The 144,179-nt window shown below is 38.4% G+C and overlaps 1 protein-coding gene across 1 annotated transcript; it reads left to right on the forward strand.

Annotated features, from left to right (window-relative positions):
- The first annotated feature begins 10,442 nt into the window (after positions 1 to 10,442).
- LOC131077327 (bifunctional nitrilase/nitrile hydratase NIT4A) lies at positions 10,443 to 94,751 on the forward strand. Its single transcript, XM_058014805.2, has 5 exons — positions 10,443 to 10,911; positions 24,594 to 24,773; positions 57,332 to 57,625; positions 93,743 to 94,024; positions 94,214 to 94,751. The coding sequence occupies exons 1-5, from the start codon at positions 10,803 to 10,805 to the stop codon at positions 94,378 to 94,380; spliced, it is 1,032 nt and encodes a 343-aa protein (XP_057870788.1). The 5' UTR covers positions 10,443 to 10,802; the 3' UTR covers positions 94,381 to 94,751.
- Positions 94,752 to 144,179: the final 49,428 nt, after the last annotated feature.

The raw sequence follows: 144,179 nt of genomic DNA on the forward strand, positions 1-144,179 counted from the left end.
ATATGTTGCGTGTTTGCAAGTGTATTGGGATGCGAGGGGATGATTTTCCTTCACTCAATCCGATGAGACAAGGAACGTCATGATTCTCTTTCATCGGTGTGTGTGTCGTGTCTGTATATATATATATATATATATATATATATATATATTATGGTCTATATGCACATGTGGTTCTTTGGTGCAAGACATTGCAGGTACTAGTACTGGGTATTGACTCCACTTGGTTTCACAGGTCTAAGCATGCCTTATATATCAAATGGGAGTGGAGGAGATAGTTGTTGTACCGCAGTTACACTCATGTGAGTGTTGTCAGTCAGTTGTGTTTCCCTGTCTGGCTGTTATGCGTGTCACGGTGCCTTGGTTTGGTCATTTGAGAGTCATCATTTGATCATTCTTGGTTTTGCATGTTTCTGTTTATTTAAATGGTTATTTAATTTAAATGGATGATGCTATCTTATGTTGGCGTAATTATTTAATTATTATGCTCTGTGATTATTGATTTATTTAAATTAATGATTGCTAGATTAAATGGTAAATGGCTTAATTTATTGTGCTATGTTGCATGATGTGTTTTGTGGGACGAAATAAATAATTGCCTAGCCATTTAAATGAAAAATGCTTATGTTGGAAGAAAGTATTTTTGGATATAGAAATTTATAAAAGCTTTCCTTTTTGCTTTTGCAATGGAATTTTGCTTTTTCATTTTAATTGTTGGAAAAGAATTATTTTTGAAAGAGGAGTAAATCTGATTGTTTTTTTTGCTTTTTAAATATTTAAATCTGATTGGTTGGAATAAAATTTTCACCTAGAAAGTTTAGGTTAAAAGGGAATTTTCATGCTATTCCTAAAATTCACGGGAGGAAGGAAGAAGGGAATTTTGGAGAGAAATTCTGGAAAACTTCCTGGAGGAACTGGAAATTCGACCTGGTTTGCAAGACTGGAAATTCTTCATCTCTTGCTTGTTGTTGCTTCAAGGTTGGAGGTTCTCTTCTTGATTTGAATTTGTTATTTGAAATTTTCACTTTGTTTTATGTGTGTGGAAATTTATGCAATCTTCCTGTAGATGTTTGTGGAATGATTTGAACTGAAGAAATAGTGTTTATTATTGTTGGTTTTGCGAAATCTATATCACATGTTTGCTTTTAGGAAGGAAATGGTTCATTTCTCTTTCTGCTATGCGTTTGATCTTGAAAATCAATTTCTTGTTTACCTCTTCTATTTGGAAAGAATGAACTAGATTTAGCTTGTTGTGTGATTTCTAGTTTCATGTTGCATAGATTTGGGGTTCTTGTGGGACTAAATTTCATCTTTTACCTTGCTGGTAAATATCCATTTAAGAAAATTGGATTTGGCATTTTGTATGTGTGTGTCATGAAGTGTTCCGAAAAAGAATCGTTTTCATGCTTAAAAGATTGGGTGTATGGGTTTTAATGCCTTGTGAGGCATGTATTTTATTGTTTTATTTCCTTACCCTTCCCTACCATGTGGCGGGATAGTCCCACCATGCAGGACGGTAGTCTCTGCTGCTCGCACGGTAGCAGTACTACCGGTTGGCAATACTGCTATGTGGTAGGTAGCAGCGCTACCGGTTGGTAGCAGTGCTACCGGTCGGCAACAACGCTACCAGTCGATAGTGCCTGCTACCGGTCTGTAGTGCCTGCTACCGGTCTGTAGTGCCTGCTACCGGTTGGTAGCAGTAATACCGATAGGTAGTACCTGCGGCCCTCGACAGTGGCACTGTTGCGGGTTGGTTTAACCCCCGCGTTACCAGGTACTTTATCGGTTCAAACTGGTCAATGCTTTAAGTTAATTTTTAATAAATGAAATATATATTTTTTAGAATGGATTTTATGTTGAATAAAATAAAGGTGATTTTCATGTAATATTTATTATGTGGTAGTAAATTTATCAATGAGAATCAAGGCATAAATTGAGAATTCAAATTGTTTAATTTGGTTATATTCTAGAAATGAATTAAAATGCCTATTTGGAATTCATGTTTTTATTCGGTTGAATGTTTAATGTGGATTTCATTCCTGATGGAATATTGATTTAGAAATTTAATAATTTGACTGCTAGAAAGAGTGTTTAATTTAATTTGTCAATCAATGATGTTGCAAGTGTATATGTGTTATTTTGGTCTGTGGTTCAGTCATCCTGTGGTGGCATATTTGGTACCTTTGACCAAGAGATATATGTTGGCTTCGTTGTCTTAACCATGTAGTGTCTTTGCCTTATGGTTAGCCAAGAGTTAGTATGTCCTTGTTTGACCACGTGTTTCTGATAGTGGTGTTATGGCTATCTACTTTGCCACAGGGTCCTCGGGGAGTGACCATGTATGTTTAGTGTCCTTTGAGAGAGTGGCTTTCGCTTGGGGGTTGCACCCACAGTGGTAGGCATTACGACCCAGTGAAATTCAAATAATAACTAGTAATCTAATGAATTGATTAGGTAGGTAGTATCATAACATTAATAAAGATAATTGTACCTTGTGCATAGGTGAGTGCTTGTACAAGGCTCATAATGTTGCGAGAAGGCCTGGAATGGCAAATCGACCACCTTGTCTTCATGAAAGGCTAGTAGGGTTCGCATGAGACTTAGTTGGAACTGGAGGTTCGAGAGAGGTTACCAGGACAGTGAGCCAAGACCTATGGAGGCTATACCATGGTATCCATCTTAAGTTATGCGATGACACTCTCTCATTTGGTTCACTTGTGTGTTTGTGATGTTGAGTCACCTAGATTTTGTGGAGTCATTTTGTACTATCATGGAGTCATTTTATTTTGGTCGATCATGTTATGCTTATGCTTGTTTGAGGGTCCTCAGCCATCTCCTAGCATGGTGGGGTGATTCCATTTTAGGAATTATATGGTCGGGTGGTAGTGCCACTTCCCATCGGATGTTCAGATTTGTACCTTCATGCGAGGATTGGCTTCACAGGTGTTCCTGTGGTTCATGGCTCATGCTTCATCTCATGATTGGAGATTATTGTTATTTGGAGACCTATGTGGTCATTGTAATATTGATCCTATGTAACCTTGTATTTGGTTGAGATGTATCTTTATATGTATATTGAGAAACTATGTTTTGGAAGAGCCATGTAACCCTATGTTCGGATGTTTTTATCAGTTTCCTTTATGAAGTTTGCTCATGCTTGAAGTGAAATTATATTGTATCCTTTCAATCTTTGAATGATGAATCTTTATGTACTTAAGGCTACTTGTGATCATTGAGTTAATGATGCATATGTGGAATTATGGTTTTGTGGAATTTATTTTGGGAAGATTAATTCTTCATCGGTAACCCTTAAGGAATTCTGGTGTAAGTCTTCCGCTTGTGTTATTATGCATGTTGTGTAAATGCACTTATGATGTTTATACTTTTAAAAAAAAATTGTTTCACCCTTGTTGTGGGTTTTTCCTTCGGGGTTCCTTTAGGGGCATTACACCATTTCCTTTTGAGGAGACCAAATCTATGTCCAATGCTAAAGGAAAATAGGTAAAAAATGAACTAGTCACAAAAGCCCTAAAGGTGGGTCTTCTAGAAACTACTCTGGATAAAAGAAAAATTTCTACCCCCAAGAATAGCCCTATAAAAGTAAGGAAAATCAGAAAAGAAACCCAAAGAAAATAAATTACAATTGATTTGGATGAGCAAGGGTCTAGAGATGAGGATGAAGTGAAGCAGGATTATGAGAAATAGGAAGGAATCTCAAGAGAGCAATACTCTGCTCACCTCATTGTGAAAGATAAAAAAGATAAAGTGGAAGTCAAGGAGGCACCCTGATAGGGAGACAAATGGACCAAACTCAAACTTAACAATACAAGACCCTTTGAGACTTTACAAACTGCCTCAATGTATTGACAAAGAAAAATCATTGCAAAACTACCACCTTGCTGCCATATTGATAGACCCTTACACAGTCACTCATAACTTTTGCAAATGAACTAATTTATTCGATCGCACTGGTGAAATTCTTTGTAACTTGGTTATACAAAACATATCCAAAAATTAGAAAAATCCAATGGTGGAAATGTGAGATATGGCTCCCGTATTAGGACTGTATTTTCTGCAATAGTCTGCCCCTAAAATTTCAGACCTTTACTCCCACAATGCACATGCCATCTTGTGCATGGCCTCCTGAAACCAAATATTATAAAAATATACAATATAATACACCATCATACCCATTTTGGGGGTTAGATCAATCTGGAAATAAAATATACAACATTTTCATGCTCACTATTAACCCTATGGCAGGGATATGACTGTTTTCACAAGAAATTAGACATCTTCACCCAAACAAAACCAAATCACTTCAAACCAAAGCCAAAATAAACTTAGTTAATTATAGAAACATCTCCAACCATGAAGGAATGAAAACTAATTCATAAAAGCACTCAAAACAATGGAAAATCAGACTGTTCTATGTGGAAACCTGGAAAATACACATGAAAATCATATTTTTATTGCTTCAAAACTCCAAACCCGATCAAAAAACCTTTACCAACCACCACAAATGATTCAATTTCATCCATTTATAACCCTCAAGGCCTTCTAGGTCGAAATCCAACCTAAAACCAACTTATAACTAACTTATGACAACTTTTTTTGCATTCTTGACAACTTTTTGACAACAAAAAGTTACTCCAAAGTTGTCAAGTTTGACAACTATGTATGTCAACTTGCCAAAACTATATATAAAACTTCTAAAACATTAAAATGGTCATTAGATGACCTTATAAACATATTTTATCCATCTAAACACACTTCTATCCCAAAAACCCAATTTTAGCCTTTTCTAGGCCTAATTGCTCAAAATGGCAATTTTACACTTTTTGACCATTACATTGCATTTCACTACATTTTATGGCTCACATGACCATGTTACATCATTTAAAAACCTTATAGGTCTTGTTTGTCTTCATTTTTCATCAAATCCTCCATAGGGCCTATCAGTGACCCTGCTCCACCTTGTCTTCCTGGGTGCTCCTGCACCATACTCCCGGGGATAAAAAGAATGCAAGGTCCCCTTGCATGGCTGCCTCCTCTTCCTGGTTTTCCAATTCATTGGAGCTTTCATTGTATTCCCTGCAAAAAATTGTACATGCTTTGGCAACTCATGGCACCTCCTCTCAAAAAAATGGTACTCAAGGTAAGCACCTTCAACATGATCATCCTTGTAAACACTCAACAAACCTACATACAAAACATTAGGATAAACAAAAACATAATTTTCATTGATTACAATATCATCTTGCTCCAACAAACCCATTGAAATCTCTTCATATTTAAAATGCCATTCTCCTTGGTATGTCACCATAACCTCACCCATCATCAAGGATTCATCATGAGCCTTCTTCTTTGTTGCAACTAGCCTCTTCACAGGCCAAACTACCTTCTTGTGCACCCTCAAGTGCCAACTCTTTGCTGTACCCTCTAGGTTTTCCAATTTCAACTTCATTTGTGCTTCCCTAAGTTCATCTTCCTTTCTCTTTTTCTCTAGTTCCTCTTTAAGCTCCCTCAATCTTGCTTCATTTGCTTCTAAAGCCCTTCTTAAACTTCTCAACTCATCTCGTTTCTTTTCTTCTTCTTCTCTCTTCATTATTTCTACTTCTTGTTTCCTCAACTCTTCTTTCTCTCTTTTCTTCTTTCCACCAAACATTAGTTCTTTCCACTTCTTGTAAGCACCTACTATCTCTTTCTCAGATTTTGTTAACTCCATCTTCACCCCTATATCCCAGACCTTTCGCTAGCTCTGATACCACTATGATAGGGAGACAAATGGACCAAACTCAAACTTAACAATACAAGACCCTTTGAGACTTTACAAACTGCCTCAATGTATTGACAAAGAAAAATCATTGCAAAACTACCACCTTGCTGCCATATTGATAGACCCTTACACAGTCACTCATAGATTTTGCAAATGAACTAATTTATTCGATCGCTCCAGTGAAAGTCTTCGTAACTTGGTTATACAAAACATATCCAAAAATTAGAAAAATCCAATGGTGGAAATGTGAGATATGGCTCCCGTATTAGGACTGTATTTTCTGCAACAGTCTGCCCCTAAAATTTCAGACCTTTACTCCCACAATGCACATGCCATCTTGTGCATGGCCTCCTGAAACCAAATATTATGAAAATATACAATATAATACACCATCATACCCATTTTTGGGGTTCGATCAATCTGGAAATAAAATATACAACATTTTCATGCTCACTATTAACCCTATGGCAGGGATATGACTGTTTTCACAAGAAATTAGACATCTTCACCCAAACAAAACCAAATCACTTCAAACCAAAGCCAAAATAAACTTAGTTAATTATAGAAACATCTCCAACCATGAAGGAATGAAAACTAATTCATAAAAGTACTCAAAACAATGGAAAATCAGACTGTTCTATGTGGAAACCTGGAAAATACACATGAAAATCATATTTTTATTGCTTCAAAACTCCAAACCCGATCAAAAAACCTTTACCAACCACCAAAAATGATTAAATTTCATCCATTTATAACCCTCAAGGCCTTATAGGTCGAAATCCAACCTAAAACCAACTTATAACTAACTTATGACAACTTTTTTGGCATTCTTGACAACTTTTTGACAACAAAAAGTTGCTCCAAAGTTGTCAAGTTTGACAACTATGTATGCCAACTTGCCAAAACTATATATAAAACTTCTAAAACATTAAAATGGTCATTAGATGACCTTATAAACATATTTTATCCATCTAAACACACTTCTATCCCAAAAACCCAATTTTAGCCTTTTCTAGGCCTAATTGCTCAAAATGGCAATTTTACACTTTTTGATCATTACATTGCATTTCACTACATTTTATGGCTCACATGACCATGTTACATCATTTAAAGACCTTATAGGTCTTGTTTTTCTTCATTTTCATCAAATCCTCCATAGGGCCTATCAGTGACCCTGCTCCACCTTGTCTTCCTGGGTGCTCCTGCACCACACCCCTTAGCCAACCAAAGTTTTCACACCCGAAGATGATTTGGAATCCTCTGCAAATGACTCAAAGGATGAGGAATTTCATGAGATTAAAGTGGAACAAAAGGCATACAATGACAATAACTCAGAGGATACCAATGAGCTTCAGGAGGAAAGTGAAAAGTTAGATCAAAGATATCCATCCCTTATAGATTATGAAGATGATGAGGTGGATCCTTGTTTGCAGGATTCTCCCATGGAGAAGAAAGATGACAACACATCCAAATTAAGGGGCCAAATTGTTGACCTTTAGGTTAGGGTAATGAATGTCAAAACCCAAGTGGAGGATTACAGAAAAAATAAAAGAAAGATGATCAAGGATTTGAATACTATTTGTGTTATTATTGTTGGCGTAATGCACAAGGCAACAATTGGGTTTGTCTCTGGTTAGAGGAAACTTAAGAAGATGGCCAAGAAACAATTGGAAAAGGTTAATTCGTAGGAGATGGAGTAGAACGAGGAAGAGTCATGTCAAGAGGCCTAGTAGGAACATATGAGGACTCGCTAGGAATTGGGACATCCTCAACAACAAATAAGGCTGTTGTTCGTGATGGTGTGCTGGTTTCAATGCCTTTTTGCTGCTCTTTAATGATTATGGTTATTGATAGTTTTATCAGTGATAGGAGCTTGTTAGAGGTGTGGTTAGTTAGTTATAGTATGTCTTTGCTTATTTCCTTTAACAATATGATTTATGAGGCTTGTGTGCCCCCTCATTATTAGTGATAGGAGCTTGTTAAAGGCGTGGTTAGCTAGTTATACTATCTCGTTTCTTATTTCCTATAACAATATGATTTATGAGGCTTGCGTGCCCCCTCAAACTAATCTTAATTATGAAATGATGACTGGTGATAGTTCTTATAATTACTCTTATTAGTTTGGTAGTATGTTTGGTTATGTTATTTTTAATTTTATCTAGTCAAATAGCCCTGGTGGCATGGTGTGGTTAGGGACTCTATTTTTTGTTACTGGTGAGTTAGGTTCATGAGTTTTGTCTTGGCTCCTAGCTGTGTGATGCCATTGGTTGTTTTGTTTCTACTCAACTTTATCATTTTAAGTCTATTTTTGTGAGGGTTCAAGGCCCTTTCTTTGCTTAAGTATTAAAAAACATACTTATAATTTTTATGGCAATTATATTGGAAAAGTTAAAAAAAGTAGAGGCATTCAACATAAGTAAAGTCCCAATATGATATCATCTAGAAACCACCAAATTTCCTTTCAACAACCCTATAATAAACTTATAAAATGACACATTTCTTCTTGAACAATTCAACTTGGAAATATGAATCAAATTTATAGCAAGTCTAAGAAATCTAAAATGCTAGTAAGGATTTTCACCCTCTCATCCTTGAAACATAATTGTACCTTCCCATAGACAATAATTTAATGTGAATTATAGCCACCCTAATATACTTCTTTTTTTATCATATATATGGTAGGAAGAATAACCACTCCTTGTGAGGATCCATATGATATGTTCATAAATTTAGTCAATCAACTATGCTTTTTTTAGTAATAGCATTAGTGCAGATATGAACCATACATTATCACCTTCATTTAAGGACAAGTTTGTATAGATTCATAGGTATTCTTCTTATTTTTGAACTCCTTAACATGCCCCAATTTACCATATTTCCAAAACTTCACTTTACTCTTTCCTAGGGTCTTATAATGGCAATAAGACTTAGACCTCTTTATAGAATTTTTTTAATCCCCTTTTGACCCTCCTTTATCTTTGAGCCTTCCTTAGTCATGTAATGGATCATTTAGTCTTTCTTCCATGAATTTTCTCCTTATTTCCTCTACAAGTAGCAACAAGGGAATCTAACTTTAAATCTAACATCTAACCACTCAAAAGAAAGGATTGTGTTTTCTTATGGTTTATGCAAAGATAAAAGGAATATTATACACTTATCCCCCACATCTATATTGATAGATCAATGGATCTTAATTACCTCAAAATAAAACAATAAATTTAGATGTTCTATAATAGAGTACCCATCCTTCATTTCCAAAAAATATAATTTCTTCTTTAAATAAAGTTTATTCACCCAACTCTTAGTTTGGTAGATCTCATCGAGCATCTTTCATAGGATATGGAGTTACCTCCTCACAAGCATTCAACATGATAGAATCTACAAAACACAATCAAGTGGTTCCTCATGTCCTTTTATCCAACTTTTTTCAATCATATCTAGATATAACACCTAGTTTAATTTCCCTTGTCATAACTTTCTATTGATCTCTCTCTTCAAGTAGATCTTCCACTTTAGCTTCCACAACTAATAACTAGTTCCATTGAATTTCTTAATCTTCGAGAGAGAAGTAGAGGCCACGATTTCCAATTACAAACCAAAAAAAACAAATAACTCCCATTGCAACTGAAAAACCCCATGTCGTACAAGCCCTACAACACATTGATATAAAAAATCCACACAAAAGATCAACTATTAATCATTGCTTTAAACCACATACACAAAAAAGAATATCATAGCATTATATGTGGGATATTAAATCCATGTCATGTCAAATGAATGGGATATGGGAGATGATATTCAAGAATGGTAATCAAGCAATGTTATTAACAGTATGCAAGCGGAGTCAAATATTTTGTTAGTAATTATGAAAGGTTGGGATGATAGGTGAGTTTGTAGGCTCATAGTTTATGGAGGTTATAGTGAAACTAAAGTAGGTAAGCCAAATTATGAGTTTGTTGAGGCACTATATTTTTTTAGCTAAGCGTCATGAACAATATCATGATTGGCCAAGATGTTAGCTATTGAATTGGCAATCTCCAAAATATCGAGAGATAATAATCTCCCAAAAGTCAAGTGTTGCACTTCAATACTTCCTCCAAAAGACTTTTCAATTTCTTATTTGCACAATGTCTATTTTTGGAGTTCATTTATCATCACAAGGGAGTCACCTTCTACCACAAATTTTTTCATTCCCAATGTTTTAATGACAACTTAACCTTGAATTAATTCTTCTTATTTCACCATGTTATTGGTGCCAAGAAATTTAGAACCCTTTCATAGAAAAGATCCATGATCATCTTTAATGATGAAACCCACTCAACACATCCAAAATCGCTTCTTAATGCACCATAAAAATGAAAGTTAAACAAATTCATATGAATTGATGTTGATACCACATTGCTTCTAATATTATAGTTATCTATTTACCTATTAACAAAAAAACACTATATTTATACAAATAAAAAATATATAACACGATAAAGGCTACAAGTGAATCATTACATATGAATATTAGAAATCATTGAATTATTATAATATTAATAATATTAATTAAATTTTTCTTTAAAATTATATTAAAACTACAAATTAATAAAAAAATTAGAATATCCATTCAATTAAACTACTTCATCCATTAAAATATTAGATTTGATCCTTGATTCTCTTTATGGACCATCAACTCCACGAGCAATCGAAGACCACTCAGAGAAGAACAGCTTAAATAAATTAAAAAAAAAAAAACTAGCGATTGGTTAGAAGGATGGAGAAATGGAAATCGACTTCTGGCTGAGGAATCCCAAGAGAATTGCACTGGCGGCTTTTCTGTTGTGTACAGGAATTGGCTGTACAACAGTGGGCATTCATCTGTCGTATAAACACATCGCCCCTCAGCAGGAGCGTATTAAGAAGCGCAGCGACTTCGTCAGGGAGCGCCTCAGAGCACGCCGCTCTGGCTACTAAGAAGTTCACCCCTCTTTCAATTCTTCCATATCATTTGTTATCTGGAAAAACGTCCATCATACAAGCCATGTCTGAGAACGAAATAGAAATGGCGTCAGAGTCTCCTACACCCAGGACCATCAGAGCCACTGTCGTTCAAGCTTCAACTATTTTCTACGACACGCCTGCCACTCTTGGTATGTTATATTGTTTGCTTTGCCCCTCAATTTGTTTTTTCCCCTAAATAAGGTGGTGGCCTGTTTCACAGCCTACACAAAGAGAAGGGGAATGCTATACATTTCCTTACATGGAATATTCAAATTTGTACCTCTTTGGGTTTAATCCTTTCAGACAGCTTGTGTTATCAAGCTTTCGTGATTTCCTCCAAGCCCGTTGTATTTAGCTTATTTTCGTTGACCTAATGGTAAAGGCTTTTGTACTTCAAAATGGAAGTATCAGGTTCGAATCTGGATAGGGTAAATGAAAAACAATCTTGTTGAGGGCAGGTTTGAACATTTCACTAAAAGGTAAGCTAATGAATGAATTAATGATTTTTATGAGACCCAATGGTCTATGGGTTTTAAGTTATCTTCAAACTCTTTTTGATGTTGGATTTTCTACTATGAACTTTGACTAGGAAGTTAGCATTGTGGTTAATCCCAGCTTCATTGAATAAATGGTAAATGTTGTCAACCTTCAAGCTGTTTTTATATATGAGTATAGATATCCTCATAAACTGTGTATTCCATCATAAAGTGTCATTCCATATCCACTAGTCCCTGATTACAGAATATGCAAGTTCTCTCTTCCCAGACTTCCTTGAGAATCTTCTACTTATAGTTCTTACATCTAAGATGATTTGATCCAGGTTTTAATTGTACAATCAACACCTTTGCCTTTTCTTTAATAACTGTCCTTAAATATATTTTTTCACCATGGTTTCCGTTGGGTTGAACTCTTTGATGTAGTATGCTTTTTTGCACCCAATCTATTTTGTCCACATGGCAGTCCCGCTACATTTTTTTTTACTCTTTCATTGGTTTTAGGACATTAATGCAAATTGATGTCCCACTTGCTCATCCAATTTTTGTTCTATTCATCCAAGTTTTCTTCCTATGATCTAGAATCTCCTTCACAGCTATTTTGGACCAACAATAGTTATGCCAACCGAATTATTGCTGATGCCTCCAATGGAAAAGTTCTTGCTGCAACAAAAGTGGATAAACAATCCTTTTGTAGAATGTTTGCACAATAGAGTCCCATATATTAAATTGGTTTCTTGTTTGATCTTAACACAAGAGACTGCCTTTATCTTTTTATTTTTTATTTAAGTAACATTGCAATCACCTTGGTTTAATAAATAAAGATTTATTCATACAGACCACTGTAAGACACGTTTTTTTTTAATTTAAAATTTTATAGGTTTCCCTTGAAAATGCACTCGAAAACGACTTGATAGGTTGGGTTGAATTTTCTGGAGGTTCTAGGTTCGAACTAAGTCTTTATTTTTGAAATGTTTAGGAACATTTATTTGAGTTGGTGCTAGATGTTGCAACGTTTTCACACATCGCCCCATTGCAAATGGGGACCCCCACTTTTTGCTTGGTAGTGTTGTTGTCTTAGCTTAGTTGTCTAGCTTGGCAATAATTTTGGTGTTATAAACTTTTGCTTGTGAGAAGATGAAGTGCTTTGATTGTTAGGATGTGATTAAGACAACATCTTGTACTAAGATGAGCAAACAACCTTGAGCTCCTTTTTGTTAGAGTGCTTAAGTGTTGGATAGGGGTGAAGAGCTTCATTGAAAGATGATTCATAGTGCAACCCATAGGCTGAGTAATGAGATAGTTTTTGTAAATGATAAACAACTTTGAAAGCACGTGAAAGTGCTTCAAGGGATGAAGTTGAGGGAAATACAAAAGAGTACAAGTTAGTTTTCCTTGGATTTTTGAGAGGAAATTCAAGGATGAAACCTTGACAATGATAGAGTCAACCTCAAGAAAGGATGAAGTCCAAATGTTTTAGTGATTCCATGAGTGCCCAAAATCCACGACTGGAGAAAATCCACGACTATGAAGTGAGGCAGTGACTTTTATCCTTAACATGCTAGAATGACTTGGATGTTCACTGGGTCAATAAGTGAAGGTGGCGAAATGCAGTGTTGCCCTCCAAATCCACATTCGAGAGGTGATGATTGATCAACTGAGATTGACTGCTCAATGAAGGTGATTCGAGGTCTAAGTAATGAAATGAAGAAGGAATAACAAACTCATTCAATCCTTGACTCGAAGAATGAAGATCAACATGGTCAAGGAAACTAATTGAACAAGTATTGGAGTTTGCAAGTTTGAATAATGATGAACCATCCATGGACTCAAGGAATCTATGCTTCACCAAAATTGTCCATGAGTGGAGAAAATCCATGACCAGCTAAAATCCACAACTTTAGAGGTTTGATTGAGGCACATATTTGGAAGATGATGAGCTATGACAAGTTGGCCCCTTTAAAGACAAAACGTTCCAAATTCAAATTCAAAATACACATTGAAAGGTCGGACTCTTTAGAATATGAAGGGTTGTGACTCATGATGCAGCGCCTATATAAGATAGGGTGAGCATTTCATTTGCTCATCAATCCAATTTGATTCAATCAGTTCTAACAAAATCAGATCAATAGGAGGCAGATATGAGTTTGATCATCAACAAAAAGTGAATTGCAAACAACATCAAAGGCAAACTCCAAATAAAACAAGCGAATTTTATCAAGCAGTAAGGCAACATAGATCAGGTTGCCATTGAAAGCAACTTCTTCAGCAGTGAGGGTGGCGGATTTCCATCAGCAAAGAATCATCTTCATCACACCTGAAAGTGCAGATCAGACCCAAAACCATGCGTTTCCAGATCTGAAAAAAAAAAATTCCGAGTTTGAAATATCATTTCCAGACCTGTATCAACTTTTCCATATTTAAAATATGCATTTCTAGATTGGGGAAGGTTTTAAAAAAGAAAAGCATGATTCTTGTGGAATATTGTTCATTTCTGGTGTCTTGATTCAAAATTTTGTTCTTTTTCAGGTTAGAGTCCAACAATGAGGAACGTGGAGCATGAAGGTGAAGGATCAAACATTTGCAAGGAGAAGATCAACACATTCAAGTAAAGGATGGATTCACACGTATTAAAGAGGCATCACTTCAAGGATTCAACCACTACATGGGGATAGCGCTACAAACAACATGGAGGAGTTCAAGTCAAAGACAAGTAAGGTAGGATGCAAGGGGTTGATATCACAACATGAAAGAGGACTTCATCACATGAGAGAAGATCAAGGAACGCTTCAGCAAGGTAAAGAAGAGATCACACTCACGCACACAAGGAAGAGGTGACGTTGCTCTACACCCTACAAACATCAAGATATTAAAGGAAATTTATGCAAATATCTTTCGAAAAGGCTAAGTAATGTTGAATATCAAGAGATATTGCTCAATCACACCACCTTGTGATGAGTTACAAGGAGCAAGCTGAGGTGGTGTCTAGTCATCTTCAACCCAATCACATCATTCCAAGTCAAAGCGTCCAGAGTCAATGTACTTGACTCATCCAACGAGGAGGATAACTACCCTATGTGGAGGCACAAAGTTCAATGTACTTGACCTCATCATTCATTGGTGCAAATTTAATATTGGACATGTGCCCCAAAATGTAATCAAATCATTGGTCAAGTATCAAATGTAACTCAATGTTAGTTGTAACTAACCCTAACTTGGGTTTTATCTTGTAATCTTGGCCATTGATTTGGATTTAATATTGGCCGTTCATTTGTAAAGGGTGTGAGATTTTGCCAAGATCAAGAGGCAATGGAAAGCACAAATAAGAGAGACAAAATATATGATAGAAATAAACTGTATTCTATCAAGATGAAAATACTGATCAACTGGATCATCAATCGTTCAATTACATACAATGAATATGAGCCTGCTTATATAGGCAAGACTATATGGATATGTGAGCACACAAACATGACATGTGGCTCAATAAGAAACAAGGGTAGGTAGGAAATAGGTGTGGGTAGGTAGGATAAACAATATAATATTCCACATGAGGTGGATCACCCACTAAATGTGGAGTGTAACAACAAGATCACACCATAAAAGGTGGAAATTCTCCTACACACACTATCCCAATGTGGCACAAACACCCAAGTGTCTCATACCCAAACTACTATGAAATGCATTTTCTAAGTAAACTTAAGTAAGGTGTAATAATATCCATGATGAATAATTATTTACACCAACACCCCCCCTTAAGTGCAACTTAGGGGAATGCACTTAAGTCTACAATGCAACTAAGCAATGCAAGATGGGTCCCGGCTGCCATGTTAGGTACCCATGTACAAATGCAAATGCATGAAAACCAATGCAAGGAAATATCTCACAAAGCGGGGAAAGAGAGAAAAACCCAATGGGAAAAAACCCTCCCCCAAAAGAGAGATGAAAACTAGATACAAAGAATTCTCATAGAAGTATGTGAAGAAAAAAACCCCATGTGAGGAAAAAGTCCCCCCCATATGAGAGAAGAAGAAGAGAGACTAGGAAGCCCCCCCTCAATGTGGAATCTGCACCAATGATAGAAGCTCGAAGATGAATGAAGAAACTGCTCCATGAACGTCGAACCACATTCCTCCCCTTAGGAAGAAACAAAACCAAAGGTGGATCCAAAAAGTCCCCCCAACCATGAAGGGAAGATGAAGCAAAAATATTTATGATGAAAGGAATCTCTGAAAACTGCTCAAGTGTCCCCATGTCGATGCTGAAAGGTACCCCCTCCAAAGGTGGTAAACTGTGCCACACTGCTGAAAAAGGCACTCCAAGATCTAGTGGAGATGAATGTAGAACAATATCCAAAGACTCATATGTCTCCTCAAAAGATAAAGAGACCTCCTCCAAGTGTTGTACAAAAGTATCCACAATCATGTCAACCTCTAAAGATTGATCATGTAGAGAATGCACAAGAGGGTCAGAGTGATCCCTCGCAACAATCAAAGAAGGATCATCTTCATCAAAGAGAAGATGAATGTCATCAATGGTGTCTCCCAAATCTGCAATGTAGGAGTCCACAAACAAATCTGCAATGTCTATCAAGTAGGCATCCCAATCAACTTAAGCTAGAAGACATGAAATATCCTGCTGCACTGAATCATAAGAAGGCAAAACTGTTTCACTAGATGCATCATCAGGTGCAATAGGTGGTGTGATATCAATAGAAGGAGATGAAATGCAAGGCTCAAGAACGGGGTCACATGTGAGAATCCCCAAGTTCAAATGCCCAAAGTTCTCCTCAAAATCTGAATCATCAACATAGGAAGAATCAATCTTATCAATAGGACCAAAATCTGAAAAAGAGTACAACCGAGATGCATGATCAACCATCCCAGTCGCAATGATAGCTCCACTCTCCAAGTCTCTAATGATAATTGAATCAGGTGTGAATTCCATAGTTTTCCTAGTTGCCCCATGTGTGATTTGATAGATGGAAAGAAGATTATTTGTCAAGTGGGGTACACACAACACATCATTGAAGGAGTTATCCCCAATGGCAATAGATCCTTTCCCAATCACATCCATGTATGTATGATTCCCATTAAAATCTGTGGCATGTGGCAAGGCTCAAATGTAGAAAACATAGACTGCGAAGATGCCATATGATGAGAAACCCCTGAATCTAGAAGCCATCTCCCTGAATCATGACTTGTAGTAGCACAAAGAGCTTGTCCCTTTCCTTTATCTGCCCCAAAAGAGTGATCCTTTCCTTTATCCTTGGAAGAAGAAGTCGATGTAGACATTCTAGAAGGTAGGTTGATTCTATTCTTCTCAAGAAGATTCTTCAACTCATCAATATCCTTCTTATAACAATGATGTTCATCATGTCCTGACTTCTTGCAATATCCACAAAAAAGATTGTCCTTATAAGATTTCCTCTTAGGTGAGAATGGTGAATCACCTTGTTGTGGAGAGAAAGATTGTGCTCCATCTTGTTGTGGTTTTGACTTAAGTTGCTTTTGATTCTTGCATTTTCCTTGATTGCTTTGATTCCCTTTATTAGCCACCAAAGCTTGTGACTTTGTAGATTTGAGAATCCCCATTGTGGTCAACTTATATTGCTCAAGTATCAACATCTCCGTGAATGAATCAAATGAGGGAGAAGTGTATGAGGAACCTTGAGCTAACCTATGGGTGTGAAAGCTAGATACAAAGGCTGCATACTCTGAAGGAAGCTTGTCCAACAAGTTATAAACCAATTGAGCATCCTTTTTGTCAATTCCACAATCCTTTAGCTTTGCTCTTAGCTCAGTTGCTTTTGTGATATAATCTTGGATTGTATCAAAATCCTTGGGATCCAAAGTTGTGAGTTCACTATCAAGCTTGTAGCCCTTAATCTCATCAACTTGACCATACAATTTCTTAAAAATATCCCAAGCCTCTTTAATTGTAGTACACTTATCAATGTGAAAAATGAGGTCATCTGATACATACTTTCTAAGAGTTCCAAGTGCCATAGCATTCTTAGTAAGCCATTCAATTTGAGTATTAGGATCAGCCTTAGGATCAGGTGGTGCTGTAATAGTTTCATTTACATAATGAATGTGTCCTTTTTCCATTAGTTTACTCCATGCCTTAATTTTCCATGATGCATAATTATGAGGAGTTAAAAGTGGAAATTTAGGAGAACCCATAGCACCAAAATGAAAAAACACAAGATAGAGAGAGGCACAATCACACAAGACACCCCCCCAAAATACTCAATCAAGAAATCCCCCCAAAATGGTGATTTTGGCACTTTATACTTAGTGCGTATACAATGGGCCACTTGCAAAACAAGGCAAAGTGGATTTCTGATTTCAATTTACAACTTCTCAAAATGAGATCTAAGAGACTTCAACAAATACTGCTAGTGATCTAAACTGAGATCCAAGCAAAATACAAGTACCAAATATGCCAAAAATAGCCAAATACTGAAAGTACAATTTTTACATAAAATCACTGCAAACAGATGGCAGATTATGAAAGTAGATGAAAAAATATGCACTTTCAAAAAAAATGGCACCTGAAAAGGAGTCCATATGAGCCCAAACTAAGCCTCCAAAGTTGTAAAAGTCGGGATTTCGCGATTTTTGAAAAACCTATATCCGAAAATCAAAAAAATTCTGCACCACTGTATAGATCACTAAATTCTATCCCAAAACAAAAAAATTTGCTCGAAAAAACGAGTCCAGATGAGTGAGATATCGCTATTTGAAAATTGCCTGCAAAATTATAATTTTTGGAAAATTTCTGCCGCAGCGTCAAACTTCAAATGCCTCTAGATTTGGCCTCCGAAGTCCGATTTTGATGAAACAAAAGGCAAAAATGACTTTCTTGGACCTCCTAAATCCAATGGTAACCTCATATTTGACCCATCAAGCTTCAATAATAACCTGCAATAGAAATCTCCAAAATACACAACCCCAAATAGCATCAAATTTCTCTCAATTAGCAAACCAATGACACTCTAATGGCTCTGATACCATGTGAGATTTTGCCAAGATCAAAAGGCAATGGAAAGCACAAATAAGAGAGACAAAATATATGATAGAAATAAACTGTATTCTATCAAGATGAAAATACTGATCAACTGGATCATCAATCGTTCAATTACATACAATGAATATGAGCCTGCTTATATAGGCAAGACTATATGGATATGTGAGCACACAAACATGACATGTGACTCAATAAGAAACAAGGGTAGGTAGGAAATAGGTGTGGGTAGGTAGGATAAACAATATAATATTCCACATGAGGTGGATCACCCACTGAATGTGGAGTGTAACAACAAGATCACACCATAAAAGGTGGAAATTCTCCTACACACACTATCCCAATGTGGCACAAACACCCAAGTGTGTCATACCCAAACTACTATGAAATGCATTTCCTAAGTAAACTTAAGTAAGGTGTAATAATATCCATGATGAATAATTATTTACACCAACAAAGGGAAGTCTATAAAAGGCTTGCTCTCCTTAGTTGTAAAGGTTAATAGACATTAGAAGGTAGTTAGAAGTAGCGAGAGAGTAGGAGGAAAAGGCAGAAATTGTTGCCAAGGCATGTAAATAAATACTTGTTCATTGAATTTATGGTGAATAGTGGTATTTCATCTACATATTGCATGGTTTCTTGTTATATCCTCGAATTTAGTTAAAGTTCATTGATTATGATGGAGAAGTGTAATGATTTTTGATGAATCCTTCTGTTCATACGATTTACACCTTGTTGATTACAAGTTGTAGTGCATGGTTAGTATGAACCTAATCATTATGATGGCTAAGTTAGATTGTGAGTACTTCATTTGGATTGCGCCAGTATTGGGTGTTTGAATGGATTGTTTACAATATGAAGATCTTTCACTACATTAAGATATTGCACTCTTTCTATGGCGTTGCAAACTATCTCTGGTTAAGTAGAAAGTAAAATTATGGAGGATTTGTCTATCAAAGCATCAATCATTATTGTCATTGATCTTAGTAGTGTAGTCTTTCTAAACCCTTATCCTTTTTTCTTTCAAGTCAATTAGATCTCAATTTCCAATAGAGTTCAAGTATAAACATAAGCCCCCTTGTGATTCCAGCAAAATCATATCAATTTGACTGAGTCTATCCACAATATAAAGTCAAGACTTGACTATCGGAACCTTGGAGTCGTCTTGTTTGATCACATAGTTTAGCATCTGAGAGGTCTTTGTTCAAGAGAGGATAGAATACAATATTTTATTCTGTGTTGCATGGTGTCATAAAAATATATCAATAGAATTGGTGCTAAGAGGAGGGCACAAACGTGAATAGATGAACTCTAGATCCTATTAATTTATATTTGTGGGAGTAATCTCAATCTTTTTTTACCCTCCATGCTCAATAGAATTGGTGCTAGAAGGAGGGCCTAACAATGAATGAGCACTTGAATGAATACATGAATAGTTGATGCCGGAGCTTATCAAGTCATATTTTGAAGCAATCGCCAACACAATTTGCACAAGAAAGGAAGGTGATCGTTGGACTATCAATTGGATTTGCAAAGGAAGGAAGACATTTGATGTTCAAATCTTTCATGGGTGGAACCAGTACGAGCTTTCAAGTTACATTCTAAAATTGCTAGATCTCTCTTATTTCAAAAATCCAAAAAAGTAGAAAAGTTGAAAAAAAAAGTGAAAATTAAAAAATCCAAATAAAAAAAATCAGAAAATTCAAAAGGAAAGATTTCTCAATGGAGAGGCAACAACATCACCAAGATGATCAACAAGTTGATATCTTTCAACTTTGGTGGACTTTGAATGCGCAACTTCGTCCATGCAGTACCAGGGAATTGTAGAATCCATGAGACAACCCAACATGATGAATTGCATTGTTTAACTTTTTTGTCAAGAGTGGAGCTAGCACTACAAGGAAAGATCTTCCTTTAGGAAATTCCAAAACCGGAAGAAGCTAATAATTTCAGTGTTCTAGAAAGTAATGACACATTCACAAGGTTCAGGGGGATAACTGAAAATCAATTATGTCTTGATGATGACTATGTTTAGAAAACATATTGCTACCTTTGTGGTGTAGGATTCACAACAAGCTTCATTTGGAATTCACTTGCTCATTGCGACAAGAGGCAATCAGTCAAGTCAAATGTCATTATGGAATACCTGAGTCATCACAGACAAAATTTGGACAACCTATCTTGGAGCTGATGAATATAAGTGAACAAAAGAAGAGTACAATGCAACATCATTGGGCAATGAAGGTAGTACAATTGAGCTTGACAATCAATCTGCTATTATGGAGAACAAATTTGCACACCTTGTGCCCAAGGAAGGATGTAGTGAGGTAGAGAATGTTCAAACAAAAGAAGTAGTGACAAGTGATGATCAAGGTGTTAATTCGGCAATCAAGGAAGAAAGTGATTCACATCCATTGCAAGAAGAGGAGTTCCTTGATGAATTTTCATTCATGCTACAAAAGGAGATTCTTGAGAATGAATTGCAAGAAATTTCAATTGTCCTTGGAGAGGAAGATAAACAAATTGACATGCTGAATGAAGAACTACAAATTATTACAAGTGAGCCCAAGTATGAAGAACAATTTGAGAGGGTGCTGAAAGACATTAACACCACAATGCTATTTGAAGAGGCATTGAAAGATCTCATGGAGGAAGTACAAGAGGAGTCATTTCCAAAATTGTTTCAAGACAAGCAAGTTGCTGCGAGAGGCATGATTCATTATCAACTTAGACCTCTCGATGCATTACTAGATGAATTGCAAGCTGATAGCACGATTCAACTTGATGATCAATGTGTTGCGGTGAGTGATAGCTTCGCATACCTTGCACCTAAGTAAGAAGGCAGTTAGAAGTAGTGGTAGAGTAGGAGAAGGCAACAATAGTTGCCAAGGCATGTAAATAAACATACTTTTTCATTGAATTTATGGTGAATAGTGGTGTTTCTTCTACATATTGCATAGTTTCTTGTTGTATCCTCAAATTTAGTTAAAGTTCATTGATTAGATGGAGAAGTGTAATAATATTTGATTAATCCTTCGGTTCATACCATTTACACCTTGTTGATTGCAAGTTGTAGTGCATGGTTAGTCTGAACTTAATCATTATTGTGGCTAAGTTTGATTGTGAATACTTCATTTGGATTGCACTAGCATTGGGTGTTTGAATGGATTGTTTACAATATGAAGATCTTTCACTACCTTAGGAGAATGCACTCTTTCTATACCATTGTGAGCTATCTCTAGTTAAGTAGAAAGTAGTATCATGAAGGATTTGTCTATCAAAGCATCATTCATTATTGTTGTTGTCCTAAAAAGTTAGGAGTTAGCGTAGATTTTCTAAACCCTTCCTCTTTTTATCCTTTTTTTCAAATCAAGTCAATTTAGGAGAAAGCATCACAAGATTGCAATATCGTATGATCAAGTTCCAATCACATTGAAGACATTCTAATTGGAGTTTAAGTATAAACGTAAGTCCCCTTGTGATTCCAGCAAAATCACATCAACACATTGAGTCTATCCATGTATAAAGTCAAGACCTAACTATCGGAACCTTGGAGTCATCTCGTTTGATCAAACAATGAAGCATCCAAGAGGTCTTTGTTCAAGGGAGGATAGAATACTTAGTATTTTATTTTGTGTTGCATAATGTCATAAAAAACACATCAATAGGTTGAATATCTTCTAAGAAGCATTTATGTGCCAAATATTCTCTAGAATTCTCTGCTGTTGTATATACTCTTGAAGAGCATTGACTCTAGGCATTGTATCGTAATTGTTGGTGCTGCTGATAATACAACCGAGTCTGGCTTTTGGAGTGTGGGTTTTTTCTCAAAACTGTTTTCCCATGTATATTTGGTGTTGTGGTTTTATTTGTTAAATCTGATTTTATATGTGTTTATCTAATCTGCAATAGGTTAAAGTTTGTAAGAATTTTCCTGCATCATCTCTCTTGTTAGATTTAGCATTTGGAAGTGTTATTCCGCACTTTGGCTTCCTTTCACATTTCCCCCAAGTCCCCAAGTCTCAAAAATGTCCATTTCCTAAAAACATGGGTTTTTTTTTTGTTATGCCTCCGCCATTATCATAAATACCCCTAATAAGACATCATTATGCTTTTATCCTTAATTAAGGAATACAATAAAAGAAGGTAATGAATAAAATAAAGTTTATATTCAAAGATCTCCCCCATCCCCTAATCAGCAATTTATTTAAGCATAATGATATTTATCTTTAACAAGTCCTAAGCAGAATCGGTTCCAAGAAGAGTCACGTTTAGATGAAGGGGCAGTGATGAATTAAGAAGAGACACATCATTTCTAAAGGATGGCACACTTGGTAAAAGAGGTGATTCTCCATCCTTTCTTGAGGATTATATAAGGCAGACCAACGATTGAAGAAGAAGCATCAAATAAGATAATTCTTGACCTTAATAAAGGCTTTCGTTCTTTTAACTTTTCAACCATTTTCTTGTAGGTACCAACTATTAAGCTCACATGCTCAACATAAATCATAAATTAGTAAACTAACACAACATTATTATGTAACTAACTAACACTTTGGATCATAAACTTAAAAAATACCCTTAATCTAAAGGCTCCCAAAAAATGATCTGGAGCATCCATCAATCTACTTCATCTTGCCACTTTGTAAACTCGATCCCCTATCTCCTAATACTAATCAATCAGTGTTGACCCTTGTATGTATCCTCTTGATGCCTGACCCCTTGCATCACATTACTCAGTGAGCATCACCTTCCATTTCTATACATCCATTTCCTTTCACTGCCTCTTGAGTAAATGCCTTCTAGAAGGAAAATTTCAATGAGCTATGCCACCTTCCTTTACAGTCCCCAAGTCGTTGGGAATTGTCATAAGGGGGAGGATGGTGATTAAATGCCTTCTACCATGGAAATCTCAATGAGATTTACCACCTTCCTCTAGAGCCTCCAAGTAGTGTTATAAGGGGATGTTAGAGTTATACCACCTCCCTTTAAAGCCCATTGCATTTCCTATAATTTTGAAGTACAAAAAAATTAGCCTAAATTCAACATAAATTACTATAAGTCAGCATAAATTTAGTCTAAATTTTATGTAATTCAACATAAATTACTATAAGTCAGTTTAAATTGAATATAACCTAATAATCTTATTCCCAAAAATAGGTCAAAAACAGAAAAACAATGTGTATAAAAAAACAGTGAATTCCTAAAAAAATAAGCATAAATGAACAAAAATTGGTGATGAATCCAATTTTTTGGAAGTAAATTTCAAAATATTACCAAGTTTTAGAAAATTATGAATTGTTTTTAAGTTTTAACCTACTTGCTAGATTTTAGCAGCTAAAACGAATTTAAATGCTTTAAAAAAATATTGTATATTTACTAATCCACCATTGAAATTCTTCAAATTTACCCTTCAAATTTGCCTACAAATCCCTCCAATTAGCTCCAAAGGATGCAAGAGTTCTGTGTACGAAGTGTGAGGAGTGTGGCTAGATTGATAAAGGAAAAAAATGTGTTTTTTGAGTGTTTTCACCGAGTTTTTGGCAAGTACTCACCAAAAAACCATGAGTACTCATCAGAAACTCAACGAGTCAACACACAAGTTTTATGGTGAGTAACTTGCCAGTACTTTCTGAGTTTGCCAATTGTGCTTATAATAACATATGGTGAGTTTTCTTTCTATGTTGGACTGATTTTTTATTTATCAATGGTGAAAGTAAAAATCTTATATTTTCTATGGCTTCCTTCCTCTTTTCCATCTTCCTCCTCTTTGAAGCCTTCCTTGAGGTTTTCCAGAAATCTGTTGGCCAGGTCCCCATGTTCTGGAAACCGCATATTGATTAGTTGCTTTGGTGTGCTGTAGTCCTCTGCGCAATTCCATAAGAAAGTTTTCATTTCATTTTCATTTTTCTCATCATCTCTAAAACAATATCCTTATGGCATCATGATATAAATTGAATAGTTTATTTGATTATGTGCTTTTAGATCTGACTATTGGTAGGTAGGAATGTGGTTGGATGGTTGCAGTGGTGTTTTTAATTGCTTCAAGTGGCATTGCTCTTTTACAAAGTGAACAGAATAATTTCAATATTTGGCAACTACAGTTTAGTTTCTTGATTTTTTATCAGATAAAATCAAAGAACTAAACAGTAAACATTTATTTTGTTTTGAGAGTTGTGTATATATTATAACGTTTGTCTGCGAATATGGAACTTGAAATTCTCAATGTTCCATATATTTTCTCAAAACTGTTCCCTACATTTGGTTTATATTTACTGGCTTTTAATTATTGTTAATCTTGAGGGCAGATAAAGCAGAAAGATTGATAGCAGAAGGGGCTGCTTATGGGTCTCAATTGCTTGTGTTTCCTGAAGCATTTATTGGAGGCTATCCTAGAGGATCAAATTTTGGAGTTATAATTGGTAATCGCTCTCTGAAAGGACGGGAGGAGTTCCGGAAATATCATGCTTCTGCTATTGATGTACCAGGTACATTTTTCTGTATCCTTTTTTTTAACTTAATGAGGAAATATTTTGGCTAATGCATACATTACCTGTGTGTGAAAGTGTACCATAAGTTGTGGAAAGTGAACTTCCAATTGTGTAAATAGTTTTTTACAATATATGTATTTCGTATCAACTTTTTGAAAAGTAGATGTTATGAATCTGGGGAAAGTTGTGGACAACCTGTGATCAATTTGAGGAGAGATACTATTCAACTGCTGTTTGTCCACCTACTTGAATCTGTAACTGAGTGCAAAACTTGTGATTTCCTGCTTGATAGTCAGGACTCGGGTATGAATCATCAAAATAATTCTTCTTCTTACATTGCCTTACCAAGACTATGACAAACTGTTCTCAGCAGTATCTCTTAATCAAATTAATGGTTTTGCAGATTCACATGTTAACGTTTCTCTTCCGAAACTAGTTATATTCAGTTTAAAAATATGAATTTTGTTGACTTAATTGCTATACAGGTGTTTGTGTCATACCCCCGTCTGAAACCCTAGAAGCAGCAATCAACAAACCAATCGCAACATGGTTAAATACCTCAACCTGGATGATGCATGGAATGGTAAAGGGCCAACTAGGGCAGAAATAAGTTAAGGCCGACCTATATTAATGACAGCAAATCTCTAATAAAAAATATATAATAAAATAAATTGCTCGTGACTATAAAAAGGGCTGATTGAGTTTCTGTGTTCTGCTAGGGCCGACCCTCATTATGGAGCGCCCAGCTTTGGGCAAGGGTTTTTAATTAATAAAAATATATATATATCTTCAAGCTGGCCAACCTGTTTCAAAAGGTCACGACTTTTGGTATGTATGGGGTATAAAAGGAAGGACCTTGGAGGTCATTTATCATAGATTTTCAATGGCACATCTCTCCATTTAGAGCAGACTAGAAGCAGGAAGAAGAGCAGATAAAGAAGCTCTTAAGGAATATCTTTCCATTCATTAGCAGACTTATAAGCAGATCATAAGAAGATATATGAGCAGATCTTGAGAAGGTTTATGAGCAGATCCTAAGAAGATATACAAGCAGTTCTAGAAGATGATTTATAGCAGATCTATATGCTGAACAAGGACAGATCTGATATAAGTGAAATTGTATTCAGTCCTACAACCATTGTGTACTACACCAATGATTTTATATATATATCGGCCAGATGTAAAGTTGGAGGAAATAAGATAGGGAGATGCGGTTCACTGGCTCCCCCAAACTAAGTAGATCACCCCAAGGGATGGAATTGGCCATAGTTGGATGTTTTTGCCGCTTGTGGACCCAGAGGCTAATAGATTACCCCAAGGGATGAAGCTGACCATAGTCGGACCGTACTGCCACATGTGGGCCAAAAGGCAAATAGATTTCCCAAAGGGATGGAACTGGTCATAGTTGGACGTTCCTGCCGCTTGTGGGATACGAGGCGAGTTGCCATGATTGTATGTTGCGTGCTCTCGGGCTTTGTTGGGCTGGGCAGTCTACTGGCGCTCTTTTGAGTTTTTCCTACCTAACCAAACTATGATTGGTTATAGGATAGTTGTCTATGTTGGAATTGTTAGTTTTTGGCACAAACAGGTTAATCTCAACTCGGGGACATTGCAAGTGGTATCAGAGCATTGATCCTACCAGCCTGCAGGGTAAAAATAAATCAATGGATGCATTCTAGTCATGAGAAGGAATCTAACAATACTTGTATTTGTGTATGCTTCATGTTTGGTTCATACCTGATGTGTTTTCAGCATGACTACTCCATGTGGGTCTATGATCACACTATGCTTAACAGTTACGAAAATGCTCAATATAAGTGTAATGTCCCCTTCACAATTTGCCCTAAATCGCAATTGTAACAATTTTGGGTTAGGGTTATGTCTTACCAAATAAATATCTTTTTAATGATGCAATCTTGGATTTGAATCCCGCAATCACAACATGAACAACATATGCAAATATGCACAATATATGTTTAATCATTAGGATTAAGCAATTACATCATATTCATAGATTATCAATAATGCAAACATATTAGGGTTTGGGAGAAGGGACATGATGGGTCTGCCCGAAGCCATTTCTACACCAAGCCCAAGAACAGATGTCTACCATAGCCCTCTTGTTTGGCGGCTTGTATCTGCTTTTCCCATCAATGTCTCATCTCCCTAGAGACACTTGCCATCTTGTGGAATTTGAGCGGGGGTGTCATATCCGCACCATGACACCTATACCTGTGCCATATTTAATAAGAGAAGATTGTTTTGGAACAAGACTTCACAATCTTCTGAAGACCAACTCGACCCCCTTTGCAAGATAATTAATGAATCTATTAATCTTGATACAAGTACATATTAATTGCCGATTATAATGGTGTGCAAGTCCAACGAATACACAATAATTATGATGATTGATGAAGGTAACAAACACATTTAAAAGAGACAGTGGTAGAGATCATTATAAGGCAGCGACTGTAATACATCATTTGACATCATTAGAAAGAGTGCTATGCAAGGAGTATAATGCAGTGTTGCACTATTAACAAGAAGTGTGATCTTACTGGGAGCGATTTTATTATAATCACCAAATGATGCGATTTTAGTGTATTTATCAATAGCTGCGATTTAATTATAATTAGTAATGCTTTTTATAAGGTGTGGTTTAAGGTAAGGAAAGGGATGCAATGAGAAGACACATCTCATCAATGCTCAAAGGGTACGACTCTTTGATAAGTACATATATAAATTACAATGGGAGGAATATATTAGAAAATCATCAACCAAGAGAACAGTTGCCGATATAAGGGATCAGACTTTTAGATATACAATCATTACACATTTTACCAATAATTTGGTATGAAGACTAAATGTCTATGGCATTGAAGGAGAAAGGAAGAAAAGACGTGGAGTCTATATAAAAGAGGAAATCTGAATTAAATATTATCAGTATCAGAAGAGCAGAATGGTATGCTGTATCGTACTCGTGATCATATGCTGGATTCTTTTATGTTATGTCTGCATTCTATCAAGAATAACGAGTATATATATAAGTATAATATAAGTTGTTATAGATTCTGGTTTGAATATATATAAAAAAGTATTGTCAATAAGATTTGCATTTGTTAATAATAATAGATCAGATTTATACTTAGTTTCATTTATGTACATATACATTCATAATACATGAAAGACTATTATAGTAATGGCCTAGTCTTTAATCATTCGCTATTGCCTTTGAGAGGATAGATTGCTGTGTGTACAGAGAGGCATAGTAAATCCTCACAAGATAGGTAAGCCCAAGATGGGGTATGGACAAAGTCCTGAAACCTTGAGGGAGCCTACTTGTAGACTGTTTTCCAAGCGCCCTATGACAGTAAATCCCCATCCTTCATTAGGGTTTGGAAAGAAGGATGGGGCCTAAATATAATAATTATTGATTGTATTATGAATAATTAATCGTTATCTAGTTTTAATAATCTGATTGAAGGCATGGTAAGTGTGGTGATACATGGTTTAATTAAGATTGATTGGCTTATTCCTAGTAGGGGGCATTAGAGGGGGTCGTAAGTGGGTTACTTGGCTCTCTACGTAAGTGCCCTCTGATCCTAGGAGCCATTATGGTCCACTCTAGAACGTTCTACTTAGCCTTGTATACCCCTCTTGCTTACACCGCAGGCCCTTCCTATAGGATGGGTTTCAGGAAATCAAGCATATCTTGTATTCTATTATATAATCATACTCTTAAGCATTGTCTAATATGCATAAGCAACAAGTATGTATATACCACCAGCGGTTGTGAGAACATAGAGTGCTGAGAAGGGCAGATCTGAAAATAATATCAAACTGTTGTTTTAAGCCTGATCCAAAGATTAATTCCTTTGATGTATTTGCTGTTGGATGACTAGAGCTTTGATCTGAAATTTCTTTATTTTCTTATTATTTCTTCTTCGATCTATTGAATATCTTCTTTGGTGTGATTCTGCTTGAGTGTTTTCTTCCTGCCTTCATTCCATATCCTTTTATGCTATCATATTAGACACATCTCCTGGAAAAGAGACATCCATTTAAAGGGTTATGCCTCCTCATTGTTGTCTTATCAGATTTGCACTTCTTATTTAATTCAGATCTGCACTTCTGATTCCCTTTCATATTCCCCCCTCAAATGAGGTTCTCTTCTCACTTTTATATCTCATGTTTGAGGGAGCCAACTTTTCATTTCATGTCTTTTGACCATTCATTAACTTCATTAAATTTTAATTATATTTAATTATATTCTTTTGTATTTTAATTTAATTTTAATTTATTATTATTATAATTATTATTTTTTATTAAATTCTATTTCAAAGTGGGGACATTATAGTTCGCCCCACCCAACATTGTTTGTCCTCAAGCAATGATCACGGTGTGTTTAAAACGACTTCCTATATGAAATGGCTTTGGAAACACGTGGAATAAACATGCTGGAAACACATCAGGTACGAACCAAATGCGGAGCATACACATAAAAACATGAAGCATACACATGGATATATGCAAACACAGAGCATACATGCGAATACACGTATTGTTAGTTTCCTTCTCATTGACTAGAATGATTCATTGATTCATCTTTACCTTGCAGGATGACATGATCATGCTTTGATACCCTTTATAATGTCCCCTTCCCAATTTGCTCTAGAATTTGCCCTAAAATCACAATTGTAACAATTTTGGGTTAGGGTTACATCTTACCAAATAAATATCTCTTTAATGATGCAATCCTGGATTTGAATCCTACAATCACAACATGAACATATGCAAATATACACATATATATGTTTAATCATTAGGATTAGGCAATTACATCATATTCATAGATTATCAATAATGCAAGCATATTAGGGTTTGGGAGAAGGGACATGATGGGTCCGCTCAAAGCCATTTCTACACCAAGCCCAAGAATGGATGTCTACCACAACCCTCTTGCTTGGCGACTTGTATTTGCTTTCCTCATCAATGTTTCATCTCCCTAAAGACAGTTGCCATCTTGTGGAATTTGGGTGGGGGTTGTAAGTGGGTTACTTTTCTCTCTACATAAGTGTCCTTTGGTCGTAGGACCCATTACGTCAACTCTAGAATGGCCTACTTACTTAGCCTTGTATACCCCTTTTGCTTACACCCCAGGCCCTTCCTACAGGATGGGTTTCAGACAATCAAGCATATCCTGTATTATATCATATATTCATACACTTAAGCATTATCAATTATGCACAAGCAACATGTACATATATACCACTAGTGGTTGTGATGGCATAGAGTGCTGAGTAGGGCATATCTGAAAATAATATCAAACTGCTGGTTTAAGCCTGATCCAAAGATTAATTCCTTTGATGTATTTGCTGTTGTATGACCAGAGGTTTGATCTGAAATTCCTTTGTTCCTTTATCAGAATTATTTCTTCTTCGATCTGTTGAATGTCTTCTTTGGTGTGATTTTGCATGTGTGTTTCCTTCCCCCCTTCATTCCATATCCTTTTATGCTATCCTATTTTATTGAGACACATCTCTTGGAAAAGAGACATCCATTTAAAGGGTCATGCCTCCTCATTGTTGTCTTATCAGACTTGCACTTCTTATTTAAATCAGATCTGCACATTTGATTCCCTTCCGTATTCACCCCTCAAATGAGATTCTCTTCTCACTTTAATATCTCCTGTTCGAGGGAGTCACAACTTTTCATTTCATGCCTTTTGACCATTCAGTAACTTAATTAAATTTTAATTATATTTAATTATATTCTTTTATATTTTAATTTATATTTTATTTATTATTATTATTATTAAATTCTATTTCAAAGTGGGGACATTACGATGAGATCTCTATTTGTATTACCATTTCACCCTAGATAGCTATTCTACGTATGGTCTATCATCAATCAAGAGAGACTCCTTGACTGGGCTAGAATCTAAGAATAATGAAATTGGACCAAAAAGACATAAATTCACTTTAGAAAAGCACATTGCTTTTAAGGTCATAGATGTGTGTTATGCTACTAATCCTCATCTAAAGACTCACCCTTGCTTTGACTCACAAAGATATCCAAGGAGCAAACATATGAGTTATGACCAACCTAATCATTTTTTTTTGCAAGTACGAGCCGGCCTTAATCCTTCTCTCTGGAAGATGAGAGAAAACTTGTCTTAAAAATTTACAAACATTACAAATTCAAAACACCTTGGTTAAGATATTCAAATTAACAACTTATGATAATCAGAGTAGCGCAGCAGACATGATTTATGTGATTAATTTTCATTGAAGGGAAGTTGCAAAGGTCAAGCCACCTTCCTATTAAGAAATCAACTAAATCATCTCAATTTAAATATTGCTCGAGGACCGGCAATTTTGGGAAGGGTGGACTGTCATGCCCCCGTCTGAAATCTTAGACGTAGCAATCAACAAGCCAATCGCAACATGATTAAATACCTAGACCTGGGCAATGCATGGCATGGTAAAGGGCTGACTAGGGCAGAAATAAGTTAAGGCCAATCTATATTGATGACAATGAATTGCTAATAAAAAATATATAATAAAATAAATTGCTTGACTATAAAAAGGGCCGACTAAGTTTATGTGTTTTGGTAGTGCCGACCCCCATTATGGAGCGCCAAGCTTTGGGCAAAGGTTTTTAATTAATAATATATATATATCTTCAAGCTGGCCGACCTGTTTGACCTGTTTCAAAAGGTCACAACTTTTGGCATGTATGAGGTATAAAAGGAAGGACTTTGGAGGTCATTTATCATAGATTTTCAATGGCACATCTCTCCATTTAGAGCAGACTAAATGCAGGAAGAAGAGCAGATAAAGAAGCTCTTAGAGAATATCTTTCCATTCATTAGCAGACTTATAAGCAGATCAGAAATTATTGAAATCAGTTTTTATGAGCAGATTTTAAGGAAGTGTAGAAGTAGATCTTAAGAAGATATATGAGCAGATCTTGAGAAGGTTTATGAGTAGATCTCGAGAAGATATGCAAACAGTTCTAGAAGATGATTTATAGCAGACCTATATGCTGAACAAGGACAGATCTGATATAAGTGAAATCAGATTCAGGCATACAACCATTGTGTATTACATCATACATGACACCAATGATTTGATCATATATATATATATATATTTATATATAATCAGCCAGATATTACATCATACATGACACCAATGATTTGATCATATATATATATATAATCAGCCAGATGTAAAGTTGGAGGGAGGAAATAAAAGATAGGGAGATGCTGTTCACTGGCTCCCCCGAACTAAGTAGACCACCCCAAGGGATGGAACTGGCCATAGTTAGATGTTCTTGCTGCTTGTGGGCCAAAAGGTGAATAGATTTCCCCGAGGGATGGAACTTGTCATAGCTGGACATTCTTGCCGCTTGTGGGATAAGAGGTGAGTTGCCATGATTGGATGTTGCGCGATCTCGGGTTTAGGTGGGTTGGGCAGTTTATTGGCACCCTTTCGAGTTTTTCCTACTGAACCAAACTATGATTGGTTATGTGGATAGTCGGCTATGTTGGAATTGTTAGTTTTTGGCACAAACAGGTTAATCTCAATTTGGGGACATTACAGTTTGATAAAATTTGAGGGAGCCTGATGGTGAAGATGTTCTCCGTACTGGAGGTCACATGTTCAAGTATGAGGCGGGTAGGGCTGTATGTTAATGAACAGTATATATGGTAAACAGAAAAAACAATCTCCTCGTGGAATGGTGGCATAAGGGGGTCTCATACACCAATTTGGTGTCTCACTTGGTAGTGACCTAACAAAGTTCCTTTACGTTTACCTCTTACAATTTCTCTTGCATCGTCCCTATTGTAATTTGTCTACCTTACTCAAGACTGCTCGACCATTCATTTGTAAAAAGTCTTTGCCATCTAGGAGCTCTTTGTCACAGAATACACTATTTGTAGTCTTCCCATTAAAAGAATAAACTTTGGGTAATTCATGTTTACTTCAGATGAACTAATTTATGGTTCAAAATATTAAAATTTTTTCCAATCAACTTCGGTGATTTAAGGTTCAAGTTGTAATAAGCAGCTTCATTTTGCCTTTTTTTAAAATTGTTTTACAATGCATTTGAGTTGCCAAATAAAGTACAGATAATAAAGTACTTTTTAATATGTAATATCCCCATTTTAGCTAGTTAACGGATGAGGTGTCGTTAGCCCATTTTGCTTGGATCTCGAGGGCTAACCACGATTTTGCAAGGACTGGTGAGGGATTTGGCCTAGGCAATTCCAATTTCAGGCCAATCGGAGGTGTTTTGTTTTGGCAGAGTTTCCAGATACTTACTATTTATAGTAAGTCAGCTGTGGCTTAGTGGCTAGAAATATTTGAAGCATTTTTGGATGTCAGTATTTCGGTGCATTTAATTCTTCATCGGGTTTGCCAATTTAATGAGCCATAAATTAATTCAGCAATTAAATTAAAGTTTCTAAAGTTAAATTTAAATATTAAACTTTATTGATTAATAAATGCTGGGACTAATGTTTAAAGGGAAAAAATTAAAAGTTCCCTCTCAATTAGGAGACATAAGGGGATATTATTATTTTATCATAACATTCTTTTATCCCACATTTATAGTGTATTGGTAAATGTGCCCAAATGAAGATATAAATAAGAGCTTTAAATGCTGATGGAGTTATCTTGGGAAAAGTGTTTATTGGGAATGGTATTTCTGGAATAGTTCTGGAAATTTCTTGGCTCTTGAGGACAAAATCCCTCTTGGGTAACGTTTCCTACACCTGAATAAGTTCAGGCCTGGGAAATCTAAAAACAAATTCGCAGAGATTGAATATTGGAAGTTGATAACTGCTCAAGCTCGTTCGGAAGGGTAAAATCAACTACCATCCTCTTGGATGTGGCAACAGCAAGGGATTAGCAGCTGAAGTGTGAATGCAGAGGTTCAAGATTATAGACTGGCCGTGGAAGCTCAGTGTGGCCGCCACCCTCCATGTGTGCTGTAGATCATTAGTGGCTAGGAAAGACTTGTTTTGGCTGCCGTAGTGGAAGACAGTATCGACCAGCAATTTTAAGTGTGGAGTACTGTCACTGAGTTGGACGTGAGGATCAGGTTGCCATGGCTGATTATATGGTGTGTATGCTGGGTAGTGCTGGGCATGTAATGTGTGCCTTGGCGCTAAAGACTGTATCTAGAAGACTAGCTGAGTAGGGTGATCAGCTCATCCTGGAATGGTATGAATAGTAAGATAGTTTCTATTGTTTCATGTTCGAATTACCTTGTATTTGGAGTATTAGATGGACAGTAAATTTATTATTCACTGCTGTAGATGTCTTATAATAATCTATATCAGCATGTATAAACAGTGATTCTGTGTTCTGTAAAAACGGCATGTTTTGCAATGTTTACAAATTGTGGTCTTTCTTGAAATATATTAAATATATATAATGTCAACAACTGGACGTACATCAACTGTTTGACAAAAATGTCATGTCCTCTCCTTGATCGTTATATATATATCCTAAATGAAGCAATTATTATTATTGATTAATATAATAATTACCAACGAATGATTATTTGAAATTTATTTATTTATTAAATATTATTTTTTAATTAATATTAATTACTAATAATATTCTTGAAATATTTAAATAAAAATAAATTAATATTATATTATAAACATAATTTATATATTATAAACATAATTTATATATTATAAATTTTAAACATAATTTACATATTCTTAATTATAAACACAATTTATATATTTAAAATAATAAATATATAATTTATATTTAATATTGCTAACTGAAGTTATAACATAGATCTATAGATCTAGCATGATCATAGCCATAATGACACTAGGCAAGGAGAGCAATCACTATATTCAACAGTATTATATCGACCATTTACAAAGGCAATTCAACATCGATATCATCATCTGCAAAATGCAGAAGTAACATCGTCTTTACAGCAATCCATAAAGTCTGAAGTACCTTGAAAAAGACTGAGTTCCATGATGAACTTTGATATGAGCAGCAAACTTTATATGAACGACTTTACCCATATAAAGTTACTCAGAAGATGGTAATCCGTTATTCAGCCGTTCCTCAAATTAACATAACAAAGACATAATTAATATACAAGCAAATATGCATAAGTCCGATTCATTATATGAGTCAATTTGCTTAAGATTAATTGCCATTAAAATAACAATTGTCAAAGACCGATTATCCAAAGGAACAATTTGTTATAAGTAGACGTGGATTTGTTTAACATCTATTTTCAAAGGAACGATTTGTTATAAGAAGACCTGGATTAGTCAACGCCACGACTCATGAACAGATTACATCAATGATTGCTAATAAAAAAATACAAATATTAGTTATGCCTCTTAATGGCCACGGTTGATAAAGGATGCGTCTCTTCGATGATCAAAAGGTATGTCTCTTAATGTAAAAGCATATATATGCAGATTGAAAGTGCAGATTGGAGGGTGTGTGGTAAGAGGTTGAAAGTATAGTGCATACACCAATGGAAAAGAACAGATTACTGAGAAGGAGATATCATCTACAGCTATTGAATGGATTGGATCAGATCAGAACTGTTATTAGGTTACAGGCAGTAACATCCTTGTTCTAGATGGTATGCATGAAGATGGCTTAATACGTATGCTTATTATATGGAGACTGATAATGTTTTTATGAAGATTTTAATACTTATATTAATATAGACTGCAATACTTATGACTGTCATTCTTAATTTCATATGCAGTGGCAGACCAGATCTGACACATGTCAGATCTGTCTGCTCTCACAGCCACTAAAAATAATTAATGCTTTTAGACAATAGGGTATTAATAATTTATATAATAGAACTGAATATGATATAAGAAGAGAATTATATGAAAACAGTTCAATAAATAAGATAATATATATAAAATCTATACACCAGACTGAAGACTAGTCTACAAGGAAATCATATGTAGCAACAATTTATAACATTGAGGCATATATGTCAAGTATACAAATCAGAGGAAGCTATCAAGATAGGGTTTATCTTCCAAACTAGTCTTAGAATCTTAAGTTAAATATTATAATGGATGGTATTCAGTTTTGATAAAATTATATTTATTAATATATTACAACTCTCACTTTAAGTTAGAATTGTTATATCAAAGCTAAATTAGGCAAATCCCAAAAGGGGACATTACAAAAATTCCTTGAGAGCTTGGGAACCAATTAAGTAACAGCAGGCAGCCATTACAAATTCAGAAAAAACAGACTTGAAAGGTTGTTTGCTAAGTGTTTGACAAAATGACAACTCATTCAGATTAGTATTAAAAGGAGGAAGACAGGGGACCCTTACATAATAAATGAACAACTCAAAAAATTAAATAAAGTCAGAAATACAAGTAGCTGAAAATTCTAGAATCAATTTTTGATCTGATTTTACAAAAGTTATCAAATGTAAGCAACTCATATCATAAAATGACAACATATCTAAATCCCACATACCCACAAAATGCAGCCAAGAAATAATTGGAGCTGATCACAAAATATGTATTCGTGATGTGCCAAAATGCTCCCAAATTAGATGGCTAGGTCTGGAAATGTCAAGCAGCGGCCAAGAACTCCAATAAATAGCAATTCCAGCTCTTACAAATACAAACCTCACATGTCCCTTCAAGAAGTGGTACAGCTGGCTGGGAATGGTGCAACCAACTAGGGAGAAGATATAACCAACAAATAGAAATAAACCCTCATCAATTGTAATGTCCCCTTTTTAAAATGACCTATGCCCTAGATTATAATTCTTTGCTGTTAAAGATAGGTTAGAAAGGGAGTACCTTTTATCTCTTTAATAGGGAAACCTGCTACACAAGTTAGAGAATAATCTACCCATTATAACATATAGAAATAGAATATAACCAACAAATAGAAATCTTCTCCAAATCTGCTCTCTTCAAATCGGATAGACAATAAGTTCTGAAAGTTTGATATATAATCTACAATATGCCCAAATGTGACCTCTGAACGAAATCATTGAGTATTCTCCAAATTGTATCTCTCAACAACATAGAGATCGCTGCCTGCAAGGGTTTTTGTCCTCACAAACCAAAGATGAAGAAGCAATCTTCTCCAAGCAAAAGTATATCAAAAATCAAACTCAACTGAGAGCCCCAATCCTTGTGACTATCTCCATTACTCAATGCTCGTGGGTAGTCCATGGAGTTTAATCACATCCTTGAAGAACAAATCAAACACTTATGAAACTTTGAAATTTGTAGAGATGACAAAACTTTGTTAGTCTGTCCACAACAACATATATAGTCCTTACCTTGGACTTTTTGAAGTCCCATGATTAAATCCATCAAGACACTTGCCTGTTTTTGCTCTGGGATGGGCAAGAGCTGCAAAAGACCTAATGGAAATACTTAATTTTTATTTTGGTCTTCTAACAAAGGATGCATTCTTTGATGTGGGTGAGGATATCATCCTTGAGTCCCTTCCATGTGAACCTTTCTTTGATCTATTTGTAGGTCTTGAAATACCAGGGTGGCTTGCTAAGGGAGTGTCATGAATTGCCCACAAAAAAATTCCCTTCATCCTTGATTTTGGCACCAAGTAGACTCTTCCTTTGTAGAGAATGAGTTCATTGTAGATGATGTATCTGTCACCTGATAGTTTTCCTTCCAATACATTGATTGCAAATGTATTCTTGGCATGCTTTGCTATGATTTCATTCTTCCAATCCTTAGAGATCTGAGACATGGAACATAGATTCAACCTCTTGAATAGAGCATCGATAACAACATTCTTCCCTTTGACATACTCAATATCAAAGTCACACTCTTGGGATTTGCTCACCCACTTTTGTTCTTGCATATTTTGATCCTTCTGGTGCAAAATTATCTCAAATTATTGTGGTTAGTTTTGACCATAAATCGCCACCCACCATGTATTGCTTGAATATGATCAATGCATGATTGATGGAGAACCATCTTTCCACCTTTGTGAGTTTCTAATTCACAAAAGCAATTTGGGTGTTTGTTCTACATGAGCATGACCTTGATTCCTTCTCTTAATCATTCCAATTTGACAAAAGAGTGAAATCTAGAATTGCTAACAAAAGACACAAGCTCATTATCCCTTTTAGTCTTCCAATGCTTGTTGTGCATCTTCAATGCACATGAAAGCTCCCTCTTTGATGGGTAGATAAGGGTGTGGCTAGTTGGGAGAATTCCTTAACAAATTGCTTGTAGTAGATGCCAAGGCCAAAGAATCCACGTAGTTGATCCAAGGTCCTTGGGGGAGTCCAGTCTCAAATTGCTTTAATCTTCTCCATGTTCACTTGCACTCCCTTTGCAGTGATGATGTGACATAGATACAAGATCATTGTTATAGTGAATTGACACTTTGACTCCTTGGCAAAATACGATTGTGCTTCCAAAATTCACAACACTTCATCAATGTGTTGTAGGTGCTCCTCTCACACTTTATTAGAGACCAAAATGTCATCAATGAAGATGATGACTAGCTTTCTCAATTGCTTTTAGAAAAGTTGATTCATGCATGATTGCAAAGTTGTCAGAGCATTTTTCAAACCAAACGGCATGACTAAAAACTCATAGTGCTTGTAGCAACATCAAAAGATTGTCTTGTGAATATCCTCCTCTTGTACCCATGTTAAGATCTATTTTTGAGAAATGGATTGCTCTGCGAAGCTCATTTATCAATTCATCTATCCTAGGAATGGGGTATTGGGTCTTGACAGTTTTCTTGCTCATTGCAATTGATGCTCATCTACATTGTGTCATCCTTTTTCACCAAAATCTTAATGTCTTTTTTTGTTTCCTCATATTGCCTAAGGTGGCAGTAGGGAGAAGTGAAAAGGAGCTGAGGCCTTTCAGCTCAATGACGTGTTGAAAGCCTTTGTTTGGTGGTCTCCTTGGAGGAATGTTGTTGAATACTTTACCATGCTAGCTTAAGATGCTCTATACATCCACATGATATGGCTTCTTTCCTTCAACAAATTTTGTTACAATCACCAAACATTGAGTTGCCCATGTGACTTGCCCATGACAGAAAATCCTCTCCATTCTCGTAGTCAATAAATTCTTGTCACTTTATTTGTCATTCCTCGTAATACTACTTTTCCCTCCAACTAAACATTAGTTCCATGGTTTGGAAGTTTTGTGTGATCTCTCCTAATGAGTGCAACCACCAAACATTTAGGACACTATCTCTCTCTCCCATGCTAACAACATAGAAGTCTCCCTTCATATTGTGTCCTCCCAAATTATGATTCAATTGGGAGATCTACCTATTGCATTAAATGGTGAAATCGTTAGCCATCATAACATTGAATCCTTCAACTTCCTCCATCATGAGGCCTTGTTAGGCTACCAATCCCTCATCAATGAAATTATGAGTGGCACTAATGTCAATGAGTATATTCACCCTTTGACTTCACAGGCCCCACGGATGCAAAAGGGATTGTATTTCAAAATGTAATATCCCTTGCTGAAATCTTATGTAAAACCCTGATTTTTTGCCTTAGACAATTTGACAAACACTTTGCTTGCAACTTGTATGCTTGCTGGTTCGGTGTTACAGTTTTATTGTTTTGTTTTGATTGGTACCAAATATGTTTTGGATGCTTGTAAATGATCACTAAGATGTCTAGTCAAAGCTAAGATGCAAATGCAAATCCTCTTTTGTATTTTCAGATGCATATATATGACCTACTCATGAGAAAAGTGCACCTACAGAAAATAGACATTAATACAAACAGTTGGCATGCAAACTCAACTACAATCCTCTTATTCAATGCTGTTATAAATGGACTAATTACAAAACTCTGATTATTATGCTCTACAAGCAAATTACAATGACTGATTTTCCCAGGACAAATCCCTAACATAACAAGATTATGCCATGTCTAATGGCTGTGATTTGCTACAGTTTGATTACAAGCAAATAACATGAGAATTCAATGTAAAGAACTTGTCACAAGTTGTTGGAATGATCTGCGGATGATGACACGAACCCTGAAAATTATAGCAGCAATAAACCCCTTGATTATCTTTCACAAATCTGCTCAAACACTGTAGCGTTTACTATTCACATGTTACTGTAGCAGCAATTAAAAGCTTGCAATCTGCTCTTTAATGGCTGCCAATGGTGAATACCTGGGTCTGCTGTAGATAAACCAAAGTTTAAAAACTCGGACTCGCCACGAACTTTGCAAACCAAAAATTTGGACTCAGACTCGGACTCGTGAAAGACTTGTGAAAGACTCGGCAAGGACTCGGCAAAAAAAAAAAACCGTAGTTTTACAAAAAAACATAAAGAAATTAATGCATTTAGAGAACATAAGAGCCATAATTGAAACATTACACATGTCACATACTCATAGTTTCAAACTTTCAACTCTAAAATGTATAATACCAATATTTCTTCAATGCTAATTATGCTGTTATATGGAGCCTAATCAGACTCGGAGGTTAAATTTTCCCTACTTCCATCGGCGCAGTTTCCCCCTATATTTTTCGACGGGGGTTTGGGGGCAGCACCCTCAAGTTGGGGTCAAGGGGCAGCGCCCCTTGTGAAAATACTTTTATTATTTTACTGAGTTACCGGGTTCTCCTCTGGACCCCCTTGATTCGGGTTCAGGTTCGAACTGGTTCGTGGTTTTGGGCCTGGTTCAATTGGGTTCGACCAGGGTTCTTAAAACCCAGAGGTGGTTCGTCTTGGGTCGAACCCGGGCGTCTAGGCTGCCCAAAAAGTGATTTCTTATGCCAAATTTATTTATTTTTTCAATTCTGCCTAGGTGGTTCGTCCTCTTTTTGCTGTTTGTACAAAAAATTTCATCAGTTATGTGTATCTACGCATGGCACACATGTGATAATTCCTCAACTTTCACCAATGGCAGCACCTATTCCAAAAACTTAAACCTCGTCGGGAGAGGGACGGGAGAGTACCACCATCTACCCTCCTTCCTCTATTTTTTTTAACCCTTTAGAATAGTAGGGCAAGTGGTTCCCCTACGGGCGCCACCCCCCACCCCCTGTCATTATAGAGTAGGCGAACTCTAGTGCCCTCCCCCCGCCCCCCCCCCCTCTAAATAGTATATGAACGATTTGTATCTTAATGCACCTAAAAATTCAGGGTTTAACACTTCTTCCCATGGCCAATCTCCTAGTAAAGTCTATGGTCTGCTCCAGTGCACTAGAACTATATCAGCAGATAGATGCTCAAAATGTGCAGTGGAAGCAAATAAAACCCTTCATGACCTTTGCTCCAACGACATAGGTGGGAAAATATGGTTGGATGACTGTTTCATGCACTATCACAATTCTAATTTCATTTCAAGAGTAGATACTAAAAGAATTCTCTTGGTGAACACGATGGATATTACTAAAAGTAGAGATGCTTTCGAGAACACAACCAGCGGCCTTCTGTCAACTCAATACAGACAGAAGATTGGGTCCCTGATGTATCTGGTAAATACAAGACCAGATATCTGTTATGCAGTCAATGCTCTAAGTTAGTTTATGTGTGAACCAAAGGATATACACCTGGTTGCAGTGAAGCACATTATGAGGTACCTACAAGGTACTCTAAACCTTGGTCTCAAATACAAGAAGGTTGAGATAGACTTACATGGATTTACAGATTCAAATTGGGCTGGAAGTGTAACAGACAAGAAATGCATTTCAGGGTGTCGCTTCAGTCTAGGTTCAGCTATGATATCTTGGATCAGCAGGAAGCAGTCTTCTGTAGCTCAAAGTTCCACCGAGGCAGAATACATTGCAGCTTCTATGGCTGCCCGAGAGGCAGTATGGCTCAGGAAGTTGCTTGTAGGATTGTTTGGAGAACCTATGAAACCTACTGTTATACACTGTGACAATCAGAGTTGCATAAAACTTTCAGTAAACCCAATGTTTCATGACAGATCCAAACATATTGAGATTCCATACCACTATGTGCGAGATATGGTAGATAGGAATGCAATCCAACTGGAATATGTTTGTACAGGAGATCAAACTGCAGACATTCTGACCAAACCCCTTTTCAGAGTGAAGGTTGATCACTTCAAAAAAGGTTTAGGTATGACAGAAAGGTAAATTGCTTTGTAATCTATATTTGAATACCCATAAGATGTTTAATGTGTAAACCTCTTTGTCATGTTAGGACAAATTTTTGGATTCTATCCCCTGGGTTCACATCTAAGAGGTGACGATCTCTCAAGATAGTGAACGCTTGTATGGGGACATTATAAGGTGACGATCTTATAGTGTCCAAACCAGTTATCATGTTGGATCTTTGGTATGTCATGGATGTGCCATGATTGTGTTGTGATAAAACATTTGTATAAAAGTGTTAGTGCACTTATCACAACTAGGATAAGGTGAGAAATTAATCTTTCTCATATGATTATCCTTAAGTATTGCGTGTAGGCAATACTGATATCACATGCTTAGGTGATATCCTGTCAATTGCAAGATTGATATAATGAACTCCAGTATCACGTGTTTAGGTGATACTTCATACCAAATGATTAGGTGGTATGATTCCCATGGATGACTAAAATGATCACTATCAATTAAATTATGATGCTTGAATATATTGTCTACATTCATCTTACCTAGCTAAGAGGGAGTGTTAATGCATAATAGCTTCGGTAAGATAAATGATTGAATGAGAGATAAATGAAGTCTCTCATTCAATCATTTATCATATCGATAACTATGATAAAACCATCAAGCGATTAATTCATCCTTGATAGCCATTCTATATTTGCACATGGACAAACTATTGATTAATCATACTATGTATCTTCCTCATGTTCATCTATCTAATGAATCTTGTATTTAGATGAATATCGATTAAACATAAATAATGATGACACCGATTAATATATTATCGGATTGCATATTATATTAGATCGGGTTGCATATTATATTGGGGTGCATGTAATATATATCGGAATGCATATCGAGTGGTATTATGTTAGTCACCGATAGTTATCGGTTATCAAGGCTAACACACTGATAACTATCGGCTATTAGCATTGACAGTCACCGATATACTATGGGGTGTTAGCGCTTGGTAAACACCGAAAATCTTCGGTCATACCCCACACCGATTGGCATTTACGTAACATGCTGTTTGTTAGTATAAACAAAAAGGCACAATCAAGTAATGTCTTGATCGGTCATGACCGATCAAGGCATTGCTTGACCGTGCCTCATTTGTCATATACTTATAGTAAGTGGCATTCTTGAGATAGGATATAGAAAATATTAAATGTTCCTCTCATCTGCCACAAGAAAGAAGATAGTTAGATATATACAATAAGAAAGTAATAATACCAAAATTAGATAATAGAATATAACTTGCATATTGAATGTAAATTGAACATCATTTAACACAAATAAGCGTTTCGCTGCTGGAACAGCCAAATATAATGTTAGTGGAACATTATATGGTTTAGTTTAGTGTTGAAGAGATATATTAGTACAAGATTGCAGAACATGTTTGGCTAGAGCAAGAGCAAATCTGAGCAATTGTTGTTCTAAAAAACAAGGAGCCCAGTTTCTGAGCACGAGCTGCAGGGCAAGATATGAGATATACCCAATTGAAACCTACTATTGAGATAGGGATACTTGAATATTTTGTCACTTTGATATTAAACTTGATGTATATGATGCTATTATGGTATGATTATGATGCTATGATTACAAGTTTATGTTTGTTTTGTTGTTTATATGATGCTATGTGACATGCCAATCTTAATTCATGCTTATAGGCTACACAAATATTAAAATATATATATATATATATATATATATAAATTACATGTTTTTGTACTAATGAACCCAAACCCCTTTTCAAAATTTTGCCATATCGGCGTACCGATTCTTCGAACCCGGACCAGTGCTCGAACCCGAACCGGCAAGCTAGTTATTTTATAAAGGCGTCGGGTGTTATTTTTCTTTTCTTTTTCACTCCCTCAGTTATGCCAAATGAAGGCAAAAAAATTAAAAAAAAACTCAATTTTAAAGCTTGCATGACTTTTTTTCTGGGTCGCGCGAGTCCATCTAAAAGACTCACGAGTCCGAGTCCTTGGTGAGTCGACTTGTGGCTCCCTGTTGATGTGTTTTTCATGCACATGCGAACACAAAATAAAATACCTAAAGGTACCTTATCCTCTCTTGAATAAAGTTTCCCGACTGCTGAAGATCTCGCCGAAGGATCAGTCGAAGCAACTCCAAGGTTCTTGTATGTAGGTTCTCTACTCGTGGATAAGCTCTTTGTAGTATGATGTGATTTTGCTGGAATCACAAGGGGACTTACACTTGATGACTAAACGCTTGATTTGCTTTGAATATTGCTGGAACACAGGATTTCACTAGTCTAGATCTTGAAAAAAAAAGGAAAAGGATGAGGGCGAGGAAAGGATCTAATTCTGACACTAAGAATGTAAGAGCAATGAATGACCTTTGATGAAATTCTAACTAAGTCTTGTTTTGACATCCCAGGACCATCTCCACAAGGTTAGTGTGATCTTCGGAGGAAAGCTTTATGATGTTCAAATCATCACTACAGGCATAGACACCATCGGGCTGATGCATGTCAATGAAGAAGCGACAATTGAAGTTAAGCTTAAGCTGAATGATTCCAATTGACTACACAAGGCAAGTCTGCAATCAACAAACTGCTAGTAGTATGGATATACAAATGTCACCATCAATCAAACACATTTCTTCCACTCATCTAATAACATGAAATCAAAACTGAGAAGTATAAAGACCATGGAAATTGTTGAATCGCCCATAGATTTCACCATTTCTTCAATGAAGTTTTACAAGCCTTCTACAACAACATCTTGGCAACAATCTTTGCCTTCTCTTTCTATTCTACTCTAATTGCTATACTATTAACTGACTTATTCACTATTTCTAACTATTCACCTTCTAACTCCTGACTAACTATCATTAGCCTTTACAAAATGAGAAGCCAGGGCTTATATAGCGCCCTTAATACAATTCGATGGCTCAGATCAACTTGAGATCAATGGTCGAGATTTTACAATGAAAACCCTAATTAGGGTTTGTTACAACAAACTCAATTTTGGCCAATGAAATAATTGCATTATTTGGACACGTCTTCTTTGGAATATTCGACCAATGGATAGCCGGGGTAGGTACATCGAAGTTAGTGCCATCTTTGATGAGTCAGCTACATTGAATCTGGACATGCTGAAGTGGACCAACCCGACTGGAGGAGTGATGACTGGGATGCCACCTTGTCTTTCCTTCAAATGTTGGATTGGAAGAGGTCGTCCTTGATGAGGCTGGGCTGGAGAAGGTCATCCTTGTTGATGCTGGGCTGGAGAAGGTCGTCCTTGTTGATGCTGCGTTGGAGAAGGTCGTCCTTGTCTTGGCCTGGTCTTCTTTCATCTGCCAAAACAAACCAAAAGATGATTAAGAACACATGATAAATTCATTTCAACATAGCATTTTCAACTTAAATCATCAACAAAAAGATATTAACATGAAACTTGCCCAAGATTTTCTCCAGGAACAGACCCTATAAGAATTTCGCCTTGGACCCTTTGAAAGGGTCAGGAGCGAATTTCCTCTTCTGGCCTAAAATCATCATTTTTGGAGACAACCATCAACTCGAGGGCAATTTCAAGGGCATCTTTTACCTTGGTCTAGGTATAGCTTAGCATAAATTTGAAAGGAATAGGTAGATTTTGGGATTTTCGCTCTAGACCCTTTGGAAGGGTCAGGAGCGAAAATCTTGTTTTAGGGCTATTTTGCCATCCTTTCAACTTCAAATCACCTCCAAGACTTAGAACACCTTGCCTCACTCCTCTCCAGGGTATAAAAACCAAAAACTTGACTTGATTTGTAAGGAAAAAAGGGTGATTCTAGGAATTTCGCTCTGGACCCTTTGGAAGGGTCAGGAGCGAAATTCTCATTTGGCTTCAAAATTTGGATTCTTGGCGACCAAAATCCACTCTAAGGCAATCCAAATGACTTCTTGCACCCTTGTCCAAGTTTAACTTTGCTCAAATTTTGGAAGAAAAGATGGTTTTTAGGATTTTCGCTCTGGACCCTTTGGAAGGGTCAGGAGCGAAAATCACTTTTAGGCTCAATTCCTTCATCTTTCATGGTTTCTAGCAACTTAAAATCACTCTCAGGGGCAACTTCTCCTTGATTTTACCTTATCCCACACTTGATCTAGCAAAAAATTGATAGCAAAGAGAGGTTTTGAGAAAATTCGCTCTAGACCCTTTGGAAGGGTCAGGAGCGAAATTCTCATTCTTGACCAACAATCATCATTTTTTCAACTTGAAACCTCTTTGCAAGGTAGAATCTCATCCTTCATTGCCCTAGGAACAAGGTTTCATGTCCAAGAAAGGTTAAAAAGTAGGCTTATAAGGAATTTTGCTCTGGACCCTTTGGAAGGGTCAGGAGCGAAATTTCCTTTCCTGGCTAAAATCCTTCATTTTCACAACTTCCAAACACTCTCAAAGGCAAGATCATGTCCATTTCCCCTTTCAACATGCTTTGGACATCACAATTTGGTCAAATAGGGAAGGAAATGAGGTCTAGGAGGATTTTCGCTTTGGACCCTTTGGAAGGGTCAGGGGCGAAAATCATGATTTGGGCTTGATTCTTCCTTTTTCCAACTCAAAATCACCTCAAGAGGTAACTAAACATCATCCTTCACCCAAGGGATAAGGTCTTAAGCCAAAACAAGGTCAAAAGAATAGGCTTGCAAGGAATTTCGCTCTGGACCCTTTGGAAGGGTCAAGAGCGAAATTCACCTTCTTGGCTAGAATCCTTCATTTTTTCAAAGCTTCCAAACATTTCCAACGTCCAAACATGTCTACTCTTCCCTTCAAAATGCCTTGCAAATCAATATTTGGTCAAATAAGGCCAGAAATGAGTCTTAGGTTGATTTTCGCTCTGGACCCTTTGGAAGGGTCAGGAGCGAAAATCTTGATTTAGGCTTTAATTGCTCATTTTTCAAACTTCAATCTTCTCCTGGAGGCAAATATAGATTGCTTTCCACTTGAGGAACTAGGTTTTAAGCCCATTCAAGGTAGCAAATGAGGATTATAGTGAATTTCGCTCTGGACCCTTTGGGAGGGTCAGGAGCGAAATTCCTAATCTTGGCCAAAATCCTTCACATTTCTACGTTCCATCACCTCAATAGGCAGAGACATGTTATTTCCTTCCCAAATTCGCCCATGGAACAAGGTTGGTATCCAAAACAAGGGAGCAAATGAGGCTTATGAAGAATTTCGCTCTGGACCCTTTGGAAGGGTCAGGAGCAAAATTCCTCTCCCAGGCTAGAATCCATCATCCCAAGGTCTAAAATCTCTTCTCCAAGGCAAAGTTGCATCAAACCTTCTCAATTATGCCTCAAAAGTCTACAAACTTGGTCAAGCTAAGGAGAAAAATAGAGGAAATATGAATTTTGCTCTGGACCCTTTGGAAGGGTCAAGAGCGAAATTCACCTTAGGCCATGATCCTGACTTCATTTTTTCGCATTTCTTCATTCAAACAAGTGCTTTTGCCTTCATTGAAGCCTAGGAATGTGTTAGTTCTAGGTTTTGGTCAAAGTAGAATGTCTTATGGAGAATTTCGCTCTGGACCCTTTGGAAGGGTCAGGAGCGAAATTCGCTTTGGACCCTTTGGAAGGGTTAGGAGCGAAATTTGACATTTTGGACTCTCCGTCAGGATCATTTTATGGAATATAACATTTAAGTATAAGAAAGTCTTATACTTTAAGTTATATTCCATATATACTTTCAGGATGTTTGAGAGTGGTTTCGGACCTCCAGGAGTTATATTGCAAAATCTAGTTTTTGGAGGATTCTTCAGTTTTCCAGACTAGGATCAGGACATTCTAGATAGCCAAATTTCAGGATCAGGACATTCCAGACTTAGCCAAATTTCAGGGCATTTGAAGATCAGGATGACATTTCAGACTTCATCACTCACCAACTCGACCTAGCTCGGATCTTCAAGAATGATACCCACTCACAAAGCAAGACACAATTAGCAACAAGAGCAAAACCAGGCCCTAAGGAAGACTCTCAAAGAAACCCTAATTCTGGGGCCCCTGTTGACTCTCCTGGCTCAAGCAAAGCCTACCATCCTATTGATCCCCTGGTGACACTCCAAAATGCAAAGGTTAACAGACAAACCCTAATCACCAAGAAAGCAAACCCCAGAAAGCAAAAAAAGTAGGGGTCCCCATTTGCAATGGGGTGATGTGTGAATATGTCACAACACTCCCATGGACTCGCAAGTCCGTGGCGAGTCCATGAGTTTTAAAACTATGAGAGAAACCTCCAAATACTTAAAACCCTAGATGAAATTCTTCACTTTTAAGCACAAATAGAACTCCTAGATGAAGCCCTCTCAAGCAATAATATCAGCTGGTATCTCACAGCCTCAAAATTGCACAAACATTGAAGAGTTTTCGTTCTCCAATGCTGGAAATGACTGAAACCCTTGTATATTTCTACACTCAGCTCTCATATCAAAAAGCATAAGTCCAATAACATCAAGAATGAAAAGCATTTGCCTTTTGAAACTCCTTTATATCCTCTCAACTCTTAAATGCCTTTAATTCCCTTTTGAAATCGGCTTTTAGGGTTTTAATAAAACTTTATAATAACTTTTCAAACTTGGGCGCTCATACTCATAAATAATAAATACACTTTAATATCATTTTAATGATATATTATGTTCTCCCCTTGACTTTATAAATTACTTTAATATTTGGCCCCATAAATCATAATCACTTAATTCACTTTTAAATCGTTTAAGTTGAGGGTCATGGCACCATTGTGTATAAAGTGACTTTATAACTTTATAATCGCACCTAGTAAATAATTATTAATAAAGTAATATAATTAATATAACATATCTCCACAAATAATCATTATTTCTCCATTCCTTCTGAACCTGGGAGTTAACCATTATGTCCACTACGCATCCAATTGTCTTACTAAAAATAGTAAGGGTCCCTCTCTATCAACCATTGATTTATTGATTTACTATAAATCCCTCATTATCTGATCAAACTAGTTGTGCAAGGGATTGACACTGCAATCATAGCCCGTTTAGGTGCCTTGCTATAAATAGAAACCATGACTTTCCAGAAATGATGACTTACTATAAATAGTAAGTGTACCAAATTGAGTCCAACGAAGGACAAACCTGTACCCATACTGAGCTCTGAGAGAAATAACACACTAATCTCTGCCAATTGGGACCCTCTAACCATCTGAGCTAGTCTACGAGGGCCAATGATAGGCTAACCAATCATAAAACGAGAGCGGCTAAAAAGGGGACATTACATGGAATACCAAAGAATGTGGCAAGAGTGCCTCCTAAGATGATCTTATGCTCTTTTATTTGTCTTATTCTCCTATCACCTGTTTGGGTTCTTCTTAAATCTGTGATTCAGGGTCCTCAAATCCTAATATATCACCAGAGATTACCTCAATGTAGCACACTTGTCCTTTCACAAGACATCTATGTCTAGATGATCATGGCTCCTTACAGCTGAAACACAACTTCTTCCTTCTCGATTCATTTTTTGCCTCAATGTTTGTCTTGATGGAAAAATCTTGGTCTGTTGTACTTTTTTTTGAAAGGACTTCTTTGAAACAAAGGTTTTGGTTTGAAACTTGTTCTTTGGCATGGAATTCTTTAGTGCCAAAGCCCTCTTGATGGCCTCTTTTAGGGTAGACGGTTCAAAAGCCTTGACCAGCCCCTCTTGAGATTTAGATTCAATCTTCTCTTTGTGATGTCTGACAACATCATTGACATCTTTTGAAACTTTGTTACATAATTCTACACTAAACCACACAATTGGAGTTGAGTCAAATCTTTGAAATAAACATCAAGATCCTTTCGATCAAACCTTTGAATCAAAAGTTTCTAGAATTCATCATAAGAGGTTTGAAACAAATGACCTTGAGTGACCAAATTATGGTACCACAACTTATGTGTAATACCCTCCAAATGCAAGGTGGCAAACATGATTGCTTCTTTTTTGATCATTGGTCCAAGGGACAGGTATTTGTCTAGCTTTTGTACCCACGCACGAGCTCAAAATTTGTTAGATCCATCATAAGGATAGTGTGTCGACGTCCCCAAATCTTTTTGCACATCTCTCTGAAAGATTTGCGGCCTAGGCTTAGGTCTGTACCCATTTCAGGACTTTTTCATGGTCATATAATTGGTGAGTGACATTTTACTTTGGATCTCCTTATGAAGAGCTTTGTATTTTGCATGACATTTCCTAATATCATCGAACAATGAGTTTTGGGCTTTAGGTTTTGGAGCCTCTACTTGCTTATTTAGAAAGGTAGGTTCGGTTGGTCTTGTAGCTGAAACAAGAATAGTCTTTTGTGTGTAGCTCTGAGTGGCATCCAGATTATTATCCTAGAAGCACTTGCTTCGGCCATTGGTTGTCTAAGCACATTCATATTACTATCTGTCTTGTGAAGCAATTGTACCATTATATCAATCATCAGATCGAACTTCCTTTTGGCCTGATTGTCTGGGTGGTTGTTTGTGCTTGTTCTCTCTCTTTTTGTCATATTGCTATGCTCTGCAATGGGTTTTGTGGAGACGAGTCTTTGCACTCTACAAATTTGTCTTTTTTCCTAATCACCTTCAAATGATATCTGGTTGCTCTATAGCTATACTGCATAAAATTAAAATGTGTGAAGTTGAATTTTGAACACAGGCTGGCAAAATCACTAGTTTTGATACCATAGTAATATCCCTGCCCAAAACAATAATGCAAATCTGATTCTTAACTTTCCACATGCACTTATTATTTGATTGACAACACTATTGGCCGTAGCATTCAATCAGATCTTAGATAACTCAGATTTCAAACTACTGTTTATGCATCAGCAATATCATTACATTTTGAACAGCAAATGATGAAAATGACTCCTGATTCTTCTTATTATGATGAACAACAAATAACAGATGAAATTTCGATCTCTGTCTTATTCATTGAATGGCCTTCTACCTTCAAATATTTCTGCAATATCAGTAACTACAGCAAATACCAACAACAATGGTAAATCTGATCAATACAATGAGTTTGGTGTTTGTGTCCAATGAAGCTCAAATACGACCCCTATAAGAGATCATCCTTTGAAATCACTAGGATTCCCATGCTTGAACATAAGTGCTCAAAATGGATTTTGAAAGGAATTGATTAAGTTTAAATGATGATTGTGGAAGAGAAATATTGCTTTTATATATCTTCCACATATAGACAAGTTGGCCGCCATGCACACCTACAACTTCAAATTTGAACAATGATCATGGGCGGGAAAGATTCCACAAATGATGTCACCAAAAACAAACTATTGGAAACAATATGACACAAGTTGGGAAGTTTAGGAAGGAAACAAAAACATAGGCAGGAATATTAGGATCAAAGGTTGGCCATAACACAAGACTTAACTAAAGGATGAGGCGTTGGGGGTCGAGCAATGGGCATGACAGGATGGAGATGTCCAATAAATACAACAATAGGTGGGTGATAGGTGAAAGGCATGACAATATGGAGAAGTCTGAAATTCCAACACGAAGAAGCGAAGAGCAGCGTTGGAAGAAAAAACATACTAAAGAAGGGAAAACACACAACAGATCGAAATAGGGAAGACATAGGGATAGACCTAACAAGTACAAAGTTAGATTAGCTAGAAAACGGAATATGACAATTGGGGTAAAAAAAGGTGTCCTCTCATTTAGACTCTCTTTAGCATCTACATTGATGAGTTGTAGTTTCTTTGGTAACATGCTCCTAGGATGATAATTGCATTTTACTTGAGGTGGATATTGCTTTACTATTTTTTGCTAATGAGGTGGTTATTGCCTTTACTTGCTTTTGTGAATTTCGCTAGCTTCTGGTCAACCTTAGTAAAACTAAGGTCATGATTTTCAACGTCCCCAAACTTCTTCTTTTCATTTTCCAATTATTTCTGCAAGAGATATGTCTCTCTCTCTCTCTCTCTCTCTCTCTCTCTCTCTATCTTGGAATGCCAATGTTTCTAGATCCACTTCCAAGATATCCATTCAAATATACACCTTTTTGATACCATCATCAAGCCTATACTTTTGTATGGCTTGGAGGTTTGGGGGCCTAGCTTGGGATCTATTGATTAGGCCCATATTGAGTGGGTCCAAACTCTCATTCTGTAACACATTATTAGGTGCAAGTGAACTGTTCCTCAGAGTATTGCCTAGGCTGATTTTGCTACCTAGGGATTGCATCTCGAGGCTATCTTCTAGCTTACTTTTTACGTACACAAACTTAGATCTATGGGAGATTTCGCTTTTGGTTGTGATAGATATCCATACATAGCTCTTTGCACTTTTGAGAGGATTGTTTCATTTGGTCCAATTTGGGATTGTCATTATTGGTACTTCGAGACCAGCTCGCTCCATTCTACTGGCATCTCTATTGATAGAATACATCCTTTCATGTATTCCTTGGATACTCATCCTCAACTCCTTCAAAAGACACCATCACTAGAGTTGCTAGACAAGACATCTACAAATAGTACAAACAAGTCACTTGGACCTACCCCCCTTTGCCACTCAGCCCAAAGCTTGCTTTTTATGTTGAGCATTTCTTGCAAGTGGAAGATGGTATATTAGATCATCCTCACTATCCATAATGTCATTAGTCACATGGCTTGAGGTTTCCCCTTGGTCAAATGAGGGTGTGCTCCCACCAACTCTAGGTCGGACAAACCATCATATTCTTTGCCCTAACTGAATTGTCTTCTTTGCTTCCGTTAAGAGGTGGAGACCAAGGAGTATTTTATCTTCAAATGCCCCATTTACTATTAAATTCAAGGGAGATATTACTACCTCTATAGGGACTCAAGCAACATTTTCTCTACTTTTTTTTTATATGTGGATCATCAGTGTTTGGCTCTTTATCTTCGGCAGGTCATCACCCTCCTTTGCAGATTTTTACATGAGGTCTCTCAAGATTCTAGTGCCCCTAGTTTGATCACCTTCTTTTGACACATTTTGGAGCCCAACAACTCTAAACAACCTTTAGAGATCACTACTTATCTTATAGACATAGGTAGACCTATGAGAAAACATCTCTTACAACTTCTACCTCAACTTGTTCCCCCTTAGCATCCTGGCCCTCTTTTTCTCTTTGATGTAGATCTACTCCTCTTTGGCCACCCATCGACCACAAGGGCAGATGCATAAGGTTGGATTTTTCACTAATACAAGGGTTACTTTCCTCTTGTATGTTAGATGTGATCCTAAGAGAGTATCCTGCTTAATCCTTGGTACTTCCTGATGAGAATTTTCAGATCTTGTATTGGTCCCTTCACAAGGATAAATGATGACATGAGTGATTTCATCATTTCAAGTCCAGACAGTGATACTTGGTGATCTTTAGTTTTGCATAATTTTGCTCTTTGGGGTTCTTCCCCCTTCTTGGCTTTATCTACTAGTTTCTTGATCACTTGTGTTGGCGGTCCCTTATTGTTTTGTATTTCTTTGCTTTTGTTCTTCCTCTTTGTGGAGCCTTTGTAGGTTTCTCTTCCTAGAACTTTTTATTGCAAACTATTGTACTCTTGAGTCGCATTGACCTACTTTTGGTCATACATGGACATTGATATAATTTCTTTCTTTCTTTCTAATCTGGGAATCAGATCAGTCAAGAAAAAAATAGACATTAGTTACTCATATGTTTTAGGAACCAAAGATTGGGGTACACATGGGAATTGAGGATGCCATTCTTTATGAAGCCATTCATGTGAATGGTGAAAGAGGCTTTATAAACTAAGCTTAATTTGCACCTATTATGGCTTTGGAGATTGTTTGTAGAAAACTTCAAGTTCAATTTTTCTTTTAACTACTGTACATTTTGAGAATGGAATGTTTTATTGTTTTTCTCTTAGTTGAACTATTCAGCAAAACCAAAAACTCGCCAAGGCCCGAAAATAAACTTGGCAAAAATCTTGGGAACTTAAAAAATTGCTTAAATTTAATTAGAAATGCATTCTTTTTGCAAAATTCAATGAGAAGATGCATCCAATGAGTCAATAAATGAGAACACAAAAGAAACAAGTTGAGTCTAGATACATTTATTGGTTTAAATGCAAAGTGAGTACAAAATCGCATCCTCATGAGGAATGCTGATGGTTGGAAGCAAAATAGTAAATAGTTTTTGTAAAACTAAAAGTAAATACATCAATACAATTACATCTTCCTCTTCACATCTCTAGTAAAAACTAGGGGAGAGGTAGAACTAGAGGGTCTAGTCCTAGAAGTCTGCTGTGGAGGTGACTGTGCCTCCTCACTTGGTATGACTGTCTCAGGCCGTGGCTCGTCCTCCATCCATCCTGGATGTAGCTCTACCTCTAGCTACTCTTGGTACTGGCAATGACTCATCCTCCTCAATGTCATCCAGTGTGAAACATAAGATTCCGAGGGCAATTTTTTTGAGATTTGGGGTATTTCCACCCCAACTTTGCCACCAAGCATCTGCAAAATAAAATATCGAAAAGTTAGAAAGCAAAGTGAAAAGTGAAAACATATTTTATCAATTTATCAGTTACTTTAGACCCCAAAATCCAAATGGCAAATATTATACCTAGGGTTTGAGTGGTTCTTCCTCTCCTGGCTAGCTTTGAAGAGAATAGCTTACCCCTTGCTTCCTCATAATTTTGGAGCTCGGACACAACGAGGTCTCTCACCTCAACCCCAAGTATCATCCTCTGAATCTATGTAGTGAGGCCCTGCATGACCTCTCCATTAGGATTTGAGTAAGAATCCTCGAACTTAAAACGAGGATTGAGGTAGTACCTTGCTGCATGAATGGGTTGGCGGAGGTGATTGTTCCACCTGTTATCAATAATTTCTCAATGGGATCAAATTTGAGTCTATCCCCCTTGTAGTAATTTTTGATAGACTCCTTGGCCCTATCCATGGCCTCATAAACATACCCCATTGGGGTTTGATCCCCATCTACCAAGTGGAGAACTCTAACCAAGAGCTCTGACACCTACAATTGAAAAATACAAATTACAAAAAGATTAATTATTGAAGTTACAAAATCATAATGAGAGACTTGAATCAAGAATAATTAAAATTTTAAATATTCAAGTTTTGAAGTTACCTTCACAATTTTTGCAGCGCTTTGTGCAAATAGGTTGTCGAAGACTATGCATGTAACAACCTCTCCTTCAGGCTTCTTTGAATAAGGTGAGTCTAGCCATGCTTGACTCACAAACATTTGTTTCAAAGAAGTCAATGCACCAAGAATGCTTTGCAACATCAAGAAAATCGTTGCAAACCTTGTGACACTTGCTCTTACCAAATCTCTCCCTTGGGTGTACTCTCTCATCAAGTGAGGAACCCAAGGGTGATTGTAAATATAGTTTGTGATCCTCCTTGCATTGTTCACAACTGGAGTTACCCAATCAAGTTTTCCTATGTCCTCCAAAAGAAGGTCAAGGACATGTGCTACATACACAAGGTGTCCAAAAAAGACTGGGGTGCCTCTCTTGGAGGATTTTACTTGTTGCCACATATGCTGCTGCATTATCCATGATTATTTACACCACATTCTCAACTTCCACCTCCATGACAATTTGCTCCAACATTTTTCACCTTGTTGGAGGCATCCACCGATTTCAAAAACACCACATTGTTTTTGCAAGCAACCAAAAAATTAATTATCGTGTGGTTTTCGCCATCTGTCCACCCATTGGAAAGCATAGTGCAACCATATTTTCTCCATTATTTTCTTTGGTCCTCCACCACTTCTTTTGCCCTATCAATTGCATTTGTGAGCAACCTACAAGAACAAAGTGAAATTAGGTCTTAGTACACAATTTTGATTTAATAAACAAGAAAAACATTTATAAATGAAATCAAGTGGACAATTACTAACCTCTCACCCAAGTCCCTGTGACAAGGGGCCTTGTATCCTTTTTCTGAAATTGTCAATGCAGTAACCAAATTAAGCCAATAAGGATTGCCTGCCACATTGAATGGGATGTTGTTGAAGTACCAAAAATTGGCACATGCGATGTTTGTTTTCTCATGCACATCCCTATTCCATCCAGTTGCCTCTAATGATGGTTGTGCTCCAAGTGTGTTCATGGGCACAAAATAATTACCTATAGACTATGTCACTGATGGTGATGCAGCAGGTGCTCTACTAGAAGAAGCAGAAGTGGTGGCCGAGGTGGTACTGAGTTTGCAGATATGTGGGCTATAACGAGAGCCCACTATGCCTTGAAGTGCTTCTTCTTCTTCAAGGTCAATTGAAGCACCTTGAGATTCAGCTATGGTTGCTCTCATGGCTAGATTTGCCCTCTCCCTTTGCAACTTTTTCTCTTCCCCAGCTGCAAGTATGGCATTAATGTCTCTTTTTATTTCTTTTGTGGCCCTAGGACATTCCCTAGCATCATTCTTCTTGATGCTTGCAAGGTGGTATTTGAGGCAGTTTATGCTTCCATGAAATATTTTTTCACATTTATTGCATATCACTGACCTAGGTTCCGGTCCTTCATAGGCATACCTCCAAGCCCTGTCTCTAGCACCTTTAGGATGGGTGTTTGCATATCCAGATGGGCATGGTTCTAGTGGCCAGTTAGACCCTGAAGCTGAAGCTGAACCACCTATATTTGTCTTTATAAATTAATGGTTAACTGTAAACCTACACATACAAAGTGAAAAGACAAAGTTAATATTTTAGTTAAAAAATTTAGCAAACTATCTAAATTAGTTTAAATAATTTTAGACATCATTGAAAGTTAAAAAAATAAAAAAACTATTAGGGTTTGAAGTTTTTTGAAAAACTAGAGATTTTTCAAAAAATAGTGAAAAAATCAACAAAAATTGTCAAAAATCCTGTTAAATCTTTTTCCAATGACTCTAAATCATTTTCGACTACTTAGGAATGATTTTTTATTCATCTAGATGCAACAAAAAATAAATAAAATTTAAAAAAAAATCAGAAAACCTACCTGGGAATTTGATTTTGCTCCAAAAACCACCTCAAATCCTCTTTAAATCCGCTTAGAATTGGCAAGAATCAATGGAAATCATTTTCCAAATGTTTGGGAGGGCGTTTTTCCCTTTACTAGCAAAATACAAACACAAAATGATCAAATGGGCTTTTTTTTTACGTTTTCTGCTTATGTCCCTGGGCGGCCGAGTTTTAAACACGGATTTGCCATTTTTGGAAAAAACTTGGTCGGTCAAACTGGTGAGTCAATGGCGTAAAAACTCGCCCGCCAAAAATTCTTGTGAGCTTTTTGCAACTCGCCGAGTTTTCGGCAAGTAGTGCATCTATGGTTTTTCTTGTTGAACTATTATTGTCAGTTTTTTTGTTCTAGATAACTTCTTTGAAATTGATATTGAAAACAACATTTTAGAAGGGTAATTCAATTCTGATGTTTTTTCCCTGAACTAATAAATTTTTGATACACAGGTCCTGAGGTGGAGAGGATAGCAGCTGCAGCCGGGAAGTATAAAGTTCATGTAGTAATGGGTGTGATTGAGCGAGCAGGTTTCACTCTCTATTGCACAGTTCTTTTCTTTGATTCTCAAGGACAATTCCTAGGGAAGCACCGCAAACTAATGCCAACAGCTTTGGAGCGTGTTATCTGGGGATTTGGTGATGGATCTACCTTACCTGTATATGATACAACGATAGGGCGTATGGGTGCAGTTATATGCTGGGAAAACCGAATGCCTCTTTTGAGAACTGCCATGTATGCCAAGGGTAAAAAATTATCTTTGTTTCTTGCAATTCTGAATGTTAATGTAATTTATATGGTTTTCATGAGTTTTGAGTTTCAGTTTGAATTGTGAAAATCTGAATTGAAAAATTAGAACTCTGTAATATAAGAGAAAAGCATTCGTGATAATTTCAGATTATGATTCTGTTACTCAAGGGAATCAAATCAAAAATTTCAATCTAGCTAGAAGTTCAATTCACAAATAATAAATGTTATATATAGCTTTGCACTGCTAAACAAAATTTCAAGATTTCGCTTCTATTGATTCTTGTAACTATGGTAGACAGCCAATGGTCTTTTTCCTAAATCTACTGTACAGTAAAAATTATATGACATCTACATATTTATTCCATTGAATATAGCTGAGAAATTTAAAAGCTATCAAGTCTGTATACCATTGCCGTTCCCCATGGACTATCCTGCAAGAAGTAAGCTTACCATCATATGATTTGTTTTAACTTTTTAATGATTCTATAATTGATCACATCGATGGTACATGTATCAAGGTGAAAGAATTTTTCTTTGTTCCATGAGAACAAGGCCCCTGCTATTTTGGGGATGTGGTGATGGGGCCTTAGTGTTTCCTACAGCATTCCCCCTGTTTGTTTTTCTTGTCTTATCCAATATGTTTCAACCCCTCATGTAACCATGCCATGGATGTGTCATTTTTTTCCAAATTTCAGGGACATCATGGCAGCTGTACAAAAGCAGAAATGTTCACCTTTTGTGACTTTGACTTTTCAGATCCACAGCAACCCTTGTTTTTCCTTAAGTTATTTTCCAGTAGCAAGAGTTGATATCACAATTTGACATCCGACTTCACATAAAAATATTGTTCTATGAATTTGGTGCTGCACATAGTATCATTACACTCGAAAAAACTTGAGATTCACCTTGAGTAATCATGACCCACTGCATTTGTTGTGCCCAAAATTGGAGAAAAGACAAATTTGACATTTTTTCTACAGGTGTAAGATACCTGATTATGTTTAATAATTTTTCTGTTCTCAGGAATTCAGAATCTAATGATAATTCACTGCAAACATGTGTAACAGTGAGCAACACTTTAAACAAATCTGACAAATGTAAATAATTACAGTATTTTGGGTACAAAGATTTAACTCAATCTGACCTAGATGATTGGCCAACTCAGTTTAGAATTCAGAAAAATAACATTATGATTGTACAATGCACCTGGAAGAGAACAGTTAGCAGTCTGCCTTGGGTCTCCTCATACACATCAAATCTGGACTGTGTTTCCTTTATGTGAATGATGGGCTAGGTCCTCAATTTGAGATGCACTTTAACAGAACAGTATGCCCTTTCCTGCCTAGATGGTAGGGTTTGCGCTCACTTAAGTTGTCTAATGTTAAAATATGTAAGTGACAGCTTAGTGAAATAATTGTTTAAAAAGATGATAAAGTAAGCTTCAAAAGTGCATGCCTAGGAAAAAGTGGGCCTTTGCATGATAAAATATTATAATCTTTCTAAAAGGTCATTTCGGTGAATATTGGAATTATTATTTCAAAATTATGAAAATTTCCCTCCAAAAAGCTATATAAGGAGGATGTGAGCTCATTTGACTTGTGAATGTTATTTTGTTATGCTGCTGGAGAGAACCTGAGTTCTTCCAAAGCTTCTTGAGGAGGAAAACCCTCTCGGAGTCTCTGGTTGCAGGGACGAAACCCCCCTAGCTAGTTAATCTGGTTTCATACAGAGATCACCATTTTGCTACAGATTGGAGCTTCAGTTTTGGTTACAGTAATTGATCTTTTTTATATTTTTTGAAGTTGCAGATTTCAAAGTTATTTGTAAATTTTTTGTTGAAGATTTTTCTGTGAAAAGAGGGTGTTTGAAGTAGTGTTGTTACTGGGCTGTACCACCTCTTGGTACAAACCATACCATTCTAGTTGGCCACCTTTTGGCATATAACTTTCTGAGTTTGTTTTCTCCTTAATACTGATTGGAATTGCCTTTCTTCGAATTTGCAAGGCATCGATATTGAGGGGAGTTGTTGCCAAATAAACAAGCTGTACTTTTTTACTAACTGGGCCATAGCATCATCAGGAGGGTGTTGGAAGTATCTACTGAAGCACCTAGTTTTTGGGCCACTTTTCTCTTTGAATGTGGTTACCTTGATTATGTTAGGAGTTCTATGCCTTATTGTGGTGAATAAATGATCATATTTTGAGATTTTGCAAATCTCATCCTGGCTACTACCTGTTGTGACGTTTTCACACATAACCCCATTGCAAATGGGGACCTGTTGATGTGTATTTTGTACATGACCAAACACAGAATAAAATACCTAAAGGTACCTTATCCTCTCTTGAATAAAGCTCCTGAATGTTGAAGATATCGCAGAAGGATCAATCGGAGAAGCTTCAAGGTTCCTGTTATGTAGGATCTATACTCATGGATAAGCTCTTTGTGATATGATGTGATTTTGATGGAATCACAAGGGGACTTACACTCGATGACCTGAATGTCTGATTTGCTAGAATCACAAGATTTCACTGGCCTAGATTTTGAAAAAAAAGAAAAAAGACGAGGGCGAGGAAAGGATCTAATTCTGACACTAAGAATGTAGGAGCAATGAATAACCTTTGGTGAAATTCTAACTAAGTCTTGTTTTGACATCCCAGGACCATCTCCACAAGGTTAGTGTGATCTTCGGAGGAAAGCTTTATGATGTTCAGATCATCGCTATAAGCATAGACACCATCAGGTTGATGCATATCAGTGAAGAAGCGACAATTGAAATTAAGCTTAAGCTGAATGATTCCAGTTGACTACACAAGGCAAGTTTGCAATCAACAAACTGCTAGTAGTATGGATATACAAATTTCACCATCAATCAAACACATTTCTTCCACTCATCTAATAACATGAAATCAAATCTGAGAAGTATAAAGACCATGCAAATTGTTGAATTGACCCATAGATTTCACCATTTCTTCAATGAACTTTTACAAGTCTTTTACAACATCTTGGCAACAATCTTTGCCTTCTCTTGCTATTCTACTCTAATTGCTATTCTATCAACTGACTATTCACTATTAGCTAATTATTCACCTACTATCAACTATTGACTAACTATTCTCTATTAGCTAACCATTGACTAACTATTAACCTTTACAAATGAGGAGCCAGGGCTTATATAGTGCCTTAAATACAATTCGATGGCTCAGTTCAACTTGAGATCAATGGCCGAGATTTTACAATGAAAACCCTAATTAGGGTTTGTTACAACAAACTCAATTCTGGCCAATGAAATAATTGCATTATTTGGACACATGTCTTCTCTGGAATATTCGACCAATGGATAGCTGGGGTAGGTACATCGAAGTTAGTGCCATCTTTTGATGAGTCCGGTACATTGAATCTGGATACGTTGAGGTGGACAAATCTGACTGGAGGAGTGATGACTGGGATGCCACCTTGTTTGACACTTGCAACTTGGTAGATATTCAATTTGATGATGCTGGGAAGCTAACTTTAGTTAACTCTTTCGAAACTGTCGGCTTCTCCAACGGACCCTTGCTCTGACCTCCTTTGTCTTTGATGTGCAGGATGGATGGTGTACCTTTCCTTGGAATGCTGGACTGGAAGATGTCGTCCTTGTTGATGCTGGACTGGAGAAGGTCGTCCTTGTTGATGCTGGACTGGAGAAGGTCGTCCTTGTTGATGCTAGACTGGAGGAGGTTGTCCTTGCCCTGGCCTGGTCTTCTTTCATCTGCAAGACAAACCAAAAGATGATTAAGGACACATAATAAATTTATTTCAACATAGCATTTTCTACCTTAAATCGTCAACAAGAAGATATCAAAATGAAGTTTGCTTAAAATTCTTTCCAAGGACAGGCTCCATAAGAATTTCGCCCTGGACCCTTTGGAAGGGTTAGGAGCCGAATTCCAACTTTAGCTCAAAAATCACATTTTTGAAGGTCAAACATCTTTCCAAGGTATTCCAAATAGTTTTTCTCACTCTAGTCCAGGCCTGACTTAGCACAAAATTCGAAGAAAAGGATGGTTTTAGTGTTTTTCGCTCTGGACCCTTTGGAAGGGTCAAGAGCGAATTTCTTGTTTGTAGCTCATTTTTTCATCATTTCAACTTCAATCCACCTCACAAGGCAAGGAAACACTTTTCTTCTCTCATCCAACCCAAGTTTATCTTGATTTTGCAAGGCAAAATAGGTGATTGAAGGATTTTCGCCCTGGACCCTTTGGAAGGGTCAGGAGCGAATTTCCTCCTCTGGCCTAAAATCATCACTTCTGGAGACAACCATCAACTCAAGGGCAATCACAAGGGCATCTTTTACCTTGGTCTAGGCTTGGCTTGGCACAAATTTTGGAGAAAATGATGGGTTTTAGGATTTTCGCTCTGGACCCTCTGGAAGGGTTAGGAGTGAAATTCTCATTTTGGCTCAATTCCTTCAAACTAGATAATTATTGACCATTCAAGGACATGCCTAAGGACTTCTCTAATCATGATCCAAACTAGATTTGCCATGAAACTAAGGGAAAAGATAGGTTTTACACAATTTCGCCCTGCACCCTTTGGAAGGGTCAGGAGCGATTTTCCTTTTCTAGCCCAAAATCATCATTTTTTCAATCCCAATCTTCTTTGCAAGGTGAAATTTCATCTCTTTTCGCCTTAGGAACACAGTTTTAAGCTCAAGCAAGGTTAAAAATATATGCTTGTAAGGAATTTCGCTCTGGACCCTTTGGAAGGGTCAGGAGCGAAATTTCCTTCCTTGGCCAAAACACTCATTCCTTAACTGCTTCAAACGTCCTTAAGGGTTTCAATATGCCTATTCTCTCTTTCAACATGCCTTGGACATCAAAACTTGGCCAAATAAGGAAAGAAATGAGGTCTAGGAGGATTTTCGCTTTGGACCCTGTGAAAATCTCATTCTTGACTTGATCCTTCATCTTTTCAACTCCAATCTTCTTTGGAAGGTAACAAAACATCATTCTTCACCCAGGAGACAAGGTTTGTGGTCTAAGCAAGGTCAAAAAAATAGGCTTGCAAGGAATTTCGCTCTAGACCCTTTGGAAGGGTCAGGAGCGAAATTCACCTTCTTGGCTAGAATCCTTCATTTTTTCAAAGCTTTCAAACATTTCCAACGTCCAAACATGTCTACTCTTCCCTTCAAAATGCCTTGCAAATCAAAATTTGGTCAAATAAGGCAAGAAATGAGTCTTAGGTTGATTTTCGCTCTGGACCCTTTGGAAGGGTCAGGAGCGAAAATCTTGATTTAGGCTTTAATTGCTCATTTTTCAAACTTCAATCTTCTCCTGGAGGCAAATATAGATTGTTTTCCACTTGAGGAACCATGTTTTAAGCCCATTCAAGGTAGCAAATGAGGATTATAGTGAATTTCACTCTGGACCCTTTGGAAGGGTCAGGAGCGAAATTCCTATTCTTGGCTAAAATCTTCATCTCATCCACCTTTACTCACCTCCTAAGGTCAGAACATGTCAAAAATCCCCCAAACATGCCTAAGGAACTATGAAATTGGTCTTGACAAGTGATAAATTGAGGTGCATAAGGATTTTCGCTCTGGACCCTTTGGAAGGGTCAGGAGCGAAATTCCTAATCTTGGCCAAAATCCTTCACATTTCTATGTTCCATCGCCTCAAAAGGCAAAGACATGTTATTTCCTTCCCAAATTCGCCCATGGAACAAGGTTGGTATCCAAAACAAGGGAGCAAATAAGGTTTATGAAGAATTTCGCTCTGGACCCTTTGGAAGGGTCAGGAGCGAAATTCCTATTTTTGGACAAGATCCTCACTTTTCAAAACACTTCTCAAGGCAAGAACACATCAAGACTCACACACAATGCCTAATAAACCAACGCCCATCCAAAACAAGGAAGGAAAATGAGGGTTATAAGGATTTTCGCTTTGGACCCTTTGGAAGGGTCAGGAGCGAAATTCCTCTCCCAGGCTAGAATCCATCATCCCAAGGTCTAAAATCTCTTCTCCAAGGCAAAGTTGCATCAAACCTTCTCAATTATGCCTCAAAAGTCTACAAACTTGGTCAAGCTAAGGAGAAAAATAGAGGAAATATGAATTTCGCTCTAGACCCTTTGGAAGGGTCAGGAGCGAAATTCACCTTAGGCCATGATCCTGACTTCATTTTTTCGCATTTCTTCATTCAAACACGTGCTTTTGCCTTCATTTAAGCCTAGGAATGCGTTAGTTCTAGGTTTTGGTCAAAGTAGAATGTCTTATGGAGAATTTCGCTCTGGACCCTTTGGAAGGGTCATGAGCGAAATTTGACATTTTGGACTCTCCGTCAGGATCATTTTATGGAATATAACATTTAAGTATAAGAGACTTATACTTTAAGTTATATTCCATATATACTTCCAGGATGTTTGAGAGTGGTTTCGGACCTCCAGGAGTTATATTGCAAAATCTAGTTTTTGGAGGATTCTTCAGTTTTCCAGACTTAGTCAAATTTCAGGATCGGGACATTCCAGACTTAGCCAAATTTCAGGATCAGGGCATTCCAGACTTAGCCAAATTTCAGGGCATTTGAAGATCAGGATGACATTCCAGACTTCATCACTCACCAACTTGACCTAGCTCAGACCTTCAAGAATGATACCCACTCACAAAGCAAGACACAATTAGCAACAAGAGCAAAACCAGGTTCTAAGGAAGACTCTCAAAGAAACCCTAACCTGGAGCACCTGCTGACTCCCCTGGCTCAAGCAAAGCCTACCATCCTATTGATCCCCTAGCGACACTCAAAATGCAAAGGCTAACAGACAAACCCTAAACACCTAGAAAGCAAACCCCAGAAAGCAAAAAATGTAGGGGTCCCCATTTGCAATGGGGCGATGTGTGAATACGTCACAACAGGACCCCCTTCTTTTTAGGCCCTCCCGGTTTTTGGCTTGCGGTTTTTGTGGTCTTTTCGCAGCAGTCTCGTCAGTCTCTTCGCTTTGCAGGTGTTCAAGGATCATATTGGTCAAGTCTGGCTTTCGTTTGAGCAAATTCAGCTAAGTCTGGGACTCGTTTTGTGAATTTTAGGGTTTTTTGCCTTCTGTCCTAAATTTTAGGGGTTTTTGTTAGGGTTTCGAGAAAGCTGAACATACAATTGGAATCAAGACCCTTCAAGGAACCTCCCAGTAAAATTTGAGCCAAAATGGAGCAACTTTCTATTTTTAGAAAGTTCCTATTTTTTAGGGATTTTACTAAGTCTCGGATTGGTCTAATTTTGCCAAAAATTAAACTTACTATTTTTAGTAAGTTCTATTTTTAGTAAGTGCTTTTCTGACCTATTTTGCCCAAACCTTGACATTTTGAAACACTTACTATTTGGGAAAATCTATTTTTGGCAGGATCTTCACAGGGAAACACTGAAAGCTGAATATCTTCGAAGACGCTGAAGACTGAACGTTCTTGAAGACCATTTCTAAATCCGGAAAAGTCAGAAGGCAAACAAGTTGGATCAAAAATGGTTAAGTTTGGAACTTCTATTCCAGAAGAGGAAAGCATGCAAAATCATCCAAGTCCAGAAATTCACATCAATCCACCAATGTCATCCTGATCCGAAAATGGCCTGAAATTTGACTAAGTCTGGAAATTTGGAAGATCTTCCAAAATCCAGAATTTGCATTATGATTCCTATGGACCTGAAACCACTCTCAAACATCTTGATAATATATATGAAATATAACTTAAAGTATAAGCCACTTATACTTAAATGTTATATTTCATATATATATATCCTGACGAAGAGCCTGAAATGATGGAAAAATCCATGAGTCCATGGACAGGGCCAAAATGCGCCCAAGTCAGGGCTGGGGCGCTAAAACCAAGAAGTCATTCACAAGTGCAAAAATCCACCTCTCCATGGACATGGCCAAAATGCACCCAAGTTAGGGCTAGGGTGCTGAATTGAGAAATGCATTCACAAGTGCAAAAATCCACCTCTCCATGGACATGGCCAAAATGCGCCCAAGTCAGGGCATGGGCACTAAAACCAAGAATGAATTCACAAGTGGAAAATTCCACCTCTCCATGGACATGTTGAAAATGCACCTAGGTCTGGGATGGGGCGCTGAATTGAGTAAGCCATTCACAGAAGGAAAATTCATGAATCCTTGGCGTGGTAAAAAATTTCACTCAAGCAAAAAATTTGAAATTTTGCCTAAGGCATGGAATCCAAGGAGTCAAGGAGGAATAAAAAGCAGAATTCCCCTCGAGCGAATTTTCGATTATCCTATTTTTAGACACCAAATCCCGACCAAATGTGGAAAATTTTATAAATTTAGAATCGGGGTGAAATTCTTCATCCAATGAACCTGACTCCTAAATTTTAGGAGGATCCCTAAAAAATAGGGATGTTAAAAAAGAGACATGGACAATTCACAAAGTAATGGAAATTCCTTCCTTCAGGACATAATTTCAAGAAAGGTGAAAAATTGACTAAGTGTTGGAAGTTCCTTCCTTCATGACAGAGTTCCTGAAAAACGTGAAAATTTGGCTTAGTGTTGGAAATTCCTTCCTTCACGACGAAATTCTTGGAAATGTGAAAATTTGGTTAAGTGTTGGAAATTTCTTCCTTCAGGACAGAATTCCAGGAAAGATGAAAATTTGGCTAAGTATTGGAAATTCCTTCCTTCGGGACAAAATTCCAAGCAAGGAAGAAATACACCCAAGGATGAACTGTACATAAAATTTCTAAGGCAAGGAAGGAATCAGGGATGAATTGAACAAGAAATTTCCCCTCCAGGAAAAAATTTGAAAAAATCCATTCTCAGGCATCAAATCACATCCAAATTTCAAAAGTTCTATAGATTTGGATTCGTAGGAGAATTTTCTCTCTCTTGGACTGCGGATCCCTAATTTGGAAATTTTCCTAAAAAATAGGAAATTTGCAGAATTGATGAAAAACCTTCTCTGAGCAAGGAAAGTTGAAGAGACTTCAAGAAAATTCTTCCTGAATCGAATTTTCCCTCTCCAACAATTCCAGATGTGCCGGAGTGGATATACAACAGTGGGGTCCACTTGCATGGCAAGGATCTATTGAACACATGGCAGTAGAGTGGCGCATTCATTGCCAGAATATTTGACCAAATGGCGACCTGGTCATTGCATGTTGAATTTATGGCAGATTCCTTTTGCATGCAACCGCCGCATGTGGAAATGATGGATCATTTATGACATAATGGGGTGATTTTTGCATGGGTGAATATTCAACGTGTGTTGGGCGAATTTGAAGGAGGTGGTGCATTTAATGCGCAATGGATGCTATTTTGGGTACTTTTGAATTAATTGTATATGGGCATGATGGGTTATTAATTGGAGATTCCCACCTTGTTGCATCATGTGTGGAGAATCTTTTGGGCAAACCCTAATTAGGGTTTTGCATGTAATCATGGCTTGAGGCCTATATAAGGGGATGACCCCCTCATTTGTAAAGGAAGGAGGGAGCTTTGTATGAAATTGTTGCGATAAGTTTTTGAGAAAATAATAGTGAAACATTGTTCTCTAATGGTGTCCACTTCAATTATTTTTTTAAAGCTTGCATGGTTTCACCTTCCTCGCTTAGAGTAGAAGTAGTATAATGCTTTGATTTCAATGGAAAATGTAATGGTGTTTCCCTAGTTCATACTTTTTGCATCTTGCTGATTGTAAGTTGCAGTGTAAAGTTAGTCTGAGCCCCCTAAATTCGTGCTAACTTCGATTGTAGATAGTCATTTGGATTGCGCCGTTTTGGGTATTCAAATGTACTTTCTCAATTTGAAAATCCTCTAGCATCCCCAGAAGATTGCACCGGTTCTTGCGGAGTTGTAGTTGATCTTGGCGAAGCAGAGCTTGGTTTATTTGAAATTTGCCCACCAGAGCACTATTCATTGTTATCACTGCCCTTAGGAGTAGATTTAGATCCTTCTTAACCCTTTCCCTTTTCTTTCAATTCATTTTAGTCCGTTCGAAGTAGAAGTATCACAGATTTGCCATATCTGATGATGGAGTTCCAGCCACAACAAAGAAGTGAAAGAATGATGCAAATGTAAGGCCCCTTGGATTACCAGCAAACACATCAGCCGACTGAGTCACATCCACGCATTGAAGGAACCTTGGAGTCGATTGTTTGAACTTCTTGCAATCTTAGCATGCAATCGCACTTTGATCAAGAGAGAGTGAAGTGACCGTTAGGCAACTTTATTTTGTGTTTGACGTAGTCATAAAAAACACGTCAACACTACCTAAGAAGTAGAGCAATATAACCATAACAATAACTTTGTAAGATATAAAAATAAAACAGTTAATCTAAAAAGATTAATGCTACCTTTTTAATCTAGCTAAAGGTTTAAGTGCTCTTCTAAATGCTATGGTTATGCTATTCAACATTAACCATTTAATATAAATATAAGAATCTATAATGCAATATCTATCTCCTTATCCATCCCTCTTTGATAGAAATTGTATTCACTTGAACAATGCATTCAGGTTAACATTTCATATATTAAGCACATACGCTAATTAAGAATATTAAGACTGAGAGTTTTTGTATGACTAGCTTTTCATTAATTGAGGTTTTAAGTCTATCTCAAATGTGATTGACAAACGATTACCTTTCACTACCAAGCAATTGAAATAAATATCACGTATTTCACTAAAAATGTACTACTTGAAGATTTACTAATGTAAATATTGAAAATAATATTTCATTTGCATTATGATGATTGTTTGCCCTCTCGGGTGAATAGCTTAAAGCATAAAGCACATAATGCAGAGTGATAACGCCATAGATATTAGACAAGTATATGAGATATTATTCCCTTCATAATTCGTGTGTTGCAAGTTACATTCTGAAGTATATAAAGATACCGAGGGGGTGCGAGTGCCAACCGTCGCACCGCAACTACCACCCCTCGGCTGCTAACTAACAAACCCGATTACAACTTAATTAACTAGTCGTATTCCCGTATACAATAATGCGGCTAACATCATCCCCCCCAAAAGAAAAGTCGTCTCCAGGCGACTTACAACAAAAATGGAGATCATGCAACCTAGACTATATACATATCAGAAAAACTAGGGAGGGGGCTGAGGAAGCGTCTCTGAGACAGAAGGTTGAGATGCCGGTGTCTGGGCCGCCAAGTGGGCGCGGAGCTCTGCCACCAATACTTTCTCCAAAGTTGTCTTCACCATGTGTGCGGCTTCCAGCAACTCCTCTTTTGTATCTGCTGCCTCTGTCGCGCAGACCAACCGAGTCTGCAACAGACTCCTCTCGGTACTGATGGCATCCAACTCCTGTTGCACGTGGCTCCTCACACTCTGCTCAACTGCCAAACAAGTCTCTACCTCGGCCTTCTCTGCCCGGGTCTTAGTCGTCTCTGAGCGGGCTACCTGTTGTGACGTTTTCACACATCGCCCCATTGCAAATGGGGACCCCTGCTTTTTGCTTTCTAGGGTTTGTTTTTTAGTTTTTTTTAGGGTTTTGTCAGTTAGCCTTTGCATTTTGAGTGTCGCCCAGGGGATCACCTAGATAGCAAGTCTGGCTTGAGTGATGTCCTGATCCTGAAATTTTGGCTAAGTCTGAAAGTCCTGATCCTGAAAATTGGCTAAGTCTAGAAAGTCCTGATCCTGAAATTTGACTAAGTCTGGAAACTGAAAAACCTCCAAAAACTAGATTTTGCAATATAGCTCTTGGAGGTCTAAAACCACTCTCAAACATCCTGAAAGTATATATGGAATATAACTTAAAGTATAAGTGACATTCTCACTTATACTTAAATGTTATATTCCATAAAAATTATCCTGATAAAGAGTTCAAAAAGTCAAATTTCGCTCCTGTCCTTCACTGAGGATCCAGAGCGAATTTCGCTCCTGTCCCTCTCCAAGGGTCCAAGGCAAAGCGCTCCTGTCCCTCACCAAGGGACCAAGGCGAAAAGGCTTATTGGAGTCATTCCTGACCTTTTTTGGTCAAGTTGAGACATCAAAGGCATGGTGGAGGACGAAATGAACGTGATAGAGCATCCAGACTTGATTGAAAACAATGAAATGATGAAGTTTTTGCCTAGGAGGTCAAAGGCGCTCCTGTCCCTCACTGAAGGACCAGAGCGATTTTCTTTATATGCACAATTTTAGACCTTTTTTGGACATTAACTCTTATTCATAGCGTGAAGTAAGATGAAATCTTCCCTAGCAAAGGAATTTCGAGATGAAAAGTGAGACAATTTGGCTTAGAAGGCAAAAAGTGCTCCTGTCCCTCACTGAAGGACCAGAGCTTGAATTTCAAATTTGCACTATTTTTGCAAGATCAAGACAATTTTATGATTTGAAGAGGTCAAGGGAAGCATGTTTTGTCCATTGAATATAATTTAAGTGGTCTACAAATGAGTAAATCAACCCAAATGACAAAAAGTGCTCCGGTCCCTCACTGAAGGACCATGGCGTTTTTTCAAGTTTTTCCTCTTTGTTTGATATTTTATGGCAAAACTTGACTTGGATGGGAAGGACGAATGATGTTTTATGCCTTAGATGCGATTGAAGGTTTAAAAGACAAGGAAATATACCATGAAGACAAAAGGCGCTCCTGTCCCTCACTGAAGGACCAGGGCGATTTTTATAAAATCAACAATTTCCCTCCGAGATTATGCTAAGGCAAGGTTGTGCGAGATGGGAAGGATCTTCTAAAACATGGTGAACAAAGATTTGACTTCAAAATTTGAGAATCCTAGCCTAAAAATGAAAAAGTGCTCCTGTCCTTCACTGGAGGACCAGGGTGAAAATCTTGGGAGAGCTTATTTTGCCTTGCAGTAACAAGTTAAGCATGCATGGAACAAGTGAAAGAGATCATTGCTTACTCCACAACGAGAATTGACAAATGAAAGATGAAGGATTGAAGACCAAAATTGCAAAAGTGCTCCTGTCCCTCACTACGTCCCTTCTAAAGATCAAGTGAATTAAACTCAAGACTCCAATCAAAAATGCCATTTTAAAATGCCTAGATGAAGTTTTGAACGTGAAAATGAGGAATGCAAGGCCTAGATTGAGAAAAGTGCTCCTGTCCCTCTCCAAGGGACCAGAGCGAAGTCATTGGCATTCATTATTTTTTGCCATATCCCAACGTTGATATCCTCTAAATCGCATGAAATGCCAAAATTGCCAACTTCGAAATATTTGAAAAAATTAATTAAATTGGCATTTAATAAAGGCGCATGGCATTTAATAAATTAATTTTGAGCCTCAAAAAATCGAATTTTTATTATAAAGGCATTTAAAATTAATTTTTATTAAATTAAAATTGAAAATGGAGCGCTTGAGGTATTATTTTCATCTATTTTATCAAGTCGGCCTTCTTCTTGGTGGTTTTATTATTTCACCTTTTATTTGCTAGGTCGGCCTCATGGGTAAGTGGAAGGTGAGCGCTCTATATATTGGAGGTGTTTTTTTTCACAATTCAAATCATTCAATCATCCTTTCAAATGCGAATTTGGAGAGCAAAAAGAAGGTGCGAAATCTAGCTGGAGTGGAGTGAATTTCTACTAAGTATGGAGACTAAGGAGGGTGAAATTCATATTGAAGGCTAGTGGAAGGTGAAATTCTATTGAAGGCCAAAGGAGGCGTACTTCATCCAAGGGATGGCTATAAATCTTGCCCAACAAAATCCGGTCTTCTTCCTTCATTTTTCAAGGTTTTGTACTTAAATACTCAAGGGAAGGTATGAAGAATTACTTTTTTGAAGTTCTTATTCAAGACTTATTGTGATCCCATTGCAATTTTGTAAAATCTAAGTCTTGAAAATCCAGTTTCCATTCATGATTAATTTGAAAATGTATAGTTCTTGATTTATCATGACTTTTTTCAAATTAATATCTTAAGTTTTACCTTTGAAAGGTCTTAAATTTCATGCTTTGAGGTTTGATGCTCAAAAGACTAACTTTAATATTTTGTGTAGGCATCAAATGGAGATCCCGGAGTTGGAAAATCAAGCCAGATCAAGGACGGTCTCCTCCAAGGACGATCAAGCAAGGACAAGGGCGACCTCCTCCAGTCTAGCATCGACAAGGACGACCTTCTTCGATCCAGCATCATCAAGATAAGGGCGACCTCTTCTAGTCCAGTATTCCAAGGCGAGGTACATCATCATCCTGCACATCAGAGACAAAGAAGTCAGAGCAAGGGGTTCGTTGAAGAAGCAGATAGTTCCAGAAGAATTAATTAAGGCTAACTTCTCAACGTTACCAAATTGAATATCTACCAAGATACAAGTGTCAGACGAGGTGGCATCCTAGTCATCACTTCTCCAGTCAGTGTGGTCCACCTCAGCGTGTCCAGATTCAATGTACCTAACTTATGGAAGGTGGCACAAACTCCGATGTACCTACCTCAGCTATTCATTGGTGGAATTTTCCAGAGAGGACATGTGTCCAAGCAATACAATTATTTCATTGGTCGAGCATTAAATGTTATGTAATGGTTGTAACAAACCCTAATTAGGGTTTTCATTATTGAATCTTGGCCATTGATCTTAGCCATCAAATTGTATTGAGGGCACTATATAAGCCCTGACATTTCATTTGTAAAGGCATTAGATAGAAAGCAGTTAGAAAGGAGTTAGTGAATAGAGAGTAGTTAGAAGGTGATTAGCTAGTTGATAGAATAGCAATTAGAGTAGAATAGGAGGACAAGGCAAGAAATTGTTGCCATTGATTGTAAACAAACTCCATTTTCATTGAAGTAATGGTGAAGTGTGTCGTTTCTTGCAATATGCATGGTTTCTTGTTGAACCTTCAATCCTAGATGGTAGATGATTAGATGAATGGAAGAAATGTGCTTGATTGATGGTGGAATTCGTATATCCATACTACTAGCGGTTTGTTGATTACAGACTTGCCTTGTGTAGTCAACTGGAATCATTCAGCTTAAGCTTAACTTCAATTGTCGCTTCTTCATTGATATGCATCAACCTGATGGTGTCTATGCCTGCAGTGATGATTTGAACATCATAAAGCTTTCCTTCGAAGATCGCACTAACCTTGTGGAGATGGTCCTAAGATGTCAAAACAAGACTTAGTTAGAATTTCATCAAAGATCATTCATTGCTCCTACATTCTTAGTATTAGAATTAGATCCTTTCCTCACCCTCATCTTTTTTCCTTTTTTTCAAGTCAAAGCTAGTAAGATCCTGTGTTCCAGCAATATTCAAAGCAGATCAGACGTTCAATCATCAAATGTAAGTCCCCTTGTGATTCCAGCAAAATCACATCGTACCACAGAGAGCTTATCCACACGTAGAGATCCTACATACAAGAACCTTGAAGTCATCCCAATTGATCCTTTTCGCGATATCTTCAGCATATGGAGACTTTACTCAAGAGAGGATATGGTACCCTTGGGTATTTTATTTTGTGTTTGATAGTGTACAAAATACACGTCAACACTACCTCAAGCTGTGCCAACAACTGCGCCCTCTCGGCTGCCCATGAGGCCTGCTGACTGGCCACCTCCTTCTCCAACGCTACTCGTGCAGCCTCCCTGACTGCAGACTCTTGCTGTGTACACCTCAATGTATAATAGGCATCCCGGTAGACCTGCTCGATCTCGCGGACAACTGCCGTCACCCGACTCTCCACAACGGGCTGACGCATCCTCCAAGCCTGAAGCATCTCCTCTGTCTCCGTAGTCGGCCACCCCTGAGACTCAAAGCAAGTAGCAAAGGCTGCCAGGCAGCCCACCCGCATAAACTGTAAGACCTGCTCTAGCTCCACCACCACCTGCTGCAATGCTTGCGTCTGGGCAGCGGCCACCACCCGCCTACCCCTCGTCACCATAGCAGCCATGTCAGCTAGATAGGTCTCAATATCCTCCCCCGTCTGTGCCGAAGGCTGTGAAGTCTCTGGTGGAACGAACATAACGACATCCTGTTGTGAAGGTACCTCCTCTGCCACCGAAGGTGTACCATCTCCCAGCGCCTGCCCAGCAGAGGCGACCTCCCCTGCCTCGTTCCCAACTGAGAGTCCATGTGCCTCTCCTGATGAGTCATCCAAGTCTGCTACCTTTGCTCTAGTCTCTCGACACGGTGAGAATACAACAGCGCCCTCTGGTTGTGCCAGTGTCATCTGAAACCGCTGTGTGAGCCAGCTCTGCATAGCCATGAGGTCGACACGCATCTCTACAACCGGGGGATGGTTCGCTGTCGTCGGCTCCTCCAACAAGGAAGCAGAAACAGTCACCACTGCGTCACTACCCACGATGTCCAACCGCACCTGAGGCTCAGTATCCACCACCTCCATCAGCCCCTGCTCCTTAGCGACCACTACCTGATGCGGTGACTCCTCCGTCCCTGACTCTGCCATGTCCTCCGTAAGTGCCACCGTGGTTGGGCCCGGTGATGCTCCCTGGTGCTCGTGCTGGAGGGGACCAAGTGCAACAAGCGTACGGCTCTGCCTGAAGGCCGGAATACAGGGCCCGCCCACTCCAGATGATGGCACAGGCGTGCCCATTGGTAGCAGGGGTGGGGCAAATAGGACTCGTACCGGCTACTATCGTCCTCCTCATCTTTCGCTTCTGAATCCTCCGTACTATTGGAATCACTCCCGCTGTCAGGCTCCCCTGAGGTTGAGGCCGTATCTACCGCCCGTTTCCGCTTCGCGGAAGAGTGCCCAATATCCAAGTGCCTCCAATACATTATTGGAGGCTCACCTGCTGCCAACTGTCCCTGTGGTCGTACCTCCAACTCTTCCTCGGGCACTGCTTCCCGCGTGGCCTCCAGGAACAAGCCTATAGCGTAGTGAGGCATATAGAATGTGCGATGTTGCAGCGTCAAAAACTCATACATGCGCTCTGCGAGTAATGCGGCCCAATCATACACGATGCCATTCATCAACCTGTTCATCAGCATAATCTGAGGGAGGGCGATGTCCGACGCCCTACCCGACCCTGTCAATCTGCTCTTGATGACATCCATAATGCATCTCCAGTGGCCCTCCACAACAAAAGTCTTATGGATTCCTCGACCCTTCGTGGCACTAGCCACGCTGTCCAACTCTGCTGTTGTCAAGTTCCTGGAGATTAATTTAATCCACCGCTCCTCTTCCCGCTTCATCTTTTTAGCCTTCAGTTCTATTTTCTTGCCTTGTCTGCCTGGAATGCCAAAGACCCTCGTGAAGTCCCTTGCTTTGAAAGATAAGGTAACATCCCTCCCGAGGTATTCGAAAGTGCTAGTGCATGTGTGCCTGTCGAAGGTGTCTACCATGAACCGTAGGGCACCCTCATACTCGCGGATAGGAAACACGGGCATCCGAATAGCCCACTCCACTTCCGCCTTTCGGAGGTTTCGCTTCACCAAATCATCGTCGGGAGTGTCCTGCCACCATTTCCGACATTCCGACCCATTCAAGCCTTCAAAGGTGATGTTCTGGGGCGTCAATGTGTTTTTCGCACTTATGGTAGCCCGTGGTGCCTTTTGTTTTTGCTTTTGTCGGGCGCTGGCATTCATGGTGCCGCCTGCAACAGGTACTCTTGACACTAAAACCCTGATATTGCTATCCCTATGGCTGCTACTGGAGGAAACGTGCAGCTGTTTTTTCCAACTTCTTTTCCCTGTTGAATCCATTAATCTCTGTATAATTGATTTTTCGTTAAAATCGTACGGTCTTAGGCATCTTCGTAACAACCTTTTTCTTGTGTGGCTGCGTGGTCTACCTGTGGTGGTCCTTTTTCCTTTGCATGGCTGTGTGGTTTACTTCTGGCGTGGGTTGCGTGGGATTGTGCGGGGCTGTGTGGCGTCTTTCTTTTTGTGGCTGTTGCGCGGTGCTGTGCGGGCGTGTGGCGCTGTGCGGGCATGTGGCACTGCGTTTTTTATTTTATGCTTGTTGGCGGGGGTTTTATGCTGGGTGTGCGGTGTGTGGGTGACCATTGCTAGTGGCCCCATTGCACGGTGGTTCCACCATCGGTGGTCCCACCATACGGTGGACCCACTTTTTTTTTTAAAAAAAAAAAAATTCCTGTACGGTACGGTTGTCGTATGGACCGTACCCTTTTATTTTTATTTTTACTTTTTTTATCTTATAATAGACTGACAAACATCCAGACTAGAGGGGCCAAGTTCCCTCCGTTCGTGATAAATCTTTAATTTCGATCCATTGACGGCGTCTAGCACCTCCTTCCCGTCCAGCGTCCACAACTTAATCGCCTCGTTGGTATTGACCTCGCGTACCCTGAAGGGCCCTAGCCATCGCACTTTGAATTTCCCAGGTTTGATTTCGTTCTTCCCGTTGAATTTCAACACTAGCTGTCCGGGAGTAAACTTCATTCGCTGAAGGTGCTTGTTGTGCCACACCTTTCGTCTTTGCTGGGCTGTCTCTGTGGCCCATTGTGCCAGCATTCTCTTTTCGTCCAACTTACTTGAGGCATACAGTCTCTCCCTCAGGCTCTCCATATCCCTGAGTCTGTTCTCTACTGCAATGCGAAGGCTTGGCACCATGAATTCTGCTGGCACCACCGCCTCCTGCCCGTACATGAGTTGGAACTGAGTCTGACCCGTGGCCACTTTGTAAGTCGTTCTGTAGGCCCATAGTACAGAGGGTAACCTCTCTTCCCAATCTTCCTTTTCTACCCCACAGGACTTGTGAATTACCGATACCAATATTTTGTTTGTGGCCTCCGCCTGGCCATTGGCACGTGGGTAGTACGGGCTCGATAATGAGTGAAAAATCTTGAACTCTGATGTCAACAACTGTATGACATGGTTCACGAAGTGGCCCCCCCGGTCACTGGTCAATTGAATAGGTATACCATATCGTGTAATGATTTGTTCGTAAATAAATTTGGTTGTGCTTACTGCCAAATTATCCGGGAGAGCCCTTGCCTCCACCCACTTGGTCAAGTATTCTGTCGCAACTACAATGTACCGGCATCGTCGTGTGCGGCTGGCTTTAAGAGGACCCACAAAGTCGAGTCCCCATCGTTCAAAGAGTTCCTGTGCGTGCGACGGGTTGAGGGGCATGAAGTCCCGCTTTAGAGGTTTGCCCGCCCATTGGCAAGTGTCGCACCCCACGACCCACTCCCTGGCGTCATGATGTACCGTTGGCCACCACAGTCCTGCGAGAAGCACCTTGCGGGCTGTAGTGTCTGGGCCCATATGTCCACCTGCGGGTCCTTCATGGGCCTCCCTTAATACGCTCGAGTCTTCTTCCTCCATGACACAATGTCTTAATACCTGGTCCGGCCCCATTTTGTAGAGTAACCCGTTGATGAGCGAAAAAGTCCTGCTCCTTAATACGAGCTTTCTCTGTTCCCCTAGAGGCATACCCTCCGAAAATTGGGACGTCGATAGGTACTCTCCAATCTTCCTATACCACGAAGGGAGTACAGCTATTTGGAACAAGTGTGCATATGGAAAATCATCATTTACTCCCTCTAGAGGTTCCCCCGACTTAATCCGGGACAGCTGGTCGGCTATGACATGGCTTCGCCCTGGTCTTACCACAATTAAAAATGTGAACGCCTGTAGTAGCAATAGCCAACGGCTTATCCTCCCCTGGATAATAGGCTTGTTTACCAAGTACATGAGTGCCTGGTGGTCTACGTAAAATGTGAATGGTGTGGCTAGGAGGTAATGATGGAATTTCTGTATGGCATAGACCATACCAAGGGCTTCACGTTCTATGGTACTGTAGTTCTTTTCCGCCTTCGAGAGCAACCTGCTGGCAAAGTAAACGGGGTGGTCCAACCCGTGTCCTCCTACTTGGGCTAATGTAGCCCTGATGGCATAGTTTGAGGCATCTACGTGAACGTGGAATTCCTTATCCCAATTCGGGTATGCCAGTATGGGTGCTCCCATCAACCTTGTCTTCAGCTCTTCAAAGGCCTTGCTCTGTGGCTCTGCCCACATGTATGGTTCCCCTTTCCATGTCAACTTATCCAATGGGTGGGACACCTTAGCGAAGTTCTTGATGAACCTCTTATAGTACCCCACATGACCAAGGAAGGACTTTATCCCCGTGATGTCCGTAGGAGGTTCCATTTCTACTATTACCCGAATCTTGTCCGGGTTCGTTTTCAATCCTTCTTTACACATAATGTGTCCCAACAATCTTCCCTATGGTACCATGAATCTACATTTCTTCGGGTTGAGGGCCAACCGTGCCCTCCGACATCTCTCTAGGCACTCCTCGAGAGTTTTTAAGTGGGTGTCATGTCCGCTATAAATAGACCAATCATCCAGGAAGGCTTTGAAGTTCCCCACCGACATCTTGTCGAAGATGTGCAAGATGATGCGCTGAAAGGTGGCAGGTGCATTGCATAGACTGAAGGGCATTCGGTTGTATGCGTACACACCGTCCTCCACCATGAAGGTTGTTTTCAACTTATCTTCCTCTGCAATGGATATCTGGTTGTACCCAGAGAACCCATCCATGAAGGAATAGATTTCATGTCCAACTACTTCCTCCAAGATGCTGTCGGTGAAGGGTATGGGAAACGGGTCTTTAATAGTGACAGTGTTCAGGCACCGGAAGTCTACACAGATCCGGATCTGATTGGCCTCTTTCTTGAGGGAAATCACAATGGGAGACACCCATTCGCTTGTCTGCACTTTGAAGATTATGCCCGCTTCCAACATCCGCTTAATTTCATTGTTCACCCGTGCAGCATAATTTTTGTTCATTCAGTAAGGCCGCTTCCTCATCGGCTGGGCTCCCGATACCAATGTTATTCGGTGTACACATAACTCTGGGGGCACGCCCTTCAAGTCCTTGTATGTCCATGCAAAGACATCCTTGTATTCAAGGAAAATTTTGAAGGCTGCGGCCTTCACCACTGGATTCCAGTCATCTCCAACAAGGATGATCTTGGGGTCACTCGTCTCCCCGAGATTTGTTTCCTTTAAATTGGCTTCCTGATATTTAATGGGCTCCCCCTTCGGGAATTGGTGTGTCGGCGTCTCATTCATTGATGCCTCCCCTTCCTTGTACTCGCCATATTCTGGGGGAAATATATCTAGTTCTTCTTCGATGCTCAATACGTTGCACGAGGGTGTAAATAGTTCATAATCTCCCATTTGCCAATGGAAGAGGCCATTCAAAGAGTCCCCGTCGTCCCCTGAGCATGCCTCCAGTTCTAACACCCCTTCGTCACTAGGCTCCATGCGGCGTCCATCTCCACCCTCCGCTAATTGGTCTCCCTCAGATTCCGAGTCGGAGGAGGCTAACTCCTCACTCACCATCTACATACGGAGATCGATCACGTACTTCCTCCCGACTTTTTCCAAAGAAAGGGTATTCCGCTTCCAGTTATGGTTCGCTTTTGCTGCAATGAGCCACCCACGCCCGAGAATGGCGTCATATCCTTTCTGCTTCAGGGGGATTACTACAAAATCCAGCACGAATGGCTGCGTGCCAACCATTACCTACTAGCCCATGAGGGTACCAAGGGGTTTAATCCCGTGTTGGTCTGCCCCTAGTAGGTTGAACGTAGGGGGCCACAACGTTGGCTTTCCCAATTTTTTCCATGTCGCTTCTGGGAGCACATTTACTCCTGACCCTCCGTCCACAATAGTGTCTGTCAAGGTAGTCCCCAGTATACCCATTTCTACCACCGCCGGGTGGCGTCCGCTATTGACTACCAACAACATGGGGTCGACCGTGGGGCTCACGACCTCCCTAAACACAGGGTCAATTGTGGGGCTCACGACCTCCCTCGTTTTTACTTGTGGGGGTACAGAGTTTAAGATAGCCATTTTTAGCTGCGGCATGGTCTCCAGGAGGTCTTGAATCCTCACGGGTACCTCTACCTACAATATTTGCCGTAAGATTTCCTCTTCTCCCCTCGTCCGTGGTGGACTTGTTGTCTGGTGGCTATTCTGTCCTTGTGCGGCCATTTCCTTTGTGATTTCGTCTCTGGCCTCTCGCAGTCTCTCGGTCTCCGTGTGGGGATTTGGGTAGGCAATCTTTTTAGCCTGCGCCCTTGTGATTGCCAACACTTCTGCCTTCGTGGGTTCTATGTTTAGAAGGTTTACACCAGGCTTCGGGCAATTTGTGTCCTCATGGTCGCCTGGCCCGCACCATCGACAGAGGTGCTGAGGGTTGGCTTCCTTCGTGCAATCGCGGGCGAAGTGTCCCCACTGATTGCAGGCCCTACACTGAATCATTGGCCGGCCCTTGGCGTCATACTGGATCCGGTTTCTGTTATTGTTATTGTTATTGTTATTATTTCTTCCGCCGCCACGTCTATTATCCCGGTATCCTCCAAATGATGTCGTTGTGTTAGTTTGTTGGCCCGTACCCGCTGGTGCGAATGTTGTGGCCTGCTCCGTGAACAGCACCTGGTTCATTTGCGTGCTTCGGGTTTTCATGTTGTATGGGCACTCCTTGGTGGATTGTCCCATCACTTGGCAAATCTCGCAGAATGCCTTATTCGGGCAAGTACCCTTTGTGTGCCCCTCCTCTTTGCACTCAGTCCACCATATGTCGCCTTCGGTCCGACTAGTGCTTCTCATTGTTTTGAATTCCCTTCTCATTCGCTCCATGTCTTTCTGGAGCGCTTGCACCCGTTTGGCAGCCTCACTGTCGCTGCTACTTTCTTGTGACTAGTCATCCTCCTCGGACGAGCTATCCTTCTTCTTCTTTTTCTTCGATGTCTTGGTCTCGCTCTCGAGATCCATCGCTCCACGAACCATCGCTTTTTCAACCCATCTGTTGGTTGACTCTCCATTTTTCCCAGTAGTTCCTTCAGCCGTCGACTATAAACTCGCACTGTCTCATTCTTATTCTGCTTCGTTCCATAGATCTCGACGACTATTTCGTTGTCATCTCTCAGGAGACGGAACTCTATCCCAAACTCCTTCAGGTCGGGCCATGTGCCGACTTTAGCTTTGTCCATATCTGAGTACCAGTCTATGGCCACTCCCCTTAAGGTTGCTGGGAATTGTGTTACCCATTCATCTTGATCGGTAACACCCTTTGCTGACCATATGGTTTCGCACGTTCGACAATGGTGAACGAGATCCTCCTTCTCGTCGCCATTGAACTTCGGTAGTTTCTGTTTACCTGCCATTGATGGGGGTCGTCTCCCCTGCGGTGGCTGTTGCTGTGTCTGAGCCCCTGCGCCGCTTCCTCCAGCGCCCGTGGTTTGACCTACGTGGGTGACTGGTGGTACCGTGTTCTGCCTGCCGTGCGTCGCACCTACAACCATACGGTTGCCCTCCCCTTTGCTCTCACCCGCGCCCACTCCTAGTCCCCATTGGTGATCTTCATTTCGTGGTGTAAGGGATAAGTTTCTAAACTAATCCCGAGTCTCCTCGACTAGATTTCGCCGTAACCTTGTTTCTTCCAGAAACTCTTCATGGCTTCGCATCCTACGATGCTCTGGCGACGCGTAGAAATTTCCGTCGGCTTTTGCACCCTCCGTGACACCTCCTTGGTTCCCCTCGGGCCACCCTTTGGCAGGTCGTCATTCGGCAAGTTGCCTCAGCCTCCGTCTACGTTCTACTTGCTGTTCCAGAATCAAGGCCCTCTGAGCGGCCTCCCACTCGTCCGTTTCTGCTTTTTTATTTCTATCTTTATTCAATAGGTTGGGCATTAATTGTCGCACATTTCCATAACTCACAATACATAAATCAAAACACGTCTTTATTAATTCATTTCCTCCAATACAACGTGTGTCAATGACACTTTTATTTGAATATAAAAAGTTCAAGGTTCAATTCCCTCCTGGCCTGGCGCCATCTCGTTCCGTTTCCCGTCGGCTGTTCTCTTCGTAGCGTTGCAGGATTTGTTGTCGTCGCTCTTCCTGGGCAATCTCCTCCAAGCGGGCCTGTTGTGCCAGCGATGCTTGTGCAAGCAACTGGGGGAGGTGGTTCATCAACCGGTTTACTGCCGGGCTAACCTCTAGCGCTATCCACACAACATTGGTGGAATTTCCGCCTCCGCCGCCTCTCGTCGAACGTAGGTGTGGATGGCTACTTGGAGCAGAATTGAAAATTCTCTCGTTGTCGTGTCTTCTCCTGTGTAAAGTTTTGTTCGTGCGTCATCGGCCTCTAGGTTTATTTCACCAACAGGTAGGCCCATCGTGTCCGTGCGCCATCCGTGTCTTCCGTTCCCGAGTACGTCTAGGCAACGATGCCAAATGTTTGCCCTCTCGGGTGAATAACTTAAAGCATAAAGCACATAATGCAGAGTGATAACGCCATAGATATTAGACAAGTATATGAGATATTATTCCCTTCATAATTCGTGTGTTGCAAGTTACATTCTGAAGTATATAAAGATACTGAGGGGGTGCGAGTGCCAACCGTCGCACCGCAACTACCACCCCTCGGCTGCCAACTAACAAACCCGATTACAACTTAATTAACTAGTCGTATTCCCGTATACAATAATGTGGCTAACAATGATTCTATTCAGTAATCACTATACTACTCCCATCTTTCATAAAATGATAATACGAGCTATTAGTGGTATATATATAGATCATTTAATGGGTATATGTCTATGTATGTCAACTCTTACTTGGAATATTTCTAACGCAGTGCATTGCATGTGACTAAAGTATGTTAAATTTAAGATGTTGAGATCAAAGGGCTGATAAAAGAGAAAACATGGAATAGCATAAAGGGGCATCATAAAGAAACAAAACAATAAGGAGGACTTGAAAATCAAAAACAACGTCTAGAGACAAACAGCACAAAGAATAGGATCAGATCTGTCTTGTATCTGTCTTGTATTCGCCTAAACCTAATATTCCAAAGAAGTATTAAGATAAAAGCGCAAAGGTTAGAGGAATTTTGCTAGATGTTGTAGTTACGATGGCCCGTTGATGTGTTTTTTATGCACAATCAAACACGGAATAAAATACCAAGGTATCTTATCCTCTCTTGAACAAAGTCTCTCAAATGCTATGCTTTACAATCAAATGAGACAACTCCAAGGATACGAAATGTCAGGCCTTGACGTGTAGATAAGCTCAATGGTTGATGTGATAACGCTGGAATCACAAGGGGACTTACGTTGTACATGATTGCTCGAATACTTGGATGTTGCTGGAAGTGAGATTAACTCATCTAACAAAGAAAGATCAAAAGGAAAGGATTTAGAGAGTCTAATTTAATCCTAGGAATGTAGGATGTAGTGGATGACTTGGTGAGACTCTACTAGGCTTTGCTTTGACATCATTGAACAACTCCACAAAGCTAGTGTAATCTTCTAAGGTAAATGTATGATGTTCAAATTATTACCATCAACATCAATACCATCAAGGCAATGCATACCAATGGACAAGCAATAATTGAAGTTAAGTTCACATAAAATTCCAGTTGACCATGCAAGGCGAATTTACAATCAGCAAGAAGCTAGTGGTATGGACTAAACGAATTTCACCATGAATCATCCACAAGATCTTTCATTCAGTCAACCAATATTAAAGCAAATGAGAATTGGAAACCATGCAACTTGTTAAAACAACACATTTCACCATATCTTCAATGAAAAGAGCATATTTATTTACGAGTCTTAGCAACAATTTCTTCTTCTCCTACTCCAACTTCTAATTCCTAATTGCCTAAGCAACTATTCTTCTACTCCTCTACTGCTAACTATTCTTCTATAAACCTTTACAAATTAGAGCACTGAGCTATCAATGAATGACTTAGATAAATTCACAATCAATTGCCAAGATTGAAATATAGAAACCTTAATTAGAATTTGTTATAACCACCATTACATTGACCAATGAGAGATGAGGGTAAGTAAAATAAAATTTGATGTAGTGCCACGTGTCACTTATTCTCTCCTTGAATGAATATTGACTTGGTACCCTTTGATTGAATGAATGGTGACTGGAATACCACCTTAGCTTGCATTGTAGATTTGATTAACTTATCCTTGAACATTCCTCATGATGCTTGGAATTCCTTGTGATATTTTGCATTTCATCCTTAAAACATTCTTTGACTTTGAGATTCCTTGATGCAGTTCCTTATTCATAATGTGAAATCCCCTGTGCTCATGTCTTGAACTCACCCTCCTTCATTTTCTCACCATTAATGTGAAGTCCTCTTCATGTTTGATCTAGTCCACATCTTTGCTTGTGGAAATCCTTGTCTTGAAATCCTCTTCCAATCCTTGAAATGTTGGTCTTCCCATCCGCATTTGTTGCCTTGAAGTGTTGAGCCCTTTGTATTTTTGCAAGTTGCATCCTCTTTCACCTCAAGCCTTGATCATCGTGCTTTCCTTGTAGCAAACTTGTAGAACAAACAAACATTGAATTAAACACCCATGTGATAAACTTTATTTCAACCTTGGTGGGAAATCCATCCTCATCCATTCCTTCACTTGGTGGAAATTTGATGCCTATCTAGACAACATTGTTATTGATCTTCATTTGAATTGATTCGTCCCTTCCTTTGTAATTCCGCCCTCAAGTGGAAATCCGACCCTCATCAGGTTTCATTGTCTTTGAAATTTTGTTTGATTTGATCACCATTTGATGGAGTGGAAATTCGAACCCCATCAGGACACTTCAATGTTCCTCACTTTGTCACAAAAAATCTTTCAGAATCAATTAAGGTCCTGATTTCAAATAGTTTTCATACCTGTAAGCTCGTGAAAAACAAAAATTCAACATTAGGTAACACAAATTCTGGAAAATACAAGAGTTTTGATCAAAATCTGGAAAATTTGTCCTCAAAAATCCTGATTTTCAGATTTAGGATAAGTCTGATTGCAATAAATAAGTCTGAAGACACCCTTGTAAACTCAGAAAATGGCATGTTTGATGCAATCTCATGTCTGATTACTGAGTATAAAGTCTGAGGATACCCCTGAAACGGTTGATTTTGGTGCTGGAAAGTTGGCTTAGATTTGATTTTCTGAGTACCAAGTCTGAAGACACCCTGGTATGCTCAGAAAATGACTGATTTGAAGCTCAAAAAAGTATACCCAGGTCTGAACACGCTAGAAAATGGTGTATTAAATTTTGATTTTCTGATATTGAAGTCTGAATACACCCCGAAAATGGATGATCTTGTCTGCCCCAACACGTTTTAGGTCTGAATTCTAAGTTTGGAGGTCTGAAAACACTCGGAAAATGACAAATCTTAGATATCAAAGTTATAACGAAGTCTGGTTTTCTGAGGACAAAGTTTGAATATGCCCTCCAGATGTCTGAAAATGCCTTCTAAAAGTCTGAAAATACTTAGAAAATGATTGATATTAATGGTTGGAAGTGGTCACATCCATGCCATACTCTTGCACTTAAGTTGTTTCACCCCTCCAATCTCAGAAATGGCCATGCCTGGGCAATAACAAGTGGCTGAGAATGTTGCATTAGTCTGAAAATGATGCTTCAGACCTGCACCAGCAATGGTGTCCACACAAAACACCCTCAAATTCTTCAAAAATAGTGTCTAGACAAAATCGCCCTTCTCTAAGGATGGCTGGAAATGAAGTATAAGTCTAAAAATGTGATGTTCCAGCAATGACCAGCAATGGCGCCCAATAATGGTGTTCAAACTCTCTAACAATAGCACCCTTCAAATACTTAGACAAAATTGCAATGATTCCCAATAGTGGCACCAAACATGGAGTTCCTCCAAATCGCCAAAAACTGTGGCTCAATCAGCCACACAAAATCGGTGTGACTCCTCTCCAATGGTAGCGCAAGCATGATTGGGCAAAATCGCCCTCTTTAATCTGCAACTCTCCTTCAACAATGGTGTCAAATTGACACTAAAGAAAAAATCGCCCAGCTGGAATCTTCAGTCTGCCTCCAATCACAAGTCTGCCTCCAATCACACTTCAAACTGTCACATCAGCACACTTATAATATTATTTTAATGCTGGTTGAGCATACTTATTCATGTTTTTGCCTTGATAGTTCACCACACAAGCAATGTGGGACAAAAACTTGCCTTAATAACAGCCTGGGAAAAATTGATTTGCTTTGGGATAATTCATTTTATCATTAAATGCTTGTTGTTGGGTATTAAATAATTTGTAACAAGGCAAAAACAATTAAATTTGGGCACACTTGGCATTAAATCCTTTTCACTTGCATTAAATTTGAGTCAGTTGGGGAAAATCGATCCATATTGGGATAAAAATTTGCATTAAATCTCATCATAACTCATCAGATGAGGCCCTTGGGGAAAAACATGGCTCATCTGGACAATTAAAATTCATTCATTTGTTCATCTTGTCCATACATTTTCCCTTTGGGGGAAAACGACCTCTATCAGAACACACAAAATTCATTAAAACTTTTCCAATCCTCCCAAGGGAAAAACAAACTTCATTAGGACAAAGAATTTTGCCCTCACTTAACTTCGTCACACTTCATTTTTCATCCTTGGGGAAATACGCACCTCATTGGGACAAATTCCAACACTTAGTCAAATTTTTTGCCCTCCAGTGGAAAAACGTGGTCCATCAAGATAAAAGTCAAAACACTTAGGGAAAAACGCCCTCCATTGGGACAAAGCCCAGAAACTCAAGGGGAAAAACATCTCCCATCGGGACAAAGTCCTTTATGCCTTAAAAACTCAGTGAAAAAACATCCTCCATCGGGACAACTCATATTTAGGCCTTAATTCCATGGGAAAAAGACATTTTCCATGGGGACAATGATGATTTTCGCACTAAAAATGCCCCCACTTTTCAAATTTTATCGTTCTGCATCAAGACTAGGACTATTTCAACTAGGGGAAAATGAGGGTCCATCGGGACAATGTGCAAATCTGACCTAATTCACCTTTTAGGAGTGGACAAACGGCTCCTATAGGGACTTTTAGCACCTGCGCACAAAATTCACACCAAATTGCTGTTGAAGTTTTTTTTGGTCATTGATGTCAAAGATTTAAGTTAAAGTTTTTGTTAAGCTGCTTGAGGTGCCTGTTTATGTGTCAGCTTTAGTATGATGTTTGCTTACTTGTCAACAATCAGCAGCTGAGTTAGAATCTATGCCACATCACCATCTGACGGTTCAAATTTGCTTGCCAGCGATTATTTAAAAAAAAAAAAGAATCGTGTTATTTAAATCGTGCTATTTAATTCCTTTTTAACAACATGAATTTATGGAGTATGATTGAGTGTTTCAAATTTCGTGGGTTATTAATCTTGTAGAGGTGGTGCTTCCGACACGATGAGTGGTAGATGTTACGGCTTCAGCTGTGTGCGTTTTTTTTTAAAACCAGAGTTGGTTGTGATATTTCTTTTCAACAGGGCTTGCCTTAATATGATATAAGATGCATCTATTTTCGGGTGTGTTTGCCGAACATATCACAGATGTCTGTTGACATATTATGCATAGTCATGGTCAAGTGCTGAGTCTGCGCAAGAGTTATGCTTAGTGGAATTTATTTCGGGAGTGGCAAGTGCGTTACATTTCTTCAGCTGCAACTTTCTTTTTGAAAGATTTAATGATGCGTTTTTGTGTGTCAAAAGATGTGGGGAGTATGTACGTCTTGGACATGCTGCACTATGTAATGAATTGCATGAGAATACGAAAAAGACTGCTCCTTCAAATTTGCTATGCTGCGCAGTGAATTGTATGAAAACATTTTATTAAAAGCCATTTTTCTCTGTCAGATAATTTATGAGGGGCGTTTCATCTTTTTGGTGGGGACAGGGAATGAATAAGAACAATGACTGAGAGTGTGGATATATAAAAAAAAAAACTGCGAACTTGATGGATTTTTTGTGGTGAAAGTCGTATTACTTGGGAAAATACAAAAAAGTTTTTTTTTGCTTATATACTTGCGGGACAATCTGAAGTAAGTGTGGTGTTAATTTCAATCAAGTGTGCTGGGTTAAAAAGTGGAGTGTAAGTCAGAATCTGTAAACAGATGTTTCTGATTCGTGTGCTGAATATGTTGCCTTGGATACGTGCTTTAGAAATATAGCTGCGTACAGGCTGGCTGAAGAAGAGTCATGTGGGTGTGGGTGTTACCATCATTTTTATTTGATCTTTATTGTATTGTATTGAGCTATCATTGATACGGTTATTTCAGGTGCATGATTGAAAAGAAAGAGAGAGATGAACTAAGCGAGTAATTTGTTTTAAGGATTAGGGAAAGATTCGTAGTGCTTGCTGGGCTGTGATGAACTTGAAAGTATTGCTGAGTGTAAAAACTTCTGTATCACAGTAACAAGTTTGTTTCTCAGGTGTCTTGATTCTATACAGCATTCTGGAGAAGTTCTGAAAGTTCTGATTTGTGTAAGCCTGAGTTCACATCTTGTGACTTGAAGGGAGTAGGTGCTCTCTTTTGTTTGGAGGTTCGAGTCTCTACTGGTCTCAGTTGGTGCTAAGTGGAGAGTTGTTGCTCTCTTTGTTTTAGTTGTGTAATCTGGGTTGGTTCCCATATGATGTTAATGGAAGTTTTTTGATACCTTGGTTTTTTACCCGAAAGGGTTTTTCCACGAGAGAAATCTTTTGTTCTTGTGTTATTAATCTTTTATGAATCTTTTGGTGTTTTGTTGAAAATTTGAGTAAAATTTTTGAAACACTGATTCACCCCCCCACTCCCCCCCCCCCTCTCGGTATTTCCTGAGTGTCTCTCAATTGCAACATTTTTAACATCTTCGCGAACATTTCAAGGCAAAATTGAAACTCAACACTTGTCAAGAATAAATCAAAATTCTTAGGCAACCTGACACTTACGACCATTTTAACAATTTTAACATCCTTTCAACATTTTGACATGACACTTTCTCATAAGCAAGGGCAAACACTAGGGAATTATTGCTAAACCAAGGGAACTAGGCAAAACATCTACCCTAAAAGGCGAAAAAGTGGGGGTCCCTATTTGCAATGGGGCGATGTGTGAAAACTTCACAACACGGCCTTGCTAGACATGTATGCAGAATGTAAACAAAGCACTTGAATTATTTGACAGAAAGCCTCAAAGAAGTGTGTTCTTGGACCACAATGATAGCAGGATACACACAAAACGGATTTGGTGAAAACGCTTAGAAACTTTTGTTGATTTTAAGTAATCAGATTAGCAATGTAGAATGAAAATCAGAATGCTAAGTAAATTATGCACATAACACACATGTACCCTGGGAAAACCTCCCTCTTGGAGGAAAAACCCAGCAACCAAATTATCTAGATTAGGCTATAATTTAACAGAGTTTACAATGAGCTTCACATAAAGCTGTCAGTAAATATGCATAGAACCCTAGGGCAGATAGCAACTATGAACTTATCTGCAATACAACTGTTGCTGTGTCAAGGAGGAAGGCAGATTGAGACTGCTGTCTACAAGGTTGATCTGCTGACCCTTAGATGATGTTCGCTGCCTTCTACAGATCAGTTCGCAGACCTGCAAGAGAGTTCGCTGTGTCTTGACAAGGTTGCTGCCCTCTAAATGCAGTTCGCTAACCTCTGATTATACTTCGCTGATCACCAAAGTAGTTCGTTCATAGGATAGGTTTGCTGAGTGATGATGTGATAATGAATGAATTATTTCATCTTGAAGTGCACATAAATATACCTTTCTCACAAGGTCAGCTTGTAGTAAATATATAATTTATTAATTACCTTTTCCCTTAACACGTTTCAGTTTAAGTGAGAGGCATATTATGAGGTGTGAGATATAGGGTCAGCCCTATAGGAGAGTGGCGTGTGAGAAGGGCCCAGCCCTAAAGGCTACACGTTACCCTTTCAAGGTAAAAGGGCCCAGCCCTTAAGGGTGGATTCCAATGTTGCTTTGGGCAATTGGAATCTACTCCTTACCTTAATTGAGACTAACAAATTCAACTTTAATTTCCTACCTAGTTATGAAAACCAACAACTTTCATGCAAATGAATTTATTACTCCTACATTCTCTATATATAAGTCATGCATTCATTACATGGACATATAATTTATAAACAATGCATATGAATAATGGACATATTTTGTCATGAACTTATGCATTCGAAATAGAGAGTCATAGGTCAAGACAAGGATATGGTTCCAGATACCCAACTCATGAATGTAGATGTAGAGTCATATATGCAATCTTGTGCCTATGATTTGCTAAAAAGACAAAATATGAAAGGTTGGGTTAATGCCTCAGTGAGATGACAGCCTAGGGGAAAGGCAATTTGCATGGTAAGGTATAGTTTGTCTCATATTCTTAAGAGAAGAGGTTAGAGGAAGGTATGGTTTGCAAATCTCACCAGAATACAAAAGGCTCGGCTTAGTAACATATGTCATCCTTTGCACATGATGGTTATAAATACCAAATAAAAACTATAGGTTGTTTACAAATGTAGGCCAAAATGACACTATGACATTAAGAACATGCGATACTTTGATGTACGAAAAAGGTAAAAGATTCTTGGTAGATTAAAGTAAAAATTATGCAGTAGAGAGAAAACTGCTAGGAAAGCGGTCAATCTGATTGCACATAAATGGGAACTGGATTTGATAAAAAGCTTTAAGAAATATCCAAGCTAACACAATCCATCCAATGAATTCATAATAACCCTTCCTACTTAAGGATTAGATATTATGGCAAGCAACATACCTCATGGTTCTCATGCAATCACTGCGCTAGAGAACAACTCTTTGCTTCTTTGTTGTGCTGCCTGCACTTTCCTCTTTGTTGAACAAGTTCCTCACATACGACGTCCCTGGCCTCTATCTTGCAATGCATTTCTCACGGCCTTCACCATGTTGAGATACTTCAATATGTCCATCCCATGCATTCTCCTTTTCTTTTGTGTCCCATAAGAAGCCACTATAAGGTATATTTATGGCGCCCCAAAAAGACCTAAGACCATGAGCTGATTTAATATTCATGGAAATTGCTCAACTCAGGTTTCAAGTGATAGTTGCAAATGCATGCCCATTAAACATGCAAATTAAGAGTTCCCATTTTTCTTTTATTGTTTTCCTCCTACATTTTCTCTTCTACCATCACCTATATTTAGCCTTTCATTAAAATGACATGATTACAAAATTGCATGCACAGAATATTAATCAAAGACTTAAAGCTTATGATGTCCTATCAACATGCATGATAAGACGGTTATCTAAATTAAGGAAATTATGAAACATCTTTTTTTTATTTTTTATTTTTTTAATTTAATAATTGTATTTAAAATAAGGATAAAATAATTGGGTTATGGCATTTAGGCTTTCTGTACGGGTACCTGTCATACCTGCAATAAGAATGCCTTGTTCAGACTTGTGTGTGGGTGAGTTAATCATCTGTCTGATATCTCTTTCATTTTACAATCTTATGGTGTGTTTAGAGTGACATTGGGTGTGAAGTAGAATCCCAGCTTTGGTGTGTGTTATGCCGCTCTCTAGTACTTCCAGAATTATATCAGCATGTATGCCAGTCTGATTTTTTCATCAGAACAGCAGAAAACATGCATTATCAGACCTGCATCAGCATTTTTCATCATTCACATAAGGTTGGGTTGATGGGTTCATAATATTTGCCATTATATGAGAATGTTACAGCAGTTGTTTTTATACCAGCACTTTATATCAGTAGCTAATCCTCTTATTTTAGTGTTTACGATGAATATGAATGAACTTTGTTATGCTTCAGATGGTCATATCATTGAAAGCTATTATTTCTATACATTTAAATTTTTATATAATAAACACTGGATGATAGTACTGCCAGTAGATTTAAACTTTGTTATTGCCAATGTACTTACCCCACTGAATAAGTGGTTATTTTAATATTTTGTAATAAGCTTTCCCACTGAATAAATGGAAGTGCACTTGTAACTCCCACTGAATAAGTGGATGTTTATTTCTTTCAGTATTGCATATGCACTCCATTGAATAAGTGGTATTGGCTGGCTTGCCACCTAGTGCTTTACTTTCAGCTTCTGCAATTTAATTTTATATGAAGAACCTTTCACTGTATGCTCTCACTTTGCCCATCTTGTGAACTAGGTGATGAGAAAGTGGAATGGATATTGCATGGTAATCTCACTTTCAGTTGGTGTAATATAAAATAATTATAATTTAGGGTGTTTATCACACTATATTTTTTTTTTAAAAACCCTATTAGGTGAAAGTAAAATAGATTTAAAAAAAAATTTAAGTCCTATTCAGTTTTTCATGATTTATAACATCTGCCTTTTACACACTATATTTCACGTGAAATACCAAAATCAGTTTTTTTTGTTTTTTATTTTCCATTTTCACAATTAATACGCTTGTTTTCAAAACAATTTGGTAAGTTTTTCCCTTTTTAAACCTGTGTAATTGAATTATATTTATACTTTTATGATTGTATGTCAATGCCATGTAAATAAAATGCTACTATGGTACTTCTGGTTTTTTGGTCCTTCGTTTTTGGAAGAACCCTTGCATCGAGTATAAAAAAGCACAGACAACAGAATGCAAGTACATATATAAATATTTTCTTTGACACAAAAAACCAACTAATTCATAAATACAAATTCCTTGGCAATGAGTTTTACCTGTTGTGTGGGATAAAATAAATCACTTGCATCTCCATCATTGCTTTCTTGAGATCTTGAATGACTGACAGCAAGGATGTATTTACGCCTTTGGAAGTTGTCCAAGATATTGGTCTTCGATCATTTTTATCTGGAGTTATGTACATGCAATTGCACCAAAATGAAAGTTTCTTTGATTATTTTCATGTTATGAAAATGAAAAGCTGTAAAATTTCTATTGCATTTCAATTTTAATGTATATATTTGATTTGCTGACCTGTGCACTGTTACCCAGGTGTCCTCCAAAATCTGGAAAATTGTGGCCATATTGGAACCTCCTCTTCTAGGAAGCGGGAAAGACATAGGAAATTTTCATAGTTTGTCAATAATATTTATGCAAATAGATAGATGCAGGACTCTAGGAGCATCAATAAGAAGCCACTGGCAAAATTTCATCTAAAGAAGACAAGTTCTATTCACTTGGTAGATACTTGTGAGTGAACATAGCTGCAAAACAAATCTTTTTATTTTTGAGAATTCCACAACAGCAGTATTTGTAATTTAGACGAAATCCTTGAATTGAGTTTCGTATTGTAATGCTGCAAAATCTCTTCGAAAAACAAGAAGTATCATGCTGATAGACTATATTTTTATAGAGCAAATGGTTTGAGAATAAAATTCTGGCAAGGATCATATTGCTTCATTGAATTAAAGGAACAAAGTGCAAAGAAAAGACAATCATTTTATGTGGATATCCATCAATCATGCAAATAGTAAATACACAAGGCTCATGCAGATACGTAACATGTTGAATTTGTTTATAGTTTTTCAAACATTGAACTCATTTGAATTGCAGGTACTGGGGTGATGCTTTTTAATAAGTAGAGAAGACACATGCAGTTTCTTCAGTGGAGGAAATAGCTACTGTTCACTGTTACTTTCAAGCCTGTGAAACAAGTCCTGTTCCTAGGCCAAAAGTGCATCCTTGTGTTGATTTCCTATCATCTGTTGAACCTGTCCAATCAGCATCTGTAAAATGCGAAAGCAACAAGCTGAGAATGAACACTTTGATAATACTAAATATCAAACTTTCTTGTAACTGGTGCATTCTCAGAATTTAATTTGCTGCTCTACAACGATCCATATTCAGTTCTCTTGTGAACCTTGAAATATATAATATAGCAGACAACAAAACTGAGATCAGGCTTAATGGCTGAAGATAGATCACATTGCCCACCAACTTCCAAAAATGCAACTTATTGACCTTTCTTGATTCACTATTGGCTGATAACTTCAAACCAGTCTCCATAGGAGTGCATACATGCTTACAATTATCTGTATGCAATTTTCCAGCAAATGTCTGGCATACTTCATTTGATTTAGTTTGTGGGGCAAGCAAATTATTCACAGGACAAAGAAAAGTAGTCATGATATGAGAAAGCACAAACATTAGTAAATGGTGTATGTGTTCCCTTAAATTCAAATAATGGAAAGCATCAACAGTGGGATATGTTGTATTTTGTTGTTTTCCAGTGATTTTTATTGTATTATGTTCCATTGTACACAGCTTTTCAAAGTTGTACCATCAGGAATTATATAAAAGACACTGGCTAGTATTTACGTAATTTGTTGATGAAGACATCCTATTTGAGGTTCTGTAATATGTCCACTTATCTTGCTGATCCTACAGGTGGGTGCCTTTTCATGCAGGGATAGAACTCTACTGTGCACCTACTGCAGATTCAAGGGAATTGTGGCAAGCATCAATGGCCCATATAGCTGCTGAAGGTGGGTGCTTTGTGCTCTCATCTAATCAATTCTGCAGAAGAAAGGACTATCCTTCTCCACCAGACTATGTCTTTGGAGGAACAGATGAGGAACCCAGTCCAGAGAGTGTTGTATGTGCAGGTGGCAGTGTTATTATTTCTCCATCGGGTACTGTCTTGGCAGGGCCCAATTTTGAAGGGGAGGCTCTAATTTCTGCAGATCTTGGTAAAACTTTTTCAAGATACCCCTATTCTATATGATACCTTCTACTGAATAGTAGATCCAAATCTCTTCTACATAATTTCCAGACTATGTTGCTACAATGATACCCTATTCAAGTATGAAATATAAGGAAACAAATAGCTGCTACTTAGGGAAATCTTAACTGATGGGTCTTTGTTTTCTTTGTTCCAGATTTTGGTGAAATAGTACGAGCAAAATTTGAGTTCGATGTTGTTGGTCACTATGCACGACCAGAAGTGTTGAGACTGATAGTAAATGACCGCCCATTTGACCCTGTTGCATTTTCTTCAGGAACAGCAGCACCGGAAAAAAAGGATGCCAATAATCTGCAACTTTAATTTATCCGCAAATAATGTTACTAGAAAGAACTCAGCTATTAATAGCTTTAATGCAGTTATATTCTCATAGTTATACCTCGAACAAAATAATATCCCTTAAAAAGTACTTGGAAGTTGAACTTTTATGCTGGCCTACAGTAAATTAAATGTTGGAGGAGTCACTTCTCCAAACATTCTCCTTTGTACATAGATATTGTCTGCATGGAGTGCTAATGTGCTGTAGTTTTCTACCAATAGCTCTTCAAACAGATCTAAGATAACTACTTGGAAGAAACATTTGTCTATCTGTAATTACCATTTGTGTTACACTACTTCACAGAGCTTTCCGTGCTCTCACATCTCCAGTAAATATTAATCTCGATTATATCCAATCTTGTAAATTTTCTTCTAGATGCTTCTCTTAATTTTTTTTTAATATGCTTTGATTCTACACTTTCTTTCTTTCTTATCTCTGATTATTAAAGTGTGATCAGAGAGGACCATGCCCTTTTCTCTAAAATTAACATAGGCTGTGAACACAATGGTTACCACCTTTGAATATGGGGAGATTATTCTGATTACAACAGACCTAAAACACTACCCTCTCCAATATTAGGAATCATTTTTACACATCATATTTCTTCACGTTAACTTAAGATGGCAGCAACACATAGCAAATAGACAATGAAACATAAGAAATGCTAATAGCTCAGGCAGATATCAGCGTAACAGTAACATCTTCTAAGTGCTCTCTATGGCACTGTTGACAACAAGGCAGCAAACTGAGAGGGGGGGGGAAGGGGGTGAATCAGTTTGTACAAAAACTTTACCTAACTTTAAACTGAAATTCAGATCTGATTAATAACAGTTAAAGCACAAATCAAGACCACATCAATAACACACATAACACCAAGATTTTTGATGTGGAAAACCCAGTCAAGGGAAAAACTATGGTGGGAACCTACCCACATTGAGATGATACCCTGTTAGAAGTAAATGAAATATTACAATGGGGAATGCACATGCATTCAGGTACACTACAATAACACATGCGGACCAAAACAATGTCAGCTAAGACATAGTCTGGACTCAAATAAATTCCTCGAACACAAAACACCTCCAAGAATTATGCCTCAAACATCCGCAACACACTACAATCATCATGAATATCGCATAACACGAAGAACACCACCGGATCAAGAAAATGATCAATAACACTCACAATGATCAATGCAGACCAACAACACAAATAGAACATGATCTAGAAACATCCACAAGCAACATGAATTACCACAACAACAACTGCAACATCACCACTTAATAGAATCTTCATCACCATTACACTGAACCTCAAGAACATACGTTGAACTGTCTGTCAAAATGAAAAATTCACTTGCGGGCCTTCAAACCATGAACCATCTGAATTGAGGACACACCAAAACGTCCCAAACACTTTGCCAAATCCGCAAACTAAGATATTGCAATCTCGGAGCAATGTGGAGCAAAAACCAGAACATTGACCAATACTGAACAACTGAAAACCAACCACAATACCAGACCTCACAACTTGACCAAATCACCATGCGGACCATAGAAACTTCTACTAAATCAACTAGAGATACTTATCATCAAACCCTTTAATCCACAACAACTCATCTGCAACACACTGGCCAAACCGACTCATTTAATTTGACCGCAACACTGGAACACACAAAGGAATATGTTGATAGCAATGACAAAACACTGTTCCAGCAAACTTCTCAACAATATCCAACAAGCACTTCCTCTGTCACTTAGGGATTCATAGCTATCTTTCTCAAGCCCTTGAGAAGAAGAAAGTGTACGGCACACACAACGTATTACAAATCTGGCCTCTGGGAGCCATCGTCTGCTGTTGTTAAGTGCAAACCAAAAAGTCTCCAGGGAGTATTTAACTAGGCCAACCCTGGCTTTGGTCATCAATTCTACCGCTTGAACTGAAGATGCTATTTCACTCATGCTAAAAAGATCACCCATGGTTGCCTCCCGATTGCTTACATCATATCAATAAACTCTAATGCTTGTAGATGATAAGCAAATCTGTGCATAGCAACCAGCAATTCTTTTTACCAAATCAGCATCCTGAAAAATATCCATAAGGTTGGATAGGAAAGTCAAAAGAAAATCAATATCGTATAGCCATTGAAAGGATTGGTTCAGGAATTCTTTTCTCATAATCTTCCCGAGTGCGGACCTGATGCAAAAATACTGACTTGAGATAGTCTTGATCAAGCTGTCCTGGGAAACAACCTTTAACTTTCTGCGTGGCAGAAGTTCAATTTTCTGAGGGGGTTGTCTCTCAGCAAAGGGAGAGGAGAGTGACTACAATAATTTGCACTCAAGGAAATTTCAGTAACATGAAATCCCAACTTCCACAGCCCATCATTTATAATGCTCTTGCCTGTTTCCCTCTTTGAGAGACTCAAAGAGACAGAGGAGATCTTATATTAGCTTAAGCTGGCAGCAACACATAGCAAATAGACAATTAACCATAAGAAACACTAATATCTGAGGCAGAGATCAGCATAACAGTAACAGCTCACTCAAATGTCTCTTCTCCATACTCCTGTAGTTTCCTTGATTTTTTCTGCTGCCTGCCAACTGTAGACTCATGCCACTAGTTTGAAGAAACACCAATGCCCAAGCATCTAACTCATCCCATGTCCTGTCTCTGCAATACTCTTTCTAAATAGATCCAGGCCTTTCATGTACTCTCACTTATGCCATCTTTCTAGACTTTTAGCACATCCTCTCATAGCTCTCCAAAAACATCCCACCCATTCCAAGACTCAGGATAATTACTCAAAATTAAATCATTGTTGTGGTTGATGGCAAAATTTGCCAAAAATTGCACAGGATTATTTGTCTCTGTAGCAATGAGTAACGATTTTTTTTCTTTAGTGTCTAATAATGGCCATGCCTTAATGTTGTTTATTCTCCAGCTGGCTGAGTATTTCCTTTTGATCATCATAATAATAATAATTGAGTCACCTTTAATCCCATTAACTTTCAGCCTTTCAGCTTGTGGATGTTGCACGCTTGCAACCTTAGCATCAACGCTTGTGCCTTGTCTTTGTTGTTGGTTCCCATAGTTAATTTTTTAGGCGCAGCCCAAACGAATTTCCCAAATCCTTTTTGGATTTTACAACTGGCTCTTGAAGCACCCAGATTTCCCTCTGATACCTTGTTGGATTAACTTCAAGAATCCCTGGTTTGGCAGCCTTCAAACAACCATTGATCAATTGATGCTTTCAGTATTATCTCCAAAAGCTCCTTCATTGGGGAGCAATTTTAGTACAATCCATGTTTTTAGCATGTGACTGTCCTAGGTAGAAAATATGCTGATTTTACAAGACTGTTCATTCAATTTTGCCATTACTGTTTCCCTGATGGCGACCTGGATTCTAGTAAGGAATGATTCCTTTGAAAAAAAGTTCTCAGCGAATGTTCTATTTCTTCCATTCTATATTCCAAATCACCAACAAAAGCCTGAAAAAGAAGCTTTTTTTGAAATATAGACCAATTCTTAAATAAATCAAGCAAAGAGGCATGGAGGCCCCTTGACCAACTCAACCATGCACACACACACACACAGTTGCTGCCAACACTGTACCACAAAAGAGCATTCTGCAAAAAAGATGGTCTACAGTCTCCTTTCAACCACATAAACATGTAGAGGGGCCATTCTTATCTAGCTGCTTCAATCTCTCACTTGGTGTAATTCTGTCGTGGAGGATTGTCCATGCAAACACTCCATCTTTTGAAGGCATGCCTTGTTCCAACATTTGACTACCAGCTAATCTACCGTGGGGCTTGGACTTGTAGAGCTTTGTAACCCAACTTAACTCAATACTGTCATGACTTGGCATAACTCCACTTCAACGTATCTTCACCAGTTCCAGTGAAAACTTTCCTTAGCTGCAATTCCATGGAAAGGATTCGGATTTGGATATCAAGAATTCCATACACATTTAACTCCCTTCCATTTCCAACTTTCTATTCTATTCTGAACAGTGCAATACAAATATGCCCTTACCTTAAAACCCCAAACCAATATAGGATGCCCCTGTGTTTCCTCCAAGTCCATCTGATATGCCAGAGGAGGGAAGTCATTTGACAAATCTTACTGAAAGATTACTTTCTGAGACAATCTTGAATTTTCCAAGAAGTTAGTCCATTATCTACTTTGCATCATAAAGTTTTAAATGTGTGAGCAATCAACACTGTCAAAACATGTGAAGGATCGTCTGAGTCCAAGTAATTTTTCTATAATATTTTGTGACTATCCTACCTCTGGTTTGATCAACATATCCTAGACCAATTTTGTCCCTAGAGCCCTATTTTGAGGGTTTGTGCATCTTAAACCTGCCTCACCACTGTACTTGGGAGTACAGACTTTTCTCATGCTATCAGATGAAGCTTTTTATGCTACGAGGAGCCTTCCCACTAAAACCTCATCATCTGTGATTCTAGCTTCATGGTTGCTTTTGTAGGCATTTCCATATATGACGTCAGGAAAATTGAAATGGCTGAAATCACTATTATCAGCATCAAAATTCTTCCAGCCAACAAGAGCCATGTACCCTTCCAAGAATGCACTACGAGTTTGCAACTGTCAATGAGTTTCTTCCAAATAGATAATTTCTCAGCTCTACTAAACAAAGGAGCCCCCACTAATTTACTCTGCAATTACCCAATGTTGAACCCCAATATATTTGAAATATGCCTTTTACATTCAGTCGTAGGTGTTGAAAAAGAAAATATTTGATTTTTCTTGATATACGATTTCTCATGAGGTATGAGTGTACTTTCGTAAAATGGTTTTGATTTTCTTGGTGTCCTCACAGCTAGCTTTTTCTTACAAAATTTTGTCATCAGCAAATTTCTGATGTGTAGCTGGATTCACGCTCTACACCACTCGAATACCTTACCATATACTTGCTGCTCCTACTTCCTTAATTGAACCGCCCAAAGATTTAGCGAAAATTACAAATAGAAAGGGGGATAAAGGGTGCTTTTGCTTAAGACCCCAGGAACCATCAAAGAAACCAGCTCGGCATCGATTTACTAGCACTAAATATTATGGACTAGATACGCAACTAAAAAACCATTTCCTCTATTCAATATCAAAGCCAAACTTTTCTAGAATCTTCATAAAAAATCTCCAACTAACCCAGTCATAGGGTTTGCTGAGATCAAGCTTAAGAATCATTCCTTTTTGTTCTAGCTGAGGTACTAGATCCATAGAATAATGTGAGATGATTATGTCATGGCTCTCCTGGGGACAAAACGACTTTGATCTTCTGATATGATCATTTGCAGAATTTCCCTTGCTCTGTTCAACATTGCTTTGGATATGATTTTGTAAATTGTATTAAATAGGGAGATTGATCAAAAATCCCCAAAAGTAAGGGGCCCGGTTTCTTTTGGATGAGTGTAATAAAAAGGAGTATTGGAATTTTTCAGTATATACTATATTGTGATACTTAGGTGATTTTCAACTGTTGCACATAAATCCTTTCCAAGTATGCCCCAACATTTCTGAAAGAAGGCCATTGGAAATCCATTGGGGCCTGGAGCTTTATCCAGATTTATCTTTTGTGAAAAGCTGAAGGAGGTTATGTTTTGCTTTTCTGTAACAAGTCTTGGAATCTTATGGAGGAGCTCTACCTGATTTCTCAAAACCAAAGCATCTAGGTTTCTTAGTAGATCCTTAAATTAACCCACTGCCTCGAGACTAATCTATGTAGTCTCCATTAATATTCTCCTTTCTTATTGTTAGTGGATGCAATAACATTCACTCTTCTTGGCTTTTGTAGTATCATGTATAAAAAAGTTGTATTCCAGCCACCTTTGAGCCCTGTTTCTCTTGACTTTTGTTTCCAGTATATCTCTTATTTGGCCAATGATTCTGTATTTTTTGCCAATAGATCATTCTCTTTCAAAAAATCTTAATATTAGCATACCTTGGTTAATGACTTTTAAATTTATTTCAAATTCTGCTTCCACATTTTCTTGTTGAGAATTATATGGTTCCATTCCATTAGACAGATTTTAATGTCTCAAATCTTATAAGTTAGAGACAGTTATCATGCTTGAATCACATTTTTTCAAATTTAAATGAGCATCTACAAGGGGATCCGTCTTCTGTGATGTGCATCATGATTGGATAGTGATTTGAAGCTGAGATGGGTAGAATCATGGACTCTAGCAGACTTGAAAAGTCAATTAGGGAAAATCTGCCTCATCTCTCAGCTATTTGACTGAATCCTAGTATCCTCCTTTATTTGAGACCAAGTCCATCAACTCCATTGATTGGCAATGTGTTAAAAAAAACAATTGTGATTGCATGGTTTTTAAAATTCCTCCCCTTTTGATCTCAGCTGACGAGATAGCGTTGAAGTCTCCAACAATTCATAAATTGTGCCATGTTCTTTTTTAAAGGACATGATTCATAGGACCATGAACATTAAACTGAAAAAAGACTTATGTTTGAAAATTTAAAAGTTCACATAGTTGCCAATTCCGTCCAGCTTCCACAACATCTATGTTGATTGACCATGGGACCACATCATTCCTAGCCCTCCTGAGGCTTCTGTTGCAACCACAAAATGCCTCTGCCATCTACTCCAGTGACTAAGCAGCTTGAGTGCCTCCTCTTCACATAACTTTTGTTTCTTGCAGAAGAACGATATCAGTGTTTGAAAGTGTCAATATGATCTCTATCAAACATCTCTTTTCCATTATAGGATCTTCATTGATCCCTAGGGAGATTTGATCCCCTCCTATGTCTCAAAACATATGGTAATTTACTCTATTTACCCAAATTAGCCTCTCTCTCTCTCTCTCTCTCTCTCTCTCTCTCTCTCTCTCTCTCCATTCATTTTTCTGCCCCATGTTTTTAGAACTACTATTGGTTTTATATCCATGGATTGCAAACTCTGCAAGTACTCTCCAAGTTGTCGAGTATTCTCTATTTTGTTTGCTAGGCAAGTTTTTACAAGTTTAACTCTTGCGTTTTTATAGACATAGGAAAAACACGAGTAAAAATGCTGATGCAGGTAAAATACTAGTTAAAATGCATTTTCTGCACATTGTTTTGCCATAAAACCATGCATTTTCTCTTTCAAGGTATCAATTTTTAATTTAATACATTTTGTAACTGAATTTTACAAAAAAAAACTAAAATTGTTTCTTTAAGAAATTTTAATTTTTAGTATTTTCTAAGTTGTCGAGTTTTTGCCGAGTACTCTCCAAGTCCGAGTCTACAAACTATGGTTCTATCGATCGATGATAGTGACTAAAATGGTTTTTGGTTCCATTGATAATATCAAATTATCTTCTTTTGAAAATTCAAAGTCTAAAACATTAAATTCCTAGGAATGGACCTTTGCAAGTCCAAATTCTGCTCTAGCCTACAAAAAATGCCTTAGCCAACTCCAACTTGTTTTTTGTTTCTATGATCTCTATCTCTTGTGTTTGCTTGTTTGTTGGTAGTCGCACACCCCTCTAGCTGCCCTAATCTCTTTTCTTCATTCTTCTGATATGTCTCTTTGCTCCGTCCTATGCCATCACTTCTGCTTTTTTGGGGCTTCCTCCATCACACTTAATCACTTTACTTTTAGTTTCTTACCATTTCACCTTGCTAAATTCTTCACGCAGATTTTGCGCTCTTTTTAAAAAAACTAGTTATATGCCTATTAATCACGTTAGTAGGGGCTCTTACAACATACATTGTGACCTTGAATTAACCAATAATTATCTAACCATGTGAAGGAACTTACAAAAGTTGTGTAGTGTATCCATCGTTAATCTCTTGTGCAACAGCAATATTATCCACCATTGTTCTAGATTTGGGATTTTGTTGAACAAGAAGCAATAATGTGATTAGTGAGAAGCATGTCTCTTTGCTCTAACCTCAAATCAAAGCGATTTAAATAAACAATGAGAAGATTCAAAGGAGTGTATGCAATAACTTTTAGCCCATATGACCTTGGAGTCCTATATAATTATATAGGATTGACATTTTAGGCCTTAAACATACTTCTCGAAGTGGAAGCCATATCACATTTCTCACTATTATAAATTCTTTAGAATTTTGTGGAGTGATCCACCTTGATAACTAAATATTTAGTTCAAATTTTAAGGTAAATGGCCAATAATTGAGTTGTGAAAAAAACAAGCTTTGACAATCCAAGAGAAAGTTTTGAAATGAAGGATGTTTGGTCTTTGCAATCACTTTATATATAATCCAATTTGAAGGCATCATATAGAATGTTTTGAGATCATCCTAAAAAAATTGGCGAGTTAATTAGACACCTTACACATGCTCAAAGATACCAATAAGAAAGATTTCAAAAGAGGAACACGAAACCCTTAAAAAACTTAGATATTTAAATGGGGTTAATATACCAAAAGTAGTAGCACTATATATATATATATACTAATTTTGCTTTCACAAAAAAAAATGACTTAGCCGTGAATGTGAAAACAAGTGTGAAATCATATGCGAACACAAACTATGTGGCGAACAAAACTGCCCTAGTAGGAAGAACAAGGTGACCAATTCAATGGGCAAAAAGTAGACATATCGAATCAACAAAAGCAAAGAACGGGGCATAAAGTGTAAGGAAAGCAAAGTGTGGAAAATGCCTTCCAAATGTTAAATTCTTAGAGAAGAGATGTAGGGATTACTTTAATTTCAATTTCAACTATAGCCATTAAGATGCACAATACAAGAAACAGAGCAACACAAAGAATTCACGATCACAGAATTGACACCAAATTCACTTGGGAAAACCCTTACGGGTGAAAGACCCACACACAAAGCTATGTTTTCTTGTATTACAGTAAAACAAGTTACATACAAGATACAAACTTATTGCTCTGATCTAGTCTCTGTTCATGCAACATACAACATTAGATCATATTAGATCACATACCGATTGCAGTCACAAATTTCTGCAACTAATCTCATTTAGTATCTGACAGAACCACCGTCCAACCAACCATTAACCGTTTCTCAGAAGTTTATATCTCTTGCACAAAAATTGGTTCAATTCAGTTCCCATGGCTTCCAACCGTCTGACCCATGAGCTATCGAACAGACACAAAGAACTCTCAGTGAATTCCCAATCATCCAGCTCTTACGAATCACCAACAGACAACTCGGTGAGTCAAAACAATCCATCGTAGTCCCCACTTAGTCTCACAAGTTATCAGCAAGAAATCTCATTCCGGCAACCTCCAAGAATTGCATTATTGAAGATGTAATGACATACCAAAAATCTCTTTGTCGCCAAGACTTTAGCACCGTCATACCAATATAGTCTTCATCAACAAAAAGGATAACTTCGACTACCGGGTTGAAGAATCTTATCAAACTCAAATGTCACACCGAACTCCTTTACTTTGCCAAGACCCATTGCTTATCTTATCAATATCAGAAAGAGGAAAGACTTCAACTACCGACATGGAATATCTTATCGAAACCACAAGCTACATCAAAATCTTCGTTTTCGCCAAGACTTCGCCAAAGCTACTTTGAAATAGAACTCGTCAATATAGCAACATAACATCCGCTAATTGTTGGGGAAGACATACCAAAACCTTAAGTTATACGAAATGTTGCTTGTCACCAAGACGCACCTAAGGTTATATCGAAAAAGATTTCTTATTGCTATCATAGTTTGTCAGCAAGTAGGGTGATTGTTGTTACAGACTTGAAACGTCTTAGCAACATCACATGTTACACCGAACTCCCTGACATCGCCAAGACCAAACAAATGTCTCACCGATATTGGTAAAAGGTATGATCTCTGCGAACTACTTAAAGAGACTTGTCGAACACCAAGGTCACATCGAAATCACTGCTCTACTCGACTTTGTTAAGACACTGGACAAGTCGCACCGAACTTTCTGAAACTACTTCTTTATGAGAGGTTTCAACTAGTAAGATTGATGTACACTTTCTCAACATTCTCCCACTTGACGAAGAACTTATTGGTACCTCTAGAACACTTAGAGACTATTGAGAATCATGGGCTCCAAGGCCCATAAAGTTAGCACACCATTTGAACTTAGTCATGCCCGCAAGTTTGGTCAATGCATCTGCAACATTCTCTAGAGTATCTACCTTTTTCGGATTAACCTTTCCATCTTCCACCATATCACAAACAAAATGATACTGCACATCAACATGTTTCATCCTGGCATGGAAAGTGGGATTTTCACCAAACAAATGGCACTTTGGCTATGATAACAAATAGAAATCTTCCCTGAATCAAACCCAACATCAGAACACAAATGCTTAAGCCAAACAACCTCTTGACAAGCTTGAGTTGTTGTCATGTACTCTGGCTCTATAGTGGACAAAACAACTACAGCTTGTCGCTTGCTCATCCAATTGATTGCACCACCATTCAACGTGAATACATATCCATTGGTGGACCTTGTGTTGTCAATGTCCCCCGACCAATTAGAATCCACATATCCCTGAATGCTGATAGTTCTCTACGATCCAACCAAGTTTCCATGGTAACACAGAGCATACTGAGAAGTTCCCCTGAGGTATCTAAATACTCTTTTCATAGCATCCCAATGCGGTCTTCCTGGATTTGCCAAAAAACGACTTACTACTCCCACTGCTTAGACAACATCTGGCCTAGTACAGACCATTGCATACATCAAGCTGCCAACTGCACTTGCATAAGCACCTTGGTCATGTCCTCCATCTCAGTAGGAGATTTTTGACAATTTTCAACAGAAAGCTTTGTTCCTTGCAACATTGGGACAACTAATTGCTTGCAATATGACATGTTAAATCTCTCAAGGACAGTATTAATGTACTTGCTTTGACTGAGCCAAAGCTTTCTATTTTTCCATCCCTATTGATTTCCATCCCCAAAATATGCCTATCTACACCTTAGCCTTATATTTCAAAATGTGCTGACAACTAAGATTTTAAATCAAAAATCATACCCTTATCATTCCCAATGAATAACATGTCATGTCATCTACATACAGAGAAATGATAAGCAAACAACCATTTTCAATCTTGTAATACACATAATGATCAGATTTTGATCTTACAAAGCCATAGAGAGAATTTTTCAACTTACAAACCAAAGATTCTTTAACTTTTACCACAAAATGCTCAAGCTGGGACATATAGATTTCTTCCTCCAAATCACCATGAAGGAATGTTATCTTCACATCCATCTACTCGATCTCAAAGTCATATGCTGCTGCAAGTGACCGAAGAAATCTAATAGATGTCATCTTTGCTATAGGAGAAAAGATTTCTCCATAATCAATTCCCTCTACCTGGGAATAACCTTTCGCAACCAACCTAGCTTTGTATTTTTCAACATTGCCATCCAGACCAATTTTCTTCTTAAATACCCATTTGCAGCCAACTGGTTTTCGACCTTCAAGCAAGGGCACTAGATCCCAGGTTTCATTCTTCTTTAGTGAGGCCATTTATTCATTCATAGCCTCCAACCAAGAATTTGAATCAAACATTGGAATTGCCTCCTTCACAGTCCTACGCTCATCAGCATTAGTAATCAAAGCATAGACACAATTTGAATCCAGCATTGAATAACCATACCTATCAGGTTGTCTTCTCTCTTGTGTAGACTTCCTCAATGGATGAGGTGAAGGTTCTTCTTCTTCTTCTTGATCAGAACTTTCAGAGTCCTCTCGTTCAAGTACACATGGAGTTCGAAGTTCCTCCTTTTCTAGAGTTAGAGGAATTTCAACTTCAGCTTCCTCTTTCTCTGTCTTTTCATATTGTAGATCAACTAAGGTAGGTTTTAGCTCTCGGAAGATCACACTTCTGTTGTACAACACCTTCTCAATCACAGGATTCCAAAGCTTGTATCCTTTCACACCCAAGCCATAGCCTATGAAAATACACTTAACATATTTGTTTTCCAACTTAGATCTATCTACATCAGGCACATAAGCATATGCCTTACAGCCAAAGACACAAATGTGTCTCATAGAGGGCTTCTTACCAGACCATGCTTTCATAGGCGTCTTGTCTACCAACGATGAAGTGGGAGATCTATTTTGTAGATAGCACGCCATGGATACAGCTTCAGCCTAAAACTTCTGCTTCAAGCCAGCACCACTCAACATGCTTCTCGCCTTTTCCATAACCTTTCAACAACTCCATTTTGTTGTGGAGTGTACGGTGTAGTTTTATGCCTTTTTATTCCATGGTCTTTGCAATATTGATCAAATTCTACTAAACAGAACTCACCGCCATTATCAGTCCTCAAGCATTTGATTTTCCTACCAGTCTGATTTTCAACCAAGTTTTTAAATTCTTTAAATCGATTTAACACTTCTGATTTACTTTCTAGAAAATACACAAATGCCCTTCTCGAATAATTATCTATGAAAGAAACATAATATCTAGATTTTGATAATGAAGGAACATTAACTGGACCAAATACATCTGAGTGAATATAATCAAGCAAACCAAAAGATTTATGAGGACTATAGTAAAAAGAAACATAGTGTTGCTTTCCATATATGCAATGTTCACAAAAATTGAATTCAAAATTTCAATCCTCAAGCCCCTCAACAAAAATTTTATTTTTCAAAGCTTTTAAATCTTCTCCTATGTGACCGAGCCTATGATGCCATAACATTGTTTTCTCAACAAGAAGTTTGACCTCCATTAAGCTTGCAACGTTCTCCTTCTAGGCAACCTTGTTTGATTTTCTAGAGGCACTGTTAAATTGAACATACTATGCTTCCAGATTGAATAGAGTAACAAGTGGTGCACCCTTGGCCAGCACTATGGAACCTCTTGTCATTTTACGACCACCACCAGAGAATGTAACTTGTACACCAGCATCATTCAACTTACTAAGAGAAAGCAGATTTCAAGCCAAGCCTGGTATGTGCATTATGCCATCAATTCCCTTAACTCTTCCATCAAGGAACTGAATTCTAACTCTTCCTCGACCAACAATTTCAAGAGATGAGTCACTAGCCAGGTATACCTTTCCACCATCATATTCCTCATACTTCAAAAACCATTCTTTATGAGATGTCATGTGGAATGAAGCACCTAAATCGATTAACTAGACATTATCAACTATCTGAGTTGCCAAGGCTGCAATTAAGGCATCTACATCACTCTAAGAAGATTTAGTATCAGAAGAGTTCTTCTTCTTCTTTTTCTCCTCCTTGCAATCCTTTCGGATATGACTAGACTACCCACAATTTCAACACTTAACCTTGGACTTCTTCCCAAGAGATTTTGATCTCTCCTTTGATTTGGATTTGGATTTCTTGTCCTTTTGCTTGCCCTTTTCCTTTGATCTGCCTCGTATAGCAAGAGCATCCTTGGCCATCTCAGAAGACTTTCTTCGTACCTCTTCTAACAACAACGAAGCAACCACATCTTCCATTTTGAAAGTGGTTGTACTTCCAATAGCCATCACCAAATGATCCCAAGTGTCGGGAAAGGAACACAACAAAAGCATATAACGATCCTCATCCTCAATCTTTACCCCCACATAAGTTAAATGTGCAACAATCATGTTGAAAGCATTCAGATGGTCTGCCATAGATGTTCCTTCGCTCATCTTCAAGCAGTATAACTTCTTCCTCAAGAACAACTTATTTACCTAAGACTTTCCCTGATAAATATCACCAAGTTTCTTCCACAAAGAAGTTGTTGTCTTCTCCTCATGAACATTCAAGAGAATAGACTCTGCGAGACATAACCTTATCATCCCTTTGGCTTTCCTATCTACAATGTCCCAATCTTCTTGTTTTATGCCTAATGGTTTAGTTCCAGACAGTGCAACCCAAGGGTCTATGTCCACCAAGAGGTCTTCCATCTTGAGTTTCCATAACTCGTAGTTGCCACCATTTAACTTCTCAATGTCCACACTTCTTGATGTGCTCGCCACCTTCAAACTGCAATTTCACACACCAGCCTCTGCAAAACTCCTACTACAAAATTAACACAAAAAAATCGTCCAACCCACAAGGATAACACAATTGGCTAGGCTTTGATACCACTTTTAAGGAAAGTAGAGTGCGGAAAACACCTTCCAAATGTTAAATTCTTAGAGAAGAGATGAAAGGATTACTTTAATTTCAATTTCAACTATAGTTATTAAGGTGCACAATGCAGGTAACGAAGCAACACAAAGAATTCACAATCACATAATTGACACCAAATTCACATGGGAAAACCCTTACGGGTGAAAAACCCACACACAAAGCTATGTCTTCTTGTATTACAGTAAAACAAGTTACATACAAGATACAGACGTGTCACTCTGATCTAGTCTCCGTTCAGGCAACATACAACATCATATCATATTAGATCACATATAGATTACATTCACAAATTTTTGCAACTAATAGCGTTAAAAAGTGATCTAAAAATTGGAGACTATATTGGGGGATTTGGTGAGCTCATTTGGAGATCATATGAAATCAAATAAATAGATATAATAATGTGTCAATATGTGAGGACTTTGCCTAAACTTTCTTAACAAGTGAATTGTCTTGTCATATGTAAACTATTTTTTAATAAATAAGAGCGTGCAATCTCATATTAGCAAATGGAATCAAAATGTTAAGAGTTGGCAAAACTTGCTTCAAACTATTGGGTATAAAAGAGCTAAGGATAGTAGATTTCAGGAAAGAGCACTTGTTGATGAGTTGCATCGGATTGAAGAGGATATTCAGAGCAACCCTAGAAACCTTGAGTTTCCAGCAAAGTTGCACAGGCTAGGGATGCTTTGAGGAGGAACCAACAAGTTAAGATTAGAGGTGCAATTATTAGGGCCCGAATTCAGTGGATGCAATTTGGTGACAAAGGGTCTATGTTCTTTTTCAATTTGCTTAGACAAAAGCAGAACAGAGAAAAAATTGATAGACTATGGGTTGATAACAAGGAGGTAGTGGATGTTGGTGTTGGAAATAAGCCACACCTGGACCGATGATGGACTAGTCCAAGAGGGGCCAGTAGCTCAATGGTAGAGCACTCCAGCAGCGTATGGAAGGTCCTAGGTTCGAGTCCTAACTAGTCCATGTCTAAACATGGTATTAGATCCAGGTCCAGGCTAGGAGCCCCAAGCACACGAGAGGTGTGGCTTAAGGGGGGGTGTTGGTGTTGGAAATAAGCCACACTCGGACCGACAATGGACTGGTCCAAGAGGGGCCAGTAGCTCAGTGGTAGAGCACTCCAGCAGCGTATGGAAGGTCCTAGGTTCGAGTCCTAGCTGGTCCATGTCTCGACAGTGGAGGTAAAAGATATTAAAGAGGCCTTTGCCCTATTCTACAAGGAGCTCTTCTCCTTTGAAGATTCTCCCAATTCACAAAGAGCTAGAGAAAGATGCAGAACACTTATTCCCAACAGAATAACTGATGAAGACTCCCCTTCCTTGAAACAAGCTATATCTATGGAGGAAGTGAAAAATGTCATTAGAGCCCTTAATATTGATAAAGCATCAAGACCAGATGGATTGCCTATTGAGTTTTATAAAGCTAATGAGGAATAGATTAGACAAGATCTCCATGAGCTGTATGTTGAGGCTCTTGAGAAAGGATCCCTAGGAAACATCATCAACAAAGGGATTATCAAGTTGTTACCCAAAGATGGGGATAAGACACTTATAAAAAACTGGAGACCAATTACGCTTCTCAATGTGTCATATAAGATCTTGGCCAAAGTTCTTGCTCTTAGATTAGAAAATGTGTTGCCCAAGTTTATATGTCCTACTCAAACATGTTTCATTAAGGGAAGATTCATTCTGGAAAACCTAATAACCATTTGGGAAGCGATGGACTGGGCTAATGCTTCCAGGCAAAATGTTGCCATGTTCCTCTTATATTTCGAGAAAGCTTATGATAGGGTTGAATGGGATTCTATATTGATGATGTTAGAACCCTACAAAATTTTGTCAATTTATGAAGGTTCTTCTCAAAGATGCTTCCGCATAGGTTGAGGTTAATGGCTCACTCACTCAGGTCATTAAACTTGGAAGGTCCATTAGGCAGGGATGCCCCCTTGCCCCAACCTTGTTTGTCATTGCTTCTGATGCATTGTACTACATATTGAGAGACTGCACCATTTCCCCTAAAATCGGAGGTGTTGTGCTTCATGATGGGTCATATTTGGTTAATATCCAGTTTGCAAATGATATTGCATTATTTGTAGAACTCACCAAGTAGAATATGGAAGCCCTTGAAAGAAAAATTAAGTTCACCGGTGAGATCTCAAGGGCCAAAATCTCTCAAACTAAATCTACCTTGCTTGGGTGGAGAGAGGACCCTCTGGATTAGTTACAGTAATTTGGGTTCCAGTGGGGGGTCCTAACAAGATTGGAAGATGCCTGGGGATACCCTTCTCTATCTCCCCTTCTCTAAAGGAAATGTGGATATGGGTTAGAGGTAAATAGAAAAGAAATTAAATAAGTGGAACAATAGATATTTGTCGCTTACTAGCAGAGTGCAAGTTTGTCAAAAGATTATATCTTCATATAGCATTTACTATTCATTTGTCTGGATGTTTTGTAACTATCAGATCCTTGAAATCGATAAAGTTATAAGGAAGTTCTTATGGTCCAATGGGAAAGAAAACAATAAGATACATTCAATTAAATGGGGTTGGTGTCATATTGAGAAGAGATTGGGAGGTCTCGGACTAAAGGATCTGAGACTCCAAGGGATTGCACTTGCTGCAAAATGGATCTTTCAAGCGTTTGAAGGCAGTGAACCATGGAAAGCCTTGGTCAGAAGCAACATTATGAGGGTTGTACCTAAGGGGGATAAATCTTGGAAGTCTTTACCCTTTTGTGACCTAGTGGCTGGAGGTTTTCCAGTCTCAGTACAGGGTTCGTGTGTCTTTAAATCTATCTGGAGGGCTAGGGAAATAGTTAGACCATTCATCACCAACAGTAGGGCCAGCAACAATGATCACATTCATGGAGAGAGATTTATCTGGTGGAACCAAATCCACTCCTCCAAACCTCTTGCGCTTACACAAGGTTGTTCTACCAAAGCATGGGCTAACAAAGGTATTTGTTGTTTTAAAGACATTATTGATAGCGTTATGCTTATGAGTTGGGAAGCACTTAGTGCTAAGTATGATCTTCTGACTTCCCAAAAAAGAACTTACAATATGGTTAAAAATGCTTGTGTTGTTCTTCAGTTGCCTAAAACTTGTAATGTGGATAATAACAGATTTACTGCTTATAAATGAAATAATGATATCCTTATTTCTAATGTTAAGTCCATCATTGTTTATAATACTCTCTCTTATGATGAGTCTATTATCAATCGTGCTAATACTTTGTGGTATGCAAATTTATCTTTAAAGCAGTGACAAAAAGTATTCACGTGATTATGGAACAGTCCCATTGTTCCTAAAAAATTGTTTTAAATGGTTGATGTTAATTAACAGGCTTCCTTTCAGGAAAGATCAATCCAATATTGACATGTGCAATATATGTAGAGTGTCTGAATCTGTTAGACACATCTTCTTTGAGTGCACTACTGCTAAAGAGATTTGGTTGATGTTTGGTTTTTCTATTCCTAAGCAGGTTAATATTATGGAAGTTGAAAAAAGATACTAATCTATTTTGGCATATTCTTTCTACTGATATCTTATGGTACATTTGGAAAATTAGAAATGAAGATAAATTCCAAGGTAAAACTAGGGCCCTTACTAAGTCATTTCGTGGACTCACTCTTCATTACATTATTTTGCAGGTCTCTGTAACTATGAAGATAGAGAAGAACATTATTTTGCGGTTTCTCAAAGATGGTCATGCTACTATGTTCATATATGAGTTGGAGAATGGATTTGAAGGGAGGTGGGTTGCAGGAGACCACACCTCTTTTGCCACTACAATGGAGAATCTTGGTGCTGAGATTCGGAAAGCCAGAAACCCAACAATGGAACAGATCTAGATGTTGACTCAGTCACATGAGGGAAGGAAGACAATCTGGATGGAAGGCCCTTTGGGGTGGACAACTTGGATGGAGCCCTGTCAGGATCATCTTCATGAGTGTTGAGATGATGTTTGGTTCTTTTTTTTTCGAACATGAACATTATCTATGTATACTTTTTTGCTTGGACACGTCATAGAATAGGCTATGTATAGGATTGTGTTGTTTATAATGTGCATGTAGAACTGTTAGTAGTCATTGATCGGATCTATGTAGGTCAAGATTGTTGGTTTTGAGGCATGACCTCACGTTACTGCTGAAGCTATACTTTTTGTAAGTTTACTCTCTATATTTAATATAAAATATAAATAAATAATTTCAAAAAATGATAAATAATTAGACACCATATTGGTGGATTTGGTGAGCTTGTGTGGAGATCATGTGAACATACTCTTTCCATTTCATACATTTATATTATGTAGAATACTATTTTTTTAAAATATATGCATTAAAGAAGATATTAAATACAAGAGATAAAAAATTGGTTCCTAACTTCTCAGACAACTCTTTTTGGGATGTCTATCTACCATCACACAATTATTATATTTTATGTGATTTGTTTCAAGGAATACATTTTATTTAGATACTTGTTTTGGAAGTTATGTCTAATATATACATTTGTAAATCATACTTTAATGTTCAATAATCTCACAATTATTAGACCTTGTTCATTTATAACATGTTAGAATATTCTATTGGACATTTCTTGATGATTGATTTTGAAACATCATATAGTCCTATTTGTATATTGGTGGACATTGACATTTCCAAGCTGCTTGATGAGGATGTAGTTGTGATGGTGGGGAATAGACCTTGGACTCAATCACTTAACTATGAGGGTTCCCCTTCATATGCAAATAATGATTCACCATCAAACACCTAGTTGTTGATTGTTTTGTTTCTTAACATAAGGGAGTTGCAACATGGTGGAAGCAAATGCTCACGAAGGTCACCTAACTCCTCTTGCCTCAAACTCCTAGTTTTTTGGGTCCTTTTACAACAATTAATCTCCTCAAGAGAATGGTTCTCTTGAGCCTAATGTTGATATGACATGTTTGGCCCCTATTGCTTCCATGGCTCACATGGGAGATCCATCCTCTTATTTGATCACTCAATATACTAGGTCATTGGCTTCAAAATAACTTTAACCTTCTAATGTGGAGGTTTATTTCTTAGCTTCACATTTACTTTTGCCCAATTTTGTGTTGGTTGATCGATGTGTGTTTGTTCCACCTTGGCATATTGGTGTTCCTTTTGTGCACCTTGTTGGACCGTTTGTGAAGAAATCCTCTCCCTCTTCAGTTTGTTATGTAGATTTGAATGTTAGTATTGCATGGACTAGCATACAAAGCTAGAAGAAAGGTATTCCCAAATATGTTTCTCAAGCTCCTAGTAGAGTAGAGGGTGTGATATTGAATAGGGTTGGGTTTAGCATTGTCTATGCTAGACCACAATGTTCTTTGTTGTTGTGGTAGATGGCATCTACATCGCAATTGTATATCTTTGTTTTATTATGTTGAGTTTGTGTGGTCCCATATCTCATGGTACTTGGTCACATGAACAAACACACATGCAAGGACATAAACACACACACATAGACATAAATAGACACACATGTGGACACATACACATGCACATATATAAAAAAACAAACACATATAGACACATATAGAATCACACACAATTTTCTACCTTGCGAGCAACTCCCATTAGTTAAAAAATAGTGTATGACCTTGAAAAGAGGGAACTTGGGGTATGATAATCCATGCATAAATCTAATTCAATTTTTATTGTTGAAAATAAATAGAATTCCCACCACCAATTCTTTTATTACACATATGCACATATTTGATACTCAATTTGCTACCTTGAGAGAAAATCCCATTAATTAAAAAAAAAATGTATGAACTTGGAAAGAGGGAAATTGAAGTATGATAATCCATCCTTAAATCTAAATCAATTATTATTGTGAAAAATAAGTAGAAATCCTTCCACCAATTTTTCGTATTCTCTTTATTTGTTGAATTGAGAATTGATAGGAAGTGAGTAAAAAATCGCTAAAGTTCCTCCATGTTACGTTTACCAATCTAGTCCTCAATAGTTGTAAAAACTCTTGAAACATTGGATTTTTCTTCAACATATCTTTGATAAAGACTCCACCCACATCTTGGTTATTAGATTTGTAGTCATATTTGAATATTGCTATTAGAATAGCACTTCACCACAAACTTTGGATGTAGTTGTTGGTTACCAATTTCCTTCACATCTTTCCCACGTTATTGTCTTTGATGTTTATAAAAAAATTCCTCTAGGATTTCACAATTGTGAACATGCATGTTCTCCACTAATTTTGAACCAATGACTGCTAGTATTAGATTACTGGTTGTTGGAACTTCAATGTTAAAGAGACAACAAAACTATGTTGAAAGGTCTTCCTCATTGCATTCAAATCATTATAGATATATCCAATATGGGACAAATACTTTCTATCCTCTTGTTTAATTTTCAATTCACTATAGATCTATTCTGAATGGCATTAATGTATGATGCCCTCCTAAATGGCACAAGGTTAGTTTAAGATCAAACAACACCCAACACACAAGACATTAGCGTTAGTTAATCAAAAACCAAACACATGAAGGCATTCCAAAGGAGACACTAAAAACATGCTAAATATATCTAATAAATAGAACAAATGATCATGAGACATCTCCAACTATCTCTTAACATGATATTAGCTCCTTTCTCCCTTGTTCCTCTCCTCTCCAAGTTCCAAAATAGTGTAGCTCTCAGCAGCTTTTTGCACTATGGATGCTTATGGAGGATTGAGATTGTAGAATAGCTCCAAACATGAAATGAAAAGCTATTTTAATGCTAAAATGATATATTTTAACCAAAAGACAAAAGATAGATTGTTTATGCTAAAATGCTCTCTAAAATGGCTATAGTCTAAATGCTTACAAGTTTTCAGGATCTGGATTATGAAGGAATGGGCTCTATTTATAGGAAAAATGGAGCAATGGATGGCTAGGATTGAATGATTTAATCAAGGGTCAAGCTTGAAAGTTGGGAATCCATTTGCACAATTTGCACCAATGTCATGGTGACAAGTGTCAACACAGGATTGGGTTGAGAGAAGAGGTTGGAGGCATTAAAGGCCTGAGAAGACTTCATGGTTATCTAAAGACTAAGGGTCAAGTCTAAATTAGGATTACCCACTGGATTAGGAGTTAATGCAAGGATAAACCTTTGTGCAAATGATTAAGAGATAATCATGGTCAAAGCATTAAAGGCTTGATGAGACCCTTGGGTTGGGTAGAGGTTGAGTCAAAACAAATGTTTTAACCATGTGGGAGGGTTTGGGTTAACCATTAATGGTTATTGGAGACTTTGTGGATTAAGTGGTTGAAAGTTGGAAGCCTTTAATGGTTTTCAAAGACTTTGAGGTTTTTGGTGGTTGAAGGTTGAAAACCTTCAATGGTTATCCAAGACTTTGGGCCATTTGAGAAGTGACTCCATTTTGCTTAGGAATGTGACAATAATTAGGGGATGGATTAAGTTAATTAGGAAGGGGTTAGAAGAATCTAGAAGGGGATTAGATTTTTGCAAGTGGATTTGGTGGGTGAGGAAAAATAGGATTTTATTTAAAATAAAAATTCATTTATTTCAAAATGTGTGCAAGTTGCATTTGTAGGAAAATGCAAGTGGGGGGGGATAATGATTTAAATAAATGTTTTATTTAATTTATTTAAAAGAGGAAAAGGGGGATTTAATTAAATAAATAGATTTTATTTATTTAATTGATTTGTATTGGATTTAATGAATTAATTAAAATAAATTGAATAATTTATTTAATTAATAGAAGAATGTTTGGGGATGAATTAATTAAATATTAATTTAATTAATTGGTGGCTAGTGGATTTTTAATCAAATAAATACGAAATATTCATTTAATTAAAATGGACAGATTTATGTGACTACATTTGCCCCTCTTTGAGACGGTGCAGTTTATCGCATCGTTTCAAAGAAAGAAAAATTGGTGTGAAGAAATGCCCCATAAAATGTAAATTTAATGGGTGGTATGCCCCCTCGAGAGATGGGTCGAAATTTTTTGAAAAATCGGGCGATCTCTCGAAAAAGAATGAAAATTGGCAGGGTGATAGAAGATAAGAAGTTAGGTATACTGGTTAAAAATAGAAGAAATCGGGAGAAACATGGAGAAATGGGGGGCTCGAGAAGTTCACGGGGACCACGGCGATGAGCGGGGCGAAGTTACGATGACGGCGGGGGGTATAAATGGGGTGAAAGGGGGTAAAATAGGATCATTTGTGACCGCGACCAGTTGAAAACTAGAGCTCTGACAGTGACATTTGGAGGAGCAATGAGGAGCGACGATGCCGTTTCTGATCACCGAGCACCGATTTGAGCGAGTCCGCCGGTACCAGCGCCCAGCCGACTATGGACCAGTGGTACGTAAATTCGAAAACCCACTTTTTATGCATTTTTGGTATGTTTTTAGCTAAGTCCAAGTCAAGTCGGAGCAAGAGCGCTGGAACTAGGTTTTTAGCGCTTTTGCTCCATTAATTAGCGCTATTGTGCCGCAATAGCGCTTTTGTAGGCTAGTTTTAGCGCTTTTGCATGTATTTAGCGCTTTTGTAGGCAAGTTTGAGCGCTTTTGATAAATTAGCGCTACTGCAGGGTCAATTGAGCGCTATTGATGTGTAATAGCGCTATTGTATAGCGGTTTTAGCGCTTTTGATTAATTAGCGCGATGGTGTAGTTAATTGAGCGCTATTGACCTGAATAGCGCTATTGGGTAGCTGTTTTAGCGCTTTTGTTTTGGTAGCGCTATTGTAGGGCTTTTTGAGCGCTATTGATGTTGTTGTAGCGCTATTGTTCAGAATGAGCGCTATTGTAGATTAAATAGCGCTTTTGCCTTAAGATAACAAGATGCCCCAGTTTCGGACAAAACAAATCTTCTGATGCCTAGCGATGGATGGATGACGAGGTGAAGTGGGAGTTTTTTTGAACCATAGCAGCCCGATGAGACTTAGGTCATTTGTTAGGATAAATGTCTGTTGAAGTCTAGGCGGCCATGATTGCTTACCTGTTGAGACCCGAAGATACTTGATCAAAGTATCTGATGATAGTCTAGGTTTAAACTTAAGAAAGTTTGATAACAAAACAACTGATGGTGGTTTGATGAATGTCTATGTGCAGGAGGATCTACGTGTGTTGCAGTTACGCGAGCGCCACCCCGCGACACAGGGGTTGCGAGATCGTTTGACTCAGATCGAGATAGATTGTATTGCGGCTACTGGGCTCTATGAGGTGATGCATATGCCCGTGATTCGGATGAATCACGGCCTGATTACAGCTTTATCAAAGCGATGGCACAGTGAGACATGCACGTTCCATCTGGCTCAGGGCGAGATGACGGTGACTTTGGAGGACGTGTGGCGTATTCTTCGGATTCCGATTCGAGGGCAGCTAGTGACGTATGATCGATCTTGGGGGACAGTGTCTTGCCAGAGGATTTTTGATGAGGATGTATACATTGATGATGGCTCGATCGCCTGGGAGGATATAGCGGCACTATATGAGCCCCTTCCAGCAGTATTGTCAGGGATCGTGGGAGGGCTTTTGTGTCCAGACAGGCGTTCACATGGATTGGCGGTCGGATGGGGACAGGTGATAGAGATGATGGTGACAGAGGGGACCCGATATGCCTGGGGGCCGTGCGTGTTAGCGCACATGTATCAGGAGTTGCACGAGGTAGTGTACAGAGGGCGGGGGTCTCTTGCAGTGGGCATGGGAGCACTTACCAGTGACTCGACCAGTGAGTCTGAGATTCCAAGCCGTGGACCAGCCCTATATGTTTATGTATAGTGGTATGATGAGCCAGCCCCACTTGGGGAAGGTAGAGTGGTGGCGGCGAGCATTGGATGATTTGGATGCAGTGATCTGGCGGCCATACTTGGAGTGTGAGCCATGGGAGGATGATGCAGAGGCACTGCCGTATTGCTTTATGACCCGATTCCTCATTGGGAGGACCTCGTATCATGTAGAGAGACAGGTGCCGGGACGGGTGATGAGGCAGTTTGGACGGCAGCAGGGACTGCCTACCGGATCAGGGGAGTATGCACGAGTGATCCGAGAGCGGTATGCATGGGGTCCAGTGTTACCGTATGATCAGGCATTGGCAGAGTTCCGGACACTGCAGGCGAGGCCATGGGATCTACGACCGAGGGTCGTTGATGCAGGGGTTACAGCAGAGTATACCCAGTATCGGGCGGCGCACCCGATCCTACGGATATCAGACCCAGCTGAGTCGATCCCAGCGTTTGAGGATGAGAGGGGACGGGGACGGAGAGGAGGAGGTGGTGGTGGAGGAGGTGGTGGAGGAGGAGGAGGAGGAGGTGGTGGTGGTGGAGGAGGAGGTGGAGGAGGGATGGGGATGCCGAGACAGCGGAGAGGGAGAGGGGGGTTACCACTGCAGATATCACAGGGTCCTTTGATGCAGAGAGGAGTGCAGCTGAGTGGGAGGGGGATGGAGAGAGAGATCCCTATGGATACAGGTGCAAGAGAGGGTGGTGCAGGGGAGGGACCTAGTGGAGGGGATGATACAGGTGCAGCAGCCATGGCCACGGGGGAGGGAGCTACTGGGGATCTGCGGGAGCACATGATAGGTTATTTGCAGACCCAGGTAGAGAGATTAGAGGCGGAGGTAGCAGCTAGGGATGTGCAGCTATTTGCACGTGAGGCAGAGCTGACAGTGGTGCTGCAGGAGAGAGATACTGCGGTGGAGAGATTGGCGGAGCTGCATGAGAGAGTGCGGACTGGTGCACAGGGGCCTTCAGGGGAGATTATGAGAGAGATACGGCGAGCACAGGCGGAGATAGAGTACTGGCGTGGGTTATATGACCAGGTGGTATCGATTAGCCAGCGAGCTCTCAGCTATTCACAGATGCGGCAGGCCAGATCCGAGCGATCAAAGAGGATGCAGAGCAGTGGGGGAGTGATGGGTCCTCTACGGCAGGAGAGATCAGGGGATGCAGGAGGGAGCGGGGGTTCGATGAGGCCTCCACGGAGAGATGGATCAGGTGGTGCCGGTACCAGTGGTGGAGTAGGTAGGGGTGGGGCAGGTACAGCATCTGGCCAGAGCGGCATTTGAGAGAGCATTTTTGCATCTATGTATTGTATCTTTGTCTATTTTTGGACGGTATCTTGGATGGCTCTTGGTAGCCGATTTTGTAGACTTCATTGTACTCTGATATATGAGATGATAGATATGAGGAGATCCCATTTTGTGATGATTATGCATGTGATGATGTATGGATGTTTATGCATGATTATGTTTTTATCGCTTAGATGTATATGTGTGTATGTATGCATTTGATGAGATGTTTCTTTTATGCATGTTTTTATGATGAGTTATGATGTGGGATACTGACATATGAATGCAGGTTTATATGTATATGATGTATATGATTGGTGATGTAATGCTTTATGTATGGAATGCCATGATGAGGATATATGCTTATGCTTGATGCATGAACAGGATTTTTGGTATTTCCTATTTTGTTAATGATGCGATGATTTATATATGTAATATAATGATGCAATGATTTATGTGATGATGTAAATGCAATGGTTAGATGAAATGTTTTTATGTATGGATATGCATCTAGATGATATATGCTTATGTTTTTTGATGGATGAACAAGATTTTATGATGTTTCCTTTTGTGATGTAATGATGAGACGATTTATGTGACAATGTTAATGCAATGATTTTATGTATAAATATGCAGCTAGATGTGTGTTTTAGATGAATGTAATATGGATAAACAAAATGTTTAAGTGCAAATGTTTATTTGATAAATGCAGATGAATAAACAAATGTAAAGGACAAGTGTTTATATGATGATATGTAAAATGAATGTAGATGAGTAAACAAATGTAAGGTACAAGTTTTTATATGATGATATTAAAATGAATGTAGATGAATAAACAAATGTAAAGTACAAATGTTTATATGATAATGCCTAAATGAATGATTCTAAATGCGTTTTAAATATGTTGGTAAGTGCAAATGATAATGGGATGATACGATAACTAATGGGGATAATAACTGCACCTTAATGCAATGTGAATGAATCCTAAAAATGAACATTTATAAGATACTTAGTAATGAATGAATGCATCTTTTAACTATAAAGAAATGAATGCAAATGATAAACGATGAAAAGTTTAATAAAATGATAATGGATAATTGATATAAGATGAATGCTTATAAAATGATTTAATACAATCAAAGATAATTTAATCCCATGAATGGATCTAATTATTGATGATTGATGCCATGATGAAAATGATTTTACTGCAACTAATGTCAATAATGAACTTATATGCAACGTTTATGTGTAAAAATGACATGAATGGACGTAATGCAAGATGCACCTAAATGCAAGGATGATATGATTATGAGGAATGCAAGGTTGTTTTTAAGACTTTGCATAATGCATTGATGATGTATCAGAGTACTCGGTCGTGATTGTATCCAAGACCAGCTTTTATTAATCATTTTTACATGTAAAAAGCCTACATATGAATGAATGGATGGGTGATATGCAACGGAATGCAAGATATAAACAGATGAGGTGAAATGACGATCCATAGTGCTCTATTTTCATCATTGAGCTTAAAAAATGTTGGAAGAGAATACAAGCATCTTGACACAATGATTCAAGATGACCTGAGTATTTCTTTCATGGATTTTAATAGAGCAAGTTAATACAAACGACTTGATATAAGGGTCAAGTCGACCAGAGTATTGCTTGCGGAACAGACAAGGATTATCTCCTTTCGTGCATGACTTGGATCGTCCTCCTTGATCTTAGGCTTGATTAGATCCTGAGACAAGTTCATACCGTACTAAGAAAATAAAACCTTTATCCAATTTGGAGGAAGAGGAACCAAAGGATGAGCATTGTTCCTGCAATCAAACAGCATATTTACATAAAGAATAAAGAATAAGGATCCTTGGTAATGGCTCATGCTCATATGGTCGAGGTATACGCTGTAGTCAGCAAGCCGTAGTGATCTATGACTGCATTTTGCATAAGATCACGTAGCTTAGTGAACTTCCCATGTAGACACCATTAGTACATGCCCCAGAACTTCATCGGAAATAATGCGCAAACGATACAAAACAATGCTGAAAGATTCTGATACAGATAAACAAATGATTGTACTCACAAATTAACCAAGTATTTGATAGCTTAACATAATTTTCTTGTCAAAGAAAATGTCATCTTGTCTTTGTTTTGGTAAGGAAGGATGCCTCCTTGTTTTAAAGACAGTTTGATTGTTGATGTGGATTGTGTGGTCGTTTGGTAAGTGGTCATTTTGTGAGTATTTTATCAATGCTTGTTTTGTATCGGATCGGATAAAATATGTACAAGGTGTTGCCATGTTTTTGTGTGATTTTTGATGGGTTTTCCGATGTTTTTTGGATTTTGTGAAACAATTTTGAATGTTTTTGGTATTTTGAGAGTCATTTTTGAATGTTTTTGGATTTTGTATTGTTTGTGAATGTTTTTGATATTTTCTGAGACATTTTTGAATGTTTTTGTATTTTCTAATGATCGCCTGAATGAAGAGTGTAATTACACATAAGACAATGTAAAATCCACTTCCATCACGAGGGTAAGGGTATTGCCCCCAGTTTGTAGACCTGACTATGAAAAGGTGGGATGCTAGACGCGTGGAGTACTTTCTTAATTGCAGATCAAATAACAAGCCATAGTTTGGATGGATGTATGTATGTATGAATGTGATCGCAACGAGCCTGAAAGATATTGGAGCCATTGCTTTTACGAGTGGCGCCTGTTTGCCAGGTTTTCACCATCGCACTTACCCAAGGTGCCACCGGAGTGGTTGTTCACCGTTTTGGATGCATGATTTTTCTTTACTTTTTTGAATGTTTTTGTATTTTCTTCAGGACATTTTCTGAATGTTTTTGATATTTTCTTCAGGACATTTTCTGAATTTTTTTTGGTATTTTCTGATATGCAAGGGAGCCTGATGCCTTGTACACCTTAGGTATAAAACCTTTTGAGGTGCATGCTATTGATTGGATCTGCAAGCGGTTCTCCTTCTGATGTAGCCAACTGATATGCCCCGGACCCGAATACAGCAGTGACAACATATGGGCCGAGCCAATTTGATTCAAACTTGCCTTGATGTTCTCTATTTGGTTGGTTGCGAGGATTTTCTCGAAGAACAAGATCACCTACCTCAAATGTACGAGATCTAACTCGGTGATTGTAGCTTCTACTCATGCGCTGCTGATAGGCTTTGAGGTGATTGTATGCAGCTTGTCGCTTCTCATCAAGTAACTCTAAGTCCTGAAGGCGTGAGACTCTATATGCTTCATCATCGATGAGATTATGCAAGGAAACTCGTAATGATGGTATCTCAACCTCAATAGGCAAGATAGCTTCTGCACCATAGACCAATGAATAAGGAGTTGCACCTGTAGGGGTTCGAATGCTAGTTCGATATGCCCATAGCGCTGGATTTAGTTGAACATGCCAGTCACGGCCGGCATCATTGACTGTCTTCTTTAGGATTCTCAGTATGTTTTTATTGGATGCTTCGGCCTGACCATTGCCTTGTGGGTAATAGGGAGTGGAAAAGCGGTGTTGGATATGAAATTTTTCACAAAGTTCACGGACATCCTGATTTTTGAAAGGGAGACCGTTATCTGTGATAATGGACATGGGTACACCATACCGGCAGATGATGTAATTGAGGATGAATGAGGCGATCTGCTTGCCGGTGACTTGGGTAAGTGGAACAGCTTCGATCCACTTGGTGAAATATTCGGTGGCGGTAATAATGAACTTATGGCCGTTGGATGAAGATGGATGGATTTTACCCACAAGATCAAGACCCCATTGACAAAAAGGCCATGGTGTTGTGATTGGTTGCAGTTCTTGAGCTGGTGCATGTATTAGGTCGCCATGAACTTGACATTTTTTGCACTTCCTGACAAAGTAGTAGGAATCCTTTTCCATAAATGGCCAATAGTATCCAGCTCGCATGAGTTTCTTGGCTAGTGACGGACCACTTGAGTGAGTCCCGCAAATTCCTTCATGTACCTCTTCCAAAGCCTTTGTTATCTCACCTTGTTCCAGACATCGAAGGAGAGTACCATCAAGACCGCGTCGGTATAGGGTTTCGGCAATAATGGTATATCGAGCAGTTTGGCGAATGAAGGTTTTACGTTGGTTATTTGATTGGTTGGGAGGAAGGGTGTGATCGCGGAGATAGGTGTAGAACTCACCATACCATGGGGATTCGGAACCAACAAGGCGACATATCATTTCAGATTCGGGGATATCATAAGCGGGGATCCAAAGTTGTTCTACCGAGAACTCGTAGCGTGTTGAATTCTGTGGAAGATCTAGGAGAGATGCGATGGTAGCCATAGCGTCAGCAGCTCGATTCTGATCTCTTGGTATCTGCTCAAAGGTGATAGTAGTAAAGGATGTCTTTAGAGCGTCCACCATTTGCTTGTATGGCATGAGTTTATCATCTTTGGTCTGATATTCATCAGTTGCTTGTCGAATGACCAGTTGGGAGTCGCCATATACTTGCAGTTCTTTTAATTTCCATTGTATGGCTAATCTGAGTCCTGTGATCAAAGCCTCATACTCTGCTATGTTGTTTGTGCATGGAAATGTGAGCCTGTAAGACTTCGGGATGCTATCACCTTGAGGTGTGATAAACAAAATGCCTGCCCCCGAGCCGTGCCTAGTGTATGAACCATCAAAGTATAATTTCCATGACTGTGCTTCAGTGATCATGAATAGCTCTTCATCTGGAAAATTGGAAATGAGAGGATGATCGCCTATGAGAGGTGCATCAGCCAACTGATCTGCAATGACCTGACCTTTGATAGCTTTACGGTCCACATACTCAATGTCAAATTCACTTAGAATCATTACCCATTTGGCCAAGCGACCTGTCAATGCTGCTTTGCTGAGTAAGTACTTGAGTGGATCAATTTTTGCAATGAGTTGCACCTTGTGTGTCAACAGATAGTGCCTCAGTTTAGTGGCTGCCAAGATTACTGCTAGGCAAGCTCGCTCAATAGGTGTGTAATTGAGTTCATAGCCCACCAGTGTGCGAGAGATGTAGTAAATAGCACACTCTTTTCCTTCTGCATTATGTTGTGCCAGTAGCACACCCAGTGCTGTACTTGTTGCTGAGATATAAAGTAACAACGGTCTACTTGGATCTGGTGGCATCAGCAATGGTGGATTCATGAGATAGTCTTTAAGCACCTGAAATGCTTGCTGGCATCTGTCATCCCATTGGAAGCGTATGTTCTTGTGTAGCAGGTGTGTGAATGGGTGACACTTATCAGCCAATTGTGCAATGAATCTGCGGATAGATTGAAGCCGTCCTTGTAGTGTTCTTAGCTGACTGATATTCTTTGGAGGTGGCATGTCCATGATTGCTTTAACCTTTGCTGGATCGACCTCAATGCCTTTGCTTGAGACAATGTATCCTAGAAGCTTCCCGGAGGTCACTCCGAAGACACATTTCTTTGGGTTGAGTCGAACATGGTACTGTTCCAGTCTATCAAAGATTTTATCTAAGATGTGAAGATGTCCTTCTCTAGTAAGTGATTTTGCTAGTAAATCATCCACATAATCTTCCATTATAGTATGCATCATGTCATGGAAGATGGTGGTCATTGCTCTTTGATAGGTCGCTCCTGCATTCTTTAGACCAAAAGGCATTACATTCCAGCAGTATGTGCCCCATGGACATGTGAAGGCTGTCTTATGTTGGTCCTCTGGTGCGATCTTTATTTGATTGTATCCCGAAAAGCCATCCATGAGTGAAAGCATGGCATGTCTTGCTGTCAAATCTACTATGATGTCGATATTTGGTAGAGGGAAGTCATCCTTAGGACATGCCTTATTCAGATCTCTGAAGTCTGTACAAATGCGGATGCCCCCTTTTGGTTTGCCAACTGGTACAATGTTGGAGATCCATTCTGCATAATCAATTGGTCTAATGAAACCAACATCCAGGAGTTTCTTGAGTTCTGTTTTGACTAGCACGGCAATCTGAGGATGCATCTTACGAAGCTTCTACTTGACAGGTTTGGCTCCTTTTGCTACTGTGAGATGATGCATGACTAAATCAGGATCAAGCCCAGGCATGTCTGCATATGACCATGCAAAGTTGATCTGACGCTGTTGGAAGAACTCTATAAATTGAGGTTGTTCCTCTGGAGTGAGAAGAGATGCCAGATGTATGATATGAGGGTTTTCAGGAGTCCCCACATTGTATTCATTGGTTTCCTCGATAAGAATTGTCGATCGTTCCTGTTGTGTACTAGCAGGGAGAATGTCAAACCCTTCATCCTCAGGCGCCTCAGAGAGGTTTTCACCATTGGATACGCTCTTTCTTTTTACTGTTGCCGGATCAAATAGTGCCACTGTGTGGTTTTCACTAGAAGATCCATGTTTTATTGTTATATTTTTGCAGCTGAAGGGTTTGGCATCCGCCCCGAAGTATGTTGCGCTATTAAGTTCAATTGCGAATCCAGCTTTGTGATCCCCGCTTGGTAGATTATCCCTTAATTCCAAAAAGTCAATGATAGCCTCATCGTTCTGGAAGAGGTCAAGACATGGGGGATTTGGTTGGTTCCATTCAATGAGTTCATGGTGGATAATGGGCATTACTTCATCGATTAAGTTAAGTTCGTTAGAGGTATCAGTGAGGGTTAAGACAGTGTGGTGAAAGTCGTTGATGGTACTCTCCCTGTCAGAATCAGGCGTAGGATGAGACGTAGGGTCTGTGGAAGATGTTTCCAGCTCAGGTACCCAAGTGGTCTTTATCTGTGCTTCTCCGTAAACAGGAATGTCTTTGCGTGGCGGAGGTGGTGATGTGTCTTCCTCATCTGAAGGGTTAAGCTGTACAGAATCAAATTCCCACTCATGTGAGTCGGTCTCTGAATCACTTTCCAGCATCCGATTGCTATACCATACTGGGATGTCTTTGGAGTTAAATACGGCAGGTGTGATTGGTTTATGTATCTTTGAGATGATTGGTGCTGCAGGAACCATGATGGGGATTAAAGGATTTGTTACTGGAAGTATCGGCAATGGTGACTTAGTGGTTTCTGCAGGAACTGCTGGTGCCATAGATGTCGCGGCGGGTTCTGATGCAGTTGCTACTGCTAATGGTACTGCTGGCGGTATTACGGGTTCATTTGGTGGAATAAATTGCTTTGGTGCTGGTTGCGTTAGGTTTGTGAGCCTCGATGGGGCAGTTGGGATGGTGTTTGATGGTGCTTTGATTATGAAAGGTGTCCTCTTTGCAGTAGGTGGGCAAAATGGTTTGCTAGGTTTTCCTTTGAATCTGAGTTTAGGAAGGATCTCTTTTTCAAAGCCTAGGCCTGTATTACCTTTGGGCTTGAATTCTGGTAACAGTGGTTCATGTCGTCCTTGTTTGCAGTATCCTAAAGCACTCTGACCATCATATCCCATTCTTTGCATAATGAGGAGGCCTTTGCCATACTGTTCTGTAGGAAGTGTAACTCGCGGTTTATCAGTGGTGATGGGATCTTTATAGATCCAGTCCGCCAGGTCCTCATCTTGTGTTTCTTCCTCTTGACTCTTTCCAAGGACGAAAGGCGTCAAGGCACATGCTGGCGTGGCTATGGATTGTTGGAGCAACTGCTGGGGTTTACCATGCGTTCTAGGAGAAGTGGGCATTTGTCCCACACAAAAGAGCTGACTCAAGTTGTATTCTCCAGGACCTTCCTCTGCGACTTTCATCTTAAGCTTTTCTTGCTTGGGTATAGGAGTGTTTGAACTGGCAAGAGAGGCGGGATTTACATATGATGTGGAGGAAATGGCTTCCCTATTATTAGGAACAGTAATCTCTGGTTGATGGCTGATATTATGGCAAAATGCAAAGGGATTTGCATCGCCCAGGATTGTGATCTCTGCACCGTTATGTGGGAACTTGATACATTGATGGTAGGTAGATGGAACGGCTTGCATGGCATGTATCCAAGGTCTCCCTAATAATAGATTATATGGCAGAGGAAGGTCCAGAACCTGACAAATTATGTGTTTTACCACAGGGCCCACTCGGATTGGTAGGACCACAGCTCCTTTAGATGAACGCTCTGCATCATCATAGGCTTTGATGGTGATCTTCTTGCGAGGATCCACTGATTCTATTGCATATCCCAATGCTGTGACCAATTGCAGTGTACAAATGTTTAGGCCTGCTCCATTATCGATCAAGACTCGCTTGATCCTGTGTTGGTTGACAAAGCCTTCAATGTGGAGTGAGGCGTTATGAGGTTGTTGGAAAGAAGAGTTGTCACTTTCGGAAAAAGTGAGACAAGGTGATGACTTTAGATTTCCAACCATGGCTTGAAATTGGTCCGTGTTCAGGTTTGCAGGGACTGACGCCTCTTGGAGTGCTTGATCCAAGATTGTTTTATGAGAGGGTGACAGACGCAAAAGCTCCAAAATGGATATAAGCGCAGGGGTTTTGTCTAATTGTTCCACAAGATTGTACTGCTTTGGGACGGAGGTGGTGCCTTGTGGAGCTGCCTTGATGGTGACCTTGCCACGACGTGTAACAACATTGCAATTTGAGGTGGGATTTTTGAAGGTGATAGTTGCAATTTGTTCACTGGCATCATACAGGTGATTGACAGTGTAATTATACGCAGCCTGCGTATAATCAGTGGTATCAGGACCTCGTCTGGAAGTGGAAGGACACCTTTGATCTTGCGATGGAAGTGGATTCTTGAACATCTGATGATCATTATTGGTTGTTTTTGGGTCATGCCCTTCAATTTCAATTTCTCCTCGGTCAATAAGATCCTAAATGAGATCTTTCAATTGATGACAATTACTTGTCTTATGTCCTCTTCCTTGATGGAACTCACAATGTTCAGTATCTCTCCACCATGCCGGTTTGACTTGAGGCTCATAATTTGATAACTTAGGTAAAGTGATCAAATTCTGAGAAATGAGTTGTCGCATCACTGTTTCAATGGGTTCCCCTAAGGGAGTGTATGTGCGTTTTTGTTTTTGTTGACGAGGTCTTGGTTCATCATGAGATGTGATGCGACCTTGATTAAGAGGAACATTTGTGTTATTTTGAGGTGGAGGATTTTGTCCTACAAACCGAACCACAGGTTGTGCATTTTGGACAGTCCGAGCATCCACAACTCCATCGTTGACGATATTCTTATTCTTGTTCCAGAAGTTCGGTTTATCGCTATTGAAGCGCGGGCGAGGACCATCTTTGGGTTCATTAAAGATTTTGATGAGTCCTTTTTTGATGAGTGCCCTTTCACATTTTATACCTTTGGTGATCATATCGTTAAAAGAATCTGTATCTTTGACATCCAGGTGAAATTCCATTTCTTCGTTTAAGTTGGAAATGAAAATTTCCACTAGTTCTCGTTCAGGTAACTGAAGAGAACGTCTGCTAGACATTTGGCGCCATCGTTGCAGGAATACTGAGAATAATTCACCTGGTTTTTGTTTGGTGTTGCATAGATCAGCCATGGTGATGTCGCGTTCAATATTATAAGAGTAATGAGATAGGAACTTCTGGATGAGTTCCTCAAATGTTCTTATGCCACCTGGTAGTCGGGAAAACCATGATGTGGTTGTTCCTCCCAAGCTTTGGGGAAAAAGGCGCATTAAGTATGTGTCTTCATAAGCCACTTCAAGACAAGCGGAATGAAATTCTCGGACATGATCGTGGGGATCTCCCTTTCCTCTATATTTTTTGAATTTTGGTGTTTCGAATCCGCGTGGAAAGGGTGGCATATAAAGATTCCTACCAAACGGATAGGGACAGATGTCGTTAAGTGAGAATTGATTGGTCTTAACACCACTATGAAGTTGTTGGGCGAGATTCTCGACTTGTTGCCGCAACATCTCCATTTCATTAGGAGGAGGAGGTGGTGGGTTACCTCGAGGAATGTTATATCTGATGTGATTTCTACCTCTTTCCTCCTCATGGCGACTTTGTCTTTCTGATGCTTGTCTTAATTGGGTGAGATCAAAGTCTGAGGGGAGTTTGGCTCCTTCTTGAGCGAGTCTTAAAAAGTGAGCATCCGCATTGCTCCTTAATATTTCATCAAATAATCTGTTAAAATGAGGGTTATGCTGAACCCTTTCGATTGTTGAAGGAGTGGGAGTACTTGGGTTTTCGTCATTCCCATTTCCTCCAAGTGCCTCTTGAAATTCATTGAGGTTGTCCTCTTCTTCCTCAATTTCTATTTCTCGCTGCCTTGATCGCGATCGGGTTTGAGCCATTTTGTTTACAAGTTTGTTTTTGAAGTTGATTGAAGATGATGATGAGTGGTGATGAAATGAAAGATTGATTGGTTGGTGATTTGTGTTGTATGTGGATCTCTAGCACTTTAAGGTAGATGTAACCGAAATTCCTTCGTTGAATTGCTTGTTTGTTTGGTAAGTTTGGATGTGATAAGGTGCAGAGAAATCTGAGATGTGTTACAAATTTAACTACCTAGCAATGAGAGGATTCACTCATGAACTAGTTTTAACCTGCGTAGATGTGTCTCTTAGGATGAGCTTATCCTAGATGTAGAAACAATCTAAAAAGTGATGTGATGTGTTTGATTTCAAGCAATATCTAAAAGAGACTTAGGACAAGAACCTCTTAATGTTTTGAGAATTGGGACGGATTGATGATGAAGTGATGATGTATGAGTGAGATGATGGATGAAAATGTTTTCAACTTCAATAAAAACTTTGTGTTACAAACGGGACAAACTCTATCTCTTCCCTTTCAGGCGTTGGTGGCACTTCTCGAGCTGTGTTGTAGGTGATACAGATGTTTGGGAAGAAGTTGGGATTAATCTTTCCTCCTTGATTTTTGTGATAACTCAGAGCTCTATATTGCATAAAAGCTCTGCGGTTCAATGATTCTAAATCAAACTCGTTTGTTTTTCCTTGAAGGTATAGACGCATGCGATGTAGGAAGACTCTATGTGAGACAACGATTTGTCTATTGAGATAGAAGAATTTCCTTCTTTTGATCAAAGCCTTTGAGCTTAGTGGTCTCTTTTTCAAGGTAATATTCTGATGACTCTTCTTCTTTCGCAGGATGTGAAGAATGGTCATAAAATTTGTCTCTTTGTTGTTTGGACTTTGTTTTTTGGTATTTTTGGTTGTGTTGACAGATGTTGGATGAGTACTTTGTTTTTTTTTGAAAGTGATCTTCTGATTTTTCTTTGACAAGAAAACAAAGCAAGCACACAAACACAAAATTGTAGCCTTAAAGGCACAAATGAGTATGGGTCTAGATCAACCCAATCTTTGGACTTGTTTCTGACCCTTCCTTTAGATGTGTTTTTAAGGTGTAATTCCAAAGCCTGAAGTCGGCTCAATTTTCTCTAGGTCTGTAAAACGAACACACTTCAAACACTCTTTATCCCTATGGTCAAATGGCCAGTTGTGATAAATTTAGCCCACATCTTGATATTTCTTCGACTTTGGTACTACATACCTTATGAATCCCGCCGTGGCAGGTAAGGATGTGATATACTAAGTCTTGCGCGAGCATAACAAATAGATGATCCCTATGATGGGGGAGTCACCACTTTTATCAAGCCACAAGTGACCTTTCAAAAAGCTATGTTTCTACTCAAGGAAATATGTATGGTGAGTATCTTGGGAGCAAAACCTTCTATGCTCTTGCACTAAATTGTATCTCAAATATCCTCAATCAATAGAATAGGTGGGCTACTACTTAAAGGTGTTTAGTCATGTTCGATGGCTTTGGACATAAGTTCATTCTGCAGTGACTCACTTAAGAGCCTTGTAACTGGTGGTGGGGCCCATTTGTCCTTTCGGCCAGTTACACTGTAGGAACAGCTATACCCAAGGCTACAACTTTCGCTCTCACCTGATTTCTATAGCGGCTCGAAGGATTTACCGCTCGAGGTCGTTCCCAAGAGTATCGATCCCTTGGCAGGCCTCTCTTAAAAAGATAAAATTTTGAGCGTTACTAACACTTTTCTCTTGCACCTAGGACCACGAGAGCCAAGGGAGAGGATAGTGTGTGTTAGAAGTAGGACCACTCGACTGACTTTTGTGCACAAGCGTGCCAAACACGTAAAACACTTGTTCCTTTTAATCCAGCATTTGCAAATGTGATCTAACTATTTGGAGATGTTGCTCCAACAGCCATGGTGTTCATTTTAACTTCAAAGCAATATGTTTTGTAATCTAGAAGTTTGAAAGTCCTGGTCAACTTAAAAAATACGATTGCATGAAGGAAAATTTGTTTTTGCCAAAAAAATAAAGACAAGTGGATTGTTCTTTTTACTGCACCAAAAATTGAAGTGTGGCTTGTGATTTTTAGATTTGATGCAAGAAAATGGAATTGTTTGGTTTTAAGCACCAAATAAAGTGTGTTTCCTAACTTGCAAGAAAACAAATGTTTGAATTTTGTTGTTCTTTTCACCTTGCAATAAAGAAAGATGAATTTTGTTTTAAGCACCAAAAACAAATTTGAGGTTCATTTTATGCATTCCAAAATGCGATGTGAGGTTTATTTTAACTTATGCAATAAGGGAAAAATGAATTCTTTTTAACCAACTTTTTAAAGAAAGTAAAAAGAAAGATTTATTTTTTTTAAAGCATCTACTAACTCCTTCCCCTGCACACAAAAAGATTAGAACCTGCACCTGGTCAATAGTCAAAACGTTAGTGTGGGCTTACACAAGCCTAAATGCTGATTTTGGGTTACAAAGCGAATTGGACAACACTCTGTCGCAATAGCGCTAGTCTGTTTTTTATACAAAAGCGCTAATTTATACAAAAGCGCTAATCTGCGGTATCAGAAGCGCTATTATACACAGTAGCGCTGAAAGAAGAAATAAATCCGAGAAGACAAAAGCGCTGAATTGTGTCAATAGCGCTAAAACTTGGACAATAGCGTTGAAATGTTGTCAATAGCGCTGGAACATTTTCAATAGCGCTATCTTAGGATCAATAGCGCTAAAAGAAATTGTTGCAAAAGCGCTAAAACGCGTTCAATAGCGCCGAAGCGCGACCTGTGTGGCAATTTCAACAAGCAAAATGTTAATTTTAACAAAAAAGATCAGAAGGTTGCGTGTTCGATTCACGTTGGGTTCACCAAATGACGCCCTCCTAAATGGCACAATGTTAGTCTAAGATCAAAGAACACAAAACACACAAAACATTAGTGTTAGTCAATCGAAAACTAATCTAAAAAGGCATTCCAAAGGAGACACTAAAAACATGCTAATGAATCTAACTAAAGAAGTAAGACAATGAGATATCTCCAACTATCTCTCAACATGATATTAGTTCTTTCTCCCTTGTTCCTCTCCTCTCCAAGTTCCAAAATAGTGTAGCTCTCAGCAGCTTTTTGCACTATGGATGCTTATGGAGGATTGAGATTCATAGAATAGCTCCAAACATGAAATGAAAAGCTATTTTAATGCTAAAATGATATATTTTAACCAAAAGACAAAAGATTAGATTGTTTATGCTAAAATGCTCTCTAAAATGGCTATAGTCTAAATGCTTACAAGTTTTCAGGATCTGGATTATGAAGGAATGGGCTCTATTTATAGGAAAAATGGAGCAATGGATGGCTAGGATTGAATGATTTAATCAAGGGTCAAGCTTGAAAGTTGGGAATCCATTTGTACAATTTGCACCAATGTCATGGTGACAAGTGTCAACACAGGATTGGGTTGAGAGAAGAGGTTGGAGGCATTAAAGGCCTGAGAAGACTTCATGGTTATCTAAAGACTAAGGGTCAAGTCTAAATTAGGATTACCCACTGGATTAGGAGTTAATGCAAGGATAAACCTTTGTGCAAATGATTAAGAGATAATCATGGTCAAAGCATTAAAGGCTTGATGAGACCCTTGGGTTGGGTAGAGGTTGAGTCAAAACAAATGTTTTAACCATGTGGGAGGGTTTGGGTTAACCATTAATGGTTATTGGAGACTTTGTGGATTAAGTGGTTGAAAGTTGGAAGCCTTTAATGGTTTTCAAAGACTTTGAGGTTTTTGGTGGTTGAAGGTTGAAAACCTTCAATGGTTATCCAAGACTTTGGGCCATTTGAGAAGTGACTCCATTTTGCTTAGGAATGTGACAATAATTAGGGGATGGATTAAGTTAATTAGGAAGGGGTTAGAAGAATCTAGAAGGGGATTAGATTTTTGCAAGTGGATTTGGTGGGTGAGGGAAAATAGGATTTTATTTAAAATAAAAATTCATTTATTTCAAAATGTGTGCAAGTTGCATTTGTAGGAAAATGCAAGTGGGGGGGGATAATGATTTAAATAAATGTTTTATTTAATTTATTTAAAAGAGGAAAAGGGGGATTTAATTAAATAAATAGATTTTATTTATTTAATTGATTTGTATTGGATTTAATGAATTAATTAAAATAAATTGAATAATTTATTTAATTAATAGAAGAATGTTTGGGGATGAATTAATTAAATATTAATTTAATTAATTGGTGGCTAGTGGATTTTTAATCAAATAAATACGAAATATTCATTTAATTAAAATGGACAGATTTATGTGACTACAATGTATATCAATGAGTCACCTTCTATGTCAATGTCTTAGATATTCTTTTGCACACACAATTTTAGCCTTTTGTATAGGCCTCCATTTATGTCTTTCCAAGCAACAATTTCTTTGGTAGTGCCCACATGAGGATTCTTGCATAATTTATTTTATACATCCCCTACTAGAAACCTCAAGATTACTTCATAAGGTCCCATGAAAATTCAATTTCAGTCTTCCACCAGGAGGAGCCATCCACTTTTCTCTCTTTTTTCTTCAATCATCCAATTTGTTTTTCCAAGGAAAAACCAATTACATTTTTTAGAAAATTATAGTTCTTCATGATTCTATCACCCCCCTCTATGAATTGTTTAGGTCAATTTTTTGAGAATCTTAACTTATTTGTGAGGATCAAATTCATGAAGTTTTCACAGTTCATAATGATCAATATGGTAACTTCTGGATTAGACTGTAGAGAATTTTTTTTGCTAGTGTTTTGGATCAAACTCTATGATCCATATACAAGGTAGATAGCTTAAAAAGAGAACTGAAAGAATGTTAGCAGACCAAGCAAAATAAATAGAGTAAGAGGTCCAAGATGAATGGCATGGGAACCTAAAAGATAAGAGCAAGAAAGGAGGGGAAAATAAAGGAAGCAAGGATCAATGGAAAAATGGAGGGAAAGAAAATGATTAGGATAATACAGTAATAAATTGATAAAAAATAAATTAAAGGAAAATGAAAATTAAAGGCAATACTTGATGTGAGCTCTTATTTTATATGAAAGCTATAAGAATATAAATATTAATTTATAAAATAAAGATAATTAAATAAAGACAATAAAATATATCAAAGATTTTTATATATTTTTTTATTATACAGCACATGTATTGTAATAAAATGAAGAAATATTTGTATAAGACTAATATTATAAAACAAATAAATCAATCAATTAAATGGAAAAAAAAACCATGAATTCTTAAAAATATTTCTGTGTGTACATGATTAAACAAGATTGTTATACTCTTGTTGCTCCTGTTTTGTAGCTCTGTTCCACTCCTACCGAACTTGTTCTCGATGTTGTTCCTCTATAGCAGCATGCTCCTATTCTACAACAACTTGTTGTTGTTCTACAACACTCTACTAGCGCCTCTCGTTGTGTTCCGACGAGGTCCTCCATAATTGATATATCCTTTGATGGTCCTAATGATAGTATTGGCTAGACTGTGGTTTGTCTCAAGTGGAAGGGGAAGTCTTCTCCCCTCCCCCAAACCCCTCCTTGCTTGGATTTGAGGGTCTCCCCTTCCTTGATTGGGGTTCTAGTTGTTAACTAGTTCAACAGGGTTTTCTTTGGCATGTTCGACTGTGTTTTTTAGGGGTTTGCCCCATGTTTCATTGTCTCTCACTGTTGTTGGGTTGTTGCATAATGGGTTAGCACCCTTGTTCGTGCTTCTTTCTTAATCAAAAACAAGATTGTTTTACTATAGGTTATTAATACCCCAAAGGGAGAGAAAATAAAATAAATAATTACAAATCATAAAATAATGAAAAGAAATAGAATAAAACAAAAACAATGAAATAAGAAATAAAGAATTAATTTAATTCAATAAAATAGTAGGAAATGGTGTGAAATAAAAGGACAAATAAGAAGGAAACGCGTCATTAGGACTATCAAGCAAGTCAGGTCTAGTTACATTAACTCAAAGAAACTCTTCATTTTGTGTTGCTTTACTTTTTGTGACTATTAAACAAGTTGGTCAAACATATAAGAAAGCCAATACAAAAAAAAATTATCATCACATAGAGCCATTATTAGATAGCTTTCCAATCTTGCCAAACAATTTTAACATCAAAGGTATCCTCAAAAATTTCACCTAAGGAAGTTTTGTTCTAAGGATTCCACACTAGTTTAAAATTCATGACAATTGAAGAGGTTGGTCAAACACAAACAAACCCATACAAAAATGTCATCATCACATTAGAGCCACAATTTGATAGCTTTCTAGGTTTTCCATTATGTTTTGATGACAAAGGTGCCTACAATGCCAACAAATAACATGTGTAACAAGGAAATAAAGGAGTTTGTGTGTTTCATGGTTTTCTAGGATATGGGCATTGAAAAGAATCAAGATGCCTTGTTAAAAATTTCTTAACATCCTTGTCTTCATATATATGCAACTCTATGAAATCCTCTTTCTTCCTTTAGAGTTTGCCTAAAGGAAGTTCTTAGGAAACTTATACAATGTTGAAGGGAGTAATAGATGGGTACCAATATGAAGTATGATAAGATGGTAGTTAAGAAGACTTTCAAGTAAATCTAGAACTCCCTTGCCATTGAGAGGGGTTAGTTATACAAAAGGAAACATTTTTGCAAATCAAGAGTTGGAGCTTAAAAGGCAAAGAAGGTTACTATAAAATCGAACATTTCCTCAACGCTCAATGTTTGATTAAACCAATGGTTGTCTACCATTCAATCTTGAACTACTAAATATTGGAACTAAAGGAAAAGTATAAGGTAAAGGTTATACATTACCATTAAAACCAATTTATTCTCCTTTTAAGAAGTGCAAAAAGAAATATCAATGTAAAATTATAAAATGGCCATTAATAGGCTGAGAGTGTATCGTTGAATGGGAAAGGAACTAAAGGCAAAGTAAAAGGTGAAGACTATGCATTGCTATTGAAACCAATTTTTTCTCCTTTTAAGAGGTGAGAAAAGAAGTGTAAATGAAAAATTACAAAATAGTCATTGATAAGCACTAAATTTGTTTCATTCGATAAGGAAACACCTTATTGATCCTCAAGTATTGTAATCGGCAAGCAAAATAAACAAGTTTTAGCAATGAGCACATATAAGTGAAATAGATATGTTTTGCCTCCATGGTCAGAAGCATGTCTAAACATGGAATAAATTATGTTGGACCAAATTGTTTTGATATAATTTGAAGTATAATTAATAATTACTATTAGTTGAACTCCTAAAGACATATCCATGCTTTTAAAAAGTTCAAAATTGTCTTTGAACATGTATTTATGGGTTAGGTTAGCTAAACCTCAAACATTTTAAGAATGCACACTTATGAGTGATAGTTGAGGTTCATCATGTTATCATTCTTTACCTCTTAAATGCTTCATAATTATTTTTCAAAGCGCACTTATTGTTAAAATTTAGTATCTAAAAAAGCACTTTGTTAATATTGTACATATTCAAAATTGTTCACCTATGGCAAGGACTACATGGAGATGTATTATGCCTTTGAGGATGAAGCTTTTCATATGTATTAGAAGATGATTATATCACTTCAAAATGAAGAATCATGGGTCTATAATAGTTTTTCTACCCAAAACCATTGGCACAAGCTTGGAATTTTTTAAGGAACCAAAGGTTTAGGGTTTCACTTAGAGTTTTAACTATTCATACTATTTTAGTTGTCTTTTTTGTTACTTGCAATTGTCAATTCATCTCTAGATTTTTCATCAACTTTACCAAGGCTAACTATAGATTTGGTGAAAAGGTTGTCTTTCATTACCTCTTATAGAGGCAAAAGGTGCATAGTTCTCACTTCTCCCCTCATTTGGAACTCAATTTAATGCCCTCATTTATAAGCAAGACTTGTGACTCATTTTAACCATTTGTAGCCCCCAATTCACCCTTCAACTCATGCCACAACCAAATTCGAACTCACTTCACTAATGCATTATCGTGTGCCCTATTTTATGGCTACCTCATCTTGGATATCAACATGCTACACTCTTGTCTCTGACATGCTACCACCTGTTATTGTGACCTACACATTCAAATTGTACTTTCCTACCTAAATGCTTCCACTTTCACACAACCCTAACCCCTAACTCACTTCCAATGGTAAAAAATGGCTAGAATATTTATATAGAAACATTTCATAATCATTTGGTTAAAAATGGCTAGAATGTTCATTTAAGAAGATTGCTTAAAAGGAAATGAACATGAAGTCATCGAGGAAGCTAGCATGGCCAAGTACACATATTAGTGAAATGCTAGAGGATTAAAGACCACTAAGACCTCCATAGAGCTCCACATGATGCCATTATTGTTATAGGCATCTCTTCTCACAAGAACCTAAATCCACACACCTAAAACTTCAACTACAACTTGTTGAACGTCATTTCCCCTTTACGAGACTTTGAAATAATTAAATTATTCAATTGAAGTTGTCCAAAATTAATATTTTAAAAAGATAACTTGTACTCTATAATTAAATTTAAAAGCTCCTCAAAATAATATTATAAAGTGATTTTAAAAGGCAACTTAAGTTGGTTTAGTAAGTGATGCCATGACAAGGGGGCAAGTGAAATATTAAAAGGAAGAGGACCTTTAAAAAACCTAAAAAATAGCTAACAAAAGATCATAAAAGAACTTAGGCATACATTGTTTGTTGCAAAACCCCTTTTCTTGAAGATTGAGTAGGGGAGAGGGCCCTATATGTGTGCACCCTAACTTCGCACTTTTCAAAATTCTATGTGGATATTTCAAATCATTCTCAATTTTGTACAACAGTTGACTTGTCAAGTCCCCTACTTTAAAAAATCATTTTCAAGTCCACATGGCCAAATATGATACCACATCAACGTGCATTTTTGTGAAGGTGTCCAAAATGGTCCAAAATTGTGATAAGACTAAAAGGTATGCACTAAGTCATGTGTACGTGTGCATTGATGTGGCATCACATAATTGGTTATTTTTTGAATTTTAGAGGTACTTTTTTAGGGATAAGCATTGACATGACATTTTTTAGGGTGCCACTATTAGTCCCTCTCCCCTATTTGTTCATCTTGTGCTAAAACAACAAAAACCCTCTTGATTTCGAAATAAGATTTCGAGACAAAAACCCTTTTATCTAATAAAGGATAGGGGATTCCATCAAGAATTGCATTTATGTGAAAAGATTGTTTCAAGAACCTAAAAAAGATTTCCAAAGTTGTACCAAAGAGTAAAATCATCGAATCTCAACTGATTACCAGTTTTAATTATTTTTAGATTATAAAACATATTCAGTTGATGATTTCTCATATTTAATGCGATTTGAATATTTATATTATCTGAGATTTTGAGATGGCATCATGAGCTCCTATTTTATTGTGCAATAATTTCATTATGTAATATTGAATTTCCATCGCAATATTCTTGTGATAATTTTGAATTGAATATTACTTTTGTACAACCTTGTATTGCAATCGGGCTTCTCCAAGGAAACTATTCGATCACTTGCTTTTCCAGATCAATATAGTACTATAGTAGATTCACATCTTCATAAAGGTTGCTGAAAATTACAGCATATGTCGTACTCTGTTGACCAGTTGGTTGTCATTTTTGTCTAGGCGGTAGATTTGCAGAGGAAGCTATTGCTGCAATAGTTTATGGACCACTGTGATAAAAATTGATTACGAGCTTAACACCAATTATTACGTCTTTTTTTACTTGATTGCAAATTTCTAGTAATTATTTTATGTTCTCAGTTTGCACATCAATTGTTTGACGAAACATCTACTTCCAAATTGTCTGTCAATTATTTGACAGTTTTTTTGGTCATTGACCTAAATTAGTACTTAATTCTTTAATCGGGCTGGCTTAAACATCACACACTAAGCTCTGGCCCAATCCTTTCATTTAATCGCACATTCTCGTCCGTTCCGTCCAAATGAACAGCTCCGTTAACATTGGAATTTGAATTGTTCCCGCGCAGAGGTTTTACCGTGCGGAACAAACAAGTTTCCATCCACATCGGTGTTTATTTCCAGCGTACTCTCTGCCTATGCCAAAATGGGAGCTTTTGGACAGGTTAGACATCCATCAAACCACAACAGAAGGGCTTATTACAGTTGAACATGTTCTGGGAAATTTTATTACAGTCGGAAATGCTCTGATAGACATTTATGCAAAATGTGGAAGCATCGATGAGGTACGTGAACTGTTTGACCGAATACCTTCAAGCAATGTCGGCTCATGGAATGCTATGCTTGCAGCATATACACAAAACGAGTTTAATGAGAAGTGTTCAGCTGCTTTCAACCAAATGCGATTAGCAGGTGTAAATCTCTGTCAACATCCTCCAGCCTGTGCGAAAATGGTAGCTTTGGAATAGGGTGTGGGCGTCCATCAAAAGATAAACGGTAAAGGAATTTTGTCAGTTGGTGTAGCTGCAATACCCTGTTAGAAATGTATGCAAAATGTGTAAGCCTAGACAAGGCAAGTGAACTGTTTGACAGAATGCCTCAGAGAAATATGCTCCCACAAGAACGCCTGATTATAGGATATGATTAGAATGGGTTTGTGGCAAAGGCTTTAGAGACTTTCAATCAAATGCGGTTGTCAGGTCTAAAGGTTTGACAATATCCTCCCAGCCTGTGCTAAATTGGAAGTTTTTGAACAAGGTATGAACAGCTATCATAAGATAAATAATAGAGGTTTGTGACTGCAACTGCCATGGTACATAGTTTTAGTAAGTTTTATATCATAGGTAATTGTAGTTAAAATTCACCGTGCCAGCTATTGAAGAATATCTGAGATTAAGTAGGTTTATGAAGATGCTGAAATATGCTTAGGTTGAAATTTTTATTTTTATTTTGTGTAAAGCGGAAAATCGCGATCGAACCCTAGTTGCTCTCCCCTCTTCCAACTCCGAGGAGAGAGAAGGGAGGTTCACTAGGGTTGATGGTTTTCACTTAGGGGAGAGACTTTACATTCAAAAAAGGGGTTGAAACCCACAAGATCCAATACCACACAATGCAAGATTGGATGCTAAATGTGTTTCAAGGGTTAAGAAAGCAAGGCTACCCTCTTTTGTAAAGAATGTTGATAGAAGAATTAAGCTAGGAATGCATAGAAAGTGACGAAGATTCGCTTATAAACTGAGATAGGGATATAGGATGAAGCTGCGGACCTGGAATTAGCAGTAAAATGTCGATACGGCGCTGTCCTGCAAATTTGAGCAAAAGTTGTCGGGACGATGGCGCCCGGCGTGCACACGGTCCTCCGAAAAATCCGCGAAACGAAGGGGGATCTGTTCGTCTTTGCACAAGGATTCCAGATCTTCAATTTCAGCCGCGTACATGCAACCTACACATAGAAAAGCGAAGACGATTGGGGGGTTAGGGATTAGGGGTTTGCCCTTAGGTCAAACCCCGGTTTTGGAATTAACCAAGAAATGAGAAATTGTTGTAAATGTAATGTAAAACAAGTACTAATACCTTGTTGTAAGGATGTTTGTATCCTTATGTGCGAAGGTATAGATGTTGTTGTTTGTTGTATTGTTGTATGTTGTATGTAGCATGTAGTATGTGATCTCCTCTTCAATGGTTGAATCCTTGTCTTGAATGCAACACTTAGCCTTGAATGGAGACTTAGAATGATCAATTGCCTGAAAGAATGCTTGAATGCTTGAGTATAGTTTCCACGCTTTTTCCATCATGTCGAATGAAAGAGGAAAATGTAGTTTATATACTTGTCAATTAGGGTTAATAGACTGATTTTTCCGACCTTAGGCTGACCAGGAAAGATAATTTTCCAATTTGCAAACATAAAGACCCGAAGTCCAAAAGAGACCGGGCCCAAAATAGGACCCAGGGACCAGGGCGTTGGGCGCCATGGTCCTGGGGGACCAGGGCGCTGGGCGCTCTGGTCCCACCTCCCGGGACAGCAGGGTGCAAAGGAGGTTCAGGCCAGGGTGCAAGAAAATGCAGTTTTTGGTGTCATAATCAGGTTTCGGGGTCTCCATTCAGGTTGCGTGTTGCGTCGCCATCGTGAAGACCGAAATGCAGTCGAAATTGCAAGTGTTGCAATTTTAGGACGCTACATTTAGCCCCCACTTTAGCGGGAGTATAAGCGTACGCTCATACTTCCGGTAAAGTACAAGGAAACAACATTGAAAGACTTTCACCACGTCAAGGAGGCAAGATACACCAAGCCCCCAGTGGACTAAGGATCTTACGACTTCGATTGACAAAGTAAAAGGGAAGATCACGAGGGAGAACCATGACTGTCAGTAGTAAGGTTCCCTCACTATGAGTCGTGCAAGAAAGATATCGAAAATTTTCAAGGCAAAGCTAAATTTGTCAAGAAATTTTCAAGTATCTTGAAAAGATATGAACGGGATGTATGCCCCCCTACGTTAAAGCGATCGCACACGCCTCACCGGGGGTGATTGCTTTAAGGTAGTGATACATATAAGAAATGAGAAAGGAGCATGTTATCGCAAGGATTTAGCCCCCAAGTGTGAGATAAGCCCAAGGATAATAGACACAAAACACAAAGCACAAGGTGACTTCGCTTTCCTCGGGGTCAGTATGCTGTATGATTATTCATGTATATCATATGTATGTATGCATAATTGTTCTTCATTCCCCAATCAAGGAAGGTCACCTAGAAGAAGGGAACACATGTGTCTTTTGAGTCAACATGAGAGAGATCGAGAGATCTCAATGCTTTGCATCGTCCTCAAGTAGACAACACTAAGGACAACAAATAGAAGAATGAGAAAAACACATAGAGGAAGTAACAAAAGAGAGGGGGAGAGAATCTGCTATGCTAATGAAACTAGTCTAGCATGTCATCTACCCCCCGATCTTGCTGATCAATGTTTCGGGAAGGCAGGGAACACGCTAGAGGAGGAACATCCAACACAGCAGATGGAGCTATCACAAGATCCAAACAAGGGCCATGTTCATGTTCCGAGCCACGTTGTTCTTGTCTAGGAGCTAGGATAAGTGCTTTAGAAAATTCGTTAGATAGATGGTTATCAACATCAACATATTCATATTCACTATCAGAATGAATAGGAATAACATTTTCATCTATATCATCATCAAGATTTATAAAAATAGGATCTTTAACTTGCACAGGATCAAGACCATCATGCATCTTATGTTTAGGAGATTTCGGCTCAATCGTCGGCTGAGGAGAAAATGGAATAATACTGGCTGAAGGTGTTTTTGGGGATTGCAAAGTTTGAGAAGCAGCTGCCTGAGCTCTAAGACGACGCTTTCGTCGGTGTTCACGTGCAGAACGATTTCGTCTAGTCTTAGTAGGGAGTTGAGAAGAGTGAGGAGGAGGAATATTCTCATCCTTATCACTTGGGTGTTTAGGTTGTGGTCTCTTAGGTTGAACAATAGGAGAAGAGGAAGGTCTCTTCTCTCCATAAGAGGAAGGAGGAGGAACTGCCCCATATAAGGGAGGAATATTTGGTTTAGGAAGGAGACCAAGTCCATCATGACGAGGAGGGATAGGTCTACTTTTAGAAGGTTTATTAGGCATAGACATAGTCACATCCATAGGAATGGGTTGGGAATCTTCTTGAGGAAAGACATTAATTTTATCTTTCAAAGGAAGAACCTCCTTCTCAAGAATGATAGGAATATCAAGTTTGGGTGTTCTAGGTTCACTTAGAGAAAGGATCATATCTTTTTTCCACTTTTGATAAGATTTAAAAAGATGATCACTTCGCGGAGGAAGAGATTGAAACTGTTTAGGCCAAAAGTAATCAATAGGAACGCTAGAAGTTCTTTTAGCTAGTTTAAAGAGACTATGATTGACAGTAACAACTTCACCATTATGGGGAAATTTCAAACACTTGTGAATAGGAGAAGCAATAGCTTTCATGGAAGACAGCCAAGGATAGCCAAGCTTCACACGAAATTGTTCGGATGAAGGAATAATAGCAAAGTTCACATCAAGGGACTTGTTATGGACCTCAATAGGTAATGTAATAGAACCAATTGCAGGAGAAGAAAATGCATCAAATAATTTCACAACCACATCTGTTTTGTCATAGATAACTTGATTCAATTGCAAAGTAAAAAGAAATTCTTCAGTAATGACATTAACCATACAAGAAGGGTCAATAAGCACTCCACGGCAAGGTGTATTCTTGACTTTTGCAACTATATATAAAGGACCATCAGGTGCTCTGATAGTTTCACTGGAATCAAATGTGATGGAAGGTTCTTTAGGGATCTTCTGTTGCTCCACAAAATTAATCACATTCGGAGTCATAGACACGAGATCATCAGGTGAGACAGAGGAATCAGTAGTATCAATCGCATTAGAGGTATGAGAAGGTAATGGATCAGTGAAAATCTGAAGATTTTGGTTAGG

This window comes from Cryptomeria japonica, chromosome 11 (genome assembly GCF_030272615.1).
Source record: "Cryptomeria japonica chromosome 11, Sugi_1.0, whole genome shotgun sequence".
NCBI classification, from domain to species: Eukaryota; Viridiplantae; Streptophyta; class Pinopsida; order Cupressales; family Cupressaceae; genus Cryptomeria; species Cryptomeria japonica.

What these genes read in the sequence shown, in the direction of transcription:
- LOC131077327 (XM_058014805.2), top strand. Translation starts at nt 10,803, where the DNA reads ATGTCTGAGAACGAAATAGAAATGGCGTCAGAGTCTCCTACACCCAGG. An exon ending in CGACACGCCTGCCACTCTTG is followed by an intron (nt 10,912 to 24,593) that starts GTATGTTATATT and finishes TCTTGAGGGCAG; the next exon opens with ATAAAGCAGAAAGATTGATA. An exon ending in TCTAATTTCTGCAGATCTTG is followed by an intron (nt 94,025 to 94,213) that starts GTAAAACTTTTT and finishes TCTTTGTTCCAG; the next exon opens with ATTTTGGTGAAATAGTACGA.